General features: G+C 41.5%; 1 protein-coding gene across 2 annotated transcripts; it reads right to left on the reverse strand.

Annotated features, from left to right (window-relative positions):
* Positions 1 to 35137: 35137 nt before the first annotated feature.
* Positions 35138 to 111319, reverse strand: CACUL1 (CDK2 associated cullin domain 1). 2 transcript variants are annotated; one of them, XM_004050175.5, is made up of 9 exons: positions 110038 to 111319; positions 85927 to 86053; positions 84936 to 85038; positions 63120 to 63215; positions 56526 to 56628; positions 50359 to 50448; positions 46491 to 46629; positions 40266 to 40309; positions 35138 to 39839 (listed from the first exon to the last, which is right to left on the reverse strand). In XM_004050175.5, the coding sequence occupies exons 1-9, from the start codon at positions 110402 to 110404 to the stop codon at positions 39799 to 39801; spliced, it is 1110 nt and encodes a 369-aa protein (XP_004050223.1). In that variant the 5' UTR covers positions 110405 to 111319; the 3' UTR covers positions 35138 to 39798. The 2 variants fall into 2 exon arrangements, with proteins under 2 accessions (XP_004050223.1, XP_018890825.1); XM_019035280.4 differs by lacking the exon at positions 40266 to 40309 and having other exon boundaries at positions 110038 to 110824.
* Positions 111320 to 135102: the final 23783 nt, after the last annotated feature.

Below are 135102 nucleotides of genomic sequence, written 5' to 3' on the forward strand. Positions count from 1 at the left end.
TTTGCTGCACCCATCAACTCATCATCTACATTAGGTATTTCTCCTAATGCTATCCCTCCCCCATCCCCCCCCCGCCCCACAACAGGCCCTGGTGTGTGATGTTCCCCTCCCTGTGTCCATGTGTTCTCATTGTTCAACTCCCACTTATGAGTGAGAACATGCAGTGTTTGGTTTTCTGTTCCTGTGTTACTTTGCTGAGAATGATGGTTTCCAACTTCATCCATATCCCTACAAAGGACATGAATGCATCCCTTTTTATGGCTGCATGGCATTCCATGATGTATATGTGCCACATTTTCTTTATCCAGGCTATCATTGATGGGCATTTGTGTTGGTTTCAAGTCTTTGCTATTGTGAATAGTGCTGCAATAAACATATGTGTGCATGTATCCTTATAGTAGAATGATTTATAATCCTTTGGGTATATACCCAGTAATGTCAGTGCTGGGTCAAATGGTATTTCTGGTTCTAGATCCTTGAGGAATCGCCACACTGTCTTCCATAATGAAGTAATTTACACTCCCACCAACAGTGTAAAAGCGTTCCTATTTCTCCACATCCTCTCCAGCATCTGATGTTTCCTGACTGTTTAATGATCACCATTCTAATGGGCGTGAGATGGTATCTCATTGTGGTTTTGATTTGCACATCTCTAATGACCAGTGATTAGCTTTTTTTCAAATGTTTGTTGGCCACATAAATGTCTTCTTTTGAGAAGTCTCTGTTCATATCCTTTGCCCACTTTTTGATGGTCTTTTTTTCTTGTAAATTTGTTTAAATTCTTTGTAGATTCTGGATATTAGCCCTTTGTCAGATGGATAGATTGCAAAAATTTTCTCCCATTCTGTAGGTTGCCTGTTCACTCTGATGATAGTTTATTTTGCTATGTAGAAGCTCTAGTTTAATTAGATCCCGTTTGTCAATTTTGGCTTTTGTTGCCATTGCTTTTGGTGTTTTAGTCATGAAGTCTTTGCCCATGCCTTATGTTCCTGAATGGTATTGCACAGGTTTTCTTCTAGGGTTTTTATGGTTTTAGGTCTTATGTTTAAGTCTTTAATCCATCTTGAGTTAATTTTTGTATAAGGTGTAAGGAAGGGGTCCAGTTTCAGTTTTCTGCATATGGCTAGCCAGTTTTCCCAACACCACTTATTAAATAGGGAATCCTTTCCCCATTGCTAGTTTTTGTCAGGTTCATCAAAGATCAGATGGTTGTAGATGTGTAGCATTATTTCTGAGGCCTCTGTTCTGTTCCATTGGTCTATATATGTTTTCGTGCCAGTACCATGCTGTTTTGGTTACTGTAGCCTTGTAGCATAGTTTGAAGTCAGGTAGCGTGATGCCTCCACCTTTGTTCTTTTTGCTTAGGATTGTCTTGGTTTTATGGGCTCTTTTTTGGTTCCATATGAAATTTAAAGTAGTTTTTTCTAATTCTGTGAAGAAAGTCAATGGTAGCTTGATGGGGATAGCATTGAATCTATAAATTACTTTGGGCAGTATGGCCATTTTCACGATATTGATTCTTCCTATCCATGAGCATGGAATGTTTTTCCATTTGTTTGTGTCCTCTCTTATTTCCTTCAGCAGTGGTTTGTAGTTCTTCTTGAAGAGGTCCTTCACATCCCTTGTAAGTTGGATTCCTAGGTATTTTATTCTCTTTGTAGCAATTGTGAATGGGAGTTCTCATGATTTGGCTATTATTGGTGTATAGGAATACTTGTGATTTTTGCACATTGGTTTTGTATCCTGAGACTTTGCTGAAGTTGCTTGTCAGCTTAAGGAGATTTTGGGCTGAGAGATGGGATTTTCTAAATATACAATCATATCATCTGCTAATAGAGACAATTTTACTTCCTCTCTTCCTATTTGAATAGCCTTTATTTCTTTCTCTTGCTTGATTGCCCTGGCCAGAACTTCCAATACTATGTTGAATAGGAGTGGTGGGAGAGAGCATCCTTGTCTTGTGCCAGTTTTCAAAGGGAAGGCTTCCAGCTTTTGCTCATTTAGTGTCATATTGGCTGTGGGTTTGTCATAAATAGCCCTTATTATTCCATCAATACCTAGTTTATTGAGAGTTTTTAGCTTGAAGGGCTGTTGAATTTTATAAAAGCCCTTTTCTGTATCTATTGAGATAATCATGTGGTTTTTGTCATTGGTTTTATTTATGTGATGGATTACGTTTATTGATTTGCATATGTTGAACCAGCCTTGCATCCAGGGATGAAGCCAAGTTGATCGTGGTGGATAAGCTTTTTGATGTGTTGCTGGATTTGGTTTGCCAGTATTTTATTGAGGATTTTCGCATCAATGTTCATCAGGGATATTGGCCTGAAATTTTCTTTTTTTGTTGTTTCTCTGCCAGGTTTTGGTATCAGGATGATGCTGGCCTCATAAAATGAGTTAGGGACGAGTCCCTGTTTTTTGATTGTTTGGAATAGTTTCAGAAGGAATGGTACCAGCTCCTTTTTTTGTACCTCTGGTAGAATTCAGCTGTGAATCCATCTGGTCCTGGGCTGTTTTTGATTGGTAGGCTATTAATTACTGCCTCAATTTCAGAACTTGTTATTGGTCTATTCAGGGATTGGACTTCTTCCTGGTTTAGTCTTGGGAAGGTGTATGTGTCCAGGAATTTATCCATTTCTTCTAGATTTTCTAGTTTATTTGCGTAGAGGTGTTTATAGTATTTTCTGATGGTAGTTGGTATTTCTGTGGGATCGGTGGTGACATCCCCTTTATAATTTTTTATTGTGTCTATTTGATTCTTCTCTCTTTTCTTCTTTATTGGTCTTGCTACTGGTCTATTTTGTTGATCTTTCCAAAAAACCAGCTCCTGGATTCATCTATTTTTTTGAAGATTTTTTTTGTGTCTCTATCTTCTTCAGTTCTGCTCTGGTCTTAGTTATTTCTTGTCTTCTGCTAGCTTTTGAATTTGTTTGCTCTTACATCTGTAGTTCTTTTAATTGTGATATTAGGGTATTGATTTTAGATCTTTCCTGCTTTCTCTTGTGGGCATTTAGTGCTATAAACTTCCCTCTACACACTGCTTTAAATATGTCCCAGAGATTCTGGTATGTTGTGTCTTTGTTCTCATTGGTTTCAAAGAACTTATTTATTTCTGTCTTAATTTTGTTATTCACCCAGTAGTCATTCAGGAGCAGATTGTTCAGTTTCCATGTACTTGTGTGGTTTTGAGTGAGTTTCTTAATCCTGAGTTCTAATTTGATTGCACTGTGGTCTGAGAGATTGTTATGACTTCTGTTCTTTTGCATTTGCTGAGGAGTGTTTTACTTCCAATTATGTGGTCAATTTTAGAATAAGTGCAATACGGTGCTGAAAAGAATGTATATTCTGTTGATTTGGGGTGGAGAGTTCTGTAGATGTCTATTAGGTCTGCTTGGTCCAGAGCTGAGTTCAAGTCCTGAATATTCTTGTTAATTTTCTGTCTCGTTGATCTGTCTAATATTGACAGTGCGGTGTTAAAGTCTCCCACAATTATTGTGTGGGAGCCTAAGTCTCTCTGTAGGTCTCTAAGAACTTGCTTTATAAATCTGGGTGCTCCTGTATTGGGTACATATATATTTAGGATAGTTAGCTCTTCTTGTTGCATTGATCCCTTTACCATTATGTAATGCCCTTGTTTGTCTTTTTTTATCTTTGTTGGTTTAAAGTCTGTTTTATCAGAGTCTAGGATTGCAACCCCTGCTTTTTTTTCTTTCCATTTGCTTGGTAAATATTCCTCCATTCCTTTATTTTGAGCCTATGTGTATCTTTGTATGTGAGATGGGTCTCCTGAATACAGCACACTGATGGGTCTTGACCCTTTATCCAGTTTGCCAGTCTGTGTCTTTTAATTGGGGCATTTAGCCCATTTACATTTAAGATTAATATTGTTATGTGTGAATTTGATCCTGACATTATGATGCTAGCTGGTTATTTTGCCCATTAGTTGATGCAGTTTCTTCATAGTGCTGATAGTCTTTACAATTTGGTATGTTTTTGCAGTGGCTGGTACCAGTTTTTCCTTTCCATATTTACTGCTTCCTTCAGGAGCTCTTGTAAGGCAGACCTGGTGGTAACAAAATCTCTCAGCATTTGCTTGTCTGTAAAGGATTTTATTTCTCCTTTGCTTAGGAAGCTTAGTTTGGTTGGATATGAAATTCTGGGTTGAAAATTCTTTTAAGAATGTTGAATATTGGCCCCCACTGTCTTCTGGCTTGTAGAGTTTCTGCCGAGAGATCAGCTGTTAGTCTGATGGGCTTCCCTTTGTGGGTAACCCGACCTTTCTCTCTGGCTGCCCTTAACATTTTTTCCTTCATTTCAACCTTGGTGAATCTGACAATTATGTGTCTTGGGGTTGCTCTTCTCGAGAAGTACCTTTGTGGTGGTCCCTTTATTTCCTTAATTTCAGTGTTGGCCTGAATTGCTAGGTTGGTGAAGTTCTCCTGGATAATGTCTTGAAGAGTGTTTTCCAGCTTGGTTCCATTCCATTTCATGTACACCAATCAAACTTTGGTTTGGTCTTTTCACATAGTCCTATATTTCTTAGAGGCTTTGTTCATTCCTTGTCATTCTTTTTTCTCTAATCTTGTCTTCACATTTTATTTCATTAAGTTGATCTTCAATCTCTGATATCCTGTCTTCCACTTTATCGATTTGGCTATTGATACTTGTGTATGCTTTATGAAGTTCTTGTGCTGTGTTTTTCAGCTCCATCAAGTAATTTATGTTCTTCTCTAAACTAGTTATTCTAGTTAGCAATTCCTCTAACCTTTTTTCAAGGTTCTTAGCTTCCTTGCATTGGGTTAGAACATGCTGCTTTACCTCAGAGGAGTTTGTTATTACCAACCTTCTGAAGCCTGCTTCTGTCAATTTGTCAAACTCATTCTCTATCCAGATTTGTTCCCTTGCTGGTGAGGAGTTGTGATCCTTTGGAGAAGAGGTGTTCTGGTTTTTGGAATTTTCAGCCTTTTGGTGCTGGTTTTTCATCTTTGTGGATTTATCTAACTTTGGTCTTTGATGTTGGTGACCTTTGGATGGGGTTTTTATGTGGATGTCCTTTTTGTTGATGTTGATACTATTCCTTTCTGTTTGTTAGTTTTCCTTCTAATAGGCCCCTCTGCTGCAGGTCTGCCGGAGTTTGCTGGAGGTCCACTCCAGGCCCTGTTTGCCTGGGTATCACTAGTGGAGGCTGCAGAACAGCAAAGATTGCTGCCTGTTCTTTCCTCTGGAAGCTTTGTCCCAGAGGGGCACCCACCAGATACCAGCTGGAGCTCTCCTGTATGAGGTGTCTGTCGACCCCAGCTGGGAGGTGTCTCCCAGTCAGGAGGCACGGGGGTTAGGGACCCACTTGAGGAGGCAGTCTGTCCCTCAGCAGAGCTTGAGCGCTGTGCTGGGAGATTCACTGCTCTCTTCAGAGCTGGCAGGCAGGAATGTTTAAGCCTGCTGAAGCTGCACCCACAGCTGCCTTTTCCCCGAGATGCTTTGTCCCAGGGAGATGGGAATTTTATCTATAGGTCCCTGACTGGGGCTGTTGCCTTTCTTTCAGAGATGCCCTGCCCAGAGAGGAGGAATCTAGAGAGGCAGTCTGGCTAGAGCAGCTTTGCAGCACTGTGGTGGGCTCTGCCCAGTTTGAACTTCCTGGCAGCTCTGTTTACACTGTGAGGGGAAAACCACCTACTCAAGCCTCAGTAATGGTGGACGCCCCTCCCTCTTCCAAGCTTGAGCATCCCAGGTCGACTTCAGACTGCTGTTCTGGCAGCAAGAATTTCAAGCCAGTGGATCTTAGCTTGCTGGGCTCCATGGGGGTGGAATCCACTGAACTAGACCAGGTGGCTCCCCTGGCTTTAGCCCCATTTCCAGGGGAGTGAACCATTCTATCTTGCTGGTGTTCCAGGCACCACTGGGGTGTGAAAAAAAAAAAAAAAAACTCCTGCAGCTAGCTCAGTGTCTGCCCAAACGGCCACCCAGTTTTGTGCTTGAAACCCAGAGCCCTGGTGGTGTAGGCAACCAAGGGAATCTCCTGGTCTGCAGGTTGCAAAGAGCATGGGAAAAGCATAGTATCTGGGCTGGAATGCACCATTCCTCACGGCACAGTCCCTCACGGCTTCCCTTGGCTAGGGGAGGGAGTTTCCCGACCCTGTGCACTTCCCAGGTAAGGCAACGCCCCACCCTGCTTTGGCTTGTCCTCCATGGGCTGCATCCACTGTCTAACCAGTCCGAATGAGATGAGCCAGGTACCTCAGTTGGAAATGCAGAAATCACCCACCTTCTGTGTTGATCTCACTGGGAGCTGCAGACCGGAGCTGTTCCTATTTGACCATCTTGCCAGCCACCAAATCATCTGGCATATCTTCACTTAGAAGGTGGGATGCACACCAACATCCCATTTTGTTTCTAATTGAGCTTATTTGGATCTTCTCTCTTTTCTTGGTTAATCTTGCTAATGATCTATCAATTGTATTGATCTTTTCAAACAACCAGCTTTTTGTTTCATTTATCTTTTGTATTGTTTTTTGTTTCTCTTTTTGCTAATAAATGATTTTTTGTTTGACAAAATGCAGATTCCTGTCCCATACTAGATCTACAAATCAGATTTTGCAGGACGAGTTCTAGGTATCTACATTCTTTTCTTTTTTAAAAAAATTTTACATTTTTATTTTTCCATAAGTTATTGGGGTACAGGTGGTATTTGGTTACATGAGTAAGTTCTTTAGTGGTGATTTGTGAGATGTTGGTGCACCCATCACCTGAGCTGTATGCACTGCACCATATTTGTAGTCTTTTATCCCTTGTCCCCCTCCCACTCTTCCCCCCAAGTCCCCAAAGTCAATTGTATCATTCTTATTCCTTTGTGTCCTCATAGCTTAACTCCCACATATCAGTGAGAACATATGTTGTTTGATTTTCTATTCCTGAGTTACTTCAGTTAGAATAATAGTCTCCAGTCTCATCCAGGTCACTGCAAATGCTGTTAATTCATTCCTTTTTATGGCTGAATAGTATTCCCTCATGTGTATATATATATATACCAAAGTCTTGATCCACTCGTTGATTGATGGGCATTTGGGTTGGTTCCACGATTTTGCAGTTGTGAATTGTGCTGCTATAAACACGTGTGTGCAAATATCTTTTTCAAATAATAACTTCTTTTCCTCTGGGTAGATACCCAGTAGTGGGATTGCTGGATCAAATGGTAGTTCTAATTTTTAGTTCTTTAAGGAATCTCCACACTGTTTTCCATAGCAGCTACACTAGTTTACATTCCCACCAGCAGTGTAGAGGTGTTCTCTGATCACCATATCCATGCCAACTTCTACTGTTTTCTGATAGCTTATGGCCATTCTTGCAGGAGTAACTTGGTATTGCATTGTGGTTTTGATTTGCATTTGCCTGATCATTAGTGATGTTGAGCATTTTTTCATGTTTGTCGGCCATTGTATATCTTCTTTTGAGAACTGTCTATTCATGTCCTTAGCCCACTTTTTGATGGGGTTGTTTTTTCTTACTGATTTAAGTTCGTTGTAGATTCTGGATATTAGTCCTTTGTCAGATGTACAGATTGTGAGGATTTGCTCCCATTCTGTGGGTTGTCTGTTTACTCTGCTGACTGTTCCTTTTGCTGTACAAAAACTTTTTAATTAGCTCCTATTTCTCTGTTTTTATTGCATATGCTTTTGGGTTCTTGGTCATGAAATCCTTGCGTAAGCCATTGTCTAGAAAGGTTTTTCCAATGTTATCTTCTAGAGTTTTTATAGTTTCAGGTCTTAGGTTTAAGTCCTTAATCTATCTTGAGTTGATTTTTGTATAAGGTGAGAGATGAGGATCCAGTTTCATTCTTCTACATGTGGCTTGCCAATTATCCCAGCACCATTTGTTGAAAAGGATGTCCTTTCTCCACTTTGTTTTTGTTTGCTTTGTTGAAGATCAGTTGGCTGTAAGTATTTGGGTTTATTTCTGGGTTCTCTATTCTGTTCCATTGGTCTATGTGCCTATTTTTATGCCAGTACCATACTGTTTTGGTGACTATGGCCTTATAGTATAGTTTGAAATCAGGTAGTGTGATGTCTCCAAATTTGTTCATTTTGCTTAGTCTTGCTTTGGCTACGTGGGCTCTTTTTTAGTTCCATATGAATTTTGAATTGTTTTTTCTAACTCTGTGAAGAATGATGGTGGTATTTTGATGGGGATTGCGTTGAATTTGTATATTGCTTTTGGCAGTATGGTCAGTTTCACAATATTGATTCCACCCATCCATGAGCATGGGATGTGTTTCCATTTGTTTGTGTCATCTATGATTTCTTTCAGTAGTGTTTTATAGTTTTCCCTGTAGAGGTCTTTCGACTCCTTTGTTGGGTATACTCCTAAGTTTTTTTTGGTTTTGGTTTTGGTGGTTTTGTTGTTGTTGTTGTTGTTGTTGTTGTTGTTGTTGTTTTGCAGCTATTGTAAAAGGGGTTGAGTTCTTGATCTGATTCTCCGCGTGGTCGCTGTTGGTGTATAGAAGAGCTACTGATTTGTGTACATTAATCTTGTATCCAGAAACTTTGCTGAATTCTTTTATCAGTTCTAGGAGCTTTCTGGAGGAGTCCTTAGGGTTTTCAAGGTAAATGATCATATTGTTAACAAACAGGAACAGTTTGACTTCCTCTTTACCAATTTGGATGCCCTTTCTTTCTCTTGTCTGATTGCTGTGGCTAGGACTTCCAGTACTATGTTGGAAGAGGAGTGGTGAGAGTGGGCATCCTTGTCTTGTTCCCGTTCTCAAAGGGAATTCTTTCAACTTTTCCCCATTCAGTATTATGTTGGCTGTGGGTTTGTCATAGATGGTTTTTATTGCCTTAAGGTATGTCCCTTGTATGCCAATTTTGCTGAGGGTTTTAATCACAAAGGGATGCTGGATTTTGTCAAATGCATTTTCTACATCTGTTGAGATGATCATGTGATTTTTGTTTTTAATTCTGTTTACGTGGTGTATCACATTTATTGACTTGCGTATGTTAAACCATCCCTGCATCCCTGGTATGAAACCCACTTGATCATGGTGGATTATCTTTTTGATATGTTGTTGGATTTGGTTACCTAGTATTTTGTTAAGGATTTTAGCATCTATGTTCATCAAGGATATCGGTCTGTAGTTTTCTTTTTTGGTTGTGTCCTTTCCTGGTTTTGGCATTAGGGTGATGCTGACTTCACAGAATGAATTAGGGAGGGTTCCTTCTTTCTCTATCTCGTGGAAAGGTGTCAAAGGGATCAGTACCAATTCTTTGAATGTTTGGTAGAATTCTGCTGTGAATCCATCTGGTCCTGGACTTTTTTGTTGTTGGTAATTTTTTAATTACCATTTCAATCTCAGTGCTTGTTATTGGTCTGTTCAGGGTATCTAGTTCTCCCTGATTTAAGCTAGGAGTGTTGTATTTTTCTAGGAATTTGTCCATCTCTTCTAGGTTTTCTAGTTTATGTGCATAAAGGTGTTCATAGTAGCCTTGAATGATCTTTTATATTTCAGTGGTGTCAGTTGTAATATCTCCTGTTTCTTTTCTCAGTGAGGTTATTTGGACTTTCTCTCTTCTTTTCTTGGTTAGTCTTGCTAACAGTCTATAAATTTTATTTATCTTTTCAAAGAACCAGTTTTGTTTCATTTATCTTTTGTATTTATTTTGTTTCATTTTCATTTAGTTCTTCTCTGATCTTGGTTATTTCTTTTCTTCTGCTGAGTTTGGATTTGGGTTTGGCTTGTTCTTGTTTCTCTAGTTCCTTGAAGTGTGACTTTGGATTGTCTGTTTGTGCTCTTTCAGACTTTGATGTAGGCATTTAGGGCTATGAACTTTCCTCTTAGCACCGCCTTAGCTGTATCCCAGAGGTTTTGATAGGTTGTGTCATTATTGTAATTCAGTTTGAAGAATTAATTTCCATCTTGATTTTGTTTTTGACCCAATGATTATTCAGGAACAGGTTATTTAATTTCCATATATTTGCATGGTTTTGAAGGTTCCTTTTGGAGTTGATTTCTGGTTTTATTCCACTGTGGTCTGAAAGAGTACTTGATATAATTTCAATTTTCTTAAATTTATTAAAGCTCATTTTATGGCCTATCATATGGTCTATCTTGGAGAAAGTTCCATGTGTTGTTGAATAGAATGTATATTCTGCAGTTGTTGGATGAAATGTTCTGTATATATCTGTTAAGTTCATTTGTTCCAGGGTATAGTTTAAGTCCATTGTTTCTCGTTGACTTTCTGTCTTGATGACCTGTCTAGTGCTGTCAGTGGAGTATTGAAATTCCCCACTACCATTGTGTTGCTATCTCATTTCTTAGGTCTATTAGTAATTGTTTTATAAATTTGGGAGCTCCAGTGTTAGGTACGTATATATGTTTAGGATTGTGATATTTTCCTGTTGGACAAGGCCTTTTACCATTATGTAATGTCCCTCTTTGTCTCTTTTAACTGCTGTTGCTTTAGTTTGTTTTGTCTAAGAATAGTTACCCCTGCTTGCTTTTGGTGTCCATTTGCATGAATTGCCTTTTTCCACCCCTTTACTTTAAGTTTATGTGAGTCCTTATGTGTTAGGTGAGTCTCCTGAAGGCAGCAGACAGTTTGTTGGTGAGTTCTTATCCATTCTGAGGTTCTGTATTTAGGCCATTTACATTCAATGTTAGTATTGAAATGTGAGGTACTGTTGCATTCATCATGCTCTTTATTGCCTGTGTACTTTGGGTTTTTTTGTTTTTGCTTTTTAATTTGTATTTTTGTTTATAGTTCCTGTGTGATTTATGCTTTAAAGAGGCTCTGTTTTGATGTGTTTCCAGGATTTGTTTCAAGATTTAGAGCTCCTTTTAGCAGTTCTTGTAGTGGTGGCTTGGTAATGACAAATTCTCTCAGCATTTGTTTGTCTAAAAATGACTGTATATTTCCTTCATATATGATGTTTAGTTTCGCTGGATACAAAATTCTTGGCTGATAATTGTTTTGTTTGAGGAGGCTGAAGATATGGCTCCAGTCCCTTCTAGCTTGTTGGGCTTCTGCTGAGAAATCTGCTGTTAATCTAATAGATTTTCCTTTATAGGTTCCCTGTGCTTCTGTCTCACAGCTCTTAAGATTATTTCCTTCATCTTAACTTTGGATAACCTGATGACAATGTGCAATGAATTTCCCAGGTGTTCTTTGTGTTTCTTGTATCGCATGTCTAGGTCTCTAGCAAGGCCGGGGAAGTTTTCTTCGATTATCCTCCCAAATATGTTTTCCAAGCTTTTAGAATTGTCTTTTTCCTCAGGGATGTTGATTATTCTTAGGTTTGGTTATTTAACATAATCTCAGACTTCTTGGAGGCTTTGTTCATATTTTCTTATTCTTTTTTCTTTGTCTTTGTTGGATTGGGTTAATTTGAAGACCTTGTCTTCGAGCTCTGAATTTCTTTCTTCTACTTGTTCAATTCTATTGCTGAGACTTTCCAGACCATTTTGCATGTCTAAAAATGTGTCCAAAGTTTCCTTAATTTTTTATTGCTTTTTCTTTAAGCTATCTATTTCCTTGAATATTTCTCCCTTCACTTCCTATATCATTTTTTGGATTTCCTGGCATTGGGCTTCGCCTTTCTCTGGTCCCTCCCTAATTAGCTTAATAACTAACCTCCGGAATTCTTTTTCAGGTAAATCAGGGATTTCTTCTTGGTTTGGATCCATTGCTGGTGAACTAATGTGATTTTTAGGGGGTGTTGACAAGCCTTGTTTTGTCATATTACCAGGGTTGGTTTTCTGGTTCCTTCTCATTTGGGTAGGCTCTGTCAGAGGGAAGGTCTAGGGCTGAAGGCTGCTGTTCAGATTTTTTTGTACCATGGGGTGTTCCTTTGCTGTAGACTCTCCCCCTTTTCCTGTGGATGTGGCTTCCTGTGAGCTGAACTGCAGTGATTGTTATCTCTCTTCTGGGTCTAGCCACCCAGCAAGTCTATTGGGCTCTGGGCTGGTACTGGGGGTTGTCTGCACAGAGTCCTGTGATGTGAACTGTCTAAGGGTCTCAGCCACCAGTGCCTGTTCTGATGGAGGTGGCAGAGCATGCAATGGACTCCATGAGGGTCCTTAGCTTTGGTGGTTTAATGCTCTATTTTTGTGCTGGTTGGCCTCCTGCCAGGAGGTGAAGCTTTCCAGAAAGCATCAGCTGTAGTAGTGTGGAGAGGGACTCACAGTGGGTGAGGCCCTAGAACTCCCAAGATTATATGCCCTTTGTCTTTCCCTACCAAGGTGGATAGGGAAGGACCATCAGGTGGGTTGGAGATAGGCATGTCTAAGCTCAGACTCTCCTCAGGCAGGTCTTGCTGCAGCTGCTGTGGGAGATGGGAGTGAGATTCCCAGGTCACTGGAGTTGTGTACCTCAGAGGATTATGGCTACCTCTGCTGAGTGATGCAGGTTGTCAGGGAAGTGGGGGAAAGCCAGCAGTCACAGGCCTCATCCAGCTCCCACACAAACTGAAGGGCTGGTCTCACTCCCACTGTGCCCCCCCAGCAATAGCCCTGAGTCTATTTCTAAGCAGAGGGCAAGACGGGCTTGAAAACTTGCCCAAGGCTTTCTGCCTCCCAGCTGTGAAAGAAAAGGACTTTGGTTCTTCCCCTGCCTGTGAAGTCTGCAAGCAGGATTCACACCCTTCCTCCAGTTCTGGCAAGGAGGCTTCTCGCCTGGTTCAAATGGTTACAAAGTTCAGCCAAAGAATTCCTTCACCCTGTGGAGTTTCACCCCCTGTTCCTCTGGCCACCCTCCTGATGGATCCCTGTGGTGCCAGCAGGGATGAGCTGCGTGGGGACCCAGCAAGCTCCCAGGGCCTTTCTGTGGCTTCCTCTACCCCTGTATTTCACTTGGATCGGTTCTCTAACTTGATTTAGCTCCAGGTAAAGTTGGAAACTTCTCCTGCCAACAGATCTTTGGCTTCTCCAGTGGAGGAGTTGTGTTTGGGAGAGGAGGGTCTCCCTTTCCCACTTCCACAGTTGGGGCACTCTCAGTATTTGCAGTATCTCCATGGGTCCTGCAGGAGCAGTCTGCTTTCTTCAGAAGGTCTGTGGGTCCTCTCAGGATTGCTGGTTTGTTCTTGCAGTCGATCTGGAGCTAAAATTCAGTGCAAGCCTCCGCATGCTGCTCTGTCCGGAGCTGCAATCTAGTCCTGCCTCCCATCCGCCACGATCCTGAAATCTGTTTGTTTTAATTTCATTTAGTTCTGCTCTGATCTTAGTTGTTTCTTCTGCTGGGTTTGGGTTTGGTTTTTGTTTCTCTAGTTCCCTGAGGTGTGACCTTAGATTGTCTATTTTTTGATGTAACTTTTTGTGACTTTTTGATGTGGGCATTTAATGCTATAAACTTTCCTCTTAGCACTGCTTTTGCTGTATCCCAGAGTTTTGATAGATTGTGTCACTATTACTGTTCAGTTCAAAGAATTTTTGAATTTCCATCTTCATTTCATTGTTGATACAATGATCATTCAGGTGCAGGTCATTTAATTTCCATGTATTTGCATGGTTTTGAGGGTTCCTTTTGGAATTGATTCCCAATTCCACTGTGGTGTGAGAAAGTACTTGATATAATTCCAGTTTCTTAAATTTGTTGAGACTTGTTTTGTGGCCTATCATATGGTCTATCTTGGAGAATGTTCCATGTGCTGAAGAAAACAATGTATATACTGCAGTTGTTGGGTAGAATGTTCTGTAAATATCTCTTAATTCCATTTGTTCTAGGGTATAGTTTAACAGCATTGTTTCTTTGTTGACTTTCTGTCTTAATGACCTGCCTAGTGCTGTCAGTGGTGTACTGAATTGAATTCCCCCACTATTATTGTGTTGCTCTCTATCTCATTTCTTAGGTCTATTAGTAATGGTTTTAAACATTTGGGAGCTCCAGCTGGGCACGGTGGTTCACGTCTTTAATCCCAGCACTTTGGGAGGCCGAGATGGGCAGATCACAAGGTCAGGAGATCAAGACCATCCTGGCTAACACAGTGAAACCCCATCTCTACAAAACTACAAAAAATTAGCTGGGCGTGGTGGCAGGTGCCTATAATCCCAGCTACTCGGGAGGCTGAGGCAGGAGAATCACTTGAACCCGGGAGATGGAGGTTGTAGTGAGCCGAGATCACGCCACTGCACTCCAGCATGGGTGACAGCAAGACTTCATCTCAAAAAAATAAAATAAAATAAAAAATAAAAAATAAAAAGTTGGGAGCTCCAGGGTTAGGTGCATATATACTTAGGAATGTGATATTATCCTGTTGCACTAGTCCTTTTATAATTATATAATGTTCTTCTTTGTCTTTTTTAACTGCTGTTGCTTTAAAGTTTGTTTTGTCTGATCCAAGAATAGCTATGCTCACTTTTGGTGTTCATTTGCATGGAATATCTTTTTCCACTCCTTTATCTTAAGTTTATGTGAATCCTATGTGTCAGGTGAGTCTCTTGAAGACAGCAGATACTTGGTGAATTCTCATCCATTCTGCCATTCTGTATCTTTTAAGTAGAGCATTTACACCATTTACATTCAATGTTAGTATTGAGATGTGAGGTACTTTTCTATTCATCATGCTATTTGTTGCCTGAATACTTTGGATTTTTTTTCATTATGTTATGTGTTTTATAGGGCCTGTAAGATTTATGCTTTAAGGAGATTCTATTTTGGTGTATTTTGACGATTTCTTTCAAGATTTAGAGCTCCTTTTAGCAGTTCTTGTAGTGCTGGGTTGGTGGTGGCAAGTTCTGTCAGCATTTGTATCTTTCCTTCCTTTATGAAGCTTAGTTTCACTGGATACAGAATTCTTGGCTGACAATTGTTTTGTTTCAGGAGGCTAAAGATAGGACCCCAATCCCTTCTAGCTTGTAGGGTTTTTGCTGTGAAGTCCGCTGTAATCTGATAGGTTTTCCTTTATAAATTACCTGATGCTTTTGCCTCACAGCTCTTAAGATTCTTTCCGTCATCTCGACTTTAGATAACTTGATGACTGTGTGCCTGGGTGATGATCTTTTTGCAATGAATTTCCCAGGTGTACTTTAAGCTTCTTGTATTTGGATGTCTAGATCTCTAACAAGGCCAGGGAAGTTTTCCTCAATTATTCCATCAAATATGATTTCCAAACTTTTAGATTTCCCTTCTTAGGAACACCACATATTCTTAGGTTTGGCTGTTTAACATAATCCCAAATTTCTTGGAGGCCTTGTTCATTTTTTAATTATTATTATTCTTTTTTCTTTGTCTTTGTCTGATTGCGTTAATTTGAAAATCTTCTTTGAGCTCTGAAGTTCTTTCTTCTACTTGTTGGATTCTATTGCTGAGAATTTCCAGTGCATTTTGCATTTCTTTAAGTGGAGTCCATTTCCAGAAGTTGTGATTATTTATTTATGCTATCTCACTGGAGATTTTTCCATTCATATTCTGTGACTTTTTTTTTTAATTTAAGTTGGACTTCACCCTTCTCTGATGCCTCCTTGATTCGTTTAATAATCAACCTTCTGAATTCTTTTTCTGGCAATTCAGAGATTTCTTCTTGGTTTGGACCCATTGCTGGTGAGCTAGTGTGATCTTTTGGAGGTGTTAAAGAACACTGTTTTGTCGTATTACCAGAATTGTTTTTCTGGTTCCTTCTCATTTGGGTAAGACTGTGTCAGAGGGAAAATCTGGAACTCAAGGGCTGCTGTTCAGATCCTTTTGTCCCACAGGGTGCTCACTTGATGTGGTGTTCTCCCCCTTCCCCTAGGGATGGGGCTTCCTGAGAGCCAAGCTGCAGTGATTGTTATTTCTCTTCTGGATCTAACCACCCAGCGGAGCTACTGGGTTCTGGGCCGGTACTGGGGAGTGTCTGCAAAGAGTCCTGTGATGGGATCCGTCTTCAGGTTGGATATAGCCATGGATATACCAACACTTGCTCCAGTGGAGGTAGCCAGGAAGTGAAGTAGGCTCTGAAGATCCTTGGCTTTATTTTTGTTTAGTGTGCTGGTTTTATGTTGGTTGGCCTCCAGCCAGGAGGCAGTGCTTTCAAGAGCTCATCAGCTGTGGTTTATGGGGAGGATACAAGCTTCAGGTTTCTCAGGCGGTAGGCAGGGCCATAGAGCTCCCAAGAGTTTATGTCCTTTATCTTTGGCTACCAGGGCAGGTAGAGAAAGACCATCAGGTTGGGGCAGGGTTAGGTGTGTCTGAGCTCAGACACTCCTTGGGCAGGGTTTGCTGTGGCTGCTGTGGGGGATGGGGTGTGGTTCCTAGGCCAATGGAATGATGTTCCCAGGGCGATTATGGCTGCCTCTGCTGCATCACACAGGTTGCCACGGAAAGGAGGGAAAGCCAGCAGCCACATGCCTCATCCAGCTCCCATGCAGCCCACAGCCCAAAAGGCTGGTCTCACTCCCACTGTGTCCCCCAACCAGCACTGAATTTATTTCCAGGCAGCCAATGAGCAGGGCTGAGAACTTGCCCCAAGCCACAAACCTAGCAGCTGAGAAAGCAAGCAGACTGTGGATTCTCTCGGCTTTCCTGGTATGTTCCTGTGGTAGTTCTTGGAGCAAAGGTTCATGATATGAGTGTCCACACACTGCTCTGTCTGTCTGGGTGGGAGCTGCAAGTTAATCCTGCCTCCTCTCTGCCATTTCCCCCCCACCACCTTCCTCCAACATGAAAGTTTAATAACACACACTGTTGGTGGGGTTTTGGGTAGACAGGCCGTCTTGTACATAGCAGTGGAAGTATAAATTGATTGATATTGCTTCTAAGGAGGGCAATTTGGCAATCACAAGCCAAATCTTAGATCCATATGTTATTTTACTCTAAGATTCCACTTTTGGGAATTAATCCTTGAGATCAACTGGCTCATGTTCCACATGGCATATACACAGAATTTTTATTACAGGATACCTACATTGGCCAAAGATCAGAAACCACCTAAATGGTCATTAATAGGGCACTAGTTGAATACATCAGTGCAACGGACTACTATGCAGCTGAGAAAAAGAATGACATGCTCTCTGCACTGCAGGGAAGAAATGTCCAAGCAAAGTGAAGGACAGTCTATAGAGGGGGATAAGTTAGGATTTACATTTGTATTTGCACATTGTATTTACGTAAGTATAATCTGGAAGGATACAAGAAGCTATTTAACATGATCGGTTACCTGTGGGCAAAAGAAAGGTAAGATTCTGGACAGATGAGAGACAGAGGTAGGATGAGAATTTTCCCTATATACTTTTTTATACTTTTAAAATTTGAAACTACGTGAATGATTTCTGTACAAAAGATTAAATTAAAAAATAATGTAGCAAATCACCCTGGAGATGCAGTGTGAACATCTATGCACAGATTTGCAGGCAGGGGCCTCATCTTCTGACAGTTGATAAGATCTCTCTTATCCTTTGATTGCTGAACAGTAGAAACTGATTGCTATTGATCAATTTCCTCCACTTTCTCCTATGTCAGGGTTCTGCAGACTTCTCAGCAGACCTCTAATTCTCCCTGGTCCAGATAGTAACTCAAGCCCCAGATCATCTCTACCTTGAGTTCCAGAGAATCATTCTAGACAAGGAATCAGGAAGCCTGATTCTCTCACTGGGCTGCTATGTAATCCTGAGCTAGTCACTTTTCTGCTCTAGCTTCAGTTTCTCCATTTGTATGTGAAAAGACCTCACTGTGAGATCCTGTTCTCTGGACTACAGGTCTCCCAGAAAAGAGATGGGGAAATGGAAATGACCAGACACTGCCTGTACTCACCTGTCCTGAGCATGGGGTGGGGGTTCATGAAGTCTAATGTAATGTTAATTAAATATTTCCATGTGCCTGGTGGCTACGGACTTCATGATAGTCTCTGTTCTGAATGGCAGCTAAGAATCCTTCAATGGAAAGGGAGAGATGGGAGGAGGCTGAGTTGGAAAAACCTGCTCTAGGGAACACCTGTCTCCTGGCACCCCAAGGAGGGTGTTCTGCATCTCTGAGCTCGGCAAGAGGGAGCAGATTCTGGGGTTCTGGGGGTAGGATGGAAGCATCAGATTAGGCCCCTGTGAGTACTAGGTAGCCCCACTAGCAAGAGCCTGAATCATGCCAGGGAGACCTAGAATCCTCAACAGGCATGGCTGAGAAGCCACACCCTCCTCTCTGCAGGAGCCAGACCACCGCCCCCCTTGCTGGTTTTCCTGACTCTGGCAGCCTTTCTTGGAGGGCAGCTGCAGGTAGTGATGAGCTCTTCCCTTGCAATTTCACCTGCCTGGGCCTGAGGGGAGGTTTTGGAAGATCGTTTATCCCTCGTGTTCCACAAGCTGAAGTGGTGGCATTTACCTCTCTGCCAACACTATCAGCCTCCCAGGGGACTGGCACCAGAAGGGTGGGGTATGACTGATGCTGCAGCCCTGGATCTCTACTTGGAAGCTTTAGAGACCCCCACTGGTTGCAAGGATGGTACCTGGCACAAAATACTGAAGAAATAATTGTTGCACGAACAACTAACTCAATGGCTGTGAGCTCTAGAGTGGGAGCACATGGGTTGGCATCTATGCTTGCTGGCTGTGTGACTTTGGACCAGGGTCTAACCTTGCTGAGCCTCACAGAGCCACTGGGAGGGTGAAATGAGATCATGCCTGCAAAGAGAGAGCTTCACATCATGCTCAAGAGAGGGTGGCTGCTGTCATGAGGATAAGGAGGAGGATTCCACTTGGGTAGACTGGTTCCCACCCAGCTGCTTTGGCATCGCTCTGCCCTCATTCTGTGTACTAGGTCAGCGGTGTGTCTCTGGAGAGACCTCGGAGCAGCTGGTGGTGTGGGCTACCCACAGCTGCTCCAACAGAGTGTGCATCAAACTTTGTTTTTTCCCAATCATATAGGCGAACTATAGATCTTGGGATGGTTAATTTGCATTTCTCTAATATTGATGGAGGCTGAGGACCTTTTGACATTTTTAGGAGACATTATGTTCACTGCATTTGTCCTGCCTTCTGCCTGATAATGGATCAAAGCTCTTTTTCTTCTAATTTGGAAAAACTTAATACAGAAAAGTAGAGAGAATCATTGGATCAAGGCTCTAGAGCTGTACTAATAGAAATTGATGTGGAAATGGGAATGTTCTAGAGCTGTACTGTCCGGTATGGTAGCCACTGGCCACACACAGCTATTATCTTGAAATGCAGTTAATGCAACTGAGGAACTGAATTTTATTTAATTTTCATGAATTGTCAACAGCTACATGTGGCTACCGTATTTTGATAGCACAGCTCTAGAGGCAATAAAGCTGGCCGGGCGCGGAGGTTGATACCTGTAATCCCAGCACTTTGGGAGGCCAAGGCAGGTGGATCACAAGGTCAGGAGTTCGAGACCAGCCTGGCCAACATGGTGCAACCTCATCTCTACTAAAAATACAAAAATTAGCTGGGCGTGGCGGCGGGCACCTGTAATCCTAGCTACTCAGGAGGCTGAGGCAGGAGAATTGCTTGAACCCAGGAGGCGAAGGTTGCAGTGAGCTGAGATCATGCTATTGCACTCCAGCCTGGGCAACAAAAGCAAGACTCCATCTCAAATATAAAAAAATAAAAAACATAGGCTGGGCGCGGTGGCTCACGCCTGTAATCCCAGCATGTTGGGAGGCCGAGGCAGGCGGATCATGAGGTCAGGAGTTCGAGACCAGCCTGAACAACATGGTTGAAACCCCATCTCTACTAAATATACAAAAATTCGCCGGGCGTGGTGGCAGGCACCTGTAGTCCCAGTTACCTGGGAGGCTGAGGCAGGAGAATCGCTTGAATCCAGGAGGTGGAGGTTGCAGTGAGCTGAGATCGCGCCATCGCACTCCAGCCTGGGCAGCAGAGTGAGACTCCATCTCAAAAAACTAAATAAGTAAAAATAAAAAAAATAAAGCTGACATCTGGAGGGTCCTACACTCCAGGAGACTCTGAACCATTTGTCAAAGGTAAATGACAATGAGAGAGAGGCTGTCAAGCCCAACAGCATTATTGCCCAGGAGTAGGCTGCGTTAGAGGGTAGCATATGGGGTACTCACCCAGAAAGGCCCCGAGTCCTGCCCAAAGTCTCCTGACTCCCAGCCAGGGCCCTCCTTCACACCAGGCCCTCAAACCACCTTAGCAGGACACTTCCTGGGCAGTGGTCTGCGGGCAATCCTCATGTTGTCCTCAAATGAGTGGGAGTCACTGCTTCTGGCATTCAAGGCCCCTGGTGATCAGCCCTGCCCTCCTGTTCAGCCCACTGCCCTGGAACTTTGGGGCCTGCGTTGCCCACTCATAGCCTAAGTATCTACCCCAGATCTGCCTTACTTCTGCTTAGGGCCTAGCCTCATACAAGGGGCCAGTGGAGCCCTGTAAATGACACCCCTCCTCATGCCACATCCTATTCTCACAGATTGTAAAACCTCCGGGCAAGACCCTGATCCCACCAAGCTGAATCTTCCTACCCTGATGATGAATGGGACCAGGCCTGGTTACCAGAGGAGCCATTCAAAATCCACTTATTTGAGGAAATCAATGATCTTGTTTATGTCCATTAATCTGCGACCCGGATTGCAGAGGATTCTAGGGGCTCCATTCCAAAGCCCCCCACCACATGGCCAGCTAGCTAGGTAATCTCTCCACCCTGACTGGGCCAGCAGATGGCAGGTTCCCCAGGACTAATCAGCCACCGAGATGTGACGTCTCTGTCTGAGCTGCGGCTGGAGAAGAGGGTGCCCTGGACAGGATCCCTCCGGGAGGCTGAGGCACTCATGGGGAAAAGCAGCATGAATTCCAGAAAAGACCTGTGTCCCTGACCTCTGGACCTACATCGAGGGCTCTGAGTTGCCACCAAGGACTCTATTATGTGAACCTCCAGGAGGACAAGGACCACTGACTGTGTGTCTCAGCAGCTCCCACTCCAGGTCACATGCCATCACGGGAGCTCAGGGAGTAGCGGCAGAATTAAATACAAGGCCCCACTCAATTGGAATGTTAATTTTAGCCCTAAGATGAGAAAAGTTGAAAGATGACTTTAGAATTATCCCCAATTAGCCAACTGTCAACCTAAATAAAAGAGAGGCTCTCCAAAAGAAAATGGTTATTTGGGCCGGGTGCAGTGGCTCACGCCTGTAATTGCAGCACTTTGGGAGGCTGAGGCGGGTGGATCACCTGAGGTCGGGAGTTCAAGACCAACCTGACCAACATGGAGAAACCCTGTCTCTGCTAAAAATACAAAATTAGCCAGGGCGGAGGTGCCTGCCTGTAATCCCAGCTACTTGGGAGGCTGAGGCAGGAGAATCGCTTGAACCCAGGAGGCAGAGATTGTAGTGAGTCGAGATTGTGCCATTGCACTCCAGCCTGGGCAACAACAGCAAAACTCTGTCTCAAAAAAAAAGAAAGAAAATCGTTATTTGGGAATAGAGCACTGCAATGGGAATACACACGCCATAATAAACAGTGTGTGTATTCAGACAGGCAAAGGAAGACAAAGGTTTTTAAAGGTAAAATGAGAAGGATTATATAATTGTTTTGAAATAATTATCCTTGGCTACTAAGATCAATAACAAGGGTGACACAAGTCCAAGGTTGGACAGGCAGTTGCTAGGCAGATGTCCTTGCAGAAGTATTTGTTGTGTAAGGTTGTGATAGCCTTTGTGCAAGGTTGTGGGTTTGCAGGCTTTTGTGATACTTTTTTGTATCCAAGGCGTCCAGGTGTGAGAACCCTTCCTTCATGAACTTCCCCGGATCTCTTGTGTTTTCAACACAAGAGATTCCATTTTGATTGACAACTTTCACACAATATAGAAATTAGAACCTGAGACCTAATCTAGCCCACCTGTCCCACGTGTGGTGGGCCCACCATGCACAGCCAAGTCACCTGGAGCATGAGGCTGAAATGCAGGTTTCTGGGCCCTGCTCCAGACCTGCAGACTCACAATCTCAGGGAGGTAGGGAGGGGTGGGGAGGGTAAAAGCTGCATTACTGACTAGCTCCCTTAGTGACAGTTCAGCACGCTGATGTTCAGGGATGCCCTCTTCTTGCCAAGAAGAAAACAGAAGGGCAGTCTGTTGGCCAAGGGCCCTCAGCCAGGGAACGTCAGGACCTGGGGCACAGCTCTAGGAAACGCTGTTGTTGCTGAGAGTGGGGGCAAGGGGCACTGGCCAGACCTGGATTTGTGGGAGGCAGCTGACATGAGGCTCTGGACTTCTGCAGCAAGACGGACATCAGGGAACCTGGGCTTCCAGCAGGCAGCTCTTTTAGCCAGCACAGTAGATGCACTCCAGGTGGTGGGGTCTCAGTCCAGTGGGGTCTTCAGGAGGAAGCAAGGCTCCTAGGCTGGAGTCTAGTTTCAGGTGGGGCTGTGATTGGGGTCTGGCCATCGTGGTTCCGCCACCTACTGGCTGTGTAACTCCGGGTACCTCTCTGAGCCTTAACTCCTCGTCTGAAAACAGAATAATCAGGGTACCTACTTCTTGGGGTAGCTGTGGGGTGGGGCATGAGATGGCACTGGCTGTTCAGTGTTTGCCTCTCAGGTCCTTCTTGACTCCTTGGGGCTGAATTTATGTTCTCATCACTCTGTTTCTGAGCAGATGAGGAAGAAGGAGGGTGGAACTCTAGCTCCAACTCTGCTCCCTGACCTAAGTATCCCAACCCCTCCCAGGTTGGGGACAGAACCCTTCCATCACGTAGCTCGTGGTCCCACCGGACTCTTCGCTAGCATCCCAACCCCTCCCAGGCTGGGGACAGAGCCCTTCCATCACGTAGCTCGTGGTCCCCACCGGACTCTTTGCTTTAGGAAGAGGCTGCCTGCCCCCATCGTGGTTAGGTGCTAACTCATTCTCTGCTTTATCTATCACATCTCTAACTGCCCATCAGAGCCCATTAGACCAGAATGAGACTCCCAGGGTGGCCACAGAGCAGCAGCATTTCAGCTCATCAGAGGAAGCTGCCAAATGAGCCAGTCTGAGCAGCGTTTGGGGGTAGATGTTCGCTTCCTATTAACAGGCTAAATTGCAGAAGTGGCTCAGAGTTTCATTCCCACTGTGCCACTCCCCGGGGTCTGCAGCGTGGCCTGGGAGAAAAAGGCACAGCCTCGGGGTCAGACCCGAGTTGGACCCAGCTCTGTCCCCTGGTACCTGAGGGACTCTGGATAAATTACTGGATTTCTCTGAACTCCACTTATCCCATTTGTAAAACAGGATTAGTAGCCCCGCCATGGGACTGTTTTGGTCATTAAATGCCAATTTGTATATAAAGTGCTTAGCGCAAGCCTGACGACAGAAACACTCGGTAATTGAAAGCTACTGTTTTTCCACAAGGACTTCCTTTCAGGGACCGCAGCCTTGGACGGAGGCCTGGGTACAGATTTAATCAGATGCAGGCGCTCCGGATTACCATGGAGATCGTCTAATCTAATACGTGGAGGCTGCTCAGTGACTGTTTATTGAGTTAAAAGAAAACACAAATCTAATTTTAGCCCAAAGAAGACAAAGTTAAAAGGGAACTTGAACAGGCTTTGGCTAGACAGTATAATAATTACTGCTGTTTTTTTCAATACTTACTAAGTGATAACTGTTTTCCTTTAAAGAGAAAAGTCATCTAAATAATCATAGCTACTATTATTTTCTGTAATGTTAGTGCTAACCCATTTCTAGTAGAGGGCATCCCCAGCTTATGGGTGGGGGATGGAGACTTCTGTAGGCAGAGACAGAGTTTTAGAGGCCTGTGCTCCTAACCAGCACCCATGCTGAACCCCGGAAAGATGATGTGACAGCATCCAGCTCTCACTCCTCTCTGTCTCACTCAGAGGAAGGGGACAGAGAGGCGGCAGCCCTCCAAGAAGGCAGATGCCATGGTGCTGTCCCAACAGCTGCTGGCAGTGTCAGAGGGGATGGCCCTGAGGACAGTAGGGGTCCTCAGGGTGGGGGTGTTGCCAAAGGAGATTAACATTTGAGTTAGTGAACTGGGAAAGGCAGACCCACCCTCAATCTGGGTGGGCACCTAGCAGTGCCACCAGTGTACCCGATGTCCCCCTGGAGTCAGATAGCCCTAGTAGGACACAGCAACAAACCTGGCATGGAGAATGGAAGGAGCAGCAGCACAGCCCCCGGGGACATGAGAAATAAGATGCCAGGCACAAAGCAAGGACCTGCTCAATAGGGGCCTCATTTAGAGAACAAAAACTGAGGCCTGAGATTCAGTGTCCTGCTCAGGACCCAGTGAAGCAGGGTGGGAGCGGAGGCTCCCTTCCAGCAGATCCTGTGACCAGTGATCAGAGGACCACCCTCGCCCCTGCCCATTCCAGCCATTAGAACCTGTGGTGTGTGGGCAAGGGTCCCCAAACAGGGCCCGTCACCTGCCCACCCACTCCCAGAAGGCCACCAGTGCTCTCACAGGCTGAGGGCCAGGGCCAAAGCTGCCAGGCTGGCCCTGTGAGCTCCTGCTGCAGTGGCGGCAGAAATCCACCTGCTGCAGTCTGGATATGGGAAATGCATTTTTCACCCCATCAGGCATCAGGGCGAAAGCAATTTACAAATGGTCAGCTGGGGGAGAGACGCGGCCAGCAGTGTTTTGTAGTCCATTAAAAGGTTTGGACCAGGGCTTTGAGAGATGTGCCAGCAACTGTGCAGAGGCATTCATTCACCAGAGCCTGCTCATGCAGCTCACTTTGGAGCTGGGCAAGGACCCCCGGGATGCCAGTCAGTGTAAGAGGACACCTGGGTTTCTCTGCTGGTGGGTCATCGGGGATCAACGGCTCTGTATTAGTTAGGGTTCTCTGGAGAGACAGGACTAATAGGATAGATGTATATACGAAAGGGAGTTTATTAAGGAGTATTGGATCACACCATCACAAGGTGAAGTCCCACAATAGGCCGTCTGCATGCAATCTGAGAAGCAAGGAAGCCAGTCCACGTCCTAAAAACCTCACAAGTAGGGAAGCCGACAGTGCAGCCTTCAGTCAGTGGCTGAAGGCCTGAGAGCCCCTGGCAAACCACTGGCATAAGTTCAAGAGTCCAAAAACTGAAGAACTTGGAGTCTGATGTTTGAGGGAAGGCAGCATTCAGCATGGGAGAAAGATGAAGGCCAGAAGACTCAGCCAGTCTAGTCCTCCCACATTTTCGGCCTGCTTTTATCTAGCCGTGCTGACAGCTGATTAGATGGTGCCCACCCAGATTGAGGGTGGGTCTGCCTCTCCCAGTTCACTAACTCAGATGTTAATCTCCTTTGGCAACACCCCCACAGACACCCGCAGGAACAATACTTTCAACCTTCATTCCAATCAAGTTGACAATATTAACCATCACAGGCTCTTAGGGACTGTGTCCCTGGGCACTCTACCCCAGGAACTCTAGACTAAGGATCAGCCTAGACAGTCTCCCCCTTTTTTTTCCTAAAGAGAAAACGCGGAGGGAAGAAACCAGCAAGCCACCATCTCATAAATGTATTCGTTTACCACTGTTTTAGAAATGCTCAAAGCAGCTAACGAAGACTTCACTTATGAGGAAGGGATTACATGCAAAGCAAGAACACACAGGGGATCCTCTGGGGGTCTTAGGGCATGTGGGCTGCAAGTGGCAAACACTGACTGTCACCCCTTACAGTGAAAAGAAAAGGCCATTGAGGTGCTACAGCCTTTGGGAGGGTAAGGATCAGACAGCCCCAGCACCAGCTCCGGGTGTCTCTGCTCTTGGGAAGGGCCAGCTCCTGCCTTTTGAGGACTTCAAATTGCCCCATACATAATTCCAGCTCCAGGAGAGGGGCCTGATTGGCTCAGGTACATTCCCATCTGCTAGCTGAAGAAGGCAGGACGCCTTCACCAGCAGTCCCCGCACCTACCTCCGCCCAGGACTATGTTGAACAGACAGAAGCAGTTCCCCCAAGAAAATTATATAAAGAAGTGCAAATGGCAGCTGAGCAGGCCAAAGCAACAGTGTTCACTACCATGGGCCAGTTTTTTTTTTTTTTTTTTTTTTTTATAGATGAGACTGGAAGTCAGAGTGGCTCAGTGACTTAATAATGGTGGAGCCAAAATTCTGTCTGATCCGATTCCAGGATGAGCTCTCCCTGCAATAGCATTCAGCCTCCTCGAGTATATCTGACCTTGGCCTGAGTCTCCTTCTCTCTGAACAGCATATGATGGTTAGCCACTTGATATGGTCTGGCTGTGTCCCCATCCAAATCTAATCTTGAATCCCCCCATGTTGTGGGAGGGACCCAGCGGAAGGTGACTGAATTAGGGGAGTGGGTCTTTCCTGCGCTGTTCTTCTGATAGTGAATGAGTCTCCAGAGATCTGATGGTTTTAAAAATAAGAGTTTCCCTGCACAAACTCTTTGCCTGCTGCCATCCATGTAAGACGTTGACATGCTCCTCCTTGCCTTCCACCATGATTGTGAGACTTCCCCAGCCACATGGAACTGTAGTCCAATTAAACTTCTTTTGTAAATTGCCCAGTCTTTGGCAGTAGCATGAAAATGGACTAATGCGCCACTCAATTGTGTCTTCTGGATCATTATTTTAGCTTAGGGAGTCAATGGTCCTGCTGAGAGATCTTGCTCTTGACAGCCCTGTTGGGTCCCTTTCCCCACAATGTGTCCCAAAAGTCTGGCCTTGCACTTCCCAAATGCTGGGGCACTAGACTGGGCTCTGTCTGCAGGCCCAGAGGCTACCCAGAGCTTAGGGAGCCCTATCCAACAGAGAATGCTGCTAACAGCCCACAGCCACCCTCAGCAGAGACCCTCAGACAGTCCACAGGCTCTGCTGAGAATGACACTGTTTGGGCATAAGGAGGCTGAGTTATGGCCCTTGGTCTCTTCTGCCATCCAGGGAGCTGAGCCACAGTGCAGCAGACTGATCTGCTGCCATAGGAATTGGGCACTCACTGGGCACATGCTCTGTGAGTGTTATGGTTACATCTTGAAGCCCTTATATCAACCACTGACAGTGAGCAATTGTTCAGGACCAATGATTGTTCATGTCTGTGAGTTCCAGCTTTCTCAACGGAAAATGAGGCTGCTGTGAGTTGAGACGATAGGCATAGAGTGCTTTGTACAGTGCCAGGTGCACAGTAAGTGCTTGGTAACTACTCCAGGGGAGTAGTTACAGTAGTGGTAGCTGCTGTTATTCTGAGATCTGAAGGCTGGGAAACATCTAGCCAGGGAAAAACTGAAAGCATGAGTGAAAGCGTACTACGGTTTCACAGCTGAGTAAACTGAAGCTCAGAGAGCTGAGTGATCTGCCCAGGGAGAGACAGCTCAACAGGGCCTGAAGCCAGCTGGCCCCAAAGGTATCAGGTCTGAGGCATCTGTTCTTTCAATTGCACTGTGCTGCCTCCAAAGTCCTGATCGATATCCCAGCTCTGCCACTTGCTTGTTCCCTTCACCTCTGAATCTCCACGTACCTTCACGTCTCCTGCCCATGAGGGCTCTCCTGGGCCCTGGCCTGAGGTGCCCTGCCCAGTTAAACGGCCCTGGTGCCCTAAGGCATCCATTATATGTAATTTCGCTCCTGTGCATCTAAAAGCTGTTTACCATCCTTGGGAAAAGTGACAAAAATTATTCAAACACCCTTTTCTGCAGAGCTTTATTCATGAAGCCCCGGCTGAAAAGGTTCTCTCTGAGGTTATTATGGTCATGGATGGCTTCACTACCACTGCCAGGGGAGGTATGATTAGTGAGGTCTTAAGAACAGCCCTGCTAGGTCTAACAGAGGCCCACAGTCCAGTGTTCACCTGTACTGGAAGCTGCCAAGAGGGAGGACTGAGCAGTAAAGCAAATCACCTTGTAGATGGGGGGTTCAAATCTTCCATTGTGTGATATGGGGCAGGTTATTTAAATCTGACATCTGGGCTGTTTCATCTTGTAATAGTTGTATTGTTGTGTAACAAATTACTCACAAAATGTAGTGGCTTAAAACACCACACAATTATTTCAGAGTTTCCCTGGGTCAGGAATCTGGGCACAGCTTAGCTAAATTCTCTGTTTCAGGGTTTGCTGCTAGGCTGTGATCAAGGTGTCAGCCAGGGTCACAATCATCTCAAGATTCAACTGCACCAACATTCATTCCAAGTTCACTCAGAGTGTCAGCAGGATTTACAGCCCCTCGGGCTATTAGATTGAAGGCCTCAGTTCCTTGGTAGCTGTTGGCTGGATGCCACCCTCAGTTCCTTGCCCAGCGGCCCTATCAAGTGAAAGCTGAGGAGAGAACACCGGCAAAATGACGAGTCTTCTGTAACCTAATCACAGAAGTGACAGCCCATCACTTGGGCCACAGTCTTTTCAATAGAAGCAAGTTGCTGGGTCCAGCCCACACTCAAGGTGAGGGGATTACATTAAGGGTGTGAATGCGGGAGTGGCAGTCACTCGGGTCGTGTCAGAATTGCTCACCATACATCTGTAGAGTGCCCCGAGTCACTGCCTCACTTTATTGCTCCTAAGATGTGCGTGAAGCACCTCCCATGCAGACAGGTATCCAGTGAAGAGCAGCTGTCACTGTGTCACACGTGCTCAGATGACATCTATTTCCTTTCCCCAATGCTGTCTGAGCGGTCTTAGGGACAAGATTGTTCACCAAACACTATCTCAACAAGCAAGGCCCTATTTTTACTTCCTAACACCTTGTTACATACCACCATCCTGCTTAGCTTTGTTATGGGTGAATCTGGACATACCCAAGAAAAAATTTTCCTTTTCAGACAGGGACTTTTTCTTTCGCCTATGCTAATGTAAGCTCTTTGTCTTCTTTAATCATAGCTCCCTGGCTATTCTAGTCAGGAGGGTGACTATTCTGTGTTGTTTATAGATTCTAGGAGAAATCATCTACCATGACTGTCAAAGCACCTTGGTTAATCCTGAAGAGCAGATATGTTGTGTAAAAACAAAGTTGATGTGGAGTCAGTTTGGTTTTCCCATCTCCCAAAGGCTCCCAATGGGCAGCTGTCATAGACCCATGTAGTGGACTCACGTAACCAAGAGCCACTAGCAGCCTTTCACCATCCTGAGACCCAGCTTTTTCCAGACAGCCCCACCTCCTTAACCCAATGTGAGCTTGAGCCAGGTCCCAGCCCCAGGAGGGTAGATCTGTTTGGTCTAAGTCTACCATGGTGGTCCCATTCTCCTCCTCAGTTATCCCAATGCCCCTCAATGAAAACCGAAGGGAACTGCGCTGGTGTGGCTTCAGGGAAGTTACACTGCTCTTAAAAGAGACATGCTGGGGAACAGAGGCCCTCTGCTTCAACTGGTTGTTGTCATTCTGACAACTGAGCAGTCAAGTAAAGACCTTGAAGGAAGCAACACTGAGGACAAAGTGAACATAATAAGGCTGGCAGAGCAGAAAGCAGGAAGAAATCCAGGTCCTGGACATCAATTAGCTGTTGTATTTATCAGCCCTGGAACTGCCCAACCTTGAGACTTCTGTGAAGTGATGTCTCCCTCACTGTTTAAGCCAGTGATCTCCAAAGTGAACAAGGTGATCCACTGAGGTACAGGAAGAAAACAGAAGTTATGTTTTTAAGAGTAAAGAAGCCTTACCAATACATAACAGACAAACAGGCTGCATGGCAAGTGGTCAGGCAGCACATGCCAGTCAGTGAGGAATCCTCAAGGAGTGCTGAGAGCTCCATGTTGCAGAGAGAGCAACAGCGGCACCACTCTCTTCCAGAATATTGTCATCTGTGTGCCCCATAAGCCAACTGGACTTAGATTTTTATTATCTTACACAAAAGCATCTTGACAAGTTTATAATGAGATGAGGAAATTAAACCCTCAAATTTGCTGGTTATCTCATAGCAAAATTCTTAAATATGGTATTTTTTTAATTGATAAAAAGGCTTGAATGTGCCAATCTTTCCTGTGGTGACAAGTGTCTGTAATCAATATGCAATCTAGAAAGTATTTTTTTAAATGGACAGATTTAACCTGACCCTTCAAGGTAAAGATAACATTTAATACTAACGATGACCAAGCAAGAATTCATGAAAATGTGTTGCCAAAAATTGTCACCTATAAAAACTCTTCAAAGTGTACACTTAAACTTGGGAAATGAAATTCAAAAGTAAGTTGCAGCAGGTTTTGAACCCATCTGTTAGCAAAAATAAAAATGCAATGCTCCTAATTATTCAGCAAAAACAAGTTACTGACATTGGAAAAGATGAAAATTTATTATAAAAATTTCAACAACACACTTTTGCAAAATTGGTGGATGGAACTCAAAAATATTTTCAGTAAGCACAGCCATATTTGGATCCACAGATCTTAATGAAGTGACTTATTCAGCTACAATAGTCATTAAAACCAAGCATGAAAATAAACTTACCTTAAGATAAGAATATTAAGTTGTTTTTATAAAGTGTTAAAACTAGGAGTTTCAAAAATGACAAGCATTTTTAATCATGACTCTCTCTAAAAGAAAATTTTTTTTAGAAAGAGCAAAGGTTTATTAACCACAAATACCACAAACAATATTTTAAAACATTTTTACTTCATCTTAATTTTCTACTTTTGCTTTATATGTATTGGTAACATGTTCAAATTTAAACATTTTAAAATATATATGTCTGTATACACACACACACACACGCTGGGGTGTGCACACTACGGCATTAAAGGCAGGTGAGTGAGTTTAATAGGGTTTTCAGTTTCATTGCTTGTATTCTTAGAAAAAACTTCTCCAATCCCAAGAAAAAATATTAGTTTCTAGTTTTTACAACATTTTTTTCTTTTTTAGTTCACAATCTGGAATTTCTCTTGGTGAATGATATGATAGGAATCAGTTTAATGTTCTCTAATTATACCAGCACCTTTAATAAAATAATTGACCATGGACAGCATGATTTCAAAAAGCCGCCCTTAGTGTACTCTAAATTCTAAATTTGAGCTTCTTTTCTATTTTCTAAATTACTTTCCATTGACTTATCTGTTTACACTGGCATAACTCTTTTAATTTAATTGCACTTAGAAAGTGATATATTTTTTGGTACAGCAAGTTCCTTCCATTTTCTTCACTTTCAATGGGGATTTTCCTATTTTCATCTGTTTATACTTCCATGAGTTTTTTAGATTATATAAATAAATACTGTTGGTTATCTGAATTGGCTTTACACTGAATATACATTAACTCAGAAAACTGGCATGTTTAGAATGGTCCAAACGTTCGTATTATGAAGTGCTTCCAAGTCCCCGTTCTCCCCTCTGTTCTCATTCCCCTCCACCACCCTCTCCTGAGGAAACTATGTTCCTGAATGTTAATAACTGTCTTTCCTTTATAGCTTTACTACTCGTGTCTGAGTCCCTAAACAATATACTTAGTTTTTTCTGATTTTGAACTTTACGTAAAGGTACCCATGCTGGCTCTATTCTGACTTCTTTCACTCAATGATTTCTGAGATGCATCCATGTTGAAGCCCACAGTGGTATGATGCCTTGACCACTCTAGAGAATTCCACAGCATACACTTCATTTATTCACTGTACGCTAGATGGGCATTTGGCTCCCTCCTTCATTCCTTTTAATTATTACACATAATGCTGTTATAAACATCCCTGTATACGTTTCTTGGTACACATGCACATGAGTTTTTCTAAGTATAAATAGTGGGCTATAAGAGGTGCCTATGTTCAATTTCATTAGATAATACTGTTCTCCAAAGTAGAAGTGCAGATTTACACGCCAACAACAGGTGAAGGTTTGTTGTCATAAACTCTCAGATTGTTATTTCCAGACTTCTCATAATTTCTGCCAAGTTGTCAGCAAGGAAATGGTATCTATGCTTTTAATGTGCATTACCTGATGACTAATGAGGCTGAACATCTTTTTACATTTATGGGCCATTTCTTTCTCTCCTGTGAAATGCCTGCTAGTGTTCGCGGTCCATCTCTCCTGAGTTGTTTTCATTGCTGATTTGCATTCAGGTGCTCTTTAGCAGTTATGAATATTTGTATCTTATTCCAGATTTGGCTTCTCTTTTCACTCTACAGCATGTTTGGTAATAAGTACTTACGATCAATGGTAGCCAAATTACTTATCTACTGATAGTCTGCATTTTCTATCTTGTTGATGAAATTCTTCCCTACTCCAAAGTCATTATTTTAATCACTACCTTTGGCAGTAAGTGTTAGAATCTTGTAGTGCTAGTTCCCTTCACAATCCATTCAGAAAGGTCTTGGATATCCTTGGCCCTTTGCTCTTCCATTTATATCGAAGAATCAAATTGTCAGGTTCCACAGTGAAAATCATTGGGAATTTTTTTGGAATTGCAATTTGGAGAAAAAGTTGAGATTTAGATAATATTGAGTGTTATCCCTTATATTCTCTACACTTATTTAAGTCCATTAAGTTTTTTTTCTTTTATCATTTTCTCATTTTAGTATTTATTCTTAGGTACTTTTTCTTGTCCTATTATAAACAGCATTTCTTAATTACATTAAAAAGCCAATCTTGTATTCCTGAGACCAATCCATTTTGGTCATCATTTGTTACATTTTGAATACACTGTTAGACTTGGTTTGCAAAAACTTGTTTTCCTACTGAAGGGTACAGTGTGTTTTATGTATGTGTGTGTTATGTATCTGTCAGATCAAATTGATTAGCTGTACTATTTAAATCTTCTGTCCTTAATAATCTTCATAATTTAGTCTCTGCAAGATCTATTAATTACTGAGAAGGGCATGTTGAAAATGCCCATTATGTTGGTAGACTGACCTATTTCTCTTTGTAGTGTGTTCATTTTTCCTTTTTGTAGTTTTCTTTTAGCTTTTTAAATTTTTTTCTCAACAGGGTCTCACTCTGTTATCCTAGCTGAAATGCAGTGGTATCATCATAGCTCAATGCAGCCTCAAACTCCTGGGCTCAAGCAATCCTCCTGCCTCACACCTTAGCCTCCAAATAACTAGGACTAAAAGCAGGTACCACCACGCCCAACTTTGTTTTTTTTGAGACAGTCTCTCACTCTGTTGCTCAGGCCAGAGTCCAGTGGTGTGACCTTAGCCCACTGTAACCTCCGCTTCCTGGGTTCAAGTGATTCTTGTGCCTGAGCCACCCAAGCAGCTGGGATTACAGGTGTATGCCACCATGCCTAATTTTTTTTTAATTTATTTTTATTTTTTATTTTTTGTAGAGACAGGGTTTCACCATGTTAGCCAGGCTGGTCTCGAGCTCCTGGCCTCAAGTGATCCACCTGCCTCAGCCTCCCAAAGTATTGACATTACAGGCAAGAGCCACTGTGCTAGGCCCAACTTTGTTTTTTGTTTTTTGCTTGAGATAGTTTCACTCTTGTCGCCCAGGCTGGAGTACAATAGTGCGATCTTGGTTCACTGAAACCTCTGCCTCCTGGGTTCAGGCGATTTTCCTGCCTCAGCCTCCCGAGTAGCTGGGATTACAGTCGTATACCCCCACACCCAGCTAATTTTTGTATTTTCAGTAGAGACGGAATTTCACCATGTTGGCCAGGCTGGTCTTGAACTCCTGACCTCAAATGATACGCCCACCTCAGCCTCCCAAAGTGCTGGGATTACAGGCGTGAGCCACCATGCTCAGCCCTCATTTAAAAAATTTTTTTGTAGAGATGGGGTCTGTGTTGCCCAGGCTGGTCTCAAATCCTGGCTTCAAGCAATCTTCCCACCTCAGCCTCTCAGTGTTGGGATTACAGGTGTGAGCCACTTTTTCTTTACATATTTTGAGGTATACTATTAGACATGTAGGTACATTACTAGAAAGTTTTGAATTGTTATGCCCTTCTGGCTTAACAATTTAGGGAGGGAGAGGGCTTAATAAAGGAAAACAGATTTAAAAAAAACCTACTCAAGACTACAACTAGTTAAGCTAGTTGCTCTCAGGTTCTATTAATATGTGTGATATTCATTCTACTATCATGCTTTTTGATATTCAAGGTATTTTAGAATTTTAGATAATTGAGAAACAGGCCAATCGAAGAAATAAAATTCACACATATACACACACACACAGAGCTGGTTCTAGTAGAAAAGGTTTGTACTTAGTAAAAAACAAACCTGCTAAAAGGGAGAGTTTAAATGACACCCTACTTAACTGTGGGGCAGGGGAGTGAAAATGGAAATTGTCAGAGTCACTGAATTCTGCCATATGTGATAACCAAAAAGTAGATAACACCACAACAGAGCTAAGGTCAAAAAAATGGGAGGGATGAGAACTGGCGTTCTGACAATACTGTAGGAAAGGACACCTCTACAGAGATAGCAAGAGAAACTAAAACCTTAAAGTAAGGTTACAAATAACCTAGGGGATGACACTAATTTCATAGCAAGAAAACACAAAGGGTTATAAAAAAGCATAGTACCAATAAATGCAAACAAAAAAACAACCTAAGTCCAAAAGTTGATTAAAGGTCCACAGAAGAAACTGTACAGTGTTTAAAAAACAAAAACTACAAATATACTGATATCCGTATCCATACTATATATGAATATAGAATAGATATGACCACATGTATATTGTTACACACTGTTTTTTCGCACTGGTTACAGAAGTCAAGATCAACACTCACCCTGCAGGCTAAGTAACTGTGGTACCAGATGTGTGCTCAGTGTGGCTGTCATGTAGGAGGCAATATTAATATGCTATAAGCAAAATCAAATATTCTATATTATAACAAAGTTCCAGTGAACCAGGTATTAAGGCCAAGGACATCTGTACAGGATTTATAACATAACGTAACAAGGCCAAGGACATCTGTACAAGATTTATTTCATTTACCACAATGTTTTAGAGTGATAGTATATGCCCTAATACAGAAGGAGTGATTCAGAACCCACCAAAAGATCAAGAGCCAAAGTCAGTGGCTTTGTATCCCAGGTCAATAGGAGTTTCATCCGCCATTTTGTTTTTCTTGGATTAAAGAGATGATGTGCAGAACGCCCTGTGCTGAGCTCACTATGGCTTCTGACAAACAAGCACCACTAGGAACAAGACTTCATTGCTTCATCCTTGCTCTGGCTGTGCTAGTGAGTGGCAAAAGCCTCTTGCCCGTGCTTGCCCTCCAAATTTTTCATAAGCATTCCTGTTACTAGCCACAGCTTCCCATGACTTCACATTTGAGTAAGTTATCCTGAAGTGTGTGGCTGTAATATTGACAAATAGAACTAATGAGAGTGAACTGCCATCTGTTTAACAAAATGCACTCTTCTAAGAGAATACCCAGTCTTACTGCATTTAGTACATAGTCACAACATTGAAATGACATGAGAATCAATACAAAATATTTATTTTTTTTTCAAACCACAGAATTCTTAACCCCAGAGCCACATGATAAAGTTCTCAGAATTGTAAGCCATTAACATTTTTCTAAACAATGCAGTCCAGAGATGAAGATAATTTCCAACCAGCAGGGATGCAATATATAGTAGGTTCCCCTATGAATGAAGCTCAAATTAGCATTTCCTTTAATTCTCCCACAGCCACTCCATCAACAGAGGCAGAAACAGTACACATATTCTTGCCACTCGGCTCTGAAAAGAGGTTCAAGGTGGGTCAAGGTGGGTCTTGGCCAGTGGAGGAAGGAAGGTGTCCGGGACTTTAGTTAATCAACAGTGGGGACAGAGAGGAATAATTTCCCTTGGAAAACAACAGGGTTCCTTTCTCATATTCTTGTGGCCAGAAACTGGGGTGAACTTCAATGGGATAATGAAAGAAACAGGAGAGCCATTTCTCCAGGAACTCCTATGACCTCCATTTTAACTTCTGACAAAGTTAACTTCATTTATACAATCGTATTGAAAACAGTAATCACAACCAAAAAGGTCCTATAAACCTGTAATAGATGTCAAAGGGATTCACATTCTGAACTTTAATTTTAAGGACCCTTTAAAAAGCCTAGACTTGGATTAAAGTAAACGTAATATTCCAAGCTAAAAGAGGCACCATAAAAAATCAACTCAAAACATCCAAACAATGGCTAGATGACTAATGTAGGTTGTTTTACTTTTTAGTTGCAAAGCTTTTCAGTATCTCAGATTAGTGTATGTTCATAAAACAATGCTCAGTTATTTTAATAGCTGCTTATGAAACAATAACATTTTAACTCAAGGGCAATGCTTCTTGCATAATAATCACAAAAATAATTAACTGCTATAAAACAGGAGAAAAAAAGTAGAAGAAAATAAAGCCAGCCTCAATAATAAAAAGGCAAAATCTGGAGGGGTTACTCGGCTTAAAAAGAGATTAACCAGGATTATTTAAATACTATAATACAAGTGCTCCTGCTCACTTCCAACTGCAGAAACCAATTTTGTTTGCTAGATCACCATTACCTTTGCTAGTATGCGTACAGACCACCACTCGGAAGTTATCCTTTTGTGCTGAAAAACGTTCAAATCCCTTGTTTGGTCAGTACAGAATATTGCGAGGTGATGCTCATGCAAACGCTTCCTGAGGAATTTATGTGTGCAAATCTGCAACCCGACAGCATGGCACGCAGCCAGGGAGTGGTAGCTGCACAGTGTGAGCACTGGAGATGGATGTGCAGTGTGCAGTGTTCACAGCCATGGACATCCATTCTTCTGCAATCTCATCTACCCACAAATTAGCTTTCACTCTAGACCCCAAAGGGAGGGTAATTGCTGCAAATTTGTTAAAGAGACAGAAGAAAAGTAGCTTGTCTACAAAGTAATGCACAATGCATGCATCTGGGTTTGTGTTTCTTCTCACTAACCTTGCCTAAGAACCATTAGGATAAAAGTCACAACACCAGGTTTTGCTTTCTGCCCCACAAAAAAACAGTAGTTAATTCCTGTCGGGTTAGGGTACAGGTGTGACAACAAAAGGTCACAAAATGACAATGTTACTGAAGCTTAAGGCCAACCTTTAAAACATGTACCGTCTCTCAAAACAATTATCGATTTACTTTTACATGTCATTTTTTCAAGATGACTGACCCAGCTTTCCTTTTAAGGAGCCAGTTTCAGGCTGCACATACATACTAGACAGTTGAAGCAAATCAGCCATTGACTAACCAGACAACCAGCCTGCATGTACAGTTTTCTATCTTCAATGATTTGGGCCTTTAGTGATGTGGTACAAAAGCCAGTATGTAATTGGGGTAGAAAAACCATATACTGTACTGGTAAGAATACCAAAAAAAAAAAAAAAAAAAAAAAAAAAAAAAAAAAAGGCCAGGTGCGGTGGCTCACACCTAGAATCCCAGCACTTTGGGAGGCTGAGGCGGGTGGATCACTTGAGGTCAGGAGTTTAAGACCAGCCTGACCAACATGGTGAAACCCCGTCTCTACTAAAAACAAAATACAAAAAGTAGCCGGGTGTAGTGGCACGTGCCTGTAATCCCAGCTACTCAGGAGGCCGAGGCAGGAGAATCACTTGAACCCAGGAGGCAGAGGTTGCAGTGAGCTGAGATCGCACCACTGCACTCCAGCCTGGGTGACAGAGTGAGACTCCATCTCAAAAACAAAACATAAGAAAACAGAAGAAAACAGTTTCTGGCAAACAGTCAATATAAAATGAGAGGAAGGAGGAGGAAATCTTATTTCCTCTCATACTGCAAACTCAGAATTTTTTAGAATCCCAATAAATAAGCAAAGTCTATTTCAACTTAAACAGGTCCTTCATACTGTGGTGTGCCTCAAGGGGCCAAGATGATTAACAGCCAGGACATGTAGACTGGGAGACTATGTACAACCTTTCTGTAGTGACTTCCAGTCAAGGTTTTGTTGTATTAAGCGCTGACCCATAGCCAGCTGCAGTCACTGTGCAAAAATTTAGAGAAACTAAATTTTGCAAACTTTACTTTGCCCACTTTTTATTAATACATACATAGTAAAAAGAATATAAAATATTTCTCCATGAACTTAATAATGCAAAAGCATCCAAAGATTTTAATGCCAATTCACATTATACTGTGATGCTTTTATAGGGAAAGTTCTTTTGTAAAAGAATGCTCTCTCCCAGAAAAAGCATTTGGGTAATATTATTAGGATACTGAAGAATTTTTCCACATTTAAAGAAACATTCCAATTTTATTCCATTCAGAAAAATTATTAATACCACTCAGACTTCAGTTCTAGGTGTGATTGGTAAGCCTGAAGCAAGCATTCCATTGAGAAAGTAAAATGTGAATGTCATGATGAATGGAATTCTCCTTGATACTAGAATGTTACCAGTGTAGCAACTTAAAACTGTCCAGGTCATAGTGAGAGCCTGTCTACGTTCTTACAGTAATTCAGTGTTCATCAATGCAATCCAGGATGCTCACAGAGTGAATTGAGTCCAATTAAAGTCCACAAAATCCACCAACTCTGGTTAAGTACTTTAAAAAATAAATCTGACAACCTTTATCTTTACTTCTCTGTATAACAGTTTTACAAATCAAGGACTTCAATTATTGGGTGACTTAGTTGCTCCCAATATCCCACTTCTAACTCTCCCACCCACACCACTCCCCACAAAAAATAACAAACTGAATTGGCAGAGGCAGCTGTATGAAGAACCTGCAGAGCAGACATGCGACAGCATCCCTGGGATGTTTCTTTTCCCCTCAAGTTCTCTGAAGAGGTAAATACTATTAGTCTGATGTCGCCTAGTAGAGAAGCCTATGCTCAATTAAGATTCAAGCAAAACTGAGAAGAAAAGTATTTTTCTCTTGCCACATCTATTTTTCTTGGGCTTTCAACAACAGCTAGAATAAGCTTCAGAAACTTTTATGAAGGACTAAAAAGCACTGTGGATGTGGAGAAACAGAAATATAGCTTTGCCACAGCTGGAAGGGAGCCTTAGGACAGCAGTGCTACTTCTTCCCTATCACACTCAAATATAATGTTCAAATGACAGACTTTAAGTAATTATCTCATTCATTTAAAATGAAGTGATCAGGAACCCCACACCACTGAGTGTATTTGGACTTAATAACTGTATCTGCTTCCTAGAGCATCACAGGAAGTAGCTCTCAATAATACTAAGGGAAGCTTCCATGCTAAAGTATCGCCCATCCCTAAACTAGAGTACTGCCAATACTATAGCAGCTGGTGACAGACATCGTGTTAAGTGGCACAGGGAATGGAAATGCTCTAGGAGAGTTGGTCCCCAACATTAACATGAATATGCTCTGGTGAACCAGGGGAAAATCCGACCAATGTGCAAAAGGTTTCCATTTTCCCACTTAATTAGCATCCTGCTACAGGGCCACACCTGCCATCTTGGTGGGTGAGTTTAGATACCATACACTTCTCCAGGAGGAGTTTGACAACATGGTCACACAGTTGCAAAGTGCACAAAGCTCAAGGCACAGAGTAGAAAAAAGTTGTGAACTGATGGGGGAAAGTTCTAGCAAAAGCGGAGTTAGCATTTTCCTTTAACAAGACTTTCTAATGCTAAACAAAGACCAACTCTTTTAAAAGGGGTTGTTTTGGTTGTGGGTGAAAAATACTGTACTGTAATGATCTGCTTGGTTTTAAAGCAAAAGAGATCCTGACATGTGAAACCAATACACCAAAATGCCAAGTCCATAAATGAACAAAACAAGTGCTTAAAAAAAAAATTCTTCTGCTCTTATATTTTTGGAGGAAGCTGCTGATTTTGGCTGTCAGATTTCACTTAGAAATGGTCACTTTCTGAGATGCTTTTTCCTCACAGAATCTGTAGATAAACTCATTAAAAGATTGTCCCATTTCAAAATCACCCCCAAGTCTAGCAGCAATGTTCTTTTTGTTTTTTTTGTTTTTTTTTTAGTTTTTGTTTTAAAATTACAAACCAAGTAAGAAGTCCAACATCCTCTTCCATGAACAGCTTTGTGACAGAGCTCCTGAGTGTGTGCAGCCCCCACTGTGCTCTGAATACAGTCTCTGCAGCTCCAGTGTGTCCTCTTTTCAGGAAGGAAAGCATATTCAATACATTCACTATCTGTACCCCCTGGAACTTGCACATGCTGACGAGCTATCTGAAAAAACATCAGAATAGGAAAAAGTATGAAGAGCAGACAGCATTTGATAATAGCAGGAATCTGTTTATTCAACACACATTTCTCACTCCTCTCCCAACTACCCAAAAAAGGCTTTAAAAAAATCCTCAAAACCATGTGGGGTGGAGGGAAGTAAAAGGGGACTGAGAACCTAAGGAACTGGGACTGGGCTACGATGTCATCCCAGTAGAAACTAAAGAACCTGGTGGCCTCTTTCCAACGCCCTGAGAACCATCGCTACCAGCCGGAGCTGCCACAGCATGCAAAGCATCCTGACCTTGATTACAAGCAGTGCCTTATGAGAACATGGGTATCATCGAATTCAATGCACTGTTATCACACTGCATTAATATGGCTGCTTTACATCACAGAACCATCAAGATGGGAAGGAACATCATTACTTACTATAAGCCAACTCATCCCCAGCTCTCTTCCGGGACTGGTCACCCCTGGGGATAAGAGGAGGCAGTCAACAAAACTGACTTCACATCAAAACAGGAGGAAAGGATCAACATATTTGATAATAAAAGTATAGCAGACATTTCAGTTCTAACCAAACCTATTTAAAAATACATATTAAACATCTTAGAGTCCTGATGTACCTCACTATGCTTTCTGCAGATGGAAGAACATGAGCCTTTACCTGTATTAGCCAGTTCATCCTCAAACACCTATGAAAGTTCTAATTCCACTTTAGAGTTAAGAAAATAGAGGTTCTGACTAGGCCCTAAGCTACCTACAAATCCTATTTTTGTGTCTCCAGCTTCTCAGACAATAACAGAAATGACTCAAATGCTTAGGTAATGAGAAATAATAATCACTACTAGCCTTTCTTCCTCAGCATTTATAAGTTGATTTCTTCCTGAAACACGATTTTTTTCTCTTTAGGTTTCAATAATGCCACAGCACACATTCCTGACCTTACTTCACCCTGTCTGCCATCCTTTTCAGGTCTCCTTTGCTGGCTCTACCCAGCACTCTGTCGCTGGTCATCTTTTCTTCTCCATGTGTAGTCCAGGATGGTGATCATACACTCTCTCCACAGGCCAGAGGCTCCCATATCTACATCTCCAACTCTGCCTTCCTCTCTACGCTTCAGATCTACAGGTCCAACTGCCTCATCACCATGTCCATTTGGATGATTTATATACACTGGCAAGTTTACCATGACCAGAATACAATGCTGACTCCAATCCATCCCCATTCCTTCTTCAATCTTCCAGCTTGATGACTCAACCCAAAATCCTTGGTCATCCTCTCTTTCCCTCATTCTGGGGCTTTCTGTCCCAAAACCAATCACTCCGCATCAACTCCACTGCTACGATCCCAAGCCAAGCCACAGTCTTCTCTTCCCTACACAAGTACACGAGCCTTATTTATCAACCCAGATGAGAGCCAGAGTGATCTCATGTAGAAGACAGATTAGTTCATGCCTCTCATGAAAGCCCTTCAGTGGTTTCCTACTACAGTTAAAAATTAATTCCAACCCATTCTCCAGCTTACTCTCCCACCTCACTTTCCTCCACTCTCTGCCTCTGTTCACTATAAGTCAGCCATCCTGGCTCACTGGCTGTCCCTTGCATGTCAGCACTTTACTACTTACTGTCCACTCATAGGACTTACTACTCAATATTATTTTTTTTTACATGTTTGTTATTTGCCTCCCAACATCAGAACATAAGTTCCATGAAAACAGGAACTTGGCCTGTGTTGTTCACCCCACTGCCTAGAAGATTACAGACAATAAATATTTGTTGAATTGACAAAGTAGTAACTTGTAAATAGTCTCATGGGTAAATTATTAAAATGCTAACCAAGGTGATTTATTTCCTGCTTTTGAATAATTTTCCAGATACAGTTTCCCATTTACTTTCTCTGGTTATGTTGAGGACCAGGGCAGACACCTCTTGCTAAGCTGGGTAAGGAGCCTCAACTGACCAGCAGAAAGAGTACACACTGTATGACCTCTGAAGGGTTTTTCTGTAGGCACCACATTCAGCACAAATTAGCTTCCACAGCCAAAAGAGCTCTAACAGGCCGGCCCTCAGGCCACTTTTTAAACACCTCTGTAGTCGACACTACACCTAGCCAAAGCCAAGTGAGTGTCTTCCGTTGTTATTCACACTAGTATCATCACAGTTGCATTCACCAAATACTCTGAAACAGACAAGTTAATGATCAAAAAGGAAGACAGAATTTTATATCTGGAACCTCGACTTATAGACACAACCTTCATTTCCATTCCTCAAAGGTTAAATAAAAACTGAACATGTAAATATAACAGGAGAAAAATACAGACGTGAAAACAACTGGAGGCAGGAAAAGGAGTATCAATGTGATTTATGCAAGAGGCTGCTGAAGAGATTAAGTCCGGAACGCTCTCTCAAAACCCTTACTACAAAATAAAAAAGCCCAAATGTAGGCGTCACCTGCTCAGCTAAAAGACCTATGTTCTTACCTTGGTTACTTAGATCTAGTAGTTATCTTCTGTAGTGTTACCTTTGACAACAGATACCAAACTTCCACCCCTCGCCAATCAATTCAATTATGTAGGTAAGAGATAAAAAGAAGCTGTTGCTTTTAGCTTATGTGTTAATTCCAGCCTACCCTATATTTCCATGCACCTAACAATTACAGTTCACAAAAAGTCCAGCTCAAATGAGAATCCACTAACTGCAAAAAAGGATGTATTTGACAACAGTCACTTTATTTTAAAACAATTCAAAGACTTACTCTGTGCCATCCACATTAAAGCTGTTTGTTGCCTACTCAGGATCACTACATCACTTAAGTTCATCTTACATGAAAAAGTGCCCATAACAATGAACAGGAATCACGTGGTTGGTTAGGCATAAACCATAAAATGACTGCTCAGATAAGAAGAGGCAGAAACAGAATTCTTAAGACAGGCTGTACTATATTCTCCTTTTCTGGGGGCATCAGTGGACACCACTTCTTCTAAAATATTATTCCTAATTAAGGCATTAAGTTGGACAGGACAGAATGTGGAAGGTCCATGCACAAGAGCAGAGGCAGGCTCCCCATCAGAGCTGCCAAAGGTGGCATGTGCACGTCCTTCCTGGCCAGTATGAGTAAGCTCAGAATTAGATATGAGAACGTCCACTTTGGCGGACTTACTCTGTGCAAAGCACCTGTCAGAATAATTTTATGAGGCAAAGTTTAATCCTCGTAGCACATGTATAATAAAGTTTAATTACAAAAATGGTCCAATTAAGTTTGTAAAAACGTTTTATCATCCCTTGGAATACTGCCTAGTATTTAAATCCAGCCAGAAGTTTTATAAAATAATTCCACTGAGAGACAAAAATTCCTATTTATACCAAAAATTCAAGACATTTCCCTGAATATAACCAAACTGGCCAGTGGCTGAATAGTGCCATGTTCGTCCTTCATGTGCAGACACAATGCAACCTGAGGTTATTTACAGAGGCAGTTACTCATCTCATCCCAAGCAAATCTGACATAAGAGCTACTATAAACCAAGCAGTCCTGCACCCTGTTCTCTTATTCCAGTACCAAAATTAGGATTAGAAAAATGGGCACGTTTAAGCTATTCCATGCATTGCTCTGGAAGGCAAACTCAATATGCTCAAAATTCATAAGAGCTATATTCCTATACTGCTTCACAAAAAAGTTTTCAGAAGCCTGTCTTTTTAAATGTATAAACTCATCCTAAATTAAGAGCAAATGTTTAAATAAAACATGAATGTATGAAAGTATAAAGACTTCAGAATTATGGTAAGCCTAGAAAAAAACCTAAACATCATACTCAGATTATTTTGCATTTATTTAAGAATATTGGGCCGGGTGCAGTGGCTTACACCTGTAATCCCAGCACTTTGGGAGGCCAAGTGTATCACTTGAGGTCAGAAGTTTGAGACCAGCCTGGCCATTATGGTGAAACCCTGTCTCTACTAAAAATACAAAAATTAGCTGGGTGTGGTGGCGCATACCTGTAATCCCAGCTACTCGGGAGGCTGAGGCAGGAGAATCACTTGAACCCAGGAAGCAGAGGTTGCAGTAAGCCGAGATCATGCCATTGCACTCCAGCCTGGGCAACAAAGTGAGACACCACCTCAAAACAAACAAACTAAAAAAAAATTGGCCGGGCACGGTGGCTCATGCCTGTAATCCCAGTGCTTTCGGAGGCTGAGGCGAGAGGAACCCTTGAGCCAAGGAGTTTGGGATTAGCCTGGGCAACATAGGAAGATCCTGTCTCTACAAAAAATTAAAACAGTTAGCGAAGGGGGGTGGTGTGCCTGTAGGCCTAGCTACTCAAAAAATTTTAAGGAAAAACCATTAGCTATAATTCAAAATACATATATGGCCAAAAAAACTCCTGAAAATCAGATACTTCTGCATGACTTCTGCATAGCAAAACAACAAAAAAACCACCATAAGCAAAAGCACATTGAGAAAAATATGTCATATCTTGGACAAAGAATCAATGTCTTCACTATAGAGATTTCCTAGAAATCAAGAAGACTAAGAAAGGGAAAAGCAAAGACTTTAGACAGGTAGTTTGCAGAAAAAGAAATGCAAACATATGAAAATATGCTCAACCTTACTCATATAAGAGAAATGCAAATTAAACCAATTCTGAGTAATTATTTTTCACCTACTAGGTTGGCAAAAATACAAATGCGTAACAACATACAAGGCCATAAAGAATAGGAACTTTCCACCTTTGCTGGTGGATATGCAAAATGACATAAATCCCCTGTGGAGGGCAATTTGGCAATATTAATCAAAATTACAACTGCATTTATTCTTAACCTAGCCATCCCACTTCTGAGAATTCACCCTCCAAATAATACCTGTAACAAGTACAGGCATATACAAGGTGATTCGCTGTAGCACTGTCCATTATAATGAAAGACTAGAAATAACTCACGTGGCCATCTACTGGGGACTGGTTAAGTTTTAGTCTATACACATGATGAAATGTATAAGAAACACAAATATGGACATATATTGTGTTTGCTTGTATTTATATGAAAAAATGAAGGAATCACAACAATGGTTACTTGATGGGGTGGGATACGTAGGGAGACAGGTGGGAGCAAAACTTCTCAATGTATACTTTTTATAAATGGCCTCCTTCTGTGTATGAAAATAATACCACTCTCTTTCTGCTGGAACTTATTACAATTAATGTGAGGAAATACCTGATCCCTTGACACCAAAGAGAAAAACTATTTACATTCCAGCATTTCCCACTGGCCCTTCCTTCTCCTAGCCACAGAAAGCCCCAGGTCTCCCAGGCCCATCTCCACAGCTTCACTGATCCCTTCCAGTGTTAAGCTGTCAGTGATGGGGTAAATGACCAGTGGATTACTCACTGCCCCCACTACCACAACAGTACAGATGTCACCAGGACAGAAAAAGGAAATACCACTCCAGGAACCAACAAATTACCTGCTTTTGTCCCTAATCTGAGACTTCATAACAGTGACTTTAGTCAAGGCTTGTTTTTCTGAAATTCAGTTTGGCCTCAGACCCTTTGAAAAAATGCCCAGCCCCAGCTCTAGCCAGATAAGTGAGTCAACACTCAACCTACTATTTGTAGACATGACTATGCCTAAGATACCTCAAGCGTGTTCCTTTCCACAACTTTCTTCCTGTCAGGAAGCCAAATGAGAAGATACATAGAAGTGTGCTAAGAGTAAGGATTATAAAAATGGAAGCTATTACTGTGCCCTTAAATGATTTGCTGATATAGGCTATTTTCTCAGGGGGAATCACAAAAATTTTATAAAAATGTATTTTAGTTGAAAAATGCACTCTGCAAGATTTTTTGGGATATGACCACGATAATTAAGCGCAAAAACTTTAGAAAAATTATCAAAACCAAGAAAGGTAAATAAAGAGATGCCCTACTTAAGAAAAAACCACTAGCATTTAGGGCAAAAGGGGAAGTATGAAATACAGAATTTAAAGCCTCTATGCTAGGTTAGTCATAAAAGTACATTATAACAGATCATAAAAGTTCTATAATGTTTTTCCATATGTACAGGACTAATACAAGAAAATCAAAGTTGAAAGAGCTCCTGGAGCTTGCCCACCTAACTGCTCACTCAGTGGGAAATCCCTTCTTCAAAATGTATGGGCCGGGCATGGTGGCTCATGCCTATGATCCCAGCACTTTGGAAGGCCTAGGCAGGCGGATCACTTGAGGTCAGGAGTTTGGAACCAGCCTGGCCAACATGGTGAAACCCCATCTCTACTAAAAATACAAAACAATTAGCGAGGTGTGGTGGTGGCACACGCCTGTAATCCCAGCTACTTGGGAGGCTAAGGCAGGAGAACTGCTTGAACCCAGGAGGTGGAGGTTGTGGTAAGCCGAGATTGTGCCACTGCATTCCAGCCTGGACAACGGAGCAAGACTCCATCTCAAAAACAAAACATACGTAATGAAGAGCAGCTTCCACAAAATCAAAACCTAGCTTCAACATTTCTACAGACAAGGAGCTAATGTCTTCTTGCAGCAGCAAGACTCTTGGCCAGTTACCTCCCATTCTCAGAACCTTACCATTTCTCCCATGTCAAGCCAGACTGGCCTAGGGAAATGGACATATTTGACCACTAAAGGAAAAAAAAACAACTTGCCTTGTAAAACCATTCTGTATAAGTTCTCTTTGAAATTTCTGATCTTGAGCAGCATATTCAGAAAGTTCAGATTCCACCGCCGGAGGGAGAATGTTTGGAATAAATTTAGAAAATAGAGTTGGAGCCATCTGAACCCACTCTGTGAGGAAAGGAAACAATTCATTAAGGAAATCATATAAACACATCAAATTAAATGGAAAAGGGAAAGTTTTCTTTTAAAATATATAGTAAGCCAAATTTAAAGCAGGGGAAAAAATTAGTGCAATCCCATTCTGGTAAAGAACATACAAAGTTAAATTTCCCTTCTAAAAAGAATTTTACAGGCCGGGTGCGGTGGCTCACACCTGTAGTCCCAGCACTTTGGGAGGCCGAGGCAGGTGGATCACGAGGTCAGGAGATCAAGACCATCCTGGCTAACATGGTGAAACCCCATCTCTACTAAAAATACAAAAAATTAGCCGGACATGGTGGCGGGCACCTGTAGTCCCAGCTACTCAGGAGGCTGAGGCAGGAGAATGGCGTGAACCCAGGAGGCGGAGCTTGCAGTGAGCCGAGATCGCACCACTGCACTTCCAGCCTGGGCGACAGAGCGAGACTCCGTCTCAAAAAAAAAAAAGAATTTTATAGTATGAAGAAAGCCATTTTTATTTTACTGATTTAACAGAATTTAGTGAAAACCCCTAGGGAATTTTTGAACAAATCTTACAGAAAATTATAAGTATGGAGGAAAACATGAATGTGATTACCAAATAATTCTGAGTGGGAGGGGACTTGGTGTAAATATCAGCCTTATTAGCCATTAATTAAAATAATATATAGCCCAAGAATAGAACAGTACAAATAATAAGTAGACATATTTAAAAAAAGAGGCAGCACAAAAGGTAGGAGGGACTGAACGTTTAATAAGTGGGCTGGAGGTAACTGGTTAGTACTTTGAAAATATTTTTTGAGCCATGTTCAATTACAGCAAATATATATAAACAACAGTAAAAAAAAAAAGTGGTTATCAAATCATTTTTTAAAAGCTCAGGAGACTATAGAAAATAAGGCAAAGAAGTCACAAGAAAACACTTGCACCAGATATGACAAAGATGAATTAGTATCTTTATTATAACGAATATGTACAGATCAGTAAGACCAGATAAATGAGTGAAAGAACCTATAATAATAGAAACAGAATAGCCCTGTTAATATTTTTAAAAATTGAAGCTAAAATAAATATACTCTCTCCTTTTTATTCAGTGAACATTAAAGAGAATTAACACCCACCTGTATCAAGGGCATGGGGAAACCAGTATTTCCCTTCCTTGGTGGTGGTCCTCAATTAACACTATTACTCATTTTGAATTGTTTTAATCTAGTCCTTTCACATTTTTCCTCTTGGAAAACATTTTGGCTACACATGTCAAAAACTATAAAAATATTAATGCTTTTGAATCACTTTAAAAACGATAATCTGAGTAAATGATTATAAATCAGAAAAAGCCACGCTTGGTGCTGTGGAACATTTGCTCTGTGGTAAGTAAAAAAGTAGAAGTTAATAAAACATCTAACAGGAGAATAGCTAATTAAAGTTGGCAAATAAGCACTGCAAATGATACAAGGACCAATCCATTCAGTCACGCCTTGGGAGAAACTCGTGGCAAAATGTTTCCCTCCTTCCAGTCCAGCTCAAATATGGCTTCGCTAAGAGTCTCAATACAGTGCTACGGAGAACCACTAATCAGAGCTGGCAAAGTCAAACCCATCTGCCACAAAATAAAGATGAAGAAACAAAGTGTGTGTATTAAATGAAAACAGGCAGAATAGGATTGCTGGAACTATTTCTAAAGAATGGATGCCAAAAATGGTAAGTCATCGAATCTCCAAGGATTACAGCCCACGAATCTAGAGTTTAAAAAGCCTTCTTAAGTGACTCAGATGCAGTCATACAAAGACCAGCACTTGCGAACTACTGCAGTGGAACAAACTTTTGCTTTCAAAATTCAACTTTTAAAATATTCTAATCTTAATCTGTCAGGTGAATAAAATGGCTTTAATAAAAAGCAGGAACATAATGGGTACTGGCAAAACATGTAAATGTCAAAATATGTTTTCAAGTATCTCAGAAAATGCACAGGGCAGCAAAAGGTTAGTATGTGATAAAATTCACCTTTTCAAAAGGACAATTCTCAAATATAGAATTCTACTTACAAGTAGTATAGATCCTATTACAAGAGCTTGAACCTGGATAAAATAGCATTTAGATAAACATGTACCCACAATACTTTTCTACCTTTAGTGATAAACTTTATTTTGCAATTTTGTTACGTATGATAAAAGCCAGTGCTTATAAAGCTGCCTACTTGGGAGGCAGAATTTGTCATACTGCACTTAGATGCTTTCAAAAGAAAAAAAAAATCATTCATAACCTGGTAGACACACACACTATTTCAGGAGCCATCTTCATCACACTGCTGTAAAATTCTGAGAAACTAGATACAGAAAAGTATCAGTTTATTGGACATATGCAAGAAAATCTTTACTACTTTATACAAGTAATTTCTGTTAAAAATCACAGAAAGTAAAGCTCAAACCCTAGATCCAAATTTAACAATAAATTTGAATACTCTAGATGTCATTAATCATTTAAAGTAGCCTAAGGGTTTTGTTTTGTTTTGATGCAGTCTCACTCTATCGCCCAGGCTGGAGTGCAGTGGTACGATCAGCTCAGGAAGTAGCTGGGACTACAGGCGCCCACCACCATGCCAGGCTAATTTTTTTGTATTTTTAGTAGAGACGAGGTTTCACCGTGTCAGCCAGGATGGTCTGGATCTCCTGACCTTGTGATCTGCCCGCCTCGGCCTCCCAAAGTGCTGGGCATCACAGGTGTGAGCCACCACACCCAGCCTAAGAAGGTATTTCTAAAATCAGTCTACTAGTACCAGTTTTCACTTGGGTTTCCATTTTAGCTTGCTAAATTCTGACAGGTCGTTTAAATTAATTAAGCAAACAAGCCATCAATTAATTAAAATAACCATTAAACTCAAATGGATAGTAATAACAGCAGTGAATGTTTGCATGCTTATTATGTTATCAGGTACTGTGCGTTAAGCTCTTTATATCATGTTTTATCTCGTTTAATCCTCAAACAACAAAAGAATTTCACAAAAAGGTAATTACTATCTAAAAAGCATTCCTTGTATTTATAGACTGTAGAACAACGTTCTATCCTGATAACTTTTGTAATCTCTCTCCCATGGACATTTATAAGTTGCTAGACAACTCTATGACAAGTTTGAGGTTCCGGCTTATAGAAAGATATATACAAAAGCTCCTTGGGATTCCTTTAAATTTATAATGTTTTATTCTAAGAGAGACACATTAAGAATTTAAAAACCATGCTTTTGACTATAGTGATCTTTGGTATTTGCTTTGGTTCTTGTGATTGTCTCTCTCCCCAGAACATCCTTACAAAATGACTGTAACTTTATCAACACTTCTAGATTCTTTGCAAGTTACTTAACAGGCCTAAGACGACGGGGTTGTGAATGTGGATGTCTGTGAGTATGTGCAGCGTGAGGCAGGAAGTAAAGAAGAAACTAAGACCAAACATGAGATTCAATTTTATCCAAAGTGTATCCTACAATTTATTTCTTGTATTTCCCTCACAGGTTCTGCAAAAACCACACTAGTTGGTTTCCACTAGCAGAGAACATTCCAACTGAGCTCTGAGTTTACATTTCACAATGATGAGTATCTGCTCAATTTTTTTGCTCCAGCAAATCCAAGTAACATTAAGCCTCACAAAACACATACAGAACCACTGCCCTCTTGGAAAAGGCTGTAACAAACAGTTCCAATCCCAACAGAAATGAGAAATGTTTACCTGGTCTGAGAGTATACAGGCCTTTCACAATATTTGCCATAGTTGAAGGTGTGACCTGAAATGGTGTTGACTGGGCTTCTAAAAGTAAAGCTGAAATAAGAAAACAGGTTAAAAAGAATGTAACACATATTGACTGTCAAGATTTCTCTATTACTGTTTCTCCCAAAGACTCCTAAAACATAAACAATTGTAAGAAAGGAACAGTCCAATAAACCAATCAAACGTTTATATAACTAAGGATTTTATTTTTTTAATCCACTGCAGTAGCTAAAATATGTGAAGGTCTGCTGGCCACTAATGGAAATGAATCAATTCACGAAGGTTCTGAAAAGTAAGTAAAGCTTTCTAAAAGCACTAGTATAATGTATCATGAATGATACTTTATAAGTGAGTTGAAAGTGCTTCCATTACATTTGGAGAATAAAGTATCATATGATAATCTCCCTCAATCATTTCTCCTTCCCCCAAAACACCATTAGTAATTATTTGGTAACTGTGATCAGAGACAGAAATTCATTTCCACAAATGCTATAGCTACATCTACTATTTTCTTACAAGAGCTAAGGGCAAGGGATGATAATGGCTCATCTTTCTCATTTTCATGTCTTTGGTGACCCTGACTCTGAACATGACAACAGAGACAGTTTTCTTTTAGGTTATCTACTGGCCACACAAACATTTTTAAAAAGTTTTTAACGAGTAAGAATAATTCCTCTAGATTAGATCACTAACAAATACAAGTGAATTCCATTGATAAGTGAACACAACAGATACTACTGACCTAAAATGATTCATTTTTAATTTATCTCAAAGAGCTGCATTTGCTAATAACAACAAAAAACTTAGTAGGATTTTACCCTCAGCCAGGCTTGTAACATCACATATAAACTGATTTTGTTCTGTTCATGCCTTTCTAAAAAGAGAAATGACATCTTACTAGGCCAATAAGGATTTTACAGTCTCAAACGTACAATTTGAGTTATGTTTGAATATATATGATGGCCATCAGAGATGCAGTCACTGTTCAAGTCTATCCTTCCAATTTTATCATCAGTAGATAGTTACAATTTTGAATGGCATAGACCACCAGGGGTGTCCAGTCTTTTGGCTCCCCTGGCCCACACTAGAAGAAGAACTGTCTTGGGCCACACATAAAATACACTGACAGCTGATGAGCTTAAAAAAAAATTGCAAAAAAACTCGTTTTAAGAAAATTTACAGGCTGGGCACAGTGGCTCACGCCTGTAATCCCAACACTTTGGGAGGCTGAGGTAGGTGGAACACAAGGTCAGGAGTTCAAGACCAACCTGGCCAACTTGGTGAAACCCCCGTCTCTATTAAAAATACAAAAAAATTGGCTAGGCGTGGTGGCAGGTGCCTGTAATCCCAGCTACTCAGGAGGCTGAGGCAGAGAATTGCTTGAACCTGGGAGGCGGAGGCTGCAGTGAGCCAAGATCCCGCTACTGCACTCCAGCTTGGGTAACACAGCGAGACACTGTCTAATACAAAAAAAGTTTACGAATTTGTGTTGGGCAGCATTCAAAGCCGTACTGGGCCACACGCGGCCCGCAGGCCATGGGTTGAACAAGCTTGGCATAGACAAATGCTAAGCATTTCAGAAAATCATGTTGCTTTAAAATGCAGTGTTTAAAAATTTAAATTCTAAGTGTTTGTTAGGTTTTCAAAGTTCTATTAATCCATCTTCCTAACCTTTTCACCATTTTGGCCTCCAATTAGCCTTGCTCCCACTAACTCTTCGTATTCAACCACATATTCATTATGTGGTCAAGTATATACATTTGCAAACAACTCCTACCATAACTGAAATCCCCTATGTCAAATTTGATAGCTATAAAGAAATGATAAATATAATACAAAGATATATACATAAAATGTACATAAATTAATTTGAAATAAATTTAAAATGATTTTAGGAAAACAGTGTTTAAAACTTAAAAGATTTTCTAGTTAATCTCCCCTTTTAAGGAAAAAGAAATGGGAGTTTGGGGGTGGTAACTTGAGAGAGAAAAGAGTACTGAGCATTTAGTAAGTGCTACGTACTTTACATATATTTAATTCTCACAAGCTTTATCATCTACCTTTTTATTTTTAACAAGTGAGGAAACTGAGGCCAAAATAAAAACCCATCACTGAATAATTCATCTGAAGTCACAGAGCTAGCTAGCTAGAGGCGGAAGAAGTTTGAGAACTTGTGTTTCACTCTAAATTCTGTACTCTACTTCACCATACCAACACCGAAATGCTTGCTTATACACAACAATCATCCCACAGATATCAATAAGCCGTATAGTTTAAACACTAGAATAGATAACTTCTAATCCTAAAATCTAGACAGGTTAAGTGTCTTGCTGAAAGTCACACACCTTTTGATACCTGAATTGGGACCAGAACCAAGCTCCTCTGCTCTTTCAAGTATCCCTCAGTGCTACACACTTGCTCAGGAGACTCTCTCCTTTATTAATGTGAAAAGCAATTCGTAAAACTGAAAATACTCTTGGCTTCAAAAAATTTCAAACTACAATGGTTTGATCTAAAAGGCAGAACTGACTAAGAAAATTAACTAAAACGTAACTATTTAGAACACTGTGCAAACTGAACTATAAATCTGCTGCTGCAAAAGTCAACACACTATATTTTCCCAGGAAATTTTCTACCATTAATTAACCCCATGCTACACATTTGTTACATTTGCTCAGAAACACCAACATACAACGTAAATACTTTGATTAACAATAGATCCTAGTAGTTTACTTTCAGCCAAAAATAGAAGCCACTTTATTTTATAAGCAAATATGCATAAAAATGATTATACCATGGAGCTGACAGAAAACTAGTTTTATTCCCAGTAAGAAGTCATTGTCTTCATTCATGAAACATACTAATAATGAATAATATGGGGCAATCAAGAACTGATTCTTTATTAACAGACAGTATTCATCTTACATTTTTGTGTTGTTTTTAAGACGTGGCTCCCAAATTCTTCTGACAAACTTTTTTTTTTTTTTTTGAGACGGAGTCTCACTCTGTAGCCAGGCTGGAGTGCGGTGGTGATCTTGGCTCACTGCAACCTCTGACTCCTGGGTTCAAGTGATTCTCCTGCCTCAGCCTCCCAAGTAGCTGGGATTACAGGCGCGTGCCACCACACCTGGCTAATTTTTGTATTTTTAGTAGAGACGAGGTTTCACCATGTTGACCAGGCTGGTCTCGATCTCCTGACCTCAAGTAATCCACCTGCCTCGGCCTCCCAAAGTGCTGGGATTACAGGTGTGAGCCATGGCACCCAGCCGACATGCCTTTTATCAAGAGGTGGGATACATTCCTCTCTCCTGGAATTTGGGCTCTGTGACCCTCGCCCAGCAGAATACAGCAAAAGTGGCACTGTGCCAGTTTCTGAGCCAAGGACCTAAGATACCAGCAGTTTCCATTTCCTGTATCTTGAGATACTCACTCATGAAGGAAACAGAGGAACCAAAAGCTAGCACCAACTTACCAGCCATGTGAATGAGTCACACTGAAAGTGCCAGCCCCCAGCTGAGCCACATCAGACAATGCTGAGCAGAACAGAGATAAGCTACCCCACCCCAAGCCCTCCCAAACTGCAGAGCAAAATAAAAGACTGTTGTTTTAAGCCACTGTATTTTTGGATGATTTGTTACACACCAATAATAAATGGAACACTAGTTTTCCAGATCTATCTGAAGCCACGGGAAGGAAATTACTGATCAGATTGTAGAAAGTTACAGAAATTGAATGTAGTTATTTGTTTTGCTGCAGTAAAGGGGTAAGTAATATAAAAATGTGTTAAGTAGAAACGACATTAATAGCTGTGCTATTCTGGTTTAAACTTTAACCTCTCTTTGTCTCCGTTTCTCCATCTACAAAATGGAGGTAATGACTATACCTATCTTATAGGGTTAGGAGAATTAAATATTTGTAAAATATAGGTCCTACCACATACAAGCAGTGCGTGTGTGTTTAAAAACCTTTTGATGATCACCCACATAATACAGTTAAACATTGTCCCTTGTTGTTCTGAAGCCCAAACCAATGAGGCCAGTCATCACTTCTCTAAGTACAATGCCTAACAACTGCTCAATAAGTATCTGATAAACTCAGTTTTTTCCAATTTACCAAAGCTTAAGGACCTTTTCTGTTTACTTGGAAATAAAAAGGTATATCCACCTTTAAGTGTAATTTTTATTGAAAACCGGACAACATGATTATGATTATGTTTTCTCTCACCAGCTCTGGACTACTATATTCTCTCTTGGATATTCTCTTTGCATACGTCCAATAAAATTAGTTTCCAAATTACTGGCAAATATAAAAATATATTTACAAACTAGACCGGCTTTTTCTACCAAATGGTAGCATTTCTCTACAGAATTTTACCAAGATTTCAAAATGCTCTATCCTGTCATGAAAGCAAAAAGGCAATGTCAGTATCAGGAAATACTTAAGTGGTTATAATACCTGGAATACCTCATGAGACAATTTTTTTTTTTTTTTGAGACGGAGTCTTGCTCTGTCGCCCAGGCTGGAGTGCAGTGATGCGATCTCGGCTCACTGCAAGCTCCACATCCCGGGTTCATGCCATTCCCCTGCCTCAGCCTCCCAAGTAGCTGGGACTACAGGCGCCCGCCACCACGCCCGGCTAATTTTTTTTCGTATTTTCAGTAGAGACGGGGTTTCACCGTGTTAGCCAGGATGATCTCGATCTCCTGACCTCGTGATCCGCCAGCCTCAGCCTCCCAAAGCGCTGGGATTACAGGCGTGAGCCACTGCGCCCGGCCAAGACAATGTTTAAAGATGTTTATAAACATCTCCCAGCCTTACAAAAAAAAATTGGAACATAATAATGAAATGTATATTATCTTCAACTACAGTATTCTTTGAAAAAAAAACCCTGCCTTTCTAAACTAGCCCCATGCTTGATAATTCCTTCACTTAATTTAACATCAAAAATGGAAAAAAAAAAGTTTATGGTCAAGCTTAGAACAATTCTTTTGTAAATTCTGGTAAAAGTTCATTGTGGTGAACGCTAATTATGGCTCAAAGGAAAGCAAAAACACATACTGCCAACCCAAATATGTGCCACATTTGAAAAAATGACTTGATGTGTCACATAAGATAGGAGCTTTAAAAAGACACTGAGGACACTGAGACATTAGGTTACAGGGACTTCCTAACTCCACCTGGAGAAGTATATTCTTTCAGGAAAGGTAGAATGAGATGCTACCTACTGCGAGGGGGAAGAGGACTCAAGAATGGGAAGAGGAGAGGCCAGGTGCAGTGGCTCACACCTGTAATCCCAGCACTTTGGGAGGCCGAGATGGGTGGATCACGAGGTCAAAAGATTGAGACCATCCTGGCCAACATGGTGAAACCCCATCTCTACTAAAAATAGAAAAAATTAGCCAGGCATGGTTGCGGGCGCCTGTAATCCCAGCTACTCGGGAGGCTGAGGCAGGAGAATGGCGTGAACCCGGGAGGCGGAGCTTGCAGTGAGCCGAGATCGCACCACTGCACTCTAGTCTAGGCGACAGAGCGAGACTCCGTCTCAAAAAAAAAAAAGAATGGGAAGAGGAGAAACGAACTGAGCTTAATGTTCTTAATAATCTACACAGGCACATGAAATGTTTTACAAATCCTAATTCACAGGAGAGAAAACTCAGGGCCACAAGAGGCAAAGACGTTTGCCTAAAATAGAGAATAAATGACAGAACCAGACTAGAGAAGAGTTTCTGCACTAGAGTAAAAATCAGAGGATTCTGTACTACCATTTCAAAGAAATAACACCGTATTCCTTCTAGAGTTACTAGTAGTAAAGTTAGAAGTGAACTTCTTAATAATACTTTCCCTACTGTCAGGAAAAAGGGGCGGGGGGGGGAGGGGGCAACAGGTTCTCAGGGCAGACACAAGGGCACTGTCCAATGACCTGGTCAAGGTGCTCACAGCTCACCGGGTGACCTTCAAGTCCCATTTTTAATTCTGCAGTGTCTCAGGTGGGCTTCAACACTTCCTGCTATCTGGTTCAGAAGATGTTAACATTGGGGTTTACGTGACAATGCTCTCAGACCAAAAAAAAAAGAAAAAGGAAAGATCATTGCTAGTGTTATCTCACCCCTATAAGCTGAATTACTTACGCATTAGGCTGTAAATGTGCTTTTCTGCAACATGTTCCGTAAACAGCTTTATAAGGTCATCTTTTAAGTCTCTGTTAAGCTTGGTTTCGATGTAAAACTTATTCTGAAAAATAAAATAAAATCTTTTTTGTGTATTAATTGGGGAAATGATTAGTCTAATGAACTGGAGCACTAAATATTTTAGAAAACAATGCATAAAAGGCATCAATTAAAGCAGAAAAACTCAACATCCAACAACAAAAGGCATGCAACTATTAGTTACTTGTCTTTCTGGCACGGGGTTGAAAGCATAAAAAAATGTTTTGAACCATACATCTGCAAAAGAACACTGGGAGATATCCAACATTAACTAGACAGGGATGTACAAACATTGTAGAACCACACTGTGTGGAATACCCTTTAAAAATACATCACCAAAAGACAACATGGAGAAACACTAATGAAAAGTACCCTGTTTATCAATGATCTGGGTTGAAAGCAGGCTGTGGACATGCACTGGTTGACTCCCCAGCACACGCTCAATTTCACTGATTAAGTCATTCAGCTTCTGGCATTCCCTGGGGACCACCTTTGGTTCAGAAGTACACACTCAAGGCAGCCCAAGCAGACTTAGAGAAATTGTGGTGTGGGGGAAAAATCTCCTGCAGTCATCTTATAACCATGAGGGGAATGTCAGGCCTCTGAGCCCAAGCCTGCATGTATACATCCAGATGGCCTAACGCAACTGAAAAATCACAAAAGAAGTGAAAATGTCCGGTTTCTGCCTTAACTGAGGACATTATCTTGTGAAATGCCTTCTCCTGGACAATGAGTCTCAGAAGCTCCCCGCGGAGCTCCTGGTCCGAGCACCTTGTGACCCCTGCCCGCCACAGAACAACCCCTTTGACTGTAATTTTCCACTACCTACACAAATCCTATAAAACTGCCCCAGCTCATCTCCCTTCGCTGACTCTTTTCGAATTCAGCCCACCTGCATCCAGGTGACTAAAAAGCTGTATTGCTCACACAAAAGCCTGTTGGTGGTCTCTTCACAAAGACGCCCGTGACAGAGAACAGGATAAAACATCTGTTACGGACAGCAGAGAGACCAAAAATCAAGTCCTTAGTAATACTATTGAACCACAGATTCAACCAACCCTGGACACAGCCTTATTTCTGGAGTTTTATTATAAGAGCTAATACTCTTCATTATTTACTTAAATCACTTTGAATCATGTTTTCTGTTTCTTGCAGCTGAAATCCTGACTAGAATTACTGGCAAGTCAAAGTTTTTCTTTTTTTCTTTTTTTTTTTTTTTTGAGACAGAGTTTTGTTCTTGTTGCCCAGGCTGGAGTGCAATGGCACGATCTCCACTCACTGCAACCTCTGCTTCCCGGGTTCAAGTGATTCTCCTGTCTCAGCCTCCTGAGTAGCTTGGATTACAGGCGTATACCACCACACCTGGCTAATTTTTGTATTTTTAGTAGAGATGGGGTTTCATCACATTGGTCAGGCTGGTCTCAAACTCCTGACCTCAGGTGATCCGCCAGCCTCTGCCTCCCAAAGTGCTGGGATTACAGGCGTGAGCCACCACACCTGGCAAAAAAAGTTTTTCATATTTAAGTGTTAATGCAGAAGAGTAGAAAATACATAGAGGAATGTTAACTTACTCACTGATTCTCTCAATTTAAAAAAATTTTTTTGGAGATAGTGTTTCACTCAATTGCCCAGGCTGGTCTCAAACACCTGGCCTCCCACTTCAGCCACCTGAGCAGCTGGGATCACAGATGTGAGCCCAGCCACTGAATTCTTAACACACGTGTCTCTCTTTAAAAAAAAATATAAAAATAAGATGCACATGGTTAAAAAACAGAAAGCATGCAAAAGAGTATGCAATAAAAAGAAGTCTCTCAATGCAGACCTTCTGACCCATTCCCAAAAGGTCCCATTCTACACTGGGAAAACTTCTGTATATTCTTTCTAGGATGTTCCTTGCATATACATGGATATGCTTTTTTCCCCCTAAAAAAAAAAAATACTAGTGTGAAAATATTAAACACTGCATTGCACCCTGCTTTTTCATTTAATGTTGCATCCTGGAAGATTTTTCTCTAAAAAAACAGAGTTGTGTTGCTTTTAATTGCATATTTTTCTGTGTCTTCCACAAATTATTTAAATAATAGTCCCTACTGATAATACGAATGTTCCTCAATGTTCTGCTATTTTAAAAACCAGCATAATTCTTATATACATATTTGTATGTATTTATGAGTTTATTTGTATAATAAATTCCTAGAGGTACAATTCTTGAGTCAGATTTTTGCATATTAAACTCTTAACAATAATGCGAAATAGTCTTCCAAAGAGGCTTTACCAATTTACATTTCCACCAAAAGTGTGAGGAGCTTGTTTCTTTATAGATTCACCAAAACTGAATATTGATCAAACCTTTCCAATTTCACTAACTAAAGTAAGTTAGCGGAAAAAAAGTTATTTTATTTCTTAAATTGTGATATTGGGTATATTTTCATGTTTATAATCTTTTTTTTCTATGAACTGTCTGTTCATATGCTTTGTCCATTTTTCAACAGAAATTTAGGGTTATCTTTTTCCAATTCATGAAAGCTGATTATCAACGAAAGCAAACTTTTGTCTTATATTTTTCCAATTTTGCATTTTTTCCCACTTACTTTTGGCTTATGATATTTCACTATACAAAGGTTTCCAAATTTTGTATTGTCATAGTCTGATATTTTCTTTCATGACTTCTAAGTTTGGGTCCTTTTTTCATTCTAACTATTCATGATTCATAGTAAATTCATTCACTATGCATGATTTCTTTGATAATAGTTCTCTAACATTTCATTTTTAAAAATTTATTCCATTTAGAATTTTTTATAAAGAATAAGGTAGGCCGGGCACAGTGGCTCACGCCTGTAATCCCAGCACTTTGGGAGGCCAAGGCAGGCGGATCATGAGGTCAGGAGATCGAGATCATCCTGGCTAACACGGCAAAACCCTGTCTCTACTAAAAATACAGAAAATTAGCCGGGTGTGGTGGCGAGCGCCTGTAGTCCCAGTTACTCGGGAGGCTGAGGCAGGAGAATGGCGTGAACCCAGGAGGCAGGGCTTGCAGTGAGCCGAGATCGGGCCACTGCATTCCAGCCTGGGTGACAGAGCGAGACTCCGTCTTAAAAAACAAAAAGAATAAGGTAGTGGCTAGGTGGTCGTGCCTAGTTAGGCTCATGCCTTTAATTCCAGCATTTTGGGAGGCCAAGGTGGATGGATGTTACAGACCAGCCTGGATAACATACCAAGATCCCATCTCTACAGAAAAAAAAAAAAAAAATTCCTAACATTAGGTATGGAAAAATCTACTCCTTCCTTACTGATCTGAAATGTCACCTTTCTACTAAACTTCTACATTTACTTCAGCTTATTTCTGGGCTCTGTTCCCTTGATCTGTCTATCCCTGCCACCAATGACAATCATTATTAATTACCATAGCCTTCTCATTCATTTTAATACCAGGTTATAGAGACAGAAGGCAGTCAAATGCCTAGGCAGACAGGGGTGGTTCTCCGGTGAAAGCCCACCTCCAGGCCCAAGACAGTTTAAAGCCTGAAAGCCAAGCTACAGGCAAATCCTAGGGCGGGACTGAGAACTTGTCTTCCCGTTTGGCACACTTCCCTCTGATTGACCCCCACCCTTCACCTATTTTACATATATCTACCCTTTCTTAATTGGTTTCTTACACTGTTATGCCCACCTTTGAGTAGTGTCCTTGCTTTAACCTTTTTTGCATATTCACAAACCAATCAGCATGCACTCCCCATTCTGAGTCCATAAAAGGCCTCAGACTCAGCCACAAGGTGGGGGTGGGGGGACCACCCCCACAACCCCTCTCCACTGAAAGCTGTTTCACTGCTCAATAAAATTCTTCTCCACCCTCCTCACCCTCCAATGTTCAGCACATCCTCATTCTTCTTGGGCGCAGTATAAGATCTTGGGAACTGCCAAATGCGGGTACAAGCTGTAACACAGGCGAACTGGGGCACATCAGCATGGCCGAGCATGGCTGAGCAAGGCCCGGGTGGCGCACTGCCAGCCAGGGGTCCCCAGCTTGCAAAGTGACCAAGAAGAAAAAATCCTACATCAGTAGGGCCTCATACGTGAATTCTGATAGTTGAAATTCAGAGTAAGTCTGAAGTTCATTCTTATTTATCTTTTACAAGTTTTACTGGTTATTTTTTTTCTACATAAATTTTATCAGAAGAGATTAAGTTAGCTGTCTTCCACATTTCATTTCTAAGTATTTTCCCCTTTTTAAATTAATAAAAACTTCAAGCTATTTTCACAACTGAAATTTTTAAATCAAAATTTAGAGCAAAAGTTGATTTGGCAGTATACCTTAAAGTCTTTGAAATAAATTAGCCATCTCTTTGAGACTCTGTAGTTATATTCAAGAATAAAAAATATTATAACTGTTTAACTCCCAAAATAAATTTTTCTGCATTTATAGTGCTTTTCTCTCCTGGTATATTGTCCTATTGACATTTAAGACCTGAATGCACAGCATTTTAATGTACCCTTTCTACTCTTTGTAAGTAACTAGAAACCATTAAAAAGAAATAGTATGAAAACTTCAGAAGTACTTAGAAACTCAAGTTAGCCTACCTCTTTTCAACTTTGTCTCAGGTACAGTAATGTTAAATTCCAAAATTGTAAGCAAAAATAAATGTCTTTGACCTCTGTAACTTTCAGCAAGACCTTAGTTACAATTTATTTTCTAGTTTAATGACAGTTTCTTGATATTCATATAGACAGACTTCTAACAAAGACACTAATTTTGACAAATGTTTTAAAAAATTTGTTTCTGTGATATCAAAAGAAACTTTGCTTATTATGGGACTAGTAGGTTAACATTTCAAACTATTTTCTTTAATATACTTTTCCAACAAAACAGTACCAAAGTTCAAAGAATTTCTATCTTCTGGACAATAAAAACAATTTACATAACAAATTCTCAAAAGTAACTACAAAGCAAATTCAAGCTCTTAATCTACAAGAAAAGCTGTAGTTACGCTTTACAATCTAAGATTCCTTATTTGAATCCTGCTAGCTGAAAGAGTAAGTTTGAAGTTCGTTTATTCTTAATTGACACAGACCTCTTAAACCCCAGGATCCTACCATAAAGTTAAAGAAAGCAACAACGGCAATACAGAAAAGCGTGAATCACCTTCCTGTCTTAACTATTGTTGTTTTAATAAACTAGCTATTTACCTTTTGATTCAAAACTATGATAAATTAGACTTTTGTTTTTATTACTCACGCACCTAACCAACATGCTTATCTGGTAAATGCCATTAAAATGGCAGACATGCAAGTCAAGGAACCTATTTACCCAGCCTTAACTCCTTTATCCACAAATAGGCCCTGTCTTTCAGCTCTGCTTCCATACCTGGTCTCTACTGAAAACTTTAAACAGCAAGAATAAGGAGTCAGCTCGCACGAAATAAAATGTTTGCTCTATCAGTACAGGACATTTAGTTAACACGCTCCTGATCAATAGCCCATGATAGGATTTCACCAGAATGATACAATGTAGCTACTACCTCCCAGGCTTACACTCTTCCCAATAAGTTAATTCTGCTATCCTAGATGCACTTATTCCTAATGTCATCAACAATATTTTTCCTTAGTTTCATGATTCATAAAGGAGTTTTGGCACTTAAACCAAAAGAAAAGCCTTTTTATACATTTCTTTCTTGGTAAAAGGCAAAAACCAGTTTCTTTGGCATTACATTGACTAGAAAACTCGTACTATTAAAATTGTTGTCAGTAACCAAGAAATAAGTGTAAATGAAAATCAGGAAGTACTACATGGTCTTTTGGAAAGTGCCTTCTAAATTAGAGACAGGGGTAGTTTTGTTTTGTTTTTGTTTAGTGCATTTTACGGAAAATAACATTTTTAAGATTGCTATCCACATACAGCAAGCTACATGCTACAGAAGGTAGGATCAACCTGAACATCTCATTCACTAGTCTAATAAAGAAGAACGGGGATCATGGTTTCTAAGGGCTCCTCCATTCAACAGGAGCACTAACGTTAAGATTCTATGACTCTCGATATTTAAAACAGGGAGGAAGCTGATCAACAAAGTCACAGTCTACAGATTATACTCATAGCATAACTCTCCAAATAAAACAGATCATCAGAATGGCAGCAATGTTTTACTGTTCTATTTTTATGGAATGATTTACTTGGCATTTTACTTTCTGAGGACAAGAAATCTTATATATCTTTATATTTCTGGAACCAAACACAGTGCCTTCCACATAGCAGAAATAAAATAAGTACTCAAGTGGGTGACTGCTAATCTTAATGCCTACTTGTCTATTCAGCAATTGTTATGGAATTTCAAAGCAGAAAAAGGGGAAATAATTAAAGTTCTTCTACGTCAACAACTATCGCACATTACTGAAATAACTTAATTTCCATTTCTAACACAAATGTAGTAAAAGAAAAACAGAATATGCTTAACTCTCTGCATCTATTTGTGCTCTGAACAATACACCTAGGTATTTGGGAAGGAGGAAGGAGCTCTTACTTACCATATATATGAAAAGAGGCACAATGCTCTGCAATGCTCCCATATATTGTCCAAGAGCTATATTAAATCTTTCAATATAGAGATCTGGAGGGCTGGCCTGTGAGAAAGAACAGAAGTGTGATCAATCTGGGAAACCAGGGAAAGACCTTCCACCACAATTTGAAACACAAATAGAAGGAATTCAAAATTCATACTGAGATCCACAATTTAAAAAAAAAAAAAAAAAAGGAAGACACGTACACTCTGAAGGTAAGACTTCCACCTTTGTTCCAAAATCTGCTATGTAAAACTGAAGTTTAGCCATCTGCAAAAGCTGTGTAACCTCAACATGTTAATTAAAAGTCTTCTTCTTTTACTGCATAAAAAGGTGCACTAAGGCTGGGCACGGTGGCTCACACCTGTAATCCCAGCATTTTGGGAGGCCAAGGTGTGTGGATCACTTGAGGTCAGGAGTTCAAGACCAGCCTGGTCAACATGGTGAAACCCTGTCTCTACTAAAAATACAAAAATTAGCCAGGTGGGGGTGGCAGGTGCCTGTAATCCTAGCCACTTGGGAGGCTCAGACAGGAGAATCACTTGAACCTGGAGGCAGAGGTTGCAGTGAGCCGAGATCATACCACTGCACTCCAGCCTGGGTGACAAAGCGAAACACTGTCTCAAAAAAAAAAAAAGATGCACTCAACGATAAATGATTTTTAAAAACTATTACTGAATTACATGGATATTCTATATAGAACCAAACTATATTTGAACCTGGAATGATTTGGGAGGATATTCAACTAAGTGGTATAGGCTTAATGTACTATTAGAATGGCTAATGAAATTTATAATTACCGTAAGCACAGAAATATTCTGATTTCTATGCTAACTTGGTTGTAAACCACTTCTGTAGCTAATTATAAATATTAGTTAGAAAGCATGGACACAAATGACCCATATACACCTTCAGCTCTGTAGAGTAGTAAAACACAATATATTCCTCTATTAACTCACTTTTACAAAATACCAAATCATAAAACCATCAAGAGAGAACACTACCAACTTTTTTATATGTTATAGACTGAACAGAATATAGACTGTGTTCCTCGAAAATTCCTATGTTGAAGCCCTAAACCCCTAGTACTGCCATACTAGGAATAAGGAAGTAATTAAGGCTACACGAACTCACAATGGTAGAGCCGTGATCCTATAGGATTAGTGTCCCTAGATGAAGAAACACCAGAACGCTCAGGTTCTCGCTCCTCCCACAGGGCTCAGAAAAAAGGCCATGTGAGGACTGCAGTGAGAAGGCAGCCATTTACAAGCCAGAAAGAGGGCCCTCACCCGGAACCGAATAGGAAGCACCTTTGTCTTGGACTTCCTAGCCTCCGGAACCATGAGAAACAAATTTCTTTGTTTAAGCCACCCAGTCTATAGTACAGTCGACCCTTGAAAAACCGGAGAGTTAGGAGAGCCAACACCCAAAACACAGTAAAAAATCTGTGTATAACTTTTCACGTCCCCCCAAATTTAACTACCAATATTGCCTACTGTTGACCAGAAGTCTCACTGATAACATAAACCATCAATTAACACATATTTTGTATATTATATGTATCATTTATACTGCATTCTTACAATAAAGTAAGCTGGAGAATAAATATTAACAAAATCATCAAGAAGAAAAAATATATCTATTCATTAAGTGGAAGTATATCATCATAAAGATTTTCATCCTTATCTCCAACAGTGGGAAAAGGGTTGGCCTTGCTGTGTCGGGGTGGGAGAAAATCCGTGGATAAGTGGACCTACGCAGGTCAGACCCATGTTGTTCAAGGGTCAACTGTATTTTGTTGTGGCAGCCCAGTCGAAGACACTGTGTTTTACAGAAGTGCATCCATGCATGATTTCATTCTATTCTCTAAAGCTAAATTAATTAGGTCCCACTTTAACACTAAAGAAACACCTAAATGGCCAGTAATTTGTCTAAGACTAGACCGTTAGCCAAATGATAGATCCAGGTCTTCCAAGTAAGAATTCATTCCTGGGTCAGAGTGTTGGGGGATAAGCATGGTACAAAACACAATGCAAACAAAACTGATTCTACACAAGAACTAACTAGTGGCAGCCCCACAGCTTATCAATCACATCTTACACAGAAAGTCTTGCTTTCAAATAAGGATATTAAGAAATGCCACATGGAAGGATTCCTAAATATTAAATTTTAAAACATGAAATTATAAGACCACTTCAGCTAAGCTGTTTCATAAATGTCCAAATATTTTGATAGTATTTTCAAATAAGATTCAACTCATATTTCAGTTCTACTTAGAAGCTTATATATGTGTAAAGAATTGTCTTTACTTCTTCTAATTCATCTTCCATTACTGAGTACTTACAGGTCTGGTGTACGCTAGGTGCTTTTATTTACATTTCTTTTTTTTAAATTATCATTTTTTTTTTTTTGTACATTTTGAGACAGGTCTTGCTCTGTCTTCCAGGCTGGAGTGCAGTACCATGATTACAGCTCACTGCGGCCTCCACCTCCCAGGCTCAATTGATCGATCCTCCCAACTCAGCCACCTCCCAACTAGCTGGGACTACAGGTATGCAGCACTAGGCCTGCCTAATTTGTTTGGGAATTTTTTTTTTTTGGTAGAAATGGGGTCTTGCTATATTGCCCAGACTGGTCTTAAATTCCTGGGCTCAAGCAACCCTCCTGCCTCAGCCTCCCAAAGGGCTGGGATTACAAGTGTGAGCCACCACACCCAGCCCATTTCTTTTTCTTAGTCCTTCTAACTGCCTATAAATTGAATGTTATTTCCATTTTACAGATGAGGTGATTGGGGCTCAGAAATAGTCACCTGTCTACAATTCTACAGTGAATAAACCCAAGACCTACAACTCAAAGCATGATCAATCCAAGGCCTTCTACACCTACTTAAATTCTCTTTTGCACTCTGAAACCTTTTTACAAACTTCTCCATGTAGGGCACAACTGTCTACCTCTGGTTGCACAGCAAAGAACAGGACTGACAATGGGAATACTAGCACTCCCCAAAAGACATAAGGCCTCCCTGACTGTTCTTTCTACCTAACCATCTCTCTCTGCACCCACTAAGCTGGCTAACTTCTCCTAGTCATTCCTTCAAAAATATCTGAACTACATGGCCCTTCAGTGGGGACCCACTGCACTCACTTCCCTCACTGGGTAGTCTGCCACTACCTTCAAACCCCTGGAGGGCAATATTTGTGTCTTATCTGTATATCTCCGGTGCTGACCACAGTGCCTAAAACATAGTAGATAAAGAATGCATTGTTTTGCAAGGAAAGGATCTTGTTCAAATCTAAACTTTAACTCTAAATCTAATTTAGCATTATTTAAATCTAAATTCCTAGTTAACAAGGCTGTATGACATTAGGAAATTCATTTTGCCCTCTAAATTTCAATTTCCATATATCCAAAATAGGAAAAATACTAGCTGTGGTACTTCTGAGATGTGAAGGAAATCAAAGAAAATAGTGTGTGTTTTGATAATGTCAAGTATTACACATGTATATGCAACTAGTAAGTAAACTTCTTTCTGAATTAACTACCCATTTGTCTAATGCTTCAAAAAAATCCAACAACATTTTTGTTTTTGAGATGGAGTCTTGCTCTGTCACCCAAGCTGCAGTGCAATGGCATCATCTCGGCTCACTGCAACCTCCGTCTCCCAGGTTCAAGGGATTGCTCTGTCTCAGCCTCCTGAGTAGCTGGGATTACAGGTGTGGGCAACCACACCCAGCTAATTTTGTATTTTTAGGAGAGACAGGGTTTCACCATGTTGGCCAGGCTGGTCTTGAACTCCTGACCTCAAGTGATCCACCCACTTTGGCCTCCTGAAGTGCTGGGATCACAGCCATGAGCCACCGCACCTGGCCTAATAACATTTTTAAAAGCATTCTTTGTTAACTGAAGAACTTGGGGAAAATGGTTCCATGTTATAGGCAAACTTTTAACTATAACTAATGAACAGAATCATATGTAACATCTTCCCCTAAACTGCTTCGAAGAACTCTAAAAATGGTATTTCGGCATTCAAAGAAATAACTTTTAGAAGTATTACGTGAAAAAAAATCTTAAAAGCTGTTGCATTAAACTAATGTTCTTTTTACAAAACATCACTTTATCCAGAAGTTAAAAGTATAAACATTGATCAAAAAGTACATTTACAGCAGACAGAATAAATAAAATTGAATTCCTTGTTCAAGAACTCCCAGTCTCAAAGACTATGAGTATTAAAAAGTATTTTCTGTACTGAATCAAATGTCAGAACACAGCTTTTTCCACAAAGCAAAAAAAGTATATTTCATGTAGACCTTATTCAAAACCTTTTAAATGACAGGACTATAAATTTTAGCAGTCTTCTAAAATAAACCTAAACTCCTTCCTAGGAAGCTAGAAATGTCATTTAAGAAAAAAAACCTAATCAAATTGTTTCTCCTTAAAATTTAAGTTCAATACACTCTAGGCCCCATTGGGGAAACTGTTAACTATTTGATTTACCTTATTTCAACATGACAGTATTTGGCTTGGACATTCAAGTTTTTACCCCTGAACAAGCAAGCTTTGCTTTTTCCCCAAAGAAAACAAGAAAAAAACTGCCAGAAAAATAATAACCATTGTTACAGGATCTTTGGGGTGTTGTTTTTCTGGCCAGAAACCCCTCTGGCCAGTGGTGCCTTTACCTGAGTTTTGATCAGGCCTACTGGGCTCATTTTGCCCACTCGACCTGGCAGGCTGCGCTCGGCTCATGCTACTGGCCTGGGTCCCACACCTGCCAAGGGCAAGTCAGTACGTGGTGGTGCCTGGAAGCTTGAAACTCCAAGAACCAAAGGGCCCCAGAGAGGGAGTCACAGCCCTGGCTCAGGGAGCTCCCAAGCTGGGGCTTCCCGAAGAGCCACAGCTCTTCTTTCCTTCTCTTCGCTCGCAATGTGGCAGGCAAGTGGCATGTCTCAGCCCTGTTTGTGTTACAACTCTTTTAGCCTTGCCATTCAGTGGGTCCTGAGTTCTTGTCCTGTGACCAGAAGAAAAGGTACGCAGACAAGTGCAGGAGCAAGACAAAGAGGAGCTTCACTGAGCAACAGAACAGCTCAGAGGAAAGCTGCAGGGAGCAGCTCCTTTCCACAGCCAGGGTGTCCGGACAAGTGTTCAGCTCCTAGCAGAAAGGGTAGCTCCTCTCTGCAGCTGGTCGTCCCACTGTTTGCACAGCTCTCAGCAGAAAACAGGCCCTAAAGTGAGTGGTTCCTCTCTGCAGCTGGTCATCCCAACAACTGTTCAACTCTGGGTAAGCCCAGGGCTTTTATGGGCCCAGAGGGGAGGAAGTACGTGCCCACTGGTCCATGGCCAGCCACAGGCAAGCTGAAAAAGGCACCACAAGTTCCCACTCCAGTCTGTAGGACTGGCAGCCTGGCTCCCAGCCTTCAGGCCCTCCTTAGCTTGAAGGTGGAGGCCTCACTGGGGACCTGCCCTCTTCCACCCAGGAACCTGTCTGCCTCCTGCTGCCATTCATGGTGCCCAGGCTGTAGGTGCCAAGGGGCGCCTGCAGGCCAGCGCCAAGCTGCCCTCAGCACCCCTCAGCTTCCTTTCTGTGCTTGTCAGTGCCCGAAGTCCGGAGGGGGCCGAGGCAGCAGAGGGCTAGTGTGTTATGTTAGCACTGCCCTCAGCGTGTGCACAGCTGGCCAGGCTGCGACAGCACCTGGGCTCGCCCCCAACTTTGCTCCAAGATCAGAGTCGGTGCCAACAACTTGGAGAAGCCAGGCAGTAGGAACAGACACTTCCGAGCCTTCGAGGGCAGGGGGTCCTTCCTGGGCCCCCAAGAATGCAGGGATGCCTGAGTCCACAGCTGTGGATTGGGCGGCTGCAGCAGCGCCCAGTGTGCTCCCACCCCAACTCAGAAGAGGCTCCTGCTGGCTCCATGGAGCATGCAGCCCCACCTGTTGACGCCTCCCTGCTACAGCAGCGTGATGGCAATGGCCACTCCAGATGGGCCGCCACTGCCATCACCATTACTCCAAACTTACTCCAATTTTTCTTAACAGATCTAGATTCCCTGAGTTTTGTAATATAGCTGTGTGAGAATATTTTTTAAATAATGAGTAATGCATTCATCTGGTTTAAAATTCAAATGAGTTCAAATGGATTTAGAGTAAGTTTTCCTTTCATTCCTTCCTCCCTGAACCAACCAATACTTTTTATATCCTTCCAGAAGAACTTTTTGCCTATACTATAAAATAAATGTCCCATTTATAGTTCTTTATACACAAATGCTAAGGTATAATCACACATATCTGCACTTTCCCTAACAATGTATATCTTGTAGTCAGTTTTATTCCAGTGGTTCTCGCTAACATTTTGGTCTCTGGAAACCTTTACATTTCTAACAACAACTCAAGATTCCAAAAAGCTTTTTGTTTATATGCAGGTTGTATCTGTAAGTATTTACCATAATAAAAATTAAAACTAGGTTCTAAAAATACTTATTAATTCATTTTAAAATAACAATAACAAACTCATCACCATCTTATTTTTATGAAAAATAACTATTTACCAAAACAAAATTTAGTAAGAGGAGTGTCACTGTTTTTACATTTTTGCAAGTCTCTTTAGAGCCTAGCTTAATAGAAGACAGATGGATTCTCATATCTGCTTCTGCACTGAAATCAGTTGTGATGTGTTATTTTCTGAAACGATCAATGAATTTTTTGTACTCTATTCCATTAAAAACCACGGGTCTATCTTCTACTTTAAATGGATCTTTTCCGTATATATTTTATTACATCACACATTGGTCATTTGGAAAATACTGATTCTCTGAGTTATGTAGATCTTCCCAATGTTGATTTCATTGGACGGTATCAAAAAAATACATCTCTGATGAGACAGTATCAACACCTATCTCATCAGAAATCTTTTTAAGTATTGGGAAGCTATCAAGGTCACAGTGGTAGATATAAATTTTCCAAAATTTTAATTTTCACTTCAAAGCTCAAGTTTCATTATTGGCAACAAATACTGTCAGTCATTTTCCTTGAAGTGACAATCTTAGTTCACTAATTTCTGAGAAAATGTCTGTCAAATACCAAAGTCTAACCATAGTTTGTCAGTCATTTTTTCAAGTGAAAATAGCGTTCTATGCGGAAAAAGCAGGGTTAGTTCAAAATTCATACAATCACATAAGCACCTTTTCTCAAAACCACCACTGTACTCTGGTATGCAGTGTCCCATTTCTTTACATAAAATATTTTTTAAAGTATAGAGTCACAATTTAATAAAATTAATAATTTTCTCTGTTTCATCTGGGACATTCTTAATGAAAATGGCTTCCTCACCCCGCAAGCATGTGGAAATGAAGATTCATGCTAAGGCACCAGCGTCTATCCATCATTACTTATAGACCCCCCTGAAAGGCTTTTGGGGACCCTCCGAAGTCCTCAATACACACACACTTTAAGAATATCTATTTCTGTAAGATGCTTGAATGTACTATTTATTTAATCAGATGTCATATTGATAGCTTCATGCTAATCCTTTGTTACCAGATTGTTGCACTGAGTAACTTCATATAGATGTTATAGACAATAATTTCAAAACAACTTTTAAATTAAAAAAGGTAGAACTACATAATAGTCTTATGCATAATTATATTAAAAATAATTTCAGCTGTCCAGTTTAAATAGTGAAATCTGCGAAATACCACTAAAAACATATACATATACATACATGCTCCTAGTGTGAGAAATGCCTTACAGCAAGAAAGGAAAAAACAGATTTGATATACATACCACACCTTCACAGAAGGGAAGGGGAAAGAAAGCTTGTCATCTTTAATTTTCAAAGCTAAACAAGGAAGGTTGATTGGTCAGTCACCTGAATTTGATGTATATTAATAATTTTAAAAGAGGATTAATTGTTTAAATAATTTTACTAGTCAAGAGACTTAAATATACTATCATGTGGGTCAGTACTGCCCAAAGGAACTTTCTGTGGTGATGGGAATGTTCTAAATCTGCACTGTCCAATATGGTAACCACTGGCCACGTTTGGCTATTGAGCCTTGGAATGTGATTAATTAAACTAAGGAACCAAATATTTACTTCATTTTAATTGTAATAGTTACACATAACTAACTGGACAATGCAGGTGTAAAATACAAACGAGTTCTACAATTTGATATTTATATCCCTCCTCCTCTACCTACCCCCATCCTCGTCCCCAGCCAACCAAAATGAAACATGAAAAAAATTAAGAATATGTGCTTTTATCTTCACAAAAGCATTCTGGTTGTCTTCAAATAAGTGACTTTTGCATGCTACAATGAAGTAGACAAGAAGGGATGGAAGAGAAGGACCTAATAAACATGACAAAACATGTATCTTTGTAAAAGTAATGTATGTTCATTTAAATTTTTAAAAATTTAAAATGCAACTATGGAAAAATAACCACTACCGGCTGGGTGCAGTGGCTCACGCCTGTAATCCCAGCACTTTGGGAGGCCAAGGCAGGCGGATCATGAGGTCAGGAGGATCGAGACCATCCTAACACGGTGAAACCCCGTCTCTACTAAAAATACAAAAAATTAGCCGGGCGTGGTGGCACGCGCCTGTAGTCCCAGCTACTCGGGAGGCTGAGGCAGGAGAATGGCATGAACCTGGGAGGTGGAGCTTGCAGTAAGCCAAGATTGCACCACTGCACTCCAGCCTGGGCAACAGAGCAAGACTCCGTCTCAAAAAAAAAGAAAAAGAAAAAAATAACCACTACCAACATTGGTAGAAAATTATTACCATTTTGGTATTTTTTTTTTCCTGTGTGCATGTGTCTGTTTCTAAACAAATATGGCTTATTTTGTAACCTGATTTTATCGCCCAACTATAGATCGTCACCATCTCTCCCAGGTCAAATTTCTTTCTATAACCTAATTTTAACAACTGTTTGGACACATCATTGCCTATTTCATCAGTCCCTTGTCACTGGATACTTAGGCTATGCTTTGCTGTTTATGTTATCCAGGTCTGCACGGATACTTCTAATTCAGACTAGCATTCTAGCTGTGCAGATGTGTTGAGTGGCATCAGCAACAACACAACCTCTTTTTTTTTTTTTTTTTTTTTTTTGAGACAGAGTCTCACTCTGTCGCCCAGGCTGGAGTGCAGTGGCGCGATCTCGGGCTCACTGCAAGCTCCACCTCCCAGGTTCACGCCATTCTCCTGCCTCAGCCTCCTGAGTAGCTGGGACTACAGGCACCCGCCACCACGCCTGCCTAATTTTTTGTATTTTTAGTAGAGACACGGTTTCACCGTGTTAGCCAGGGTGGTCTCGATCTCCTGACTTCATGATCCACCCGCCTCGGCCTCCCAAAGTGCTGGGATTACAGACATGAGCCAACGAGCCCAGCCCACTATCTTATTCTTAAACATAAGCTACACTGCACTCCCTGCTTAAGAGAGACTAGGTTCAGGAACAATGGTACATTTCCATACGCCAGTGGACCTCAAAGAATGCTTCTCTCCGAATCACCTGAAGGGACTGGTAACGACGCAGATTCCTTTGCCACACTCCAAAGTCTTGATTCGGAAACTTTCCAGAGGTGTGTATTTTTAGTGAGAACTTCAGGGAAGTCTGTAAACAGCTGGCCCACCTGTTAAGCATTTAGGAACCCTACACCTTAAGCCTCTTCCAAGAAATGAGAGGAGCTCTACAGGAAGGAAGTCTGCAGGATTCAAGAGAAAACTGAGCAGTAATCACCCATGTAACTAACACAGGCATTTACTGCAGGACAATTCAGCTGCAAACTGCACTGAAATCAGTAAAAATATGATGCACTAACATTTTAACATTAACATAGATGAATTTTTCCTCTTAAAAGTTAATGGCTTCTTGACTAGTATCAAATTCAGGGAGTATAAAGTTATCAAAATATAACTCAAGTTCCCCCTCAGCTTAGAATGCAGAAAGCTGTGAAAGAACATCACTCCCACTCTTATGGTAAGAAAAAGCTTGTTAACCAAAATAATCATAATTTTTCGAGCTCATCAGACCCCTAAGGTTTCTTTAATTACATTTGCAATGTCCAACTAGGTGAGAAGAATTTCAGAGTGACAAGCTCCTCTAAAAAAAAATAAAGGACACATGGACTATTTCTCTGTTGATGATGGTAGTCATAAAAGCAGGTAAGCAAACAACAGAAATTGAAATTGTAATGAATCATTAAAGGCCAAGTGTGAACTAACAGTGTAGAATCCCTGGGAGGCTTCAACACAAGGGCAGTCAGCGCCAGCACTTCCTCTCCAACTCTTTTCCATGGGTTTCCACTCGGTCATCAAGAGAAGGACTGGGGGCAGTGAAAGAAATCTGAGAGGCCATCCTCCATAGCAAGATGCGCCGGGCTTAGTAAGACCTGAGGATGAAGCAGGAATACCTAAAGAAGCCGATGAACACATCCTGGGGTCCTCCATGACAAAAAAGGTGGTGATTAACTGCCAATGGAAGACATGAACAAAAACTGCCTGTGCCCTGGAACCTACCCAGATTCAAAGCAAAAGCCATTTGCTGAAAGGAAGGGGTAAGAAACCCTGCAACCTGGTGACCCTTCTTTGACCTTAGGCAAAAAACTGTCTACCACTGGAAGACAGGCAGGTGATCCTCCAGCCCTCCTGACAAGCAAAGGTCACCAACCATTTTCAGGATGGTAGAAAATCCACTCATGCCCAGGTTTCCACACTGTTATGAAGCAAAAATATACTGCTGCTGATGGAAGCACAGGAAACTTGCTTACTACCAAGGTTCCCCAAAGATACAAGGTAAAATTTGGTTGCCACAGGGTGTGTGTGGGGCAGGACAGGGGAGGGGAGAGTCGGGGAGGGAACTCACCTGCACACCAAACCAGAGATCAACAAACTAGAGGCTGTGGACCAAATCTTGTCTACACCCTGTTTTGATTAAGTACAGTTGTTTTGGAACACAGCAATGCTCATTCTTTATGTAATGTGTGGCTGCTTTCACCTGCACCAGCAGAGTTGAGCACAGGAGCTAGACAAAGACCACACGGCCCGTGAAGATATTTACTTTTATTTTATTTATTATTATTATTTCTTTGAGAGGGAGTCTCGCTCTGTTGCCCAGGCTGGAGTGCAGTGGCGCAATCTCGGCTCACTGCAAGCTCCACCTCCCGGGTTCACGACTTTCTCCTGCCTCAGCCCCAAGTACCTGGGCCTATAGGCGCCCGCCACCACGCCCGGCTAATTTTTTGTATTTTTAGTAGAGACGGGGTTTCACCGTGTTAGCCAGGATGGTCTCGACCTCCTGACTTCGTGATCCACCCACCTCAGCCTCCCAAAGTGCTGGGATTACAGGCGTGAGCCACCGCGCCCAGCCGAGGCATGCCCGTTTCTAAGCAGAAACTGTTCTTTTTAAGCTAAACTGTTCTTTTTATATACAATGTCCAACATTCAATACAAAACTAAGACCAAAAAAACAAAAACACAACCCACTGTCAAGAATTAAACATTCAACATGCACAGAGATGTCCCACATGAAGCAGCTATCACAGACACTTTAAATAACTATGATTAATATATGCAATGACCTAGTAGAAAAGGCAGATAACATGCACAAAAAGATGGGAGAATTTCAGCAGAAAAATGGAAACTATTTTTAAAAGAGTCAAATGGAAATGTTAAAAATTCTCAAATAGTTTACTTCAAGTCCTTTAACATTTATTCCTATAATAAGTACAACGTTGGCATTTTTGTATCCCACACAAATGCACCTGGATGCCATCTCAAGGATCCTTAATACTATTTTCTCAATCAAATTGGTCATTTCTTTTTCTAAAAATCTGCCTTTAGATGACTGACTATAGCAGAAACTGCTAATGGGTAATAAGCTTTCAGTCTAGCTTATTCCATGACATTCCAGAGCAATACCATACTGCCATGGACAGATGTGTCATGGCCCTAGAAGCAACACCCATTACACACTGGAAGCTGACAAAGACGCTTCATAAAAATGGAATTTCTTGGCCGGGTGCGGTGGCTCACACCTGTAATCCCAGCACTTTGGGAAGCGAAGGCGGGCAGATCACCTGAGGTCAGGAGTTCAAGACCAGCCTGACCAACATGAAGAAATCCCGTCTCTACTAAAAATATAAAATTAGCCGGGTGTGGTGGCACATGCCTGTAATCCCAGCTACTCAGGGGGCCAAGGCAGGAGAATTGCTTGAATCCGGGAGGCGGAGGTTGCGGTGAGCCGAGATGGCACCATTGCACTCCAGCCTGGGCAACAAGAGCTAAATTCCGTCTCAAAAAAAAAAAAAAGGAATTTCTTTCCAAATAGACAAACACATCTGACATTCCATTCTCATTCTTGCTATGCAGATATTATTTCCATATTAGAATAATATCCAAAAAATAGTGATATAGAAGGTAACTGATCTTCAGGAGCTATTTAAGAGCTATAATATACATATTAGACACTTCTCATATAAACTGTAAGCATGGTTTTCAATTGAAAACTACAATAAAGTCAATTGAGTCTAAGATAGAAGATATTTCTCTTTTCACTTAGATCTTTTACTTCTTAAGCTATTATTATATGAAATTTTTTTCTTGATTTATTTCTAAAATAAGACTTCCTTAATTTTCCAAATACTATTTGGACTTAATAAACTGAATTAAACCTGGCTTCTGTGTTCCTGGGTTCATTTAGCTTATCTACATGAAATAATCTGTAATCTAATACTAGCTTTTAAAGTAACTAGCTAGGTGCCACCGAGCAGCTATAAAAGGTTCAAGGATTACTAAATGGAGAAATATCCAAAGAAGCCAGATATGCTAGGCTGACTTCTCACTTCCCCACATACTTTATCTCTATGTAACACTTAGCAAACAGTAACTTACTTACACTACTTACACCTATTTGCTATTATTTTGGAAAGGAAACCTTTTTCCTTATCTTTTCTAACTTAAGTTACACAGTTTGGTCTCAAAGAAAGTATATCTTAAAAAGAATACAATTCATAATTGTACTCTGTACACCATGCAAATGTACTCTGTACAAATGCAAACAGGTATTATTTATGTGATTTTACTCTCCTGCTCATTTTCCAAGTTCTGGATGATGTTTTACCTGGAACAAATACATGCCTCTGGTAATGTCAGTGGTAAAGCCAGCATATGTTTTTGTAATCAACTTATACCAAGTACTCTTTACTGGATCTCTATTTTTGGGCCTGGTATTATGCTAAGTCCTATGAAGGCACATGAAAATACAAACAAAATCCTTTCTTTCAAAGGAACATAGTAAACTTATTAGAATCATGGTCTGAATGAGAGCCTATTGAATGATCGAGGGTTAGGGTGTCTCCCTGGCAAATTCCTGGGTTTGCCATGACAACTGCTTTAAGTTCTAGTAGAGAGGAAAAAAATAGATCTCCACATAACTTAGAAACATTTTCAGTAGAACACACATGTAAAGGGCTATTTACCAGTTGCAATATTTATTTTATTTGAAACCTATGAGGAAAGGATATCAAGCAATTTTCTTATTATCTAAAATCTTATTCACTTTAGCAAGAAATAAACAGAGTATTTGGAGGAAAGTTTTCTTAGAATACACTTTGTAGTACAAGAGATTTAGAAATTAAAACCTTTAAAACACATAAAAAATTTCAAATGACCATACACAAGATAACCAGTTGAGTTATGCTGCCACCCACTGGACAAAAAATAAATAGCAACGCAATCCTTGCTCTGATTTTAACCACCAAGGGACTAGCTCAGTTTATTGGCAATCTGGCAGTAAAGATTTTATATGCAAATTGGAGTTTATAAATAGTGAATCAAAGTTAAGTACTGCTGGCTAATTATGGTTTAGTTTCTATTAATTTCCATTATTAATTTATTTGACAGTCAACTTATTTTGTTTAAAACCAAGATACAGTTAGACATCAATATCACTCTAATTTTATTAAAATGGTTTAAATGTAATCAGTTAACTTCCTTTTAATTAAAAGTTAAACACCTAAAACTACTGTAAATTCAGCCTTGAGATAAAAATTGCAACATTTCCCAGCACCTTTGTCTCTGTGGTCTCTCCTCAACAGGACCCTGAATGCAGGTTAGTAATATCGGCGCTAATCCTCCCACTTGAATGTTACTGTCCTGGCCTAGGAACCAAATCTCTGTGTCAACACTGTTTACTGGGGCTAACGTACAGTGTGAGTTCCAAAGCACTGACAAAAGAACTGTTAATGGGTCACTGACTATAAAACTACTATATCAAAACGTCAGAATATTTTTATTTGGTGAAAATATACTCTCTTTTAGATAACACATTAGCATATACAATAAATGTATCAACATTACTTGGGGAGAAAATGCCTCACAATTGTTTCAATGGATTCTGGATTCAGAAGTACACATAGAAAAAATGAAACGAGGAAGTGTCATTTAAGACAGTTTTAAAAGATTTTATATCCATCTATCCATTATAGTAGTCCCCCACTTTATCCAGTTTCCCTTTCTGAGATTTAAGTTACCACAGTCTGAAAATATTAAACAGAAAACTCCAGAAACAAACTTTTTTTTTTTTTCTTGAGACGGAGTTTTGCTCGTCACCCAGGCTAGAGTGCAATGGTGCGATCTCGGCTCACTGCAACCTCCGCCTCCCAGGTTCAAGTGATTCTCCTGCCTCAGCCTCCTAAGTAGCTGGGACTACAGGCATGTGCCACCATGCCCGGCTAATTTTGTATTTTTTTTTTTTTTTTAGTAGAGATGGGGTTTCTCCATGTTGGTCAGGCTGGTCTCGATCTCCCGACCTCAGGTGATCTGCCCGCCTCAGCCTCCCAAAGTGCTGGGATTACAGGCGTGAGCCACCGCGCCCAGCCACAATTCTTAAGTTTTAAACTGCATGCCCTTCTGAGTAACGTGACGAAATCTTAACACCATCCAGCTCCATCCTGCCTGAGATATCTATCAGCACTTTGTCCAGCATATGCACAATGTTAACACTATCCATCTGTCAGTCACTTAGCCATCTCGGTCATCAGTTCAACTGTCACGATTATCATAGCAGATGTTCAAACAACCCTTACTTTACTTAATAATGGCTCCAAAGAGCAAGAGAAATGATGTTGGCAATTCAGATATGCCAAAGAGAAGCTGTAAATGATTCCTTTAAATGAAAAGGTGAAAGTTCTCAACTTAGTAATAGGAGGAAGAAATCTACTCCAAAGGTGGGGCTTGGACATCAGGACCAAACGGAGGACTAGCTAAAAACAGGTCAGGGCAGAAGCACCTCCCCATAAGACATGCCCACCAGTGTGCCATGTCACTTGACCATTGCCATGGCAACACCCAGAAGTTACTGCCCCTTTCCATGGCAATAACCCAACAACCCAGAAGTTACCACCCTCTCCCTCGTTCTAGAAATTTCTGCATACTGCCCTTAATTTGCATATAATTAAAAGTAGGTATGAGTGCAGAACTGCTTCTGAGCTGCTACTCTAGACACAGTGCCCATGGGGTAGCCCTGCTCCACAAGGAACAGTACCAGTCTGAAATTGTCTTCCTTTTTTTAATGTAGCGCTTAGTCTTTAACATTTCACATAATACTAGGCATGCTGAAGTTACCCTATTTTCTATTTATCTCATCTGTTCTCTGTACTTTTAAAAAATCCTTTCTTGATTTCTTTATTTTAAAATTATTCCATTTTTTCCCCTCTGTGTCTTGTTAACTATGTTTTTTTACTACAGACTGTATCCTTGTCACATTATAGTTGAAAATAAAGTAGTGCTTTACCATTTCCTGGACAATGCAAGGCTTCAGAACATTTCAAACCTTCACTCCTCCCTTCAAACTTACACATTATTGTCACGAGTTTTGATTATATATATATATATATATATTCTTATACCCTAGAAGACATTATCATTATTATTGATCCACACTTGCATATTTATCTTTTCCCTTCTTCATTCCTACATATCTTCAAGTTTTCATCTGGGAACATTTTCTTTCTATCTGAAAAACACTTTTATTTGTCTAAGAAACTACTGGTGATGAATTCTCCCAATTCTTGCCTAAAAATGTACTTCACAATTTTGCCTGGTTTGATCCCTCATTTCCTACTATGACTAGTTATTTCTGATTAAGTGCCAGATACTGCTTATGAAAAACTATGGAAACAATCTGATGCCTAGGATAATGGTATCTCTCCAGAATTTACTTTTGCTACTACTAAGCTTAATCGAGGCTCTAGCAAATCAAGACCACCTTTTTTTTCTTTTTGGGAGACGGAATCTCGCTCTGTCGCTCAGGCTGGAGTGCAGTGGCACCACTGCAACTTCCGCCTCCCGGGTTCAAGCAACTCTCTGTCTCAGCCTCCTGAGCAGCTGGGATTACAGGCACCCACCACCACACCCAAGTAATTTTTTTGTATTTTTAGTAGAGACAGGGTTTCACCATCTTGGCCAGGCTGGTCTTTAACTCCTGACCTTGTGATCTGCCCTCCTCGTCCTCCCAAAGTGCTGGGATTACAGGCATGAGCCACCGCACCTGGCCGAATCAAAACCATCTTAATCCAATCAGGAATCAGGCTTTAGCAAATGAGAAGGCTAGTCTTTATTTTTTTATTCTTGCTAGTCCTGGGATGTGGTACTTCAGATTTAATGGGCCTTATACTCCAATTTATTACCCAACCCCCACAAGTGTTGTCAAAGCTCTATTAAATTTCTCAGCTCATTAGCCTCCTTTTCCAGAATAAATAGGTGACCCCAGTAGATAAATGGCTCAAATGTTAGGTTCCTCTGTCTGAGTTTCCTTCTTCTCTTAGATCCTGGCCCTATAATTCACTTTGTTAGTCCTGTGGTCTGATTTTTGTAATTGCTCTCAGCGGGGGGGGGGGGGGTGGTCCACACTATCTAGTCTTATCAATTATATGTCCACTACCAGACCCAGTAGAGTCATAGTTAAATAGGATACATTAGGGTTCCCACTAGGAACCCCTGCAACCAATAAAACCACTCAGTTTTTTTTACACGGACCAAAAAATCAGCTGTGATTAATTAAGGAAAGCAGTAAATAGTATTTTAGATTTTTGAACAAGAAAGTATGTCCATCAAATTAGGGTTTTTAGGTTGTTCAGCCAAAAGAAGAGACTGCAGGAAGACAAACCAATTAAAAGAATATTCCACTAGTGCAGGCATGAGCCAATGATGACGTGGAAGAGGAAGACAACAATGGGAATCAAAGAGGACAGAGCAAGAGATATTATAGTATTCCATCCACCTTAACTAGCACCCAGAAATAGGAGAGAAAAAGCTAAGAGGAATATGAAATACCAAGCCTCAGAAAGAAACTAATTTGAATGAAGAGAAACTTAGATTTAGACCTCAGTATGAGGTATCTATAAGATGAAATTCAAATCCAACAGGCAAGTGTAGGTCCTAATGTTAGGGTCCTGGTCTCTCACAAAAAATACGGTAATTTCTAAATGTTTCCATAGAATTTTCCAAAACTATTCAGAATATTATTTACTGAATTGGTAAACCAATTTACTCTCTATAGTCATCTATTTCCATTCACTGGTATAGGAAAATACCAGAATTGGAAATGTACATTTTGAGGCTCTGGAGATACAGAAAAATAAAAATAAATAGAATTTCATTATTACTTTTAAAGAAAGAACAGCTGGGAGTGGTGTCCCATGTCTGTAATACCAGCACTTTGGGAGGCCAAGGCAGGAAGATCACTTGAGTCCAGAAGTTCAACACCAGCCTGGGCAACATGGTAAAACCCCACCTCTACAAGAAATACAAAAATTAGCTAGGCATGGTGGTGCACACCTGTAGTCCCAGCTACTCGGGGGTGCTGAGGCCGGAGGATTATTTGAGCCCAGGAGGTCAAGGCTGCAGTGAGCCAGCATCACACCACTGCACTCCAGTCTAGGTAACAGACTGAGACACTGTCTCATAAATAAATAAGAAGAGGGGAGTTAATAAGGACGAGAGAAGAGCCTGGTTTACAAAAATTAAGGCAAAAGATACTGTCACAATTTTGAACAATCCAGCAGTAAGTTAAAATGTATAGATACACATGCAGTGAAATATAATAGTAAGGAGAACACTAAGGGGACTTAGCTATTTGTTTTATTAGTTTAACAACACAACAAAAAAAACTTTAAAGTGCCTGAAGTAAAGTAATTTTTTCCAAAATGAAAGAAATGTGTTTAAAAAAAAAAAAAAAGAGGCAGCAAGTTAGATTATGCTGTCATGTAAAAAATATTTACATTCAACAAATTATTCTAAAATCTCTAAAAACCATGTTCTCTAGTTTTTAAGTCAACACCAAAAATAACTGGAGAATATGGGAACAATATTTTATATACTCTTCAATCTCCCCAACAGGATATGCCTTGGGATAAAAATAAATAAGTCCCTCTGACATATAAACTATACAAACCCACAGCTATTTTAAGATGCCCCTGACTGAGGCTGACGCCCTGTAGGTCCAAATCATTGATTTATCAACTCCAGCACTAAATTTCTGATTATCTGCCAAATGCAACTCCTCCCACACTCTTATTTTGGCTCATAACAACATTTCATTATGAAAACCAGAGCTGCAAACAAAATGCTCCATCCAAATAAAATGTTTCTGGCTCATAAAGCCTGGCATCGTCTCTTGATCTGTCCCCATGAAAACTGCCTTAAGGTCTCTATAAAATAAGATTACATCAGGCCACACACATCACACTGAACAAATAAATAAAATGCTTACAAATCTAGAGAGCACAGGAGTAGTGGTCATCTGAAGCTGACTATGCTACTCTTTCCATTAGTACAGGTCACATTTAGTTACTCAGCATTCAGCCAGAACACATCTGCTGAGTTGTAATTGTGGCAGACACTAAGGATAAAAAGACAAACACGATAGAGTCCCTCCTCCTCAAGGAAGGGCCTGTGAAGTAGTCAGACAGGGAAGCAGAAACAATAACACAATCACTGCCCTAATAGAGTTCTTATTGCTGAGATGCTATGGATCCAGAGAAGAAATGCCAATAGTCTGTTCGGTTTTGAGAGGAGTGCAGGAGTTCCAGGAAGGCTTTACACAGATGGACACAAATGAGTTTAAGCCTAAGAAAAGAATGAAGAAGCATTTGCCAGGCAGGAAACAGAAGAAAAAATACCTTACACCTTAGTGTAAAGAACTACAGATATTTTAGTAAATCTACTTCCTTTTGATGTCGAGAAAACACCTTACACCTTAGTGTGAAGCAACGAGATATTCTAGTAAATCTACTTCATTTTAATGTCAAGAAAATTTATAAGATGATATATATTAGCATGTTTAATAAAGAGGCAAACACACAAATGCTGAGTGACAGAGCTGGAAACAGAGCCCTGGATCCCCATGTTTTAAACCACTCCCCGCTGCTATTTAATAATGGTTACAATCTTTATAATCTTATAAAAGGAATCATTTTGAAGCTAGACTTTTCATAAGACCATATTGCTGAACTCTAAGTAGGACATGTATTGATTCTAAAAACAAACTAAATTCCCTGGTTTTATATCATATATCACCCTTTTAAAAAATACTAACACCAGGCTGGGCACAGTGGTTCACACCTGTAATCCTAGCACTTTGGGAGGCCGAGGCTGGCAGATCGCTTGAGTCCAGGAGTTTGAGACCAGCATGAGCAACACGGCAAAACCCCATCTCTAAAGCAAAAAACATAAAAAATTTGCCAGGCATGGTGGCATGCACCTGTAGTGCCAGCAACTGGGGAGGCTGGGGTGGGAGGATCGCCTGAGCCCAGGGAAGTCAAAGCTGCAGTAAGCCATGACTGTACCACTGCACTCCAGCCTAGGAGACAGAGCGAGACCCCCAATCTCAAAAAAATTAAAAAAAAAAAAAAACACTAACATCAAAAGAAATATCACTCTGATTTATGTTTTAATCATCAATAAGAATCATTACTATATTAATATAAAACTAAAAATTATTTGGTTTCATAATAGGCTGTATTAGTAGGGTGAGGGAAAACAGACACTGTGATATATACAGAACTGATGGGAATGCAACTTGATACAACTTCTGTGAACCACAATTTGGACTTAGTAAACGACATTACTTACAAGACTGACTATTCACTTCAGCACTGTTAGTAACGGCCAAAAACTGGAAGTAACCTAAATATTCATCAATCAAAAACTGGTTAAATTAAGGTATATCAATGAAGTAAGGCAGTTGAGATAAGCATTTCAGTAAAACAGTTGAGAAATGATGATGAACCTGACTAGGGTACTGGCAAATGAACAGAAGTGTGTGACAGAGTCCACAGCGAGACCCGAAGTCCATAAACTGGATTCAGGTAGAAATTCAGGTAGATGGTGGAGTGAAGAATTAGAAAGCAAATCTCTCAAAAGCTATAAAGCATAGATCTAGGGTTTCATCAACAATTTATACACAATGCCTAAGCACTAAACATATGTGTTAAATGAATAAAGATTTTATAGTTAGCGGCAAAAAGATGAAGAAAGAAATTTATACTAACAACAAGAAAAGTATATATTTGACTATGACAAAACACAGCTCTATCATTTGAAACAGAAAACAAAATGCTACTTAGTGCAACAACTGTTTGGGGAAAAAAAACACAAAAAAACTAAGCTATCTCAGACCACAAGTTGTGAAGAACAATATCCAAGCCCAAAGCACACCCCAGCATGTGCTATAAACTGTGGTTATTTCAAAACTGCTGGGGTGCTTCCTAATTGTGGTATAGACCCTGGTAATCTATTGCTGAGTGACTTTTCTTTTTTTTTTTTTGGAGACAGAGTCTCGCTCTGTCGCCAGGCTGGAGTGCAGCGACGCAATCTCGGCCAACTGCAACCTCCGCCTCCCGGGTTCAAGCGATTTCCCTGCCTCAGTCTCCTGAGTAGCTGGGACTACAGGAGTGTGCAATTTTAGTAGAGATGGGGTTTCACCATGTTGGCCAGGATGGTCTCGATCTCCTGACTTCGTGATCCACCTGTCTTGGCCTCTCAAAGTGCTGGGATTGCTGAGTGATTTTTCTAGACATTGTTCTACTTCTATACCAAAAACAAAGTGGGATCAAGCCCTGCTATAAAGATTATTTGGTTGGTGCAAAAGTAACAGAGGTTTCTGTCATTATTTTCAAAGGCAAAAACCACAATTCCTTTTGCACCAACTTAATAATACCTGATCTTCAAGCACTGAAGGTTTACTGAAGTGGGCAGGGGGAGGATCAAGCTAAGTGCTCCCTTAAACAGGAGTTTTTCTGCAACCTGCCCCAGATTTTAGAGCTGAGATGATGCCTATTTACAGGAGGTTTATCAATAAAGTGTTTACTTCAGTTGTTTATATTGAAAGGTATTATAAATTAGTAGGCAAACCACTCTTCAAAGATGATAATACGAGTTCCAAAACAAGTTAAAATATACACATATTTTTGTATCATAAAAGTCACCAAATATTGACATTGACAGAAAAAAATAAAGTTTTAAATAAAAGAAATGTTGACATGGTAATCAATAGAATCAGTTAAGGTCTGAAATATATTTAATCCAAAAATTTCCACAATTTATACCAAATTTTCAAATTAATAATCTATTCCAAAAATTACATGATTTGATCAACATTCACCTAGAAAACATTTATAAATTTATATCATAATCAAATTAACAAGCTTCCAAATGTGTATTAGAAAAGCTAACTGCAACCAGTCAGGAAAACCCAAGGAAGCAAAAATCAATACAATCAGTTCTTTACCTGCAGCTCCTTCGAGACTCTCTCTAAGTGATTAGTTATCTTTTTAATCAGATCACTATACATCTGTTCCGAGTGCTGCTGGCATACACATTTATACACACAACTGTAAAACAAACAAAAACCCCCACAAACCAAGTTAATCATAAAGCACTTAACTCAGTCCAAGGTTAAAGCACACTTTTGATATATAACCACTGATCCAGTAATTCATACCTTCAAAAAGTAACCAATCACAACTTTTAAATAAAAAATTTATCCTCCCCCATCGGTGTTCGGATGGAAAAGATAGTACCATCTGCTATAAATATGCCCTTCTAAGTAGTGTATTACACATTTAATCAGTACTAGATAATCTAATAGTAGGTGAGAATCTAAGGTCTGAATATGATAACTATTTATAAACCAGGTTCTCTCTCTTTCTCTTTTTAAATGAATGTCAAAATAAGGAAGAGAGAGTGATTGATAATCAGTAGAGAGATTTCTAACTCACGGAAGTGTTTGCAATACAACCTCTTTGTACATCAGCTGTGTGGAACAACATACTTGTCACTTCCTCCTTTCACTGTGCTGATCTCATATCCCACCCCACTTCCTAATTTGCTGCTTCCATTAACAGGAGCTGAGAAACAAAATAACCGAAGAGAGTTAGAATTGTGTGTCAATAAACACCAACAGATTAAGGTCTCCCTCTGAGACTAAAAATATGATTTTTACACCAGATACTTCAGTCATTCTTGCTTTTATTGCTGACTTCCACAGTGTCTGCATTATGTATGGTGGAGGTGGCAGACTTACTCTGTCATGATCTGAAAACCACTTTTGAATCAAAAAGTATAAACCAAACCCTCCAATCCGTAAGTGTGGAATACATAAAACACTTACAGAGCCTCATCTTATGCATTCTACATTACATGTTTGTGTGAGGCATAATTCAAGTGCCTTGAACCTTGGTATACCCTTTCAAACCCAAGCAAATTAAATCTTAACTTACCTGTATATCTGTTCATAGGATATGGGGATATAGTCACCAGGACTCTGAGTTAAAAGTTGATCTATGGCACCATCCAATTTTGGCCAGTATGTGCTCTTATAATCTTCAATAGTTATAACATTCATTACTAAAAGTAAAAAGTAAAATAAATATTACTACATGCCACATGTGGAGCAAACACAAATCACAGCCATTTTGCACTCTCAAATTCCTCTCACTCTTCTGATTTTACACTGACACTGTATCACCTAACTATCCTATTTCAATTAAAAACAAAAAAGGCAACCTGGTCAAGGATGTTAAGCAGCCATTCATCATGGGTTTAAGAGAAGTTAGTATGAACCTGTCCATCTTTAAAAATAACAACCAAACAAGCAATCATCACTGGCTTCCTTCTGGGTTTCCTGTAAGCTTCTGTCATTAGTGGAGCAGTCTCAAACATGCTCTGACCCTCAAATACACACTGCCAATTATGTGACAAAATGGCCTATCAATGAACCACAGGAAAATTCGGAGAAATCGTGAACACCAACAATCAATCTTTGTAGACATCCTCGAGGAAACGTGACTAAGGACAGGACTATGAGGATTAAGGTCCAAATGCTGTAGTCACAAAGAGGTTGCTGTAAAACTTGCCGAGATTTACAACACTACCAGCACCTCTTCATCATTACTACAGCTCCAACTCAGGCTGCTACTATCTTAAACTGGATAAGCCCAACAGAAAAGAAGTCAGTGAACTGGGACCCTGCGCTGAGGCTTACTTTCTTCCTACAGACAGGCTCTTACTCCCACACTACAGGTTTCCAAACAAAGCATTTGTACAGTGGATCCTAACAGCTTTGAAATCCAGGTACCAGTTGCTTCATGGCACTGAAATGTTAATAGTAAAAAAAGAGCTACCAGAAGAACCTGCCTATATTCTGTGTCATGAATCACAGTTACCTCAGGAGTAACAACAACGAGACCAGGTATTTCACTGTTTATTTTACCAGACTAGGAAGCAGAGTGGTTAAGTGACTTCCTCGAGAACTCAAGGCTCATTACTGTCAGAGATACCAGGTAAAGCAAAGCCTTCCCAGTATCTTTTTATCACATTATCGATTTCCACACCTTAGTCATCCAGGTTCAAGATTTTTTTCTATGTACCATCTATATCATTTTTGTTCAATACTTTCTTTAAATCAATTCACTTCTGTTATTTAATTTTATTTTACAGGACATCTGAGGAATGAACTACTGAGGAATGTTCACAAAACAACATGGCCTAATCTTAAATGCATTTTGCTAAGTGAAAGAAGCCAGACCCAAAGGGTACATATTCTAAGAGTCCCATTTACATGATACTAATAAAGGCAAAACTATAGGGAGGAAAACAGATCAGTGGTCGACAGGGGCTGGAAGGTGGGGAGAAGGATTATCTATAAAGCAGTAGCATGGAGGAATTTTTATGGCAATTAACTGTTTTGCATGAAACTGTGGTGGGGGATACACCACTTCACGCATTTGTCAAAACCAAAACAACTGTACATCAAATTACTATGTAAATTTAAAAAATCAACAAGGCTGTAGTGGTAAAGATGAAATGCAAAACACAAAAAATGAACCTAATTACAAATGAATCACATAACCCACACTGAATGGAATGGGGAATAAAGGAGTGTTTTGACTACTGTAAAGCTAAAGACAAAAAGAACTGTACATGCACGTGCGCAAACATAACAGTAGGAAGAGGCCAGACCATGTAGGTCTTTATGGGCCATTGTAAAGACTTTGACTTTTACTCTAAGATGGAGGCCTCTCTGGAGGGTTTTGAGCAGAGGAGTGACATGATATGGCTTAGGTTTTATATGGATCATTCCAGCAGCTGTGCTGAGAGTAAACTAAGTTTGGAGGCTGTGAGCTGATATGGGGTTGGGCCAGATAGTGGCACTGAGGACAATAAGGAGAGATCAGATTTTGAAGATATTTTAAAAACAGAGTCAACAAGATTTGCTGATAGATTAGATGTGAGATGTGAAAGAAAGGTCGAGTGGCTCCAAATTTTTTGGCTTCAGCACCGAAGGATGGGGTTGTCGTTTACTAAAATGAGGAAGACTGCACGAAAAGCTTAGCTGTCCAGCGGGCATAGCAGATACTGTTGGTGCCCCACCCATTTACCCCATCCACACCCTACGACTACTTCTCTCAATGTTCTGTCCAGCTGCCAGAGCTTGCTCTGCTTGCGGGAGGAGCAGGTAAGAAATCGTGGTAGAATTAACAACCCCAGAGCAGCCTTCAACCAATGACTACTGACGATTCAGTGTCATTACCACCAGTAGCTCCCTCTCCTTTTGGGTGAGGCGACTCTAAGGCCCCTGTGCTATACTGACTCCCAGAGCTCCCCACTGGTACTAAGCTCCAGCTGCCTACAGTGGTGACTTTACCTTACTGGCTTCCTCTTACCTTCCCTGCCTCACTTCCCCAATCCCCCTAGAGCTGCTTCCCAGGGTCACCCTCTTGCACTTGATACTGAAAAGCGTTACACACTAGCTCTAGAATATGACCTTTGTATTTATGTAATCCTTAGGATTCAAAGAAAACTGAAAAAGAAATTACATTCTCACTGTGTGATTCTGAGTTACAGAATCCCTTATCAGTGTACCACCTAAACCACATGAAATACCTCTCTACACCAAAAGTTGAGAGTTGAAGGTTAGATAACACGTTCAAAAAGAAAACTGCAAGTAGTAACACCAGTAATTAACATACCTATCTTCTGGGCTCCTAAAATGCTTAGTTCAATAAACCACATGCTATGGCTCCAGCTGGAAGCACTCCTACTTCTCAAGCACAGGCTTCGCACTTTAGCAAATCACCAAGTCAAAGATATGAAGAAGAGGAAAAAGAAACCAAAATGTAAAGTCCTGTAGTTCTAAGTACAGAATGGGGACTCACTACAGAAACAGTGATTGCTGATGCTTTTAAACATCTTTGAAAAGAGACTTAAAAACCAAATTGAAAAAGGCATGTGTCACAGTAGAGAATCTTAAACCCTATTTCCACATACAAAAAAAAAAAGCTGTTTCTATTTCCACACATATTATTTATTATATACAATATACATCTATGTTACCTGAATAGTAAATAGAAAGCCAATTCAGTAACCTTATATGCTAGCTAACATAACTTTCTTCCCAGGAAGGTTCTTCATAACCATCTGCAGTCAACACTTAAAATGACAATCCAGGAAACTTCAAGATATTTGTTATTTACTTGCTTATCTCAACGCAATCCTTGGTTTAAAAAACAAAAACTCCTAGCTATTTGTTCAGTTTAACATCTGACACATACAGCCTCAGAGTGTGTGTGTAATCTTGAACTTAAAAACTAGATCCTCTTGTTAAGAGATATGTAATCACTTTCAACTTTGCCCATAGAAAAGCTTATACTCACCAGAAGAAAAAGTAGGCCAGGAGCACTGGCTCATGCCTGTAATCCCAGCACTTTGGGAGACCGAGGCGAGAGCACCGCCTGAGCCCAGAAGTTCAAGACTACACTGGGCAACATGGTAAGACCTTACCTCTACAAAAACTTAAAAAAAAAATTAGCCGAGCGTGGTGATGCACACCTGTGGTCTCAGCTACTCGGGAGGCTGAGGCAGGAGGATCTTTCAAGCCTAAAGGTCAAGGTTGCAGTGAGCCATGTTCATACCCCTGTACTCCAGTCTGGACAACAAAGCAAGACTGTCTCAAAAACAAAACAAAACACAAAAGAGTAGCCAAAATTCATGCTATGTGTAGAAGATAGCTGATTTACTACTTTAAAATGAGAATGCTAAGATCAGAGCAGCATGACGGGATCTTAGGAGATCTGCAAGGCTGCCTATTTAGACAATACTTTTCAACTTTTTATTTCTTGATTTCTACAGTTCAGTATTAAGCCTGCATTAGAAAATACATAAGCAAAAGGAGGAAATAAAAATCACTCATAATTTCACCACCAGTATATTGCGGCTGTGCCAGTGTACTGTGCCAGTCTTTTCAATGTATATTATACGTGGCTAAAGAGTATATACAGACTTCCAATGAGGTAAAGAATTCCTTGAATTTTACTTTTTAGATAATTAACTAAATTCCTTTTCCGTATGTAATGAGCAATATCAGCAAGTAAGAGCCAAAATTAAAGTATGAAACCTAAACAAAAGTAAGTTACCATTAAATTACTAAACTTCATCTAGGTTAGATTTTCAGCTTGAAAATAATGAACTACTTTTTATGCTATTTAAAGAAGGCACTACAGGCACAAATACCTATAGGAGCCACGCTAATAACATACATAAGTAAAGCAGGCCTGGTGCAAGAATAAGAAAAGTGGTGAGGGCTTTATTGAACAGCAGAATGTGTGTTGTCCTCTAGAGGCATAGAGGTTCAAGAAATTTTAAAACACTTACTAAAAAAAATGTAAAAACATCATGCCACAAGGCTTAAACCTAGAAACACGTATTTATAAGATAATAAGCTCACACAGTCTGAATCCCACTGAGAAAGTAGTTTAACTGACCTTTACTAAGATAAAATGAAACAAAGTCTGAAACACATGGAATAGCTGGAATCTTCATTCAGGAAATATTATCAGGTTGCTGATAAACAGGAAACCATTAGAGGTCTATAATTCACACCAGGCAAGAATAAATATGTTCAACTCTCACACTTTTTTAATCCAAATAACTTGACATATTATTTGTTTATTGTCAATCTCCCTCAAACTAGACGTAAGCCCCATGGAGAAGGAATTCACTGCTAGAGCCCCAACTCTAAACAGTATATGACACATGGTAGGTACCCAGTAACATGTGTAAAGCGAATTAACTTCGTGAGTCAAAATAAATGCTGAACAGAAAAACAGTGAAAGATATACTACTTATTAGCTGTTTTGGAATTAAAGCTTAAATTACATTTGATTTCACACAGGCTAAAGCAAACCGGGTTAGCCCTACTATATAATCCTTTTAAGGGTTTTTTTGTTTTATAAGGGAAGAATAAATTCAGGAATTATAGTAAGCATTATGAATTCATACTTGGTCTACTGCAGAGACTGATCATTACTTTCTATCAGTGCCTCAAAAGTGTGAGATCCAGAGCAGCAGCATCAGCATCACCTGGAAACTTGTTGCAAATGCAAACTGTCAGGCCCCAACACAGACCTGCTGAATCAGAAATTCTAGGGGTGGGTGGAACCCAGGAAGCTGTTTAACAAGCCCTCCAGATAATTCTTACGCCTGTTAAAGTTTGAAAACCACTCTAATGCTTCAGCAGCCCTGGACAGCCAGGGTTCACTTAGGTGTTCCTCTTTCCTCAATTGCTAATATATGGTTTGTCTGTTCTCAACAACTTGAATTGGAGAGTCAAATAAAGGTGTGAATATATCAAACAAAATGTTAAAAAGGTAGCTAGGAACTGTCTTCCTACCAAAGATTCACTAAAATTCTTCTCTTCCATATCCCTTCTCCCCACCAAAAAAGCCACCTTCATTAAGAATAGACTGTTTAAGAATGTAGTAATGGCAATTATGAAATAAATAATTAAGCCAAATTTAAAAGGCTAAATTATGAATGACTTTTTAATTAATTGCAACTAGATAATCAGAACGGACAAGGAGAAAAGAGCCCTTTGTTACCTATTTAACTCGAGCTAGTTAATGTATGCTATCTAAAAGAAAAATTATGACTTTTTGTCACTAGAGTATGCTCATCTGTCAATAACAATCTAATAAATCTGGCTGAATGTTCCCGCAAAATGTTCTGCTCCCTCCAGCACAGGGGGACGACTGAACTCTTCCAAGTGTTGGACTCAGAGCAGCTGAAGGCCAAGAACATAACCTGACGAATTGAAGGGAAGCCCTTGTAGATAAAGAAGAGGAATGGTCATAGAAAGTATAAGAAGTAAAAGCCATACAGAAATTTTTTTAAACAGAAAAAATTTTATCAGGATAAGAAAATATTTTTGTATAGTTGTACTGTGTTTATGTTTTAAGCTAAGAGTTATTACAGAGAAGCCGAAAAGTTTTTTAAAACTTAAAAAGTTTATAAAGTAAAAAAGTTACAGGAAGCTAAGGTTGATTTATTATTTAATAATTTTTTTTTTTTTGAGACAGGGTCTCTCACTCTGTCACCCAGGCTGGAGTACAGTGGCGCAATCTCAGCTCACTGCAACCTCTCCCTCTGGGGCTCAAGTGATCCTCCCAACTCAACCTCCAGAGTAGCTGGGACTACAGATGAGGTTTTGCCATGTTCCCCAGGCTGGTCTTAAACTCCTGGGCTCAAGTGATCTGCCTGTCTCGGCCTCCCAAAGTGCTGGGATTACACACGTGAGCCACAGCATCTGGCCAGAAGCAATTTTTAAATAAATTTAGTAAAACCTAAGTGTACAGTGTTTTTAAAGTCTAGAGCAATATACAGAAAGGCCTTCACTTTCACTCATGCCACTCACCCACACAACTTCCAGTCTTGCAAGTTCCAATCATGATAGGTGCCCTATACAAGCATACCATTTTTTTATCTTTTATACCATGCTTTTACTGTACCTTTTCTATGTTTAAATATGCAAATACCATTATGTTACAGTTGCATACAGTATTCAGTACAGTAGCATGTTGTACATATCATACAGGTTTGTAGCCTAAAAGCAATAGGCTATATCCTATATAGCCTAAGTGTGTAGTGGGCTATACCACCTAGGTTTGTGTAAGTATACCCTATGATGTTCCCACAGTGTACAAAATCGCCTAACAGAACAATTCTCAGAATTCTCAGAATGTATCCCTGTTGTTAAGCAAAGCATGACAGTACTTTAACATATCCTGTTCCTTATTAGGAGGGGGAAAAAAAAAAACCTGTACCATCTACTCAGGTATATTTTGATTTGCCAGTACAAGAGGGCAGCAATTATTTCTAAAGTAGGTTAAAGCCTCTTGAAAGTTGTGTGCTTTAGGTATTTGTTTGGGAAGTTTCTAAATTTTAGGGTTTATGGTTTGCATAATTCAATTTAAACACTATGGACAATTTAAAATGTCTACTGTGATCATGAGTTAGTCATTCCTCAGTATATCATTACATTCAGATGACAACAACCAGATGACACTGATGTCTTATTTTTATTTTATCTAAGTTCTCATTAACACACTCTTTAAGGGTTCTATGCTCCCCACCCCATAACAAGACAACATTTTGGTCCAGATAAGCCTTATAACATACCAGCCGTATAAAACCTCCTTTGCCTTGCTTCAAATGAAGTGCCTCGTCCCCCAAAACACTGTAAAACTTGTAGAGCAAACACACAGTTACTGTTTTACTGCTTAGAAATCTACACATTTTTCAATTAGAGGAAATGTAATAAAATAGTAGAAACTTCCTTCATCACTACTATCTTAAAAAAAAAAAAAAAAACCTAGCTGTAGTGGCCTACCAGCAGATTGAGATCTATGATCTATGTTCCTTTAGAATAGTTACTATACAACACTGTTCTACCATTACAACATCACACAGGAGCCTGTGACACAGTTCCTAAAATGGACATGTTATGACATACATACATACACGGAAAGTTCAAGAGCTATCAAGACATCCATTTTAGCTCCAACTCCACCTAATCCAAAATCTCATAAAATTCAAAGTACTCAAAATTCAAAACAGAACAGTATTTGCTCAACTGAGATTACATAGGTGTAAACTATGCTAACTGCAGGTCTATGACAGTTTTAAAATTTCATGGTGTCTTCCAAGATTTAAATAAGTCAATCTCTCCTTGGCATTATGCCCAGTAGAGTCTGAACCTTGAAGCAGTAGCTTGAAGCAGGTGCTGAGGTGGATACCAACGGTGGGTAAACAAACCTTGCCCTGTAGGCCCCTGAGAAGATCAGGACTTGAGGACATAATACTATGAACAGGCATTTTTGGAAATGGGTGGAAGATGCAATAGAAAAGTCTGCAGACTCAACGGTAAAAAGAACCGAGAAGGATTATTCTGTGGAGAAACTGAGAGACAAAGGCTTAGAACTCTGAGATCTAGAAACATGCAGGGCAGGACTGTGAGGGAGTGAGAAGCACAGAACTGGCAGATTAAGCAGAAGTCAGCGTAAGAAATGCTCAAACATCTAGCCCCACTCCTTTCATTCCAGAATGCTGTGCGCCAGGAAAAATATGCTTTATTCCGCCCCCCCCCACCCCCACCTATCCATTCTGCCATTCTCTCAGAATGGAAGATCCTTCTCTAGAGAAACTAAACAGTCCCAGAGAAAAGACATTCACATACTAATATTTGGCAGTTCCTCAACAAAATAGCAGCTCTGCATTCAATCAACCTAACATGAAGCCCAATACTTAAATCTGACAAGGCCCATTATAAACACAGAGCTAGCAATTATCTTTTTTCACTTTTAAATATGGATAGACAACTAAGAATCACCAAAGATTTGTAGAAAGTCTCAGACAAGAGAGATCAAAACAAATTTGAAAAGCTAAAAACAAAGATAATCCAGAGAATAGAACTTGTTTAAAAACTGTAATTACTATCTTCAGAAAGGTAAGATAAAAATTAAAAACAGTGTCACAAAAAAGAAGCAATCCAAGTGCTCTTAAAAAAAAAAAAAAAAAAAGGCTGGGCGCTGTGGTTCACGCCTGTAATCCCAAAACTTTTGGAGGCCAAGGCAGGCGGATCACGAGGTCAGGAGATAGAGACCATCCTGGCTAACACGGTGAAACCTGGTCTCTACTAAAAATACAAAAAAAATTAGCTGGGCATGGTGGCAGGCACCTGTATTCCCAGCTACTCGGGAGGCTGAGGCAAGAGAATGGTGTGAACCCGGGAGGTGGAGCTTGCAGTGAGCCGAGATCATGCCACTGCACTCCAGCCTGGGTGACAGAGACTCCTCCGTCTCAAAAAAAAAAGGTCAGTGTTAAAAATACAACATCAAGGAAATCTCCCAGAGCTTTACGAGAAAGGGGATGTAGCAAAATGCAGTTAACAGAAGATCAAAACAGAAATTTAACATTTGACTACCAATAATTCCAGAGAAAACAGAATAGAGAAAATGTAAAGGGAGAGAAATATTAACACATTAATATAAAAAACAGAACTAAGAAATTTTCTCAAGGGGAAAAAACAAATGGCACCTGACTTCTCCATTTTAATATGCGTGCTTAAAGTTAATGAAGCAATACTTTTAAAATGCCAAGGAAAAGTTATTTTCCGTTAAGAATTCTATACCCAAACTATCAATCAAGTGTGAAAGCAGCATTTTTAGATATGCCAAGACCTGAAACTTTATCCACACACTCTCAGGAAATGACTAGAAGATATGCTCTATATACATACTCAGAAATTCATCAATAAAAAGGAAGACAAGCAATCATTCCAAGTATCTGGGAAGTCCCTGAGTGGCAACTGTGCACTGGCCCTAAGCAATAAACAGAAACAAGAGGACTAACAGCTTCACAAAAACAAAAGCTGATTTGTTTGAGCATTTCAAAAACACCAGTGACAGGTACATGGCGAATCTAACAAAGCTGTTGAAAAGTTTTAAGAGTATGTTTGGCAGGGTGCGGTGGCTCATGCCTATAATCCCAGCGCTTTGGGAAGCCCAGGCAGATGGATCACCTGAGGTCAGGAGTTAGAGACCAGCCTGGCCAACATGGTGAAACCCCGTCTCTACTAAAAGTACAAAAAAATTAGCTGGGTGTGGTGGCATGCGCCTATAATCCCAGCTACTCAGGAGACTGAGGTGGGAGGATTGCTTGAACTCGGGAGGCAGAGGTTGCAGTGATCTGAGATCACACCACTGCACTCCAGCCTGGGCGACAGAGCAGGACTCTATCTCAAAAAACAAACAAACAAAAAAAAAGAGTAAGTTCAACAAAAATTCTGCCAATACAAACAAGGCAACTAACAACAACATTCTATGTAAAATAAAATGTAATCTCAGTACACTTTAGGCCCTTCCGTGAATATTTACATAGCTATAATGTAAACATGGCTTACTGATTAAACCACAAATTGTGGCCGTTTGCAGTGGCTCACACCTGTAATCCCAGCACTTTGGAAGGCCAACTCAGGCAGATGGCTTGAGGCCAGGAGTTCAAGACCAGCCTGCTCAACATGGCAAAACCCCATCTCTACTGAAAATACAAAAATTAGCCAGGCATGGTGGCACATGACTGTAATCCCAGCTACTCAGGAAGCTGAGGTACAAGAATTTCTTGAACCCAGGAGGCAGAGACTACAGTGAGCCGAGATCGCGCCACTGCACTCCAGCCTGGGAGATAGAATGAGTCTCTGTCTCAAAATAAATAAAAATTTTTTTAAAACTGTGATAGTGGCCAGGCACGGCAGCTCGCGCCTGTAATCCCAGCACTTTAGGAGGCTGAGGCGGGCAGATCACGAGGTCAGGAGATCGAGACCCCATCCTGGCTAACACAGTGAAACCCCATCTCTACTAAAAATACAAAAAATTAGCCAGGCGTGGTGGCAGGCGCCTGTAGTCCTAGCTACTCAGGAGGCTGAGGCAGGAGAATAGCGTGAACCCGGGAGACGGAGCTTGCAGTCAGCCAAGATCGCGCCACCGCACTCCAGCCTGGGCGACAGTGTGAGATTCCATCTCAAAAAAAAAAAAAAAACAAAAAACAAAAAACTGTGATAGTAGAAGAATTAGAAAGGTAAGGTATGTTAGAGGTATAAGAGAATTAAATCCTGGAAGTCAACAGGTAATTTAAAAATGATAAATTAAGCAGTAACAATATCACCACATTGAAATGTGTGGCTAATACCAGAAGAAACAGCTAAATGAATCGTAATTAAATGACTGACTTTGAGTAACGGGTCCAGGAATGGGAAGGGGTAGGGAAAGGAACCACTGATTTTCATTATGTGTCTTTTTGCATAATTTGAGTTTTAAAATTATAAACCTGTATTACTTTAATAAGAGCAAAGTACTGTTTTTGTTTTTTAAGTACAAAGAGTTTGGTGAATCTCAAATCCTCAGAAATGGAAAAGCAAACCTATTGAAATTAAATTTTTGTTTCAGGGTAAAATTTTGTTTCAGAATATCTCCAATATTCTAAGGCACAGGAAATGAGAAAATGCAGAATTTACCAACTGCTTCTGGACCTCTCTACCTGACTGTTCCATAGACACCTTAAAAGAGACAGACAGACAGACACACACACCCCCCCTCACTTCACACCTTTATACCTTCCACGTCTGGGTCAAAGGCACTGACAGCTACCCATCATCCAAACCAGCAGTCTTTAATCTTCATCTTCCTTTCCTCACCCCCAAAATTTTGTAGATTCTAGTCCCTAAATATCTCCAAATTGAAACCTCTTATCTTTTAAAATTTTATTTGTTCAAGTCTCCATCTTTTGTCTAGATTACAGAAATTGTAACACCCTAACTAGCCCCTAGGCCTCCACTCTCTATCCGCTCTAAATTAACACACTAAGACAAATGTCTCCCTTAAAACCTCCCATTACTACAGAAGAAAATCCTTCCACTAACATGGTCCTTCACTATCTAGCCCTTTCTATCCATCCATGTTTAACATGAGCCAGTCTCTCCTCCTACTCTGTATTCCAAAAATAATTTCAATTCTGGGTCTTTGGCACAGGCTGCCCCTCTGCAAGGAAGTCTCTTCCAGTCCAGCTTCCCCATCCCCACCCCCTATCCTCCTGGCCAACTTCTATTTATTTTTATAAAGACTCTCTTTCCTGAATGCTACCAAATACATAGCTTTATTATAGCATTTAATCATAATGTATTATAATTACCTTTCTATCACCTCCCACATTCAACTGTGTCTTCATTACCAGAGGCTAAAATATTACTCTGGCATACAATAAACACTTAATAAAATGCCACTTAATAAAAAATCATTCAGATGATGAATCAGCATACCTGCAACTACATATTACACATCTATCCAACTTTATCTATAGAGGTTAATAACCGAATGTCCACAAAAGCAGGAAGAAAAAATGGAAAGCCAGTTTGCCCTGTCAAGACATACCATAAAAGGATATTAACAATCAACCTTTATATAGTGCTTAACAGTTTACAATGTGAATACATATGGTCTATGGTTTACAGAGTTTACAGTAAATAAACAGTATTCATTTTCTTTAGAGATTTGGGACTGGGCCTTAAGTAAACATTAAAATGCCTTTCTCTTACAGTTTCATCAACAACATTTTATATGATGCAGGTCAAAAAATAGCAAGACAAGATCCCCAATAAGATCCTGAAGTTCGGCCGGGAACAGAGGCTCACTCCTGTAATCCCAGCACGAATGGGGCCAGTTTGGTGGAGTATGATCAATCTGAAAACCCTGACCTCACGGAAACCCTGCTTACACACCCCCCTCCCAACATGAGACTAACTTTACTTGATTAAAGACCCTGCCATGATATTACCTGAAACCTCACAAAAAAGATTCTCTCTAAGCAGAACTCACTGTCTCTAGATCTCTAAGTAGAATCAGATTTCCCAAGGGAACAAGTACCAAACCTAAATAAATAGGAGACAGCTTACATTCCAAAAGAACTATAAGACTTTAATACATTATACTGGCAGAAACTTGGGAATACATGTGGGAATGGATTGTGAGGGTGCTGAACAATGAAGAAAGAACTTTAGACGCAACAAGTCATTAAAAGGAATGCACTTACTAAAGATTCTTTATTCACTATACTACTTCAAGAAACTGGATACAGTTCTAACAGTTTGCTTGGTTAACTGAAACCTGGACTGTCAGCCTGCATTAAAAACAGTTGGAACTCTCACTGATTTAAGAGCAGGATTAACAGCAGATTAGATACTAAAAAAGAAAACATTAGTGAGCATGAAGACACAGCATTAAAACTTACCCAAACTAAAGCACAGAGAGTAAAAAAGAAAAAAAAAATCTTTAAAAAAATGAACAGAACCTCAGTGACTCATGGTACAATAACAAGTGTTATAACATATGTGTAACTAGTGGCAGGGAGGTTCTGACAAAAAATAATGAATAATTTTCCAAATTTGACAAATTCTAAAACCCCACAAATCCAAAAAATAAACACTAAAAAAGAACATAAAAAATTGCTGAAAACTTAAGATAAAGTAAAAATTTTAAAAGTACCCAGAAAAAAAAGGGGCATATTATATATAGAGAAACAAAGATAAGACTATACAGACATTTATTAAAGAAACAATAAGGCCGGGTGCAGTGGCTCACCTAAGGTCAGGAGTTCGAGACCAGCCTGGCCAACATGGTGAAACCCTGTTGCTACTAAAAATACAAAAATTAGCCGGCCATGGTGGCGTTTGCCTGTAGTCCTAGCTATTCAGGAGGCTGAGGCAGGAGAATCGCTTGAAGAACCCGGGAGGTGGAGGTTGCAGTGAGCTGACATCGCGCCACTGCACTCCAGCCTGGGCAACAAGACAGAAACTCCGTCTCCAAAGAAAAGAAAAAAGAAACAATGCAGGTCAGAAGACAATGGAAAGACTCTTTAAAGTATTTATAGAAGAAAAAAAAAGGCTGTATATCTAGAATTCTATATCCAGCAAATATCCTTAGAAAATGAAGATAAAATAAAGATTTCTGCAGACAAAAGCTGAACAAATTGAAGGCCAACAGAACTACATTATAAGAAATATTAAAGGAAGTTCTAAAGAGGGAAGAAAAATAAGAGGTGGAAACTTCCATCTACACAAAGGAAAGAAGAGAGACAGAAATGATAACTATCTGGGTAAATACAAAAGACTTACATTCCAGTTTATTATTATTTCAAAGAAATCTCAGTATGATTCCATTCATATGAAAGATCTGGAGGCCGGGTGCAGTGGCTCACGCCTGTAATCCTAGCACTTTGGGAGGCCGAGGAGGGTGGATCACCTGAGGTCAGGAGTTTGAAACCACCCTGGCCAACATGGCAGAAACCCCGTCTCTACTAAAAATACGAAGTTAGCCGGGCATGGTGGCGCATGCTTGTAGTCCCAGCTACTCAGGAGGCTGGGGCAGGAGCATCACTTGAGCCCAGGAGGTGGAGGTTGCGGTGAGCTGAGATCGCGCCATTGCACTCCAGCCTGGGCAACAAGAGCGAAACTCCGTCTCAAAACAAAAACAAAAACAAACAAAAAAAACAAAGATCTGGAATAGGTAAACCCAGAGAGACAGAAAGCAAATTGGTGGATGGCAGGGGCAGGGAGAAGTGAGGAAACAGAACTAATTGCTTAATGGGTATGGAATGTTAATTTGGGTTGATGAAAATGTTTTGGAACTAGATAGAGGTAGTTGCACAACACTGGGCATGTACTCAATGCCACTGAATTATTCACTTTAAAATAGTTAATTGTGCGTTACATAAATTTCATTCCAAGTTTTTTTGGGGGGCCGGGGCAGGAACAGATTCTCGTCATGTCGCCCAGCTTGGAGTGCAATGGTGCGATCTCAGCTCACTGCAACCACCACCTCCTGGGTTCAAGCAATTCTCCTGCCTCAGCCTCCTGAGTAGCTGGGATTATAGGCACACACCACTGCACCTGGCTAATTTTTGTATTTTTAGTATGGACGGGGTTTCACCACGTTGGCCAGGCTGCTCTCAAACTCCTGACCTTGTGATTCACCCACCTCAGCCTCCCGAAGTGCTGGGATTACAGGCATGAGCCACCACGCCCGGCTCATTCCAACTTTTAAAAAAAGATACGTGACTGTTTTGAGCAAAATTAATGACAGTGTATTTGGGGAATTACGACATATATTAAAGTTAAAATGTACAACAATAGCATAAAGGACAGGAGTGGATAAATGGAAGTATACTGCTATTAGATTTTTACATTATAAGTAAAGTAGTCTAATAATATTTGAAGGTAGACTGTTATAAGTTAAACTTTCATAATCATAAATCCTAGAGTAACCCCCAAAGAGCAAAACAACCATGCTAATAAGCCAAACTGGAGACAAAACTGAATCATAAAAATAACAAAAAAGAAGACAGGAAAAGGGTTGGGCCCAGTGGCTCATGCCCGTAATCCTAGCACTTTGGGAGGCCGAGGTAGGTAGGTGGATCACCTGAGGTCAGGCATGCAAGACCAGCCTGGCCAACACGGCGAAACCTCATCTCTACTAAAAATACAAAAATTAGCTGGGTGTGGTGGCACATGACTGTAATCCCAGCTACTCGGGAGGCTGAGAAAGGGAATCGCTTGAACCTGGGAGGTGGAGGTTGCAGTGAGCCGAGATCGTGCCACTGCACTCCAGCATGGGCGACAGACCGAGACTCTGTCTCAAAAAAAAAGGGAGACAGGAAAAGAGGAACATTTTTTAAATAACAGATGGACAAAGAGTAAACAAAAGTGCAAGACAATATGATTTAAACCCTACCATATTGGTAACTACATTAAACACAATGGTAGCAGAGGTTGTCAGACTGGATTTTAAAAAAGATCCAACCATATGTTGTCTACAAGAAATGTACTTTACACAAAAAATAAAAGTAACATGATGGTAAAAGATACATTATGCAAACAATAACCCTTAAAAAAAAAAAAACCTGGAATGCCTACAAGTAAAAGTAGTCTTGGCTGGGAATGGTGGCTCATGCCTGTAATCCCAGCACTTTGGGAAGCCGAGGTGGGTGGATCACAAGGTCAGGAGATCGAGACCATCCTGGCTAATACGGTGAAACCCCATCTCTACTAAAAAAAAATACAAAAAAAACAAAAATTAGCTGGGCGTGGTGGCAGGCGCCTGTAGTCCCAGCTACTCGGGAGGCTGAGGCAGGAGAATGGCGTGAACCCAGGAGGCGGAGCTTGCAGTGAGCTGAGATCGCACCACTGCACTCCAGCCTTGGCAACAGAGCGAGACACTGTCTCAAAAAAAAAAAAAAAAAAAAAGGAGTCTTTAGGGTAAGGAATATTAACAAGGATAAAGTCAGACATTCCATCATGATAAACAGTCAATTCATCAAGAAGATATGCAACAATCCTAAATCTGATGGACTAAATAAGATTAATGAAATAGAACTGATGCCCATACATACATGGTCAGTTATTTCTGACAAAGTTGCCAAAGTAACTCAGTAAGAAAAGGATAGTCTTTTCAACAAATAGTGCCAACACAATTGGATATCCATATAAAATAAAAGGAGCCTCGATCCTTATCTCACACTATACAGACATCAACTCATAATTCAGATCACAGACCTAAACGTAAAAGCTAAAACCATAAAACTGCTAAGAAAAATTACAGATAATATCTTGACTTTGGGGTAGGCAAATATTTCTTAGGATACAAAAAACAACAGCTAGAGAAGAAAAAATTGACAGTTTAGACATCATCAAAACTGAAAAACATGTACTCTTCAGAAGACACCGTTAAGGAAAAAAAAAGACAAGCCAGAGAGAGAAAACAGTAATAATAGTTGTCTGACAAAACTTGTATCCAAAATTTATAGTGAATTCTTTAAACACATTAAGACAAATAACAAAAGAAATGAGCAAAAGATGTGAGCAGACTATCACAAACAAAATTATAAGGCAAGCAAATGATCACATGAAAAAGCCAACGGCACATGTAAAAGAGAAATGCAAAATAAATACACAAAGAGATACTACTACTTATTCTCTAGAACAGGGGTCCCCAACCCCAGGCCACAGGAACCGGTCGGTGGCCTGTAAGGAACCAGGCCACACATCAGGAGCTGAGCTGTGGGCCGGCGAGCATTACCACCTGAGCTCCACCTCCTGTCAGATCAGCGCAGGAATTAGATTCTCAAAGGAGCGCCAACCCTATAACGCAAGGGATCTAGGTTGTGCACTCCATACCAGACTCTAAGACCTGATGATCCGAGGTGGAACAATTTCATCCCAAAACCATCCCCCAGTCCACAGAAAAATTGTCTCTTCCACGCAACTGGTCCCTGGTGGGGACCGATGCTCTAGAAAGGCTAAACTTTAAAAGACTGACAATACCAAGAATGCAGAGCCTAACCAGTACAAGTGCCAATTAAGTAAGTGGAGCAACTGGAGCTGTCATATACAGCTGATGGGAATGCAAAATGGTGCAACCACCCTAAAGAATTGTTTGGCAGTTTCTCATAAAGTTAAACGTATCAATAATATATAAGCAAGGAATTCCACTTGTATGAAACCTTTACCCACACCAAACCTTGTACATGGTTGTTTACAGCAGCTGTGTTCATGACAGCCAAAACTGGAGACCACCTAAATGATCAACCTAATGACCAACAAATTAATGATTTTTTGGTAAATCAAAAAAAAAAAAAAAAAGACTACTTTGGGATATCCAAAAAAAAAAAACTACTACTCCTCAGTCAGAAAAATGAATAAGTAACTGACATATGTGAGAACGTGGAAGAATCTCAAGAACAGAATAAGAAACAAGCCAAGCACAAAACAATACACATTGTATGATTTCATTTATATGAAATCCTACAGTGACAGAAGGCAGATCAGTAGGAATGCTTGGGGCTGGAGGAAGCAGGCAGCGTTAACTGACTGCAAAGAGACACAGGGAAGGCAGAGCATGGTAGTTTACAACTGTAATCCCAGCACTCTGGGAGTCCAAGGCAGGTAGATCACTTGAGGCCAGGAGTTCAAGATCAGCCTGGCCAACATGGTGAAACCCCATCCCTACTAAAAACACAAAAATTAGCTAGGTGTGGTGGTGTGTGCCTGTAATCCCAGCTGCTCGGGAGGCTGATGTGGGAGAATCACTTGAACCCGGGAGCCAGAGGTTGCAGTGAGCCGAAATCGTGCCACTGCACTCCAGCCTGGGTGACAGAGTGAGATCCCATCTCCAAAAAAAAAGAGAGAGACAGAGAGACATAGGGAAGTATTTCAGGGTGACAGAAATGTTCTCTTGGTTGTTGTGGTAATTACTGCTGGACAGACAGTCCTCCGTGGGCCTCACGCACTCCGACATGTCTTATTGAGTATGGCAGGAATGCAATCACTCTTGAACCTGGGCCATTCTGTACCTGGTAACCTTGAAAGACGAGATAACATCTCCCTCTAGACAAAGAGCAGGCTTGCTCACTGCTTTCTATAAAAGTAGTGGATTCCCCAGGTTTGATGTTCTTCAGCTGCAACACAGAACCACTGAGAGAGCATCCATCTTGGCCATAATATGTCACCCTCTTGGGACTTGGGGGAAGGGGAAACTATGCAAATATAGCAATTCTCATGCTGTGTGCTATGACAAGAAAAATAAATTCCTTCATCTCTCACTCAGGAGTCCCCCATCTTATGTCAGCACCCAGTAATACAAGTTGAGAATCCTAAATCCAAAAATCCAAAATCTGAAACTTTTTGAGCACCAATATGATGCTTAAAGGAAACGTTCACTGGAAAATTTTGGATTTTGAATTTTTGGATTTGGGATGCTCAATCATTTGGTATAACACAAATATTCCAAAATCCGAGAAAAATCTGAAATCCAAAACACTTCTGGTCCCAAGCATTTTGGATGAGGGATAGTCAACCTGTAATAGTAATAGGCTACCTTTTAAGTATTAGTAGGGTAAAATCAAATTCCACACCAGACGGTGACATGGGTTAAAATGCACCAAACTGCACACCTAAAATGGGTACACTATATTGAATGGAGAAGAGGTGTGGAGGAAGAAAATGGACACAGGAAAAAGAGGAAAGGAAAAGGAAGAAGAGTTAGGAGGAGGGAGGAGGCAGTCAGAACAGAAATTACTTAGTACGTGGAGAAATGAGTCCAGACATATGAAAAAAGGAATACAAATTTGTCATGTTCTAACCCACTCTTACTCCCTAAACTGTGCTCTGAGAAGGTCCTTCACCAACTGAGAAATATATAAATAATTAAATATAATTACTGAAAAAAATGCTGTGGTGGTTGTCCCTTGTAATTCTGGGTTAAAGATGGGCAATATTGCCATTAAAAGAGGTTCCCTGATTTCAGTGGAATAGTTCTACTTCCAGAGTGACAAAGTGGAAATAACTTCCAGATATAAAATGGGCATATTATTTAAAGAGGCAGCAGGGCCAGAGTGATCAGCAGAATGGCTTGGATTTCTGGTGGCTTGGATCTCCCTCATGGTGGCTAACCATGATATCCTTAGGAAAACAAAGGCAATATACTGGGGTATTACTTGATCTGTTATAATGGACAGAAAAGAAAAACTCTAGATATATTAAACAGAGGTCTCACCTAAGTGGCATAATGGAAAGCCATGTAACCTCACCTAAAACCCACAATGAGCCTATTCACAGACACAGAAATGCTGGAATAAAGAAGAGGATGAGTTCCACTGAGGAAGAACCCCACATAATTAAAGTCTTCCTCCTAGCCTTTTCCAATAGAACATGCAGGTATTCATTAGGGAGATAGTACATTTGGGAAATGGAAATCACTGAGACTTTTCAAAGATTAATAAACACTGGCTCTAAGCCAATACAAACCCTAACAGACAGGAACGTCACTATGGTAAACCAGGCAGATCAGGGGCTTATGGATGTCACATAAATGGTGTTTTGGCCTCAATCCATCTCACAGTAGGGCTGGTGGACCCGTAGTAACACTAACTCCCCCAGTTCTGAAACTAGTTCATGGTTCCCTAACCTGTGAAGTCAGGAATGTCAACATAGGAAGGGCTAGATGTACCCTTTCCTACCAAAGTAATAAACTCGAAGCAACAAACAACACATCTCTGTGGGAACTACAGAAAACACTATCAATGTCAAAGACTTTAAAAATAAGAATGGAGGGCCGGGCATGGTGGACCATGCCTGTAATCCCAGCACTTTGGGAGGCCAAGGCGGGTGGATGACCTGAGGTCAGGAGTTTGAGACCAGCCTGACCAACATGGTGAAACACATCTCTACTAAAAATACAAAAATTAGCCGGGTGTGGTGGCGCGCCCCTGTAATCCCAGCTACTCAGGAGGCTGAGGCAGGAGAATTGCTTGAATCCGGGAGGCGGAGATTGCAGTGAGCTGAGACTGCACCACCACACTCCAGCCTGGCAACAGAGCGAGACTGTCTCAAAAAAAAAAAAAAAAAAAAAGGAATGGTGATAATGATGACATTCTTATTTCATGGGTCTGTTTGGCCAGAGCAAAAGAGATGAGTCTTGGAGCATGACTGTGGATTATCATCAATCAAATCCAGAGTGACTCCAATTTTAGTTGCTGTTCCAGACATGGTCTCTTCACTGTGACAAATCAACACCATCCCTGGCACCTACCATGTATCCATCAAGATAATAAATGCTTTTTATCTCTGTCCCAAAACTAGAAACCAACAGAAGCTGTTTTCACCTTACCGTCTAAAGTATACCTTCACTGCCATAGCTGAGGGATACATTAACGCGGCAGCTATCTTCCACTATCTGGTCCACAGAGACTTCGGGCATCTCAACATCTCACAAGTTCACTACACTGCTATTCCCACAAGCAAGTATACGTTTTCCTGTATTACCATATCCCCATTGCACTTGGCACTATTCATTCAGCTTTCTAATTTTTGTCAACCTAACAGGTGGAAAAAGACATTCCATTACTATTTTATTCTTTAATTTTTGTGGGTATATAGTAGGCATATATTTTTATGAGGTATATGGGATATTTTGATACAGGCATACAATGTGTAATAATCCCATCAGGGTAAATGCGATACCATCACCTCAAGCATTTATCCTTTGTTTTACAATCCAATTATACTCTTTTCCATTACTATTTTAATATGCACGTCTCTGAATATTAATAAATTCATCTCTTCTTATGCTTGTTAGGGTTTTCTATTCTTTCTATAAGCTACTTATTAATATCCTTTGCCTATTTTTCTACAGAAGTTGCTGCCCTCTTGTTAAGTAGTCCCTTGTCTAGTCAGATCAACATCCCTTGTTAATTTTAGGCACTGTAAATATCTTCTCTCATTCTTTCATCTTTTGCCAAATGAATAATTTTCATATAATCAAAATAATTAATTTTTCACCTTTATAAACTTTTGAAGCTTTAAAAAGTACTTCCCTGTCCCTAGGGAAAGAGCTTAACATTTTCAATAATATTAACTTTGGTTTTTCTTTTCACATTTAGGTCTTTAATTCATTTAGAGTCTATCCATTTATGATATTAAATTTATTTTTTCTCTATATACTGAGTCACTCTCCCTAACAACATATGACTCCTTTCTCCAGTGGTTTATGATGCCACTTAAAAAGTTCCCAACTTTTATATATGTATCCAGGTAAGTCTCTGCCCTCCAATTTGTTTCCTTGGTCTATTTTTCTGTTCTTGCACTTACACCACTTTACTACAGCTTTGACATCTTAAGTTCTAAAAAGGCAAGCCTCCCATCCCCAAACAAATCTTTAAGATTGATTTTGTTATTCACAAACTTTATCCCACCCACCATATAAATTTTAGACTTAGGCTATTGAGTTTGTCAAACCAAATGTAATTTTGACGTCATTTAAACTGAATTTATAAATTGGAGAAAATTAGTATTCTTGTAAGTAATTTGATCCAAGAGCAAGGAAAACTGTACCATTTATTTAGATTATCCTCTAGTTTCTTTTTCAAGTTTTAAAGTTTCCTTTTTAAAGGTCTTGCGTATTCACGGGTTGATTCCTAGAGACTTTAGAGTTTTGTTGCTATTATTGCATATAGTATTTACTTTTGATTATCTTTACTAGTTATCACTAGTTTAGTAAATGCTATCAAATTTTTGTAAGTTTATCTTAAATCCAGCAATCCTGCTAAACTCTTACTAGTTCTAAGTTTTCTCTGGATTTTAATGGTTCATCTAGATAGGTGATCATATTAGCTGCAAATAATAACTTTTATTGCTTCCCTTACAATCTTTATACCTTATTTTTTTGCTCCTTATAATGTTAGCCAGGACCTTCCTACAATGCTAAACAGTAGTAATGACAGGAGCATCCTTATCTTGTTACAGATCTTAAAGTATATGTATCTAAAATTTCTCCATTAAGTATTATTATTTACTGAAGGTTTTTGGTAATGACCTTTATCTAGTTATCTTGTACTCCTAGGTTACCAAGAGTTTTTATCATAAATAGCTGCTGGATCTAGTTGAATGATTTCAGGGCACCAATTGAGATAATCGTAATTTTTTTCCTTTAGTCTATTAAAGAGCTAAATTAGATAAGTAGATGTTAAACCATGCTTTCATCTCTAGGACTAACTCTATGGATCAGGACTCTGTAACACACTGTTGGATTTGATGAGCGAGTATTTTTTCTGCAGTATTTTCATTTCTATGCTAAGTAAAACAGACCTATAATTTTCTCTTCTTACACGTCCTTATCTGTTTTAGAATCAAGATTTCACAAGCCTCATAAAATGAACTTGGTATTTTTTCTATTTTCCAGGGCAACTTGCAAAAAGAATTAAGTGTTAAAGTATGGTGGAACTCATCAGCGAATCTGGATCCAGAGCTTCTAAAAAGGGAGATCTTTACCATTTCAGTTTATTAGTTCAAGATATTTCTTCTGGTACCAATTTACACATTTACTAGTTTTCTAAGAACTGTATTTTTCATTTAGGCTTTCAAATTCATCAGCCTAAGTTCGTAACATTCTTTTTTTAATCTGATATTTGTAGTTATTTTCCATTTTTCATTTATTTGCATCTTTTTTTCTTGTCGATTTTATCAGAGGTCTGTCTGCCTAGCTTACCCATCTTTCCACAAAAATAATCTTTTGGTGTGACAAATCCTTTTGTTCTCAATTGTACTGATTTCTGTTCCTAACTTTATGCTCTTTTTTGAACTCTTCAAATGAACTTTACTAAGGCAGTCTTCCTTCGTGACTCAGGTGAAGTCATTCTGCCACTCTACAGAAGGTCTGGTTCCACAACACAGCCTTCAACACACAAACTATACAATATAAACATGATTATCATGAATAAGGAGAAACTGCGTATATAATCTTACCAAACGTACATATCAATGTCTTTGACTAAGGCAGTATCTTGGGGCAAATAAAATTACGCGCTGCTCCCACACACAGTGTGTAAGATTCCGACTATCTGCATCAAGGCAAATATTTTCTCTGCACAGCTAACTGGACAAGTACAGCTTGATAAAATTAGTAGCTAGAAATGAACTCTCCAGTTGCTTTACCAGATGCCATTCAAAACTTGCAGTTAATAATAGGAGAGAAAAACCTGGCTGTGATGGTCACAATCATTTTCAACATCCTATCACCACCACCACCGCCACGCACACATACACACAAACCAAAGTAAAACCACATTCTTTTCCTAGCTATGGAAGCATACATATATCCTGGTCAGAGGCAGTTTCGGATTACAAAACAGATTTTGGTCTTAAATCTTAATGCGTGCAATTGAGCGTTAAGACAGACTACTAACATAAAGTTCAACATGCAACCCAATCTTGGGTTTGGACACAAGACATAACCCATCCTGAAAGGCTTATTCTTATAAGTGTAAGCTCTGAAAAGTGATTTTATGCATTATTAGCTTCAAGACGATGTCCGAGCTGCCACTGCATCGGAAAGCAACTCATTTCCCTAGCAGGATGCAAAAGTGTAACACAGTAGAGAAGGAACAAGGTGTAGATATAGGTCAACTTTCAAATTCCTTACTTGTTTAACACAGCCTGGCCAAAAACACAAGAACACAAGTTGCCAGATTTCTTCTCTCTCTCTGGCTGCAGAAGACTGAAGGCCTTTCCCTAACGAGACTCAGACAGCCTTATTTTCCCCTCACTTTGAGGGTGAAACTTCAAGAGAAGACGGGTGCGAAAAGAGCTTCCCAATGTTGAGAGACTGCCAGTTGTGATAGGGATCGCCTTGACAGAACTTGGGGCTCCGTGTGTACCAGGCTGCCTCTCTAGGCCAGGTAATACAATAAGCCAGGGCCGCTCAGGCGCTGGCCGCAGACACCAAATGAGGGGGAGGGGACGGTGAGGGGGAAGGAGGCAGGGAGGCGAAGGCGGACGGGGAGAAGAGAAAAGACCCAGGCCTGAAACAAAGGAAGCGGAGCTTTCTCCAAGAGGGGGTGAATTCGGCGTCCGAGTGAGGTGGAGAAAAGCCAAGGCTGCAGGGAAAGGCTGGACTCACAGAACTTGGAGGTGGAGGTGTTGATGTTGATGGTGGAGCTGGCGGTGGGGGCGGGGGCCGCCTTGGCCACGGCGGCGGCCGCGTCGCAGCTCTTCAACATCATGATCACCCCATTAGCCTCCGGCGGTGGCGGCGGCCCCATCGGGAGCCCCTCCTTGGGGCCTTTCCTGTCCACGGAGACCGCGGGCACCGCCAGCAGCTGCCCCCCCGAAGGCTCTCGGGCAGGGGCCGGGATCGAGGAGGGGGGCGGCGGAGGTGGCAGGGGCTGCCGGAAGCCGTCCACCGCAGCCTCCCAGTTGTTGTGGTTCTGGTCGTCCATCATCGCCTCGTAGCTGCCCCCCTCCTCCTCTTCCATGCTTTCCTCCATCCTGCTGGCCCCCGGCACCCGCCCGCCTCACAGGCACCTGCCGCCTGTCTCAACCCCGGGCCAGCGGGCACCGCTGCCTCCCCGAGCTTACATCGCCGGGGGCAGGAATGGGCGCAGTGGAGAGGGCTGCGGTGCGCAGGGTCTCTCGCTCTCCGCGGGGCCGACTAGCTTGAAGACGCGGCTGACGGCGGTGGGCGCTCCGGGGCTCTAGTCTGGGAGAGGCAGCCGTAAAGCAGCGGCGCTCCTCACGACATTTTACAGCGGCTTCCAACAGGCATTTGGAAAGGGCAGCTGGGGGCGCGGCCAGGAGGGCACGTGGTGCGAGGGACTGGCCGCGAGAAAGCGGAGCCAGAAGGGGCGGGAGCTGTGAGTCACTCCCACGCAACAGGGCAGAGGTTCGCCCCGCCTCGGCTGGCAGGGAGCTAACAGGGGAGGCGCGACGGGTTCGGACGGGCATTCGCCGGCCCCGCCCCCTGCCCGGCCTCACGTGACAAAGGTGTTTGTCTTGCGCACGCGCGTTCGCAATCTGGTTACCATGACGACGAGGCCCTCGCCGGTTCCTGAGGACTCGCGCGGAGCAGTCTTGGCAGTAGCTGTGGACTGGCCAGGGTTACTGGAGGTGTTTTCCTTGCGTCCTCCAAGTCTACGGGGCCTTCGCACCTCTGAGTGCCTGAGAGCCCCGGCTTTTGCTTGGGACGGAGGTACGGGACCACAAGAGGCCCCGGGGTCGCAGGTTATAAACGGATGAGACCGCCCTGGGCGGCCCGTGGTCCGACTGCTCTTGGGTCGGTCCCCAGCCGTCGCGACACACACGCACAAAATCGAGAATAAAACCCGAATCATACATAGCACGATGGCGCAAAAAAGAAATGCGTTTGAGTTATTCATGTGTGTTTTTAAAATTCCTTTACGCTTGTATGCACTAAGGCCAGCAACCCAACTTTTAAAAATGCGGCTCAGGCCGGGCGCGGAGGCTTACGCCTGTAATCCCAGCACTTTGGGAGGCCGAGGCGGGCGGATCACGAGGTCAGGAAATCGACACTATCCTGGCTAACACGGGAAACCCCGTTTCTACTAAAAATACAAAAAAGTTAGCCGGGCGTGGTGGCACGTGCCTGTTGTCCCAGCTAGCTGCTCGGGAGGCTGAGGCAGAATTGCTTGAACCCGGGAGGCAGAGGTTGCAGGGAGCCGAAATCGCGCCACTGCACTCCAGCCTGGGCAACAGAGCGAGACTCCATCTCAAAAAAAAAAAAAAAATGCGAGCTGGGCGCAGTGGCTCATGCCTGTAATTCAACCACTTGAGGAAACCGAGATGGGAGGCCCGCTTGTGCCCAGGAATTCGAGACCAGCCAGACCAGCATAACAAGACCACGCCTCTAAAAACAAAAATTAGCCTGGCATGGTGGCATGTGCCTATGGTCCCAGCTACTCTAGAGGCTGAGGTGGATCACTTGAGCCCTGGAGGTCAAGGCTGCAGTGAGCCGAGATCGCGTAACTGCACTCCAGCCTGGGTGACAGAGTGAGACTGTCTCCAAAAAAAAAGAAAAGAGAATTAAGTGGTATGCTGAAGGGGAAAACATAAAACCTTAGAATTACATGGGTGGCAAAAAGAGAGGCAGAAGGAAGGCAAATTCTGTTTCAGACAAACAACTAATGGTTTATCATCAACAGACTCTAGGTAGATGGCTGGGTGAGTGCGATGAGATAAAGAAGGGTCTTTACATTTAAAAAAAAGTCCAATATACAGGGAAGATAGAGTCAAAAAAGTGTCTCTAACATACTGTGTCATAAAGCAAGTCTTTACATATCTAAGGATTTATATCATAGCGACTATATGGCCACAAAACATATGAAGCAAAAATGAACAGAAGTATAAGACAGAGAAATCTACGATCAGAGTAGGTGATTTTTCACTCCCTAATTGCAGTGAGTTGAATACGGCCTCCCACAAGATATGTCCATATCCTAATTCCTAGAACTTGCGAGTATGACCTTATTTGGAAAAAGGGCTTTTGCAGATGTAATTAAAGTTCTTGAGATGAGAAGATCATCCTGGATTATCCAGGTGGGCCATCAATCCAATGACAGGTGTCTTTATAAAAGAGAGGTAGAAGAGAAGAGAAGGTAATGTAACCACAGAAGCAGAGATTGGAGTGATGGCATTCACAAGTCAAGGAATGCTGACAGCACCCAAAGCTGGAAGAGACAAATTTTCCTCTTTAGCCTCTGGAGGGAGTGTGACCCTGCCAACATGTAGATTTCAGACTTCTAGATGCCAGAACTGAGAATTCATGTCGGTTTTTTTAAGCCACCTATTCTGATAATTTGTTAAGCAACTGATTACAGGAAACTAATACATAGACCGAAGGGACCAAAAAAATCTTTAAGGGACTGGAAGAGTTGAGTAACACAATTACCAAGCTTAATCTAATATATACGTGTAGAATATTGCCTTAATGACCATAGAATACACACTCCTTTCAAGAATATGCTAAACATTTACAAAAATTGAACATACTGTGTCATAAAGCAAGTCTCCACATATCTAAGGATTTATATCATAGTAACCACATTTTCTGGTCACTATATAGGTAAGTTAAAAATCAATAACCAAAAGGTAACTGGTAAGCCCCATACTTCCACTATTCCAATTAACTCATGGGTCATAAAATCATAATAGAAATTAGAAAACATTTAGAACTGATGGGCTTGGTACTATCATAGCAATGTAACTTCCATCCTCTTGAGGGCCCTGCTCCAAGGGTTTTTACCCAGCACACTGATGAATCCTGAACCTTTTGTGTGTGTGTTGTCAAAATGATCAATATAAGACACTCATTTTTGCTGTAATTAAACTACTGTGACAAGACCTAATGACAGTTGAGCGAAACCAGTCACTGATGGGACAATTTTCTATAAGAAATCCTACTGAAGGGAAACCAAATGAACATATTGGTAACTGGTTGATTTTGTGGCATTATGAGACATTGTTATACTTTAGAGCATATTATATTTTAATAGTTATTAACATAAAATCTTTGATTTGTTCTGGGTTGTGGAGATGGGGTATAACATTATTAGCAACATTTACCCAAAAACAGTGAACACAGGTTAGTAGTTACTGTGACCTTCCATAGTCGCAGATAATTCATCTATTTGTTCGGTTTTTGTTTGTCTGTTTCTATTTCCCACTAGGCTGTGAATTTCATTAAAGCAGGATAAATATATGTGTAAAATTTCTGTGTAAGTTTGGATACATAAAGAGGAAACTAACTCAAAACTCAATAGCAGTTATCTAGGGATAATGAGATTATGGATGGTCTTAATGTTCTTCTTTATATCTTTCAATGTTTTCTTGGTTCTCTACAATAAGTATGTATTATTTTTATAATCAGAAAAGAATTCTGAAACTTAAAGATTAACAAATAAAAACCAAGTATAAATTGGGATTCCATAGGTTAAAATGTTTGTTTTGGCTTCCAGAAGCAAAAACTCAAATAAAAATTGCTTTAAAATCAAGGCTGTTCATTGGCTAAGAGACTGAGAAGGTCTAGGAATGGTGGAGATGGGGCAGGGCTCAGCCATTACTGAGCTCTGCTTCTCTGTGGTGTTCTTTGTCTTGTTCTCTCTTGTGCATGTTTCACCCTTAGGCTGCCTACAAAATGCCTGCCACAGGCCCTGGCCTCATGTCTATAGACAAGAAGTCAAGATGAAAAGGGCCTGTGAATTCTGGTAGCTTTCTATTATGAGAAAATTCCCAGAAGCCCTCAGGAAACTTCCTCACAGTGTCTCATTGGTCCATTGCTAAACCAATCACATGGCACTTAGACCTGGATTCCAGAGCCCTTTACTGGAAAGGGTATGGATTCATTCCTGGAAAATAAGGCCCATTCCTGGAACTTAGCATGGGATCAGCTTCTCCCTAAGTACATTGGCTGAGAGGAGAAGGAGTGGATAGAGGAACAAATATTGGAGTCAATCGGGAATGTTTAAGTGCTGGGTAGGCTACAATTCCATTATAGGCCAAAGTATGGAATCCCCTAGAACTCCTATTACCTAACCTTACCCCAGCCTCTCCACTACCAGCCCTTCATAAATGCCTCCCTAATGAATATATCTATGCAAAATTATGTACGTACTGATTAGAATCAAGAAAGACATAACCGGCCAGGCACAGTGTCTGGTATCTGTAATCCCAACACTTTGGGAGGCCGAGGCGGGTGGATCACCTGAGGTCTGGAGTTCAAAACCAGCCTGGCCAACATGGTGAAACCCTGTCTCTACTAAAAATACAAACATTAGCTGGACGTGGCAGCACGCACCTGTAATCCCAGTGTGTCCAGAATTGGGGGGTTCTTGGTCTCACTGACTTCAAGAATGACACTGCAGACCCTCGCAGTTGAGTGTTGCAGCTCTTAAGGTGGCACGTCTGGAGTTTGTTCCTTCCGATGTTTGGATGTGTTCCGAGTTTCTTCCTTCTGGTGGGATCGTGGTCTCGCTGGCTCAGGAGTGAAGCTGCAGACCTTCGCGGTGAGTGTTACAGTTCATAAAGGCAGTGTAGACCCAAAGAGTGAGCAGCAGCAAAATATATTGCAAAGAGTGAAAGAACAAAGCTTCTACGGTATGGAAAGGGACCAGGGCGGGTTGCCACTGCTGGCTCGGGCAGCCTGCTTTTATTCTCTTATCTGGCCCCACCCCCATCCTGCTGATTGGTCCATTTTACAGAGAGCAGAGTGGTCTGTTTTGACAGGGCACTGATTGGTGCGTTTACAATCCCTGAGCTAGACACAAAGGCTCTCCAAGTCCCCACCAGAGTAGCTAGATACAGAGTGTCAATTGGTGCATTCACAAACCCTGAGCTAGACACAGGGTGCTGATTGGTGTGTTTACAAACCTTGAGCTAGACACAGGGTGCTGATTGGTGTATATACAATCCCTTAGCTAGACATAAAGTTTCTCCAAGGCCCCACCAGACTAGCTAGATACAGAGTGTGGATTGGTGCATTCACAAACCCTGAGCTAGACACAGGGTGCTGATTGGTGTATTTACAATCCCTTAGCTAGACATAAAGGTTCTCCAAGTCCCCACCAGACTCAGGAGCCCAGCTGGCTTCACCCAGTGGATCCCGCAAGAGGGCTGCTGGTGGAGCTGCCTGCCAGTCCCGCGCCCTGTGCCCACACTCCTCAGCCCTTGGGTGGTCGATGGGACTAGGCGCCGTGGAGCAGAGAGCAGTGCTCGTCCTGGAGGCTGGGGCTGCACAGGAGCCCACGGAGGCGGGGGGAGGCTCAGGCATGACGGGCTGCAGGTCCTGAGCCCTGCCCCATGGGAAGGCAACTATGGCCCGGCGAGAAATCGAGCGCAGCGCCAGTGGGCCGGCACCGCTGGGGGACCCAGTACACCCTCTGCCGCCGCCAGCCCAGGTGCTAAGCCCCTCACTGCCCGGGGCCGGCGGGGCCCGCTGGCCGCTCCGAGCACGGGGCCCACGGAGCCCAAGCCTACCCGGAACTCACGCTGGCCCACAAGCACCGCGGGAAGCCCCAGTTCCCGCCCGCGCCTCTCCCACACCTCCCCGCAAGCTGAGGGTGCCGGCTCCGGCCTCGGCCAGCCCAGGAAGGGGCTCCCAGAGTGCAGCCGCGGGCTGAAGTGCTCCTCAAGTGCCGCCAAAGTGGGAGCCCAGGCAGAGGATGTGCGGAGAGCGAGCGAGGGCTGTGAGGGCTGCCAGCACGCTGTCACCTCTCACCAGCTACTTGGGAGGCTGAGGCAGAAGAATCACTTGAACCTGGGAGACGGAGGTTGCAGTAAGCCAAGATCATGCCGCTGCACTCCAGCCTGGGAGACAGAGTGACACTCCATCTTAAAAAAAAATAAAAATAAAAGACATAACCCATGTTTGTTTAATTATGAAATGCCATGTGGCCAATTGTCTAAAATAGTTAAAACATTGAGGGGGGCGGCTACAGAGACTTGGTCACTAAGAATTAGTCTTTGTATGGCTTTAAATACATTGTCACTTTCCCAAACAATATTTATTTGTAATTGTTCAATACTTTTTAATGAATAAGTGTATGACTAGCTTAAATCTACTTGAAATCCTATTTTATATCAAAAGACGTTTTTGTTTTTGAGATAAGGTCTTGCTCCATTGCCCAGGCTGGAGTGCAGTGGCATGATCATGGCTCACTGCAGTTTTGACCCCCCCAGGCTCAAGCGATCCTCCCACCTCAGCCTCTCAAGTAGCTGGGACTACAGGTGTGCACCACCATGCCCAGCTAAGTTTTGTAATTTTTGTAGAGATGAAGTTTCACCACGTTGCCCAGGCTGGTCTGAAACTCCTGGGCTCACCTTGTCTTCTCAAAGTTCTGGTATTACAGGTGTAGCCCATGGTGCCTGGCTGAAAAGACTTTTCTTCTTTAGTCAACTCTGACAGCATAGCATGTACTATGCGATACATTAGTCCCTGAGAGAAAGTATTATTGCAATTTTTACATCTTTTCATCTATCATACCAACCTGGCATTTGTGGCATTGTTAGTAAAGGATGAAATTGCTCAGAAGTGAATAAGAGGAAGAAGAGGAGAAAAAATATATGAGAAAAATCCAAAAATTATACATGCCTCTTCTAAGTAGTCAAGAACTCATTGAATCAGAAAAGACTGTAGTAGACAACATACAGACATATAGGTGTTTTCTCTTAATTGCTATTCATTTTAAATGGACTATTAATTACACAAAGGAATTAGCATGGAAAACATAAAAATTCAACTTTGATGGAGATAAACTATATTAGGATAAAGAAGAATGAATACTTGTGTTTAATCCCTAGGAGATTAGAATTGTACCAATACAGCATTGACAAAGAAATAATTTGTGAATGCATAATGCAGTTGGAAGTCTAACTGCAAAGCTATTGGAATTATCTTGATTAGAAGGTAAGAGGATTATTGCCGTGTAAACTCAAGCCTCAACAGTTGCACACTGAGATTACTGATTACAGTGAAGATGGGTAGCCACTCGGGGGAGTATTCTGTATTCAGTATTTCTTTCCATGTTTGATTTTATTCCTTCCTTTTACATCTTAACATCTGAATTCTAAATTCCATCCTAGCAGGGAAACAGAGGAAACGATGCAGATTCTCTCACAAGCCTGATGAATTTAGGAGCTGAAGGAAATGACTAGAGGCTGAAGGAGGTTGGGGGGAAACAAGCAGGCAAGAGACGGGGAGTTATGTCGACACCTCATTGCAGGCCTGTCCCTTTCACTCAGTCATTCACCAATATTTCTGTGTTCAGGTACTGTGCGGGGGCTATAAGAGTAAACAGATAGCTGGGTGCATGGCTCACGCCTGTAAACCCAACACTTTGAGAGCCTGAGGCAGGAGGATCACTTGAGCCCAGGAGTTCAAGACCAGTTTGGGCAACATGGTGAAACCCTGTCTCTATGAAAAATACAAAAATTAGCTGGGCATGGTGGAGTGTTCCTGTAGTCCCAGCTACTCAGGAGACTGAGGTGGGAGGATCACTTGAGTTCAGAGGGGGAGGTTGCAGTGAGCCAAGATCACACCACTGCACTGCCACCTGGGTGACAGAGTGAGACCTGTCTCAAAAAAATAAAAATAAAAAAAGTAAACAGACAAAAAGCACTCTGCCCCTCATGGAGTTTCCATTCCATGGGAGTATCAAGCACTAAACAACCGCATGAGCCAAAGCATGACAAACGCTAGGAAAGAATGCCATGACTGGGCATTACCGAGAGAATTCTTTCACTTTGGGGGATCAAGGAGAACCTCTGTGAAAAAGAATATTTCTGCTAAGATGAAAGGATGGGTAGAAGAGAGCCAGACAAGTTAGGAAGAGAACATTCCAGGCAGAAGGGAGAACCCAAGGAAGACGTTTGACATCATCTCTAAACTGAAAGAAAGGCAACGAGACTGCAGTAGCGTGAAGGGGAGTGGATGGGAATGGCATACGCAGAAAGGCAGGACACGGCTGGGTTATACAGGTCCTCGTAAGGCCTGTTGAGAATTTAGTGTTTCTGTTTGAATGGAAAAGAGGTAGAGAAGTGGCATAGGATGTGACTTACATTTGATAAGGACATCTAACTGCCTTGAGGGGAGTGGCCTATAGGAAAGGAAAGAGTGAAAACAGAGACTAACTGGGGAATTGTGACAATACTTCAGGCAAGAGATGATGGTGGCTTGGACTAGAAGGATGGCAGTGGATATAGAGAGAACCGGTAGGCTACAGATTTTGACATTAGAATGGACAGTTCTTGATGGTGGATTCGACATTGAGGACCAGGGAAAGAAAGGTTTCAAAGATGCCTTACTCTGGTATACACCAGGATAGAGCATCACATTCTATTCAAAGCTGGGAATTTATCAGATGCATGTAAGGGGAGGAAAGCTCAGTGAGCAATGGAAATGATGACTCAGCCATAGACTCCAAGCTGAATAAGAAAGTAAAGACAGATGGAGCAGATGGGTAGAGAGAAGGTAGAGTTTTTCATGGATGAGAGGTGTCCATGGGGTTGAAGAGCTATTGGAAGGGACATCTGTCCTTAAGCAAGAAACTAGCAAGATGGGTCATAACCCAACAGTAGGCTGAATTCATGATTTCAAAGGTATTGCAGTTGCTGCTGGTGACAAGACCTACAGTGGGAATAGCAGACATTGACCTTTGTTTTTGTTTGGCTGTCAAGTGCCTGATTTGCTTCCTATTTGTACACATTCACATTTGTTTGCTGTGGTGCAGGAAGCCAAAGGGTGCCAGACATTCCCTCTCCCCATACGCCACCATCAAGAGCAAGGGCACACATGCTGTGCTCAGCCAACCAGATCTTTCTGCCAAGGTATTTGAGTCTGAAGAGAGTAACACAAAACCATGGGAATCACTGGAAATGATTCATGACATCTGCAGAGTTCAGGTTTCACAGTAAGGGCAGGACTAGAGGCAGTGGGTTAACCAAGCTGCCCCTCTGGCGTGACCTCAGCTGTATTCTCAACTGCCCAGATTTCCTTGCTTTCTGTCTGTGTTCTAGGCCAGTTTCCTCAAACTTCTTGTAGATTCTGTGAGCTACTCAACATCCTTCCAATAAATTCCTCTCCTACTTTAGTTAACTGGCATTGGTTTCTGTTGTTTGCAAACAGAAACATAGACAGGTATAGTGGGACCTTGGGAGTGGTTGGCCAACATGCAGTGGAAGCGAAAGTCCCTAGGCGGGAGGAGACCTCACCTCAAAAGGGGCCATTGCCATGGGCCCCACATTTTAAAGGGCTCTGTATATGCCCTTTGTATGCTACACACAGTAAATTTACCAAGGGCATACAGGCATTGGTATTCTGTGCTCAGAGCTGGCGCAGCGTAACCACACCCTACACATTCACTCTCATGCCTCACAACACGCAACTCCCATTAAGTGCTTCTCTGCACTCTTGGTCCTCAGATCAGAAAGCAACCACATCTGGAGGCCATGAAGGTTTCTGGGTGGTGTCATACAAATGAGAGAAACTGCTTCAGAGTGCAGAGAGGATCTGAACAACAGAAGCACTTAACTGAGAGAGAAAACTAACTTCTCAAATCCTTTCCAGTTGGCATTGATGCAATAGATTCTTGCACAGCAAAATATCATTTCCCAGTTGCACCAAGTGACCATTTTTGTGTTCTCATGCAGGGTCCTGGAGCTACTCGCTGCGTTAAAGCAATTTAATTTAGACAAGATAGATGAGACGTACTGGAAGAGTTCAGTGAAACAATAAATGATGTTCAAATATGAGTAAATTGTGGTCTTTAGTGGAAAATGAAATTACTTTCATATTTGCACTATCCACAGTTACTTGGTGTGAACTGTCACTTACTAGAGAAAACTAGAGTTAAGTTTGTCTATTTTACTTTTTGAATGATTAATTTTTTTAATTTTTAAAGAAAATTTAAAAGGAAACAAACGTGTTTGTATGACCATGAAGAAAATTAATGTATGATTTTCCAAAAATTTCCCTTAATTTCTTTGGAGATTATTTTTGGCCATTTTAGATCAGGATACAATCTGGAAAAAGATTTTAATAAATTGAATAACATGCTTCTGTTGTCAATTTTCTTATTACATCCCAGCATTAAAGAATTTGAAAGGAAAATACTTAAAAGTACTGTATTGATCTTGATGTTGCTTAGAGATAGTGAAACTCATATTACTGGTAGAAATTTATATAACGAGGCCAGGCGCGGTGGCTCACGTCTGTAATCCCAGCACTTTGGGAGGCCAAGGCGGGCGGATCACAAGGTCAGGAGATCGAGACCATCCTGGCTAACATGGTGAAACCCCATCTCTACTAAAAATACAAAAAATTAGCCAGGCGTGGTGGCAGGCGCCTGTAGTCCCAGCTACTCAGGAGGCTGAGGCGGGAGAATGGCGTGAACCCGGGGGGCGGAGCTTGCAGTGAGCCGAGATAGCGCCACTGCAATCCAGCCTGGGCAACAGAGCGAGACTTCGTCTCAAAAAAAAAAAACAAAAAAAAGAAATTTATATAATGAAATTAAAATATTTTTACTATTTTCTGTGACAGTGATTGATTATATACAGCCTAACCCCATTAAAATGTTTGAGAATGACATATTAAATTTATAGTTCATTTCCCATCTAAGTATGGCTTTAAGAACTTAATTGATAATTCCAGTTGCTCTGACCTCAGCAGAACATAGTTTCTGCATTTTCAAATTAATGAAAAACACCCTAAGAACCATAATGTCCCCAGAAAGGTTGCCTAATTTGTCATTACTCTCAATAGAACACAAATTATGTAAAAGTCTTGATTATAACAACATAATTGGTAATTTACTTAAAAGAAGGCAAGAAAATTAACTTTCATAAAAATACATATAATTTATGAATTATGTATTTTTTTATTACTCATCCACATGTTGCCAGTCCATCAAAAGAACACCCAGACATACACAATAATAGTTCCATTCAGTCATCCTTGTTATTTTACCATAGCTTTACATACATTTTTTATTTTGTTATCATCTGAAGGTATGTTTGTCAAGGAAGGAGGATAGGAAGTGTGCTACTTAGCAGTTAGCTGTATGTATAACATTTAAATATTTAGACATACAAATGAGTCATTTTGCACTCTTGCTGCAAATGTTAGAATTAGGCCTGGTGAGGAGGCCAGGGAGGTAAGAGGCCAGAGGACTGGAAGGGCCAACCGTGGGGATGTTAATGTTTCCCTCAAGAGAATTAATGATGACAGGAGCTGGCATGGAGATTAAGGCCATCCAGGAACAAAAAAGAGGTTGGCCGGGCACGGTGGCTCATGCCTGTAATCCCGCACTTTGGGAGGCCAAGGTGAGCAGATTACTTGAGATCAGGAGTTCAAGACCAGCCTGGCCAACATGGCGAAACCCCATGCCTACCAAAAAATACAAAAACTAGCTGGGTGTGATGGCACGCGCCTGTAATCCCAGCTACTCGTGAGGCTGAGGCAGGAGAATTGTTTGAATCCTGGAGGCAGAGGTTGCAGTGGGCTGAGATCGCACCACTGCACTCTAGCCCAGGAGATGGAGTGAGACTCTATCTGAAAAAAAAAAAAAAGAGAGAGAGAGAAGGCGGGGTTGATAATGACCAGGAGATTGTTTCTATGAGCAGGTGAGGTGGAAAACTTCAATGGTGGGAGCCTCAGCGGAAAGGGAAGGGAAGGATTGAAATGGAAGCAGTGTGGGAACAAGGAAGACACCAACACCACCTCCCTATCAGAGGAATATGGGACATGAGAAAACAGTGTGCCCTTCAGAGGTCACAAGGGACGCAGTTCTCAGAGAATAGCTCAGGTTAAGGCAAGAACCTGCAGGGAATATTTCAAGCAAAAAATACATCAAAGAATGTGCTGCCGGGCGCAGTGGCTCATGCCTGTAATTCCAGCACTTTGCGAGGCTGAGGCAGGTGGATCACCGGAGGTCTGGAGTTCAAGACCAGCCTGACCAACATGGTGCAACGCTGTCTCTACCAAACATACAAAAATTAGCTGGGTGTGGTGGCAAATGCCTGTAATCCCAGCTACTCGGGAAGCTGAGGCAGGAGAATCGCTTGAACGCAGGAGGCAGAGGTTGCAATGAGCCGAGATTGCGCCATTGCACTCCAGGCTGGGCAACAAGAGGGAAAGTTCATCTCAGGAAAAAAAAAAAAAAAAAAACTCAGAGGTGTATTAAAAGTCATTGCTTGTACTTTGGGTGATGAAACAACACTGAGTGGTCCAGGGTGTCCAATCCCAGTGGAGTCTTAGAGGAAGAGGGTACCTGGGCCTAACACAGTTTAGCTGTGGCCTGCAAGGGAGGCCCTTCCTGGCACTGAAATGTAGGACTGGATCTCCACTGTCAGCCATCACTGCCAGGTGCCATAGGCAGATCTGATGTTGGCAGCTGTGAGCAACAAGACACCTGGTTATTCGATCTTGGCACCAACACTCTCAATGGATTAACCCTGGGTAGAGGCCAGGGTGCCTTTTGAAGGCCACAGTAATCATCCAGGAGGAGTTGGTATCTATCTTGTCATATTTAAGAGGCAGCAGATACAAATGAGTCTCCACTTCACTTGTTTCACACACAATCAGCTCTTTCATACATCATACCTCAAATTGCCTTTCATACTCTAAACCCAAACATCAGCTTTGGCACGGGGGTGCCTCCTGCTAGTCCACAGGTCAGTTTTGGCAGCAACCCTCTACGTATCTGGTCAATATTATATGTTTATAAAAATTGCATGTTTTGCCTCATTATTTTATTAAAATGAGTAGAAAATGGAAAACTGGATGATCTGATACCAGTGATTAAGAAAAAAAGCTATAAAGTTAATCCAATTTAGACACAGATAGAAACCATTAGGAGGAGGCAAGCAGGCATTCTAATCTCTATCTGTCATTCATGGGACTTCAGCCAGTCATTCACGTGTTTAACTGCAAAGTAAAGAACAAAATTAATTTCAAAAGGCAACAAAATACTATCAAGGACTGTTGGAAAGGACAATTGTAATTGAGGATTTTATAATATTTTTAGCTTTATGAGAACCGTTCAGTTGTCCCAACATTTTGAGAGGCATGTTTTGTAAGGAAACAGAGGCCTTCCTGTGCAGTCATCAGAGATTCAGTATCTCCAAGGTGAGAGTTTAAGCATCATCCTCAAGGTTTGAAAATGGGAAGGTCATTGACGTGGTTGTATAATTCTAAGTCAGGGAAGGCATCTGATAGCTGTTGTAAAGCGACTGGGTGCCCGGCCCATACCAGGGGCTTTTTCATCCGGCCTGGGCTGCCTTTCCTCTAGACTAGAACTCCCCTTAAAACCAATGCTGAGGAGCCTGAGGGTGAGGATGGCCACAGCATTATACAGCTTTTCCATGTGGAAAAGAGCACCATGCCTAATAACACAGTCATGTGTTGCTTAATGATGGTAATGCATTCTGAGAAAGGGGTTGTTAGGCAATTTTGTTGTTGTGGGAACATCATAGAGTATACAAACCTCAACGGCACAGCCTACTACACACCTAGGCTATATGGCATAGCCTGTTGCTCCCAGGCAACAAACCTGTACAGCACATGACTGTACTGAGTACTGTAGGCAACTGGAACATGTTGTGGATCTAAATATACCTAAACATTGAAAAGGTACAGCCAAAAAATATGGTATAAAAGATTAAAATGGTATATTTGCATAGGGCACTTACCACGAATGGACCTTACAGGGCTGGAAGTTGCTCTGGGTGAGTCAGTGAGTGAGTGGCGAGTGACTGTGAAGGCCTAGGACACTGCTGTGCACTACTGTAGACTTTACAAACACAGTACACTTACACTAAATTTATTTTTAAACATTTCTTTCTCCAATAAGTTAACCTTAGCTTACTTTAACTTTTCTACCTTCTAAGCTTTTTAATTTTTTAACTTTTTGACTCTTTTGTAATAACGCTTAGCTTAAAACACACGTTGTCCAGCTATACGAAAATATTTTATCTCCTTATATCCTATAAGAAAACTTTTTTCTATTTTGAAAATTATTTATTTTTTACTTTTTAAACTTTTTTGTTAAAAACTAAGACACAAACACACATTAGCTGGGCCTACACAGGGTCAGGATCATTAAGACATCACTAGATGACAGGAATTTTTCAGCTCCATTATAATCTTTTGGGACTCCCATCACGCATATGGTCCGTCACGGACCAAAACATCCTTTATGTGGTGCATGACTATATCAGTAATATTAAGGCTACTACTAACAGTGATAATAATGGCAAACATTCACTGCATGTTAACTGTGTAGGATATAATAAATTCCTCTTCAAAGGGTTTAGCCTGTAAATTGTTAAGTACAATGAGTTCTGAGATCCTCTCCAAGGAACTAATGTATCAGTATGTTCAGCTCCCCTGTTCTTTGTCCTTCATTTTAAAGTTTAACTTCCTCATAGTTTCAGTAAACAACCTTTTCCACCAGTTTTAATCAGTAGTTCACATCTGTTCCCCTGGTCACCTGCTCCATCCTGACTCATCCTGGTCACCCGCTTTTTTTTTTTTTTTTGAGACAGAGTCTCACTCTGTCACCCAGGCTGGAGTGCAGTGGCCCCATCTCCGCTCACTGCAAGCTCCGCCTCCTGGGTTCACACCATTCTCCTGCCTCAGCCTCCCGGGTAGCTAGGACTACAGGCGCCCGCTACCACGCCCAGCTAATTTTTTGTATTTTTAGTAGAGACGGGGTTTCACCATGTTAGCCAGGATGGTTTCCATCTCCTGACCTCATGATCCACCTGCCTCGGCCTCCCAAAGTGCTGGGATTACAGGCGTAAGCCACTGCGCCCAGCCTGGTCACCTGCTTTCACCTGAGTCACCCCTGGTCACCTGCTCTGACCTAAGTCACCTTTAGTTATCTGTTCCCTAACCGTCTTTCCCGCCAAAGCTACTCACCCCATCACTCAGACTTGTACCCCTACTGTCTTTAAAATAGCCAATCGGAATTAGCTTAGACTGTGTGGTCCAACCCTAGCCAAGAGGGGAACGACACAGCAGTAGGGGCTACCTGCATCAGGAATAAGAACCCTTCCCCTACCTCGTTCAGGCATGCTCTCGCCATTGCTCCATCCGCAAGTCGCACCCTTCTATAGGAGTAAAAATTGCCTTGCTAAGAAAATTAAATTTATGTTTCAGTGCTATTTCTTTGGTGTCACCAAAAATTTATTTCTAACAACTGCATGCAAAACACTGCGCTAAGCATTTTGTATGGATTATCTTATTTAATCCTCACTAGAACCCTGTGAGGTAGAGTTTTTACAGCTGAGGAAGCTGAGGCTAAGAGAGCATAAGGAAAGTCCCATGGTGAGAGGTAGGAGGAGCTGGAATGTAAGTAGGTGTCCCCCGCACTCCATTCTGGAGGTGTCCACAGATGGCCCAGAGGGATGCACATGCCCTGGAGAAACGAAGATGGCTGGCCAGCAGGAGGATGGTCAGTTCCAGAGCCAGCCTGGGTAATAGGACAATAGCATTTAGGTCAGACAGATAACTCTTACCTCTGAGAACTGCTGGGAGAGTTCCCTGAGGTGCTGAGGGCCTGTCTCCTTCTTCCTGATACCCTCTTTCCAAGAGGCACCTCTCTCAATATTCCCCAGAGACAATGGAGGTGGGTGTGGGAGGGCTTGGCCACTCCCTAGCCATTTGTACTTTTCTCTTCTTCCCATCAGCTAACCTCCTTCTTCATCTTTAGAAGGTCTTCTCTTTCTCCTCTTTTTACCATCCTTTTTCCCCACCTAACTATGCCTTATACTGCCAACACTACCTAAAAGCAATGCTAAAGCTTGTCCCTGTAAACCGAAAATAAAATTCTAAGCCCCACAACCAAATTGAATGGACCCTTCCTCTCAGCCAAGGGGATTTCAAAGAAACCTGAAAAACTAGTTCAGGCCATGATGGGAGGAGGGCGTTGAACATGCCTCATTATACTCTCCTCCCTTTGGCATATGAGGCACAACTGACCAGCATTAACATTAAAACAGAGATCTGAAGACAGTCAGAACAGACTGTAGCAATAAGATACCGAATCCCCCCCACCTGACTCTAGTACAGCATCACATGACAGCAGGCCCTGAAAAAAATTCAAAGTATTTTACCCCAATATATATTTATTTGACATAATCTGATATGGCCTGGCAAATTTCTCTTTTGTGGGAAAAATTTACTTTCTATAGAGAATCCCCTTCCCTTTTCAGGTCTTCTTCTGATCCCGAAGAGACTGGCTGAGAGGCCAGCACCTTTTAAGGGTCTGAATAGAAAACACTTGCCATCTATTCCCTCTAAGGGCTGCCACCTATGAGACTTCATCTACATAATAAGAACCTTGGTCTCCACAACCATTTATCTTAACCCAGACACTACTTTCTATTGATTCCAAGTCTTTAGATAATAGCATAGCTCTCTCAAGCCAATCAGAAAATCTTTGAATCCACCTGTAAGCCCCCAACTTTGAGTTGTCCCACCTTTCTGGGCAGAACCAATGTATACCTTACATGTATTGATTGATGATGTCTTATGTCTCCCTAAAAGGTATAAAACCAAGCTATAACCCAACTGCTTTGCACACAGGTTCTCAGGACCTCTAAGACAATGTTATGAGTCATGGTCCTTACACCTCGCTCAGAATAAATCTCTTCAAATATTTTACAGAGTTTGGCTTCTTTGCCAATAGCCCTATGAAACATAGAGATGGCAGATATCTGATGGAGAGTCAAGAAGCAATTATTTGTAGCTGGATTTCTCTGATTATATTGCAGACTTGGGCTTGGCTCACCCAAACCTGCTGAGGATGTGGCCACACTAGTTCCAGGTGTGGACAGTTGGCAGCCTAGCAACACCTACTCCCTGTCCCTATGGCCTCTGTGGATTTGCTGGCAGGCGTCAGGCAACCATGATCTCCAGGAAAGATTCTAGAAGATGAATCTTGATTTGCTTAAGCCAATCATGGTGATTCCTTAGGCAGAGTGATTGACTTAAGAACAGGTCTGTGCTGCAGTCGTGGCCAAAGAGTCATGAGAAGTCTACCAGAAGCTGAAGGGATACAAGAAGGAATGTTCTCTTCTTGGGGGGACGGGAAAGCTTGGGGCTGCAGGAACCATCATACAACCAGTCAGCGACTAGCGTGAGGATAGAAGCCAACATGCCGAAGTTGGCAGAGCAGGAAGATGGAATGAGTCCAGGTCCTTAAGGACATTATGAATGCAGATTAACCAACCCTGGAACTCTCTTATCTCCATGCTTCTTATTATGTTAGATGTTAAGTCCTCTTGAGGACTGAGCCATTTTCAGTTGGATCCTCCATTACAGGCAGCTGAAAACACCTGACCAAACAGCCCAGCAGCATCTGGGGACCCCTGCTACCAAGATATGTACCAGGTCTAAATGTGTACCACACTAGGGATGCCCTAGGAACTTGAGTCCAGTTATTACCACCCCAGACCTGGCAAAAATCAAAGTGAATAAGTGGGAAATTATGAGCTTTCCTTGAGGCTGGGAAAAGTGTCAAAGCACTTTACAATCAAGCCTAATTGAAAACAACAGCTCTTTAATCTAAATTTACAACATAATCAGCCTTCTGGTTACCTAATTATAATTAAATTAGATTGGCAGTGTATTTCATATGTGCTAATTAAAAGCACCAAAAGAAAAAGCTGCATTTGGTAATTCCTGTGTCTATACACTCCCTGCTACAGCCAAGAGTGAAAGAACTCCCTGGGCTGTAAACATGGAGATGTGGGTTCCAGTTTTGCCTCTGCTCAAACTGGCTATGTGACTTTAGGCAAGTCACTTAGTCCCTCTGAATGTCTCTCTCTCTTTTTTTTTTTTTTTTTTTTGAGACAGAGTTTTACTCTTGTTGCCCAGGCTGGAGTGCAATGGCGCAACCTCGGTTCACTGCAACATCCACCTCCCAGGTTCAACCAATTCTCCTGCCTCAGCCTCCCAAGTAGCTGGGATTACAGACACCCACCACCATGCCAGGCTAATTTTTTGTATTTTTTAGTAGAGATGGGATTTCACCATTTTGGTGAGGCTGGTCTCGAACTCCTGACCTCAGGTGATCCACCCACCTTGGCCTCCCAAAGTGCTGAGATTACAGGCGTAAGCCACCATGCCTGGCCTCTCTCTTCTTATCTATGATTCCAATCAAAGGGATTCTTTCTGGGAAAGTGCTTGGCATTGCACAAAATGTCACCATTGATTAATTTTGCTCATTCTTGAACATAACTAAAATAATAATATGTACTTTTTGTGTGTGGTAAGAAGCCCACTACATTTTTGAGGGCATCTCATTGCCAAAGAAAAGAAAGCCGAAACTAGGAAAGGTTTTGACTGTTCAAGCATTAAACAATCCTTGGGCCCCATGGATTGCACAGGCTTGAAGTTGGCTCTCTCTAAGTGGGGCAAACTCCCCAGCACTCACTTTAGATGTGGCCCAAGAAATAATGATCAAGGAGGAATCTCCCAAAGGGTGGGGTCAGGGCCACCAAGAACAATGGATCAGGGTGCTCCTCCTAGGAGTCAGAATGGGGTTTAATGGAGGGACTCCATCAGTGGTCTCACCTCCCCAGTGCCTGCCGTTGCAGGATCTCACAATTGCCATAGCCAGGGGCTGCTGTCAGTCTGCCATTCTTCCCTTTCTGAATTCAAGTGTGTATTATTGTAGTCATGCTCTTCCTTTTTTTTTTTTTTTTTTTGAGATGGAGTCTCACTCTGTCCCCCAGGCTGGAGTTGGAGTGCAGTGGCACGATCTTGGCTCACTGCAAACTCCATCTCCCGTTAAAGTGATTCTCATGCCTCAGCCTCCCGAGTAGCTGGGACTACAGGTGTGCACCACCACACCCAGCTAATTTTTGTATTTTTAGTAGAGACAGGGTCTCTTCATGTTGGCCAGGCTGGTCTTGAACTCCTGACTTCAAGTGACGCATCCACCTCAGCCTCCCAAAGTGTTGGGATTACAGGCGTGAGCCACTGCGCCCAGCCAGTAGTCATGTTGTTCCTTCCTTCCTTCCTTTCTCTCTTCTTTTTTTTTTTTTTTTTTTTTTGGAGACGGAGTTTTGCTCATGTTGCCCAGGCTGGAGTGCAGTGGCATGGTCTCGGCTCACTGCAACTTCTGCCTCCCAGGTTCAAGCAATTCTTCTGCCTCAGCCTTCTGTAATCCCAGTAGCTGGGATTACAGGTGCCCACCACCACGCCCAACTAATTTTTGGTATTTTTAGTAGAGACAGGGTTTCATCATGTTGGCCAGGCTGGTCTCAAACTCCTGACCTCAGGTGACCCGCCTACCTCGGCCTCCCAAAATTTAGGGATTACAGGGATGAGCCACTGCGCCGGGCCATCATGCTGTTTCTACTCTGCCTCTGTATGCTGGGTGTGGAGGTGGGGGCGGTGGGGAGTCATTTGGATAACTTGTGCTTTTAGTTTACGTGTCACCAAAGCAAGAGAAGTCGCATCCAAACTCAACAGAGGACTGCATATCCTCAGCTTTGAGCTGGATATGACCTAAGAGGTCTTTGAGATATTTCCTTTGGGGAGAAGGTTTGTATTCTGGGGACAGTGTGAGGCAGATATGTGCACACAGGTATTTAGCTGGTCACCAAAGATACATGACCCCCTTCTGGATTGTGGGGTTATCATTAGGAAGCACCAGCTGTCCAGCCAGGGATAACATTTTCCAGCCAGGGATAACATTTTCCAGCCCCCTTGCTACCTTTTTAAAAATTCAGATTGGCCGGGTGCAGTGTCTCATGCCTGTAATCCCAGCACTTTGGGATGCCAAGGCAGGTGGATCACCTGAGTTCAGGAGTTAGAGACCAGCCCGGCCAACATGGCAGAACCCCGTCTCTACTAAAAATACAAAAAATTGCCAGGCGTGGTGGCTCACGCCTGTAATCCTAGCACTTTGGGAGGCTGAGGAGGGCAAATCACCTGAGGTCGGGAGTGCGAGACCAGCCTGACCAACAGGGAGAAACCCCGTCTCTACTAAAAATGCAAAATTAGCCAAGCATGGTGGCACATGCCTGTATTCCCAGCTACTCAGGAGGCTGAGGCAGGAGAATCGCCTGAACCTGGGAGGCGGAAGTTGTGGCACGCCAAGATTGCACCATTGCACTCCAGCCTGGGCAACAAGAGTGAAACTCTGCCTCAAAAGAAAAAAAAAATACAAAAAATTAGCCAGGCGTGGTGGCGGGCACCTGTAATCCCAGCCACTTGGGAGGCTGAGGCAGGAGAATCACCTGAACCTGGGAGGTGGAGGTTGAAGTGAGCCGAGATCGTGCTGTTGCACTCCAGCCTGGACGACAAGAGCGAAACTCCATCTCAAAAAGAAACAAACAAAAAAAAGGCTGGGTGTGGATGGCTCACGTCTGTAATCCCAGCACTTTGGGATGCCGAGGCGGGGGGATCATGAGGTCAAGAGATCAAGACCATCCTGGCCAACATGGTGAAACCCCATCTCTAAAAATGCAAAAATTAGCTGGGCGTGGTGGCACACGCTTGTAGTCCCAGCTACTCAGGAGGCTGAGGCAGGAGAATCACTTGAACCTGGGAGGCAGAGGTTGCAGTGAGCTGAGATCACGCCACTGCACTCCAGCCTGGCAACACAGTGAGACTCCGTCTCAAAAAATAAAAAAATTAAAAAAATTGAGATGAAATTCACATAACATGAAATTAGCCATTTTAAAGTGGGCCATCCAGTGGCATTTAGTATATTCACAGTGTTGTGCAGCCACTCCGTATATCAACTTCCAAAACACTTTCATCACTCCAAGATTTGAAAAGCCTGTACCTATTAATTAATCACTTCCTATTCCTCCCTCCCCCCAGCCCCTAACCACCACCAAACTGCTTTGTCTGTATGGATTGACCTATTCTGGATATTTCTTATAAAAGGAATCATTCAATATGTGGCCTTTTGTGCCTGATTTCTTTCATTTAACATATTGTCCAGGTTTATCCACGTTGTAGCATATATCAGCACTTCATTCCTTTTTATGGCTAAATAATATTCCGTTGCATGACTAGACCACAATTTGTCTATCCGGTCATCCACTGACTGATACTTGAGCTCTTTTCATCTTTGAGCTCTTGTGAATAATGTTACACACATTTGTGTACAAGTACTTGTTTGAACACCTGTCTTCAATTCTTTGAAAATGGAAACCTAGAAATAGAATTGTTGGGTCAAGATGGTAATTCTGTTGAACTTTTTGAGGAATAGCCATACTATTTTCCACAGCATCAGCTCCCTTGGATTTTGGTGGGATCACGTGACTGAAAACCTGTTACTGCCAATTGCAAGTGAGCGGAGGGGATCTTTGTCACATTGGGGCACGATGCTTCCCACAGGCCTGGCCTAGGCATAGTTGACTGCAGAGGACTCCAGGGTTATACAGGAGGGAGAAGCCACAAGAAGGAAGGATGTACATCCTGGATGAAGGCTGCCTGAACACAAATAGCCACATTTGTGGTACAAACAAGAAATAAACATGTGTTAAGCCACTGAGGTTTTCAGGCTTTCTCTGCCACTGCACCTCGTGTTATCTTAACTAATGCATCACTCAAGTGCCATCACTCAATTCTCAGCTTCCTGGTGGAGTTCCACATATATGGTCCATTCCTGCATCTCAACTTGCCTGTATCAGAAACGATATTTGTCATTTCTATTCTTTTTTTCCCCATTATTTCTATTCTAGACAGGGATATGTTGGTTGCAAGGATCAGAAACTATTCAAACTAACTGAAGCAGAAGGCAGGGTTTATTATAAGACTACCGAGATCTCATGAATGCTGGAGGTAGAAAAACAGAATACCTCCAAGCCTCCTGCAAATGATCAGAGGCATAGCAAAGGGAAGTGGAAGGTAGAGAAGATGCATGTCCCTGAGTGCCAGTCAATGGGGATGCCACAAAGATAGAGGCAGCGAACTTTCACCATTTTGGTTTTTGCATTGAGTTCCTATCTTTAGCTATGTTGAACATGAAACCTCTGGTTTGTTAGGTGTTTCGTATTAGCTTCCAGGAAACTTCTGGTCCCCGGACTCCATTTATCTCTCCACCCTAGGACAAGGATCCTTATCTCTTACCATACAGAGCCAAAGCAAGTACTACTGTTACGGAACCATCAGGGGCTCGGTCTAGGTCCTGCTGCTTGCCACACAGAAAGCCAATCATTGAGATGACAGAAGAAGGCTTTAATCGGGTGCTGCAGCCAAGGAGATAGGAGGAGCTCAGGCTCAAATCCATCTCCCAGACCAACCAAAACTAGGGGTTTATACAGCAAGGAATAAATGTAACAATGTGTAAGAAAACAGGAACTAGGTGGGGAAGGAAGCAATCATGATGAATGAAGGGCCTGGAGTCTTTTTGTCTGGATGGGGTGATCTGGTGAGTTTCAGTTCTTTGATACTTTTTTTTTTTGAGACAGAGTCTCACTCTGTTGCCCAGGCTGGAGTGCAGTGGCACAATCTCGACTCACTGCAACCACCGCCTTCTGGGTTTAAGCTATTCTTCTGCCTCAGTCTCCTGAGTAGTTTGGATTACAGGTGCCCGCCACCACACCTGGCTAATTTTTTTGTATTTTTAGTAGAGACGGAGTTTCACCATGTTGGCCAGGCTGATCTTGAATTCCTGACCTCAAGTGATCCACCTGCCTCGGCCTCCCAAAGTGCCAGGATTATAGGCGTGAGCCACCGCACCTGGCCTGATACTTTTTTTGAGAGGCCTGAAGGTCATTTCCTGAGGAAGGAACTCAGATAAAACAAATGTAAGTTTCAAGCTTTAAGACCAGAAGGGTCCATTTCTATGTGTGTATATATATATATATATTTATTTTTTTAAAATGATCTATGGGACATTGGGTCGGTTTCACTATCTCCACCTCCCCATCCAGGGCCCACTTGGTCTCTGGTCTCTGCTTCTCTCCTGCAACTGTTCCACACTCCGGATCTAGACCATTATCTTCTGCCTGCTTCTCCTTTCCTGTACTCTACTCCCCACTGGAGATGGCCCAGCCCTTACATCTGAACATCCAGACCTCACTGGCTTCTTTCTGTCCTCTGAAATCTTAAGTTGTGCATGCTCCACTCCTATTTGTCACCTGGAATTTATTGCCTTGTATGGCTGGTTCCTTCCTTAGTGCATGTCTGTCTCATCTCAGGGCACAGGGCAGGGCCACAGTTTGATGCCCAGGTCAGAACCTGGCTCCACCATATGTCACCTTGTGATCTCAAACAAGTTATTTAATATCTCTGAGCCTTGGTTTCCTCATCTATAAAATGCATAGAATAATCAATGTACTAACTGTGTTTTTAAAAAATAAAAATAAAATGGGTAGAATAATGGTACTCACTGTTCTCACAAGGATTTTTTTTTTTTAAAGATAATGCAGGTAAAGTGCTTAATAGAGTACCTGATACACAGTAAGAGCTCCCAGTACCAATGGTTCCAACTCCCTCCTCAGTCTAGCAGGGGCTTAGTGAGTAGCAGATGTGATGATTGAGTCAGTCAGTGGTTCTTAGACTTTCAGATGATCAGACTCAGATGAGGAGTTTGGGGAAAGATTCCTGCCTCTTCCCCCTATGCAACTGGGTCAGAATCCGAGAGTTGGGTTTGGGAATCTGAGATTCTAATTATCAGCCAGCTTTGACACCTGCAACTGGGTCAGAATCCCAGGGTTGGGTTTGGGAATCTGAGATTCTTATTACCAGCCAGCTTTGACACACTCAGGGAGACTCTACCAGGCTGGGTGGGCCACCTCCAGTGGGAAATAGGGAGAAAGTGCCGACGTCCACCTCAGTTGGGTCTTTCCGCAAGCAGTCACAGGAATTCCCCCTCACTCAAGTCCTTGTTCAGTATCGCTTCCTGGGAAGGTGGCTGTCTCCCTCCAAGCCCTTCCTAGTCCCTCACTGCACTTTTCACTCCCTGATCCTGGAGTGTGTTTATTTTTCATCATCTGTCTCTCCCACTGTTCGATGAGGGCAGAGACTTGTGCCCCTGGCCGTGTCTAACACACAATATGTGGCAAGTACATTTGGCAAATAAAAGAATGAACCAGCCTCTGTTAACCCTTGCTTTCCCATCACTTCACAAGATCTTGGGCAGATTTCAGAGCTTTCAGATCCCTTTCCTTATTGAAGCTCAGCCCCATCTGGTTTAGAACTCTAATCTCTTATCTGACTCCAAGGTGACCCCCTCCCCACCACAGTTGGGCTTGCAGCTACAGGGTTTTGCACAAGGTCAAGCAATCTGCCTTCCCGTCTTCCTCCTCTCTGACCTAGGGGTGGAGGGAAGTTTGGTCTGTCTCTGGGACAACCCTCCCCTTCTCTTCTCCAGCTTCTTAGCAGTAGGAGCTGGGAGCTGGAAATTCAGGATAAAGGATAGCAGTCTCCTAGTGTAGCTGTCACATTGCAGTCTTCTCAGGGTTGGTGGGTGCTGCTTGCAGGGCTAACCCTTACTGGGGGCAGCTTCCAGAGGCTGGTGCCTTGCGGGATGCAGACGTGAGTTCACCTAGATCCAAGGCAGGCCCTCCATTGCCTGATTCCCTAACATGAGCAACCTGGCTCCACTCCACCACACACCTGAGCTGTCTTCACTGCCAGTTACACCCACAGCCTCTTGCTGCTGGGGGTCCTTTTGCCTGGAGGCAGCCACCTTCCACCATGTAC

Source organism: Gorilla gorilla, chromosome 8 (genome assembly GCF_029281585.2).
Source record: "Gorilla gorilla gorilla isolate KB3781 chromosome 8, NHGRI_mGorGor1-v2.1_pri, whole genome shotgun sequence".
NCBI classification, from domain to species: Eukaryota; Metazoa; Chordata; class Mammalia; order Primates; family Hominidae; genus Gorilla; species Gorilla gorilla.

Coding starts and splice junctions, on each gene's coding strand:
- CACUL1 (XM_004050175.5), bottom strand. CDS start 110,404: ATGGAGGAAAGCATGGAAGAGGAGGAGGGGGGCAGCTACGAGGCGATG. Junction 86,054..110,037: donor CACCTCCACCTCCAAGTTCT/GTGAGTCCAGCC, acceptor TTTTACTTTTAG/TAATGAATGTTATAACTATT. Junction 46,630..50,358: donor CCTGTATACTCTCAGACCAG/GTAAACATTTCT, acceptor CTTTCCTCACAG/AGTGGGTTCAGATGGCTCCA.